This window comes from Mustelus asterias, chromosome 10, assembly GCF_964213995.1.
Source record: "Mustelus asterias chromosome 10, sMusAst1.hap1.1, whole genome shotgun sequence".
In the NCBI taxonomy this organism is placed as follows: domain Eukaryota; kingdom Metazoa; phylum Chordata; class Chondrichthyes; order Carcharhiniformes; family Triakidae; genus Mustelus; species Mustelus asterias.
In genome coordinates, this window is record NC_135810.1 from 120,551,705 (window position 1) to 120,695,883 (window position 144,179).

A 144,179-nucleotide genomic window follows, 5' to 3' on the forward strand; every position below is an offset into this window, starting at 1 on the left:
CAAAGTTGCGAAGAGTCCAAAAGAACTGTCAGCAAGGAGGGGGTTCTTAAAGTCAACTAAAAAGGTGATGCACTCCATCTTCCCAATGCTTATCGTGAGGATGCAACTCTTCCAAGTACTGGCTATCAGACAAGCAGCCAGACAGCAGACAGGCAATGAAAACAGTCACAAAAATAAGTATTTGGTGGAAACTGGGCGAATTCACCTCTTTGAATAGTGGAGTTAATTTCTACCGGGACAGGCAGAGGTTTCAGTTTAACACCTTAATGGAAAGGAACAGTCAAACAATTGCTCACTACTGGTAATGCCAGGAACAAAGAATAAAGAAAATTACAGCACAGGAACAGGGCTTTTGGCCCTCCAAGCCTGTACTGACTATGCTGCCCAACTGAACTAAAACCCCCTACCCTTCCGGGGACCATATCCCTCTATTCCCATCCTATTCATGTATTTGTCAAGACACCCCTTAAAAGTCACTATCGTATCTGCTTCCACTACTTACCCCAGCAGCGAATTCCAGGCACCCACCACCCTCTGTGTAAAAAAACTTGCCACGTACATCTCATTTAAACCTTGCCCATTGCATCTTAAATCTATGCTCCCTAACAATTGACTCTTCCACCCTGGGAAAAAGCTTCTGACTATCCACTCTGTCTATGTCCCTCATAATGTTGTAGATTTCTATCAGGCCGTCCTTCAACTTCCGTCGTTCCAGTGAGAACAAACCAAGTTTCTCCAACCTCTCATAGCTAATGTCCTCCGTACCAGGCAACATCCTGGTAAATCTTTTCTGTATCCTCTCCAAAGCCTCTACATCCTTCTGATAGTGTGGCGACCAAAATTGAACACTATATTCCAAGTGCAGCCGAAGGTTTTATAAAGCTTATCAATACTCTTAAGGGTTCTGCCATTTACTGTATATTTCCTATCTGTATTAGACCTTCTAAAATACCTCACATTTGTCTCGATTAAACTCCAGCTGCCACCTCTCTGCCCAAGTCTCCAATCGATCTATATCCTGCTGTATTCTCCAAGGTTCCTCATCGCTATCCGCAATTCCACGAACCTTTATGTCATCCGCAAATTTTCCTCCAAATCATTTATATATATTACAAACAGCAAAGGTCCCAGCACTGATCCCTGACGAACGCCACTTGTCAAAGCCCTCCATTCAGAAATGCACCCTTCCACTGCTACCCTCTGTCTTCTATGACCGTATCTATGACCGAAGGAGCATTGCTCCGAAAGCTTATGGTATTTGCTACCAAATAAACCTGTTGGACTTTAACCTGGTGTTGTGAGACTTCTTACTGTTCTATGACCGAGCCAGTTCTGTATCCATCTTGCCAGCCCACCTCTGATCCCGTGCGACTTCAACTTCTGTATCAGTCTGCTGTGAGGGACCTTGTCAAAGGCTTTACTGAAATCATAGAAATCATAGAAACCCTACAGTGCAGAAGGAGGCCATTCGGCCCATCGAGTCTGCAGCGACCACAATCCCACCCAGGCCCTACCCCCACATATTTACCCGCTAATCCCTCTAACCTACGCATCCCAGGACTCTAAGGGGCAATTTATAACCTGGCCAATCAACCTAACCCGCACATCTTTGGACTGTGGGAGGAAACCGGAGCACCCGGAGGAAACCCACGCAGACACGAGGAGAATGTGCAAACTCCACACAGACAGTGACCCGAGCCGGGAATCGAACCCGGGACCCTGGAGCTGTGAAGCAGCAGTGCTAACCACTGTGCTACCGTGCCGACCCATGTATACAACATTCACGGCCCTACCTTCATCAATCATTTTTGTCACTTCCTCGAAAAACTCGATCAAATTAGTGAGACACGACCTCCCCTTCACAAAACCACTGCACTGAAGCATCAGCCTAGAACATGGAATAAGAACATGAGGTCAAGCAACATCTGCAGAAAGAGAAACACTTGTTAAACTTTCTATTTCTCTCTCTGCAGATGCAACCCAATATGTTGAATACTTCATAGAATCCCCACGGGGCAGAAAGAGGCCATTCGGCCCATCAAGTCTGCACCAACTCTCTGAAAGAGCACCTTATCCAGGCTCAACATCCCCCCCCCCCCACACTCTCATATCCCCACACATTTACCATGGCCAATCCACCCAATTGACAAATCTTTGGACACTATGGGGCAATTTGGTGGGCTAATCCACCTAACCTGCACATCTTTCTGACCGTGGGAGGAAACCGGAGGATCCGGAGGAAACCCAAGCAGACACGGGGAGAACTTGAAACTCCACATAATCACCCGAGGCTGAAATTGAACGTGCATGTCTGGTGCTGTGAGACAGCAGTGCTAACCACTGTGCCACCCTGTTCTGATTTCAGATTGCTGCACCCACAAAAAAAACCAAAGTCTGAAAACACCTACCAACCAACTGAAGGACAGCTTCTTTCCTGCTGCCATCAGACTTTCTAATGGTCCTATTATATATTAAGTTGATCTTTCTCTTCACCCTATCTGTAACCGCAACACTATATTCTGCACCCTCTCCTTTCCTTCTACCTGATGTACTCTATGAACTGTATGCTTTGTCTGTACAGCACGTAAGAAATAATACTTTTCACTATCGCAATACATGTGACAATAATAAATCAAATCAAATTTTGCATTTGTTTATGGTCGGGTGATGGAGTGAGATTTTAAATATGCAACCGCTTAAACTGAGGAGCTCAAAATGGTCTCTGGGCAAAATCAAAGCTCAGAAAAATTAAAATCTCTAACCCTATATCCCTACATATTTTACCCACTAATCCCTCTAACCTACGCATCTCAGGAAACTAAGGGGCAATTTTATCATGGCCAATCAACCTAACCCGCACATCTTTGGACTGCGGTTTCCTCCAAAGATGTGCGGGTTAGGTTGATTGGCCATAATAAAATTGCCCCTTAGTTTCCTGAGATGCGTAGGTTAGAGGGATTAGTGGGTAAAATATGTAGGGATGTGGGGGTAGGGTCTGGGTGGGATTGTGGTCGGTGCAGACTCGATGGGCCGAATGGCCTCTTTCTGTACTGTAGGGTTTCTATGATTCTACGAATATTTTCACAAATAAATGCCATACATGGGCATCAACTGCTGTGCTGTTTTCAGGTGCACTAAGGTATAAAACCTTTGCTTTACAACTATGCTATAATTATGGCATTAATTGGGAGTTCACAAACTTAACTGATGATGTCAATCTTTAGTTGGTATGTTGTTACTATAAAGACCTGGGTTAACTTTATTAATACTGCACAGTACCTTGCAGTTAATTACAAAACAACAATATGCAAACAATGTCAGTTCTATTCCTGAATTAGGCTGCCAATTATTCTCCCCAAAGTATGATAATTAATGCTGTTCCTCATTACTCAAATTATCTGTGCAGTTACCAGGGAGATGTTGGCATAGTCACTGGACGAGTAAGCCAAAGGCTCTGGGGTGCAAATCCCACCATGGCAGCTGGTGGAATTTACTTGTAATAAATCTGGAATTGAAAGCTGGTAGTACTGGTGACTGTGAAACTATTATTAATTGTTGCAGAAAACCTGGTTTACTAATCTTCCTTAGAAAGAAATTTGCCAATCTGATTGGCCAGCAGCTCTCTGGTCTCAATGCAGTTGGCGTTGCTGAGACTTGGGGCAACACGGTGGTTAGCACTGCTGCCTCTCAGCGCCAGGGACCCAGGTTCAATTCTGGCTTCAGGTCACTGTCTGTGTAGAATTTGCACGTTCTATCCGTGTCTGCATGGGTTCCCTCCGGGTGCTCCGGTTTCCTCCCACAGTCCAAAGATGCGCAGATTAGGTTGATTGGCCATGGTAAATTGCCCCTTAGTGTCAAGGGGATTAGCAGGGTTAATATATGGGGCTATGGGGATAGGGCCTGGGTGGGATTGTTGTCAGTGCAGGCTCGATGGGCCGAATGGCCTCCTTCTGCACTGTCGGGATTCTATGATGCAAGCAGTTCCCAGATTTTATGTCCCGGAGTCCAGGACCAGGTAAAGAACGGAGGGAAAGAGGGAGGTGGGTCTCACAGCAGGGGGAGAAGTGGTGTCTGAGGGACAATCAGAGCAGGGTGTGGTTATTGATGGAGAATGGGATGGAAGGGGGCCCTTAATAGAGGTTCCTACCCCCCAATCCAAGTGGGAATGCACCATGAGGCAAGATGGTTGAGGCTAAGCAACTGGACCAGGTTAGATGCTGCAGTGGAAAGAAAGTTTTGGAAGGAGATCACTTTTACCAAACTAACGAAGCAACAAAAATAGAGTACGTTAGACAACCAGTTTCCTCAAATGCATCCTGTCATGCAACTCAATGGATGAGAGATCAATCTGTCAATCAGTAATACAAATGCAGAAAGAAACAACGTACGCTGATATCCTAGAAACTCAAACTTACTGATGTCTGCCAATGTGATCTTCCCCTAGTAGGAGCCAGAGGGTTGGAGGTAATAAAGAATGTTTATGAAGCATTTATAAAATACTCATCAGTTTTAATTTATTTCATAACACACCAAGAACACGAGTGCTCTTACTGTAAACAGTTGTCACAACTGCCCTGGCCAATTACATTTAACCCAACAGCTGTACCAGTCACAGACATACAGAAGGGGAATACTGTCATCTAAACTGGCAGCTATTAGAATCTTGCTGCTAATGAGCCAATCAACGTTTCAAAAATGATTTAACCATTAAATTTCAAGAGCAGCAGCTATAAGGCCAGGGCCATTACTATTCAACACGGGCAGGTCTCAGAACATAACGACACAGTCCTGCTCAAAAGATTTCCATTTTCTCGGGAGCATACATGGCAGTTACCAAGTTACTACTGCACTGGTCAATGTAGCTACTTTGAAAGAGAGACAAAGCCTGTTTGGTTAGGAATGCTTGTCCAAGAATTCTTTTGGGGAAAAAAGGGAGCAAAAGACTGAATGATGCAAACTGAGATCTGGGTTCAAATCCGGCTAAGGAAATTGTGCGTTTGGGTCGATGGAGGATACCTCAGTTCAAGCAGTCTCATTCCAGCTCTTTCTAGTCGGGGTAATCCACAGCACAAATTTCACCATCTCTGCCTCTAACCACGCTGTACCTGACATGGGCAGCACAATGTCAGAAGCACCGGGCATTCACACCACCAACATCCCTGAACTGCAGAGCACAATATTTTTTTTTAAAAAGAAAGCCCCGTCCCCCAGAATATAACACGCTCCAGAAATTTTTGGAACAGCGACTGTTTGATATTCTTTTCAAATCAAAATTTACCAGAGATAGTCTCAATTTTAATCCCAGTCTGGTGGGCAATCGGGACACTGCACAGTGGGTTTGGATCTCCTGAACCAGGTAGAGGGAATTGAAAATTAAATGAGGCGTGGAAGGGGCTGGACAGTGATAACCTACATCAGAATGGTCACATGGGGTCTCTTTTGCACCAGTGCCCCATTTTTACATGAAATGCATATCAGCAATGCCAGGCTTATAGTGGTATAAAAAAAACGCCCAAGCAAACTTTATTGCTTATCCAAACCCTCTGTGAAGCAATCCTAAAAAAAAAGTCATAGAATCCCTACAGTGCAGAAGGAGGCCATTCGGTCCATTGAGTCAGCACCAACCACAATCCCACCCAGGCCCCATCCCCGTAACCCCATGTATTTACCCTGTTAGTCCCCCTGACACCATGGGGCAATTTAGCAAGGCCAATCAACCTAACCCATATATCTTTCGAGTGTGGGAAGAAACCCATGCAGGCACGGGGAGAACGTACAAATTCCACACAGTCACCCGAGGCCAGAATTGAACCCGGGTCCCTGGCACTGTGAGGCAGTAGTTCTAACGACTGTGCCGCCCACAAATCTAATCTTTAGTTTTAAAATAAAATCGTAGCAAACATCCAAAAGTCTGCGAAGAAAATGCACCACTAGAACATGGAAAAATGCTAACATCTGGCATTTGAGCTGGACACCATTTCAGAGTTAAAATTTCACAGAAGTAAAAGACCAAACCAGCACAAAAGATTTTCAGCGCTGGTCAAAAATGGGAATGTGCGTGTCTAACAACTTGGTTGAATCTCACCATGAAATAGCAAAAAGAGACACATCGGATGATTTAGACAGTAAATTAGGGGTCCGTTCCTGGAGTTTAGAAGGTGATTAATTCACGTTTTCAAGATATGAAGGGGGACAAATAGGGTAGATTGTTAGAAACTATTTTCACAAGTTGGACTGGGAGCATAGTAAAAGTAAAAACTACTTTGAGGTCTTTTGGAAGTGAAATTAGTAAACACTTCTACACAAAGGGCAATGATAGATTTTGTTATCCATAGATATTAAAGGATATTAGCGAAAACGCAGATTAGCTATCATCTCACTGAATACCGAAACAGGGCAGAGGAGCTAGGTCCAGGCCCCAAGTTCCTCGTCAGAAACTGGTCAATAAACCAAAATGAATGATTGCAGTCAATTCGATACAGAATGAGGCAGAGCCACTTGTTTATACTGACAGTGTTCAATTTGGTATCTATTGCATGGTATTCGTAAGAGGAACACGACATTCCATATTTGTCTCTCGGTGAAAACCACAGACCACTGCCCTTATCAAAAGATCTTTCTCTGACTACTTCCCTAACCCTTTCAAATGTTCTGCTCAGCATCTGGAGACTGGAATTTCCCCTCCCTTCAATAATTACAAAATAAATAATTTTAACTCTTTCAATTGTTAGCTCTGAAGGGCATGGCAAGTAATCACCCACGTATTATTTCGATGTTTTTAGAGGGTGAATGATGTAATCCTGGGGAATCTCCCTGACGTCACAAGCCACTCTTCTGTGTAGCAATTTGCCTGAAAACAGACGTTCCTATGATTTCTATAATTTGTGTGCTGATATGTTTTAAATCTAAAGGAATAGTCCAGGGAAGACTGACGTGATGTACACACGCATAAACACACACACGCTAATTTGTTTAGCTGACGAAAGGTACAATTCTCCCACATTTTAGACTTCATTTTTTAAACTCTCAAACTGTTTCCATGTGATGTCCTAACAATGCAATCATACCCAATTCATGCAAACTGCTGAAGTGCCAAGAATGCAGCAAATCACTTGAAATAAAACTGTTATTTATTGTGTACTAGCTTCACTCCAGGCTGTACCTGAATAAATATCATAAGGGAAGGCCACCAGAATAGAAATCGGTCACTAGATCAATTGTTTTGGGTCAGTCTTCTGTCAGGGAGCATAGATTTTGTGTCTAGCATCTCCATATTACTGTCATTTATAGCAATCACGAAACTTGCATTTTTATTAAGTTTTACCATAATTTCTTGCGCAAGAATCTAGCAAGTACAAGATGAGATCATAAAAAATCAGTTTACATGTGCCGTCTCTCTAGAATACGGTAGCACAGTGGTTACCACTGCTGCTTCACAGCTCCAGGGACCTGGGTTCGATTCCCGGCTCGGGTCACTGTCTGTGTGGAGTTTGCACATTCTCCTCGTGTCTGCGTGGGTTTCCTCCGGGTGCTCCGGTTTCCTCCCACAGTCCAAAGATGTGCGGGTTAGGTTGATTGGCCAGGTTAAAAATTGCCCCTTAGAGTCCTCAAATGCGTAGGTTAGAGGGATTAGCGGGTAAATATGTGGGGGTAGGGCCTGGGTGGGATTGTGGTCGGTGCAGACTCGATGGGCCGAATGGCCTCTTTCTGTACTGTACGGTTTCTATGATTCTATGAATAGTTTTTATTGAAGTAAGTAGGGATAAGAATCTACTTACCGTACATAGTACTTACCCATAGATTGCCCCCATCTTCTGGGTAACCAATACCACCACACAATTTGCACAACAAACGATATAATTAATACTACTAGCTTAAAGAAATGGCCAAATAATAGTAATGTGACATTCTCCAGGTGAAATGTGGCCATGTAAATCTAGGTCAATAAGTTGATCTTCTGGATGTCTCCGATTATCAAGGTGGAAGCTTACTTCAGTGAGCTGAGTTATAGAGATATCTTTTCTTTATTATTAATGGTACACGTGTCAAACATGTCCCTCCCCACCATCCCCTCCCAAGAAAATTTAATCTCAAGTGTATGATCTCTGAAAGCAGCTGGAAGGATCAGATTAACGTGCCCAGAAATTTTAAATATTCCTATTGGGAATGCTGAGCAGAAGAACTCTTAGAGATACGGCCAATTTTCAGAACGGTGGAAATGTGGGGATCGTCTCCAAATTGTACAGAAAAGTTTTTTTTTTTACAAAAAGGACTTCCTACACAAGATTCGCTTTTAAAAGTCTCAATGTATGCAGAGTCTTCGTTACAGATTTCTCCTTTTTAAAAAATGTTGCTATGTACATTTTCTCTTAAAAAAACCACAAATGTTTGTCTCCTTGTGGGCAGGTTTCTTCAGACTTTGACGAGTGCCTTGGTACAAGTTTTTGTTTTGCCCCTTATCCTTTCAATGTGGCTGCCCAGTGGTGCTTTCTGTTGAACCGGATTCCATACCCTCTTCATTACTACTGTCCACGTCCTGTTCCATGGCTGAATACTGTACAGATTCTTCATCGGCGATTCGCTGGCTGGTAAAGTTTGTGATGTCCAAGAGACCACTGGGTTCGACCACTACGTTTGAGCTGGATTGACTGGGTATGGAATACTGAGGTATAGACTAGGAAAGAAAGAAAATAATCACAGAATTTGACCCAATCTAACTGTGCAGGTGCTAGCTCATTAATCCTATTTCCTTGTATTTTTTAAATTATTGAATTTTCTTGAAAATAACATTACAGAAAATAGTCACATGCTCTAATAACCCAGTGCAGAAAAACATTCTAATATCTCTCTTCAATATTCTAGAGTTAAAACTAAATTTATAAAGGAAAAAATTTGCTTTAACATAACATCTTTCATGGCCTCGAGACATACCAAAGCATCTCACAGCCAATTTTACAGTAATTTTGAAATTAGTCACTGCTGAAATGTGGGGAAATGGACCAGCCAACCATGGGCACAGCTAGTCCCACAAACAGTAATAAATGCACAACCAGACAATCTGTTTGGTGATGCTGCTTAAGGAGTAACTATTAGTCAGGAAACGGGGTTAGGGTTAGCACTGCTGCATCACAGCACCAGGGACCTGGATTCAATTCCGGCCTTGGGCGATTGTCTGTGTGGAGTTTGCACATTCTCCCCGTGTCTGCCTGGGTTTCCTCCGGGTGCTCCAGTTTCCTCCCAGAGTCCAAAGATGTGCAGGTGAGGTGGATTCATGGGGTAAATGTGTGGTGTTACAGTGATAGGGCAGGGAGTGGACCTGGGTAAGATGCTCTTTCGGAGAGTCGGTGCAGACCTGATGGGCTGAAAGGCCTCTTCCTGCATTGTAGGGATACTATGAACTTCCCTGTTCTTCAGATAGTGGCTACAGGACTTCTTCCATCCAGCTAAGGAGACAGATACAGCTCCTATTTAAGATCTTATTTGAAAGTCAACAACCTCAGACAATGAATATTCCCTCAATACTGCATTGAGGTGTCAGTCTGGATTACATGCCATAGTTTCTGGAGTGAGATTTAAACCCAGGACCTTCCGACACCGAGTCAGAGTTACTGATTTGTAAACCAGTGAAAACAACTTTCCATCACCTACTCTTGCAAATTTTGTGACTTTGAAAGCCTCTTTAGACTTCTCCCCTTAACCTTCATCATTCTAAAAAGGTTCCAATTGCTCAATGGCTCCCCATAGCTATAACCTCTCATTTCTGACATAATTCTGCTGATTTTGTGAAGTCAAGACTGCACACACAACAACAAAACACAAATTAAACCATGTACATGAAACACAGTTGTATATAATTGATGTAATGTATAGAATAATAATTTTTCCCCAATACACCATCCCGTCTGATCTCGGGAAAGCTACAATAACATATCTAAGAAAGTCCAAGTGTATTGCAGTATTTAAAATGAAACCACCCTATGAAGGACAAGGTTCAGTGTTAGAAATCGAAGTTTAGAAAGAAAATAACAGAAAAGAAGGTAATGCGAGACCAAACTCGGGTTTCAAATTGAATGAAAAAGGCGAGGGAAGGAAAGGCAATTTTCACAAAGTGACCAGGTAAGTCAGTTCCTGATGAAAGATCATTAACCAGAAATGATAGTCTGTTACTCTCACTTCAGACGCTGCCTGACTTGATGTGTATTTCCACCATTTTCTGTTTTTAATCCAGTCTGATTTGGCCTTTAATTCAATTCCTTTCTAAGCTGCTGATTCCCTTTCCTCATTAGTTTTACTAACATCTTAGAACTAACTAGGTCTGTCTTCTTTCATTAATTAATTTGATTGCACAGATTATTTGGTTTCTAAATTAGCCATATAACTACACTCCGTGATAGAATGCACATCAACCTTATACACCAGTTCTAGTAGTTTTCTATACTGACATACATTTTCCAAAATACAGTTAAAGTAATACCTGACAATTTACTTATTTAAGATTGTTGGAAAAACAAATAAACGTTTCCCCCAAAATGTATTACTGCCAATTCCCTAACAAAGTTAATTAACTTTTGCAAGACTTGTGTTATGGAGAACTGAGAATTAATAATAAATAAAATGGTAACCCTCTAACCTCCAACAATACAAGGCAATTTACAACTTTGGTTTCTAAGTTATCAACTCACAGAGATGCTAAAACAAGCACAAATATTTGTTTAAAAATCCCCTCTAGTGTAAATGCTTCATTATTGTATTAACTTCATATTAGTAAATTTCATTCTCATTTTATCGTGACCTACTTTCACCTTTAGTTAATTGTTTCTGCTTATGTCAAATATCCTTTTCTTAATTTTTACACAAATATGAGTTTAGAAAGTTACCATTTACCAATCTCTTCCTGATTTTCCCCATTCCTTCTTGCTCCAGAAGTCAGTAACTACAGCTAAATGCAGTCCCACATAATGCTAGTTATCATTTGATAGTCAATTTAGGCCTTACTTAAATTATAAATCAACCTTAAAGGTGAGCACCAAGAATCCTTTCAATTAATAGGTGCATCACAATCAAGCTTAATCCTGCCCTCAACTGGCATTCTTACACACGCATTTCCAGTGGGAGTTGCTGGATAGCAATCAGGAGCAGAAGGTGGCAGATTTCCCCCTCCAAAACACCAGTCCACCAAGACTAATTGTACCAGCTCCGTGACCACCTCAGGTAGGATCAGCTAAGTTCGGACAGACAGAGCGTTGTACCGGGGACCTATTTGTGCTGTATGGCTCAGCTGCTCACTGACTTAAGTGGGTTTATTAATCTAGTTGGAAGGCAAGGACTGTTGTAAGTCTCCTCCTATTCAATAAATAACTACATTTTTGGCTTTTAGCTAACCTGCTTCATCCTGGTTATTTACCGTCCATTTTGGGAGTGGCACTTGCCACAAATACTGCAGTTGCATTGGCTCATTTTCACAGCCGGACTTTGGAAAACAGATGTAGATGCATTATAGGTGGGGCAATATCAAATGTTGACACTTTTTAGTGCAAATTTGGAAGTGGCACTGATGATTTGCTAACCCATCAGTAGCCCCCAGAGTTTGGCAACAATCAGAAGAGTAAACTCATTTACTCATCAAACACTAGGGATTTTTTTAAAAAATTGCTCTTTATGTGTGTAGTGACATATTTTCAGTGACTCCAGACATTAAAATGATTTAGAGCTTTTAAAAAAATTTACAAGAGGATTTTGCCAGATGCAGATGACAGAAACCATAACTGTGCATGTCTGTAACCCAAGCTCAGTGTTCAACAAAAAGGTGCGAGCCATTTACAACTGCATCTGGAATGAAATTTCCCCCTTGTACTGTTTTAGTAAAAATGTGATTTAATCGGTCTTGGAATCATTTCGTTTTTGGAGCTGTTGATAGGTGACAGAACAGAATGCCTCTATGGTGCACGTTCTTCCAGGCTGCGTCAAGAGTTTAAACAGATACGCATGCTTACCTGAATAAGAATATCTGCGGATATTTCATCGGACTTCTCCTGTGTTACATTCTGAATTTGAAGAAAATGGCTTTGAACAGCCTTTCCAGATCCCTCAGCCTCCCTAGGTGGAAGGGTCTTCGCTGGGGGCTGTTTGTTTTGCTGCTCTTTTAGCACAGGGGTCACAGATGGTTTCTGGAACTGATTTGAAGGGCCTGACTGCAATGAGCTTACTTTCTGTGCAGTGGGCTTCCTCTCTCTGCTAGTGTCTACTAAGGAGGCTTCCGCATTCATTTCGATCTGGGCCTCCATCATGGAAATCTTTAAAATGTCTGTTTCCATTGACTTTTTGGAAGATTGCACCGTGTAATAGTTTGTCGCCATTACTGAACTCTCTGAGCTGCCACTGGCCGTTTTCGTGATGGTAGTGGCCTGGTAATTTCCAAAGGTTATTTTGGTGACCGTTGCTCCTTGCGTTATGATGGCTGGCTGTGCCTGCAAACGTCAACAGAAGCCCTACAGTAACCATTAAATGACAATGGGAGAACAGAGCAGAACAGTCTGGGGTGGTTTTAAAAGTTACTCCGAATCAGAACAGTTCTGATGAAGGGTCTACAACTAGAACATTTTTCCAGCTTTCCTCCGATTGAGTTGCTGCGTATTTCCAGAATGTTCTGTTCTTATTTCAGTTTCCAGCATTTGAAGTTTTTTTTTTGCTCTGTCTCTCTGAATCAGTGAAGATCTGGAATGTCACAGTAGGCTGATCTAGGGACTGAGCCCTCCTCTCCAACTGTAGCTCTCCCTTCCCGCAAGCCCATCAAACTCAATCAGTCTTTCGCCCTGGGATCAGTTCTAAGTAAACGCCCCAGTGTCAAACTGAGTCATGCAGGCCAGGAAATTTCCAGGTTTGATGCCGGCCTGTACCGAGCGTCTGGATCTTTGGACAGGGCAGGGGTAGGGATTGTAAAATTGGCCATGGTGTCCTGGGAAAGTGACAGAGGTGACTAATAAATGCTATCCATTCCTGATTGCTATTCAGTGAACATTCCTGAAAATTGCTTGTGTGCAGATTGTCAGTAAACACAGGACTAGGCTCGGGTGCAATGCTGCCCATAAGTCAAAGCCTCCCAATACTCCATCTAAGCTCACACCTAAAAATTGGCCAATTGTGTGCTCTGAGAGGGCATTCAGAATTCATGAAACTGTAGTTCAACATGGAGGGAGGGAAAAGCAAACTAGCTACGCAAGGAAATCAGAATATTCACAGTACTTATAAAATTAAATGTTAAATTTGTAATACTTAAAACTTAGACTGGCTAAAAAGGAAACATTACCTTATGCTTAACCATCCAAAAGTTATTTTAAGATGAGTTTAAATTTAATCTGCTCCATCAGCCTTGTTAGCTGAGATAAAGCAAGTCCATTCCTGTACATTACAAGGAAAGTGCAAAGAGGCTACAAATGAACAAGATGCAAGTCTTGCCTGCCTGTTAACTGCAAAATGAGTTCATTCTCAATTCAGCGCCTGGTGGCTTTCACCCAATGCACCAAACTGCTGCTATTTTGACACTACACTGGCAATCCCAGTAGCTGAGGCAACACCCAGGAAATGGGAAACTCTCGTTCTATAACATGGGACACCTTTCCAAGCTTTTGGTTGAGGTAGAATGTTGAGGCATGCTAGAATCCAGAAGTAAAAGTCCAGTTTCCTATCCAAAGACCCACAACAACTCGCTCGCTATGGGGCAATTTGAAGGAGATGGCGGTCTGGTGGTAATGTCACTGGACAAATAATCCAGAGGCTTAAGCTAACATTACCAGAAGGATGTGGAGGCTTTGGAGGGAATACAGAAAAGGTTTACCAGGATGTCGCCTGGTATGAAGGGTATTAGCTATGAGGAGAGATTGAATAAACTGAGATTGTTCTCCCTGGAAAGACGGAGACTGAGGGGCGACCTGATAAGTTTATAAAATTATGAGGGGCATTGATAAGGTGAACAGTTGGAAGCTTTTTCCCAGGGCAGAAATGACAATTACAAGGGGGCACAGGTTCAAGGTAAGGGGGGAAAGGTTCAGTGGAGATGTGCAGGGGAAGTTTTTTTTACACAGAGGGTGGTGGGGGCCTGGAATGCACTGCCAAGTGAGGTGGTTGAGGCAGACGTGTTCGCGACATTTAAGACTTATCTGGATAGACACATGAACAGACAGGGAATAGAGGGATACGGGCGGTCGGTCTAGATAGGACAATGTGATCGCACAAGCTTTGAGGGCTGAAGGATCTGTTCCTGTGCTGTACTGTTCTTTGTTCTAATGCTCTGGGGACATGGGTTCAAATTCCACTGTGGCTGGCAGTTGGTGGAATTTAAATTCAATTAGTCAGGAGTGTTAAAAAAGATTATTTTAATCTGCCATCCTGCCACAGCAACGTGGTTGATTCTTAACTGCTCTTTGAAATAGCCAAGCAAGCCACGCAGTTCAATGGGCAACAAATGCTGGCCATGCCAGCGATATCCATGAAAGGGTAAAGAAAAACATAGCAGGCATTGCACTGTAGTTAGAGTACAGAAACAGGGCATTCAAACAGGTCTATTCCAGTTCTTTTATACTCTAAACGACCCTCCTCACACCATATTTCAGCTAATTTGATTGGCATTCCCTTCCATTCCTTTCTCTGTCCAGCTTTCCCTTAAATACAGCAATGTTATTCACCTCAATGAAAATGAGAGGAACTCGAGGTGCAGAATTGCAACATTCTATACATCACGCTGGAGCTCCAAAGCACTAAGCTACCTTATTGAAAGATGGCACTTTTAGCTTCGACTCCAAATTATCCACTTGGGAAAGTAATACCGTTCCAAGTGAGCAGGCTCACTTCATCTACTGTTGACACCACAGTCTTAGCAAAGCAGGTCCTGCAATTCTCATGCTGCAACTGAAATCAATAGACATTCCAGTGTGTTTTATACTGGATAGGGGGAAGAAATACCAAGCTAATTAATGCAAGATGCAAAGTCCAAGAGCATTTATCAGCTGCAGACTTTCTGTGCAAGAACAGAGTGACAAAATTTTAGAATTAGAACAATGTTGGCAAACAGCAGATCCAGGAAAATCATCTTCAAAACGAGGGGTTGCAAAATACAATGTCACAGAGGATAGTCACAAGGAAGTAAAGGTATTAAGGAATATGGAGAAAAAGTCAAGGAATCTGGAGTTAAAAGTAAGACTCAGCTTACAGCTAGCAAAATGGCAGACTAATTGTGATACAAATTGTTCTAAGAGACCAAAATATTCATATTACATGTTTAGTTGAAAGTACTGAGAGCAAATTAAGCGTGGCAACTTCTAGCAATCTCTAATCTAATCTCCTGAGGCCATTCTAATTTTTATAGTGCATCCCTACTGATTTCATCTGCCAAACCACTCTTACCAGAAAGATCTGTATTTAAAAACATGCAGTGATCAAGTTACTGGCAAATGGAAATAATGAGGCATGTCTGATTTATAACCAAGAAGAGTTATAATTAGCAATTAAACTTATAAAAGTCCAATTCTTGCTTCAAAGCTAATCAGCAGCTTTCAATGGAACAGTAGCAGGTTTGCTACTTTTGGCCGCACACTCCTGGTTTGGAGTGGGAGTGGGGAGATTAGCAAAGTTTCCAGCTACTGGTCATTATCCAGAAGGGGGAGGAAGCATAAATAGTTAAGTTAAAACACGCACACAAACACACCAAGAGCGCTTATAGTAATCAAGTTCAGATCATTTCCAAAAGATTCCGGTGAGTACATCACAAACCTTCAGAGTGAATGTCACCAACCATTGTCATGCAGCATGCAAACTACTGTTCACTCTGATCCCTGCTATCTTTACATTATGGTAATGAACAGAAGCTGCTGAAAGATATTATACTCTCCCAGCTATTATGCAATGGTGTTACCTGGCCAGGAAGTGGTTGTTCGGATGAGACAGACTGTTGTTTTATGGTTAGCTGGGTCTTATCCGGCTGATGCTGCAGATGTGTAGGGGGCTGTAACTGGGGCTTCTGTTGTGCTTGCTGCAGCAGTTTAGGCAGTTGCTGTGGCTGTTGTGCTTTCACTGCGATCACCTGCAGCATGGTTTGCTGTGTCTGTGTCGTTGCTGTGGACACTTGCTGCAGTGCTGGGGATTTGGTCTGTGCCACCTCCTGAGGTTGCTGTAGTTGCTTATGTTGCTGGTGGCCTGGTAGCACTGAGGTGTTGGACCTGTAGAAGAGGCCTGTCTGCGGGTCCAATGTGTCCCCTTCCTCTATTTCACTTTCTTCAGCCTCAGAGTCATCTTGCTTGGCTACAGCACCCTGACCAGAAACAGCTTGTAATTTTATTGGGATCTGGATGCAGATTTCAGGAATAAAATAACCAACTGAAGATTAATGCGAGACATAATTGAACTCCTCAGTTTAAAATTTTTCATTCTTTTGAGATCCGGCAAAGAGAAACACAAACCACATAATGTTGCTCAAAATCTTCAGTGCAATAGTAAAAATGATCAACGGCATTAAAATCCTTGTGCCACAAGTGTAGGTTCAAGTCCTACTCCAGGGTTTAAGCACATGATCTGGACTAGCCCATACCAGTGCAGTATTGAGGAATGATGCACGGTTGAAGGTGCACCATTTTTCAAATGACACATTAAAATGAGGCTACGTCTATCTGTTCCAAAAGGTAGAGTTGATCTTAAATCCCAAGGCACTATTTGAATAGCCGAGTTTGGCTAGCTTTTGCAAATATGTACTCCTCAGTCAACACAACCATCAAAAATATGTAGTCATTTGCCATGACAAGTTACTAAACTTCAAAGAAATTCTTTGCAAGTGAAGCACTGAAATTTCTGGATATGATAAAGCACCAAATCATCTTGTAAAAATAAAGCTACAGTTGGATTACATATTTTTAAATGAAAAACTTGTTTTAATCCTTCTGGACTTTGAATTACTCAAATCAGTCATGTTCAAAATATTTTAATTTCACCTTTACATTACTGTCAAGTACAAAGCCAATAAAGCATGATTGAAATTGACAATTTTAAGCTCCCATATGTTTGTTCATAGGGTGTTACATGGAAAATAAGAGCAGCAGGAGGCCATCTGGTCCTTTGAACCTGCTCCGCCATTCATTATGATCATGGCTGATCAACCAACTCAATAGCCTGACCCCACCACCACCCCGCTCCCCACAAGTGTTGAACTGGTTACAGGTACAAAACGCTGAACTAGGAACAATGTTTTGAAAGTAAATTAAATTACCAAGGACTGTACAGATTAGAAAAACACTATTCCGCTTGTTCTGTTGACACTTATTGCCCATCTCTATTTGCTCCATTGTGAGCTTGCTTCCTGATTTTTACTGCATGGTTTTTACTAGTCTCATCAAAGGACACCAAGGTGCAACCAAACGGCACAAATCTGGAATCACCTGTAGGCCACATAGGATCAGTAAGTATGACGGATTCCCTTCACTGAATGACATCAAGTGAACCCACTGGGTTCCAGCAATTTTCACGGTTCTTTTCCCTGCTTCAAATCCATAAATTCAATTTCACAACTCACTGTGGTACAATTTGAACTCAGTCAGAATGAGCAGAGCACATGAGGAGGTGGGGTTGGAGGTCTACGTCTGTAATTTTTCCCCAGAAAATTCCAGACTTTGCCTTCACTGGGCACAGACCAGGCTTTTCCCCATAAGGGGGACACAAAGCTGCATGATTTTGGCTAGCTAATGTTACCCTGCCACATTGCCAGGTGCCTGGGAAGGTACATATGCAGCAAAACTATATGAAGAGAAATGGTGGGAAAGAGAAATGGTGGTGGGCGGGGGGGGGGGGAAGTATAAGTAAAATAGGAGAACTTGACGTAAATAAGAATGGACTTTCCACAAAGTTGAAAGCTTGGATTTTAATTGTAATGATTAATAATTTCAAAACAGCAGAGCTATTAAAAACAGGTTAAGTGGTTATTGGTTAATTGCTGTTTGTGGAATCTTGCAGTGTGTAAAATGACTGCCCATCAAGTTAATTTATGTTTGAGACACAATTGGCACTATACAATTTAAGCAGCTCTTTATTCACATCACACGTATTGTAAACAAACATTACACACAATGTAAAACAATTGTATTCTCTACATCCAAACCTATATAACAAGCATAAAACAGGGCAGAAAAAGCCCAACCTGCCCATCAGTCTGCTATAATGCAGTCTCCTGCACAACCCTCCCCAACTACTCAGGCAAGGGGAAAAAACCGGTGACCAATTTTGGGAAAAACCCTGGGAAATTCTTCCTCGCTCCCGAAAGCCGTGATTAAGCAAGTGTGGAAAGCCAGTCAATTGGCTGACGAAGCACATGGCTCCGTTTTCTTGCAGAGGGTTAGGTTTTTCTGAATAACTTATAATGGTACAGCAAATCTGGGCAGGTACTTTGAATCTATTAGCTTAACCTGCCCTTGGTCAGTGCACTGTATCATTTGGCTGTGTGAGTGGAGGTCTGAAGAATATACTAAAACACAGAAACAGCCTAGCAAACATAAACCACATCTCAAAGAGATTGTTCTCATCGTAGCAGTAGCCACAATATTACTTTTAATCCCCTTCTTGCTGAGCTGAAACACCAGTAGTACTGCACCAATTGTCCTTTCATACCTCACCTAACTGATGCTCAATGGTTTAGACAGCTTTTTAATTATAAGTAAACAAGTAAGTTTATTTATTAGTCACAAGTAGGCTTACATTCACACTGCAATGAAGTTACTGTGAAAATCCCCTAGTCGCCACACTCCGGCGCCTGTTTGGGTACACAGAGAATTTTTAGCATGGTCAATTCACCTAAGCTGCACATCTTTGGGCTGTGGGAGGAATCTGGAGCACCCGGAGGAAACCCACGCAGACACGGGGAGGACGTACAAACTCCGCACAGTGACCCAAGCCGGGAATCAAACCCCGGTCCCTGGCGCTGTGAGGCAGCAGTGCTAACCACTGTGCCGCCCAACCCAATCATACTCTCACCTCACATCCATCTACATGGGAGGCAAAAGGGATTTGCTGATGAACAATCAGGAGTGGAAAGTCTAGTTGATTTTCTTCTTGCTAAGGGAAGTAATTGGAGCAATCTCCTGCCTGATGATTTTATTGCCAACAAGTGCCAATTGCAAGAGAAGCTACAAAGAGATCTTTGGAGCACATTGGATCTTTGGACTTGCACATTGTCCTGAACTCTAACATCTCCAAGAAGTGCCCTTGCTTGGATCCAGGAAACATTTTTGGTCAATTACTTTGAGCCCATGGCAGGTCCAATGACTGGAGCTGGAACTGGGAGAGCTTTGAGTCAACAGTGCACTGAGCAGCAGTTCTGGCACCAGTTGATTGGCTCTACTCCTGCAGCAACAGGAATGGCCAGGAGTGCTGGTGGAGATGGCAGAAGCAGGGACAGCGAGGGCCAATACTTCCAAGATTCAAAACAGCGAGGCCTGGTACAATTGTGGTACTCTTACTATCTACCAGCTTCCATCTTAAGAAGCAAAGGGAGCTCTATATTGCAACTAAAATAAAAAATCCCTTTATATATTTTTCTCTAACTAATCCAGCTGGCAGCCCTATTTGTAAAACATTTGTGCATTGTCAAGTAATTACCTGCTGTAGAATGTGAGTGACTGCGATTGCTGAGGATACTGGAACAGATTTCATCACCGCAGAAGATTGTGCTGTTTGCTGCTGTTGACCACTTGGTAAAAGCGATGTCAGTGCTACTTCACCAGAACCAACACTTGAACCAGACACTGCTGGTTTGATACTTTTCCCTACATTAAAAAGGATGCTCAGTCATTAATGAAAATACGTGCAAAAGGGAAACAATAAAATCGCAAAAGACAAACCTTCGCCAGTTGCAAATGGAGCCGGAAGAAAATACGGAAACAAAGTACAACACTTTCCCTTCCTGCCATCCTCCCCGGATCCCCCACCTCACCCGTAGCAACATGACATTAAAGGTAGACCTAATTTACAAACGGGGCAGGGGCCAGTTTGTTTCTACTTTAATATTTCATTAAAAATTTCTATGGATTCCATGGATTTTTAAACAGAAGCTAACGGACCAATGTGATTCCTGGCACAATTCCCAACATCAGCACCAATGGTGTGTTTCAAAACAGGCTTCAGAGAATAGTATTACTTGGTTTCTTCATTTTATTGGTTGCTTTTGCAGCCAAATAGAGTTTGCTGTTTCTGACTCAGAAATTCTTTACCTCAGCATCCAGCTTCACAGATAATTTTTCATGAGGTTGGCTGCAGGAATTTAGTGCTGAAATTGTAATCAGTAGCACAGCACAGTGTGGCTGCAGGCATTTAAAATCGCTATCTGGTTTTGAATTGAACAAACGGTCAGGCTACAAAGGGTAAACCATGGGGTCAGCTGCGCCAGGCTCTCTGTGCTCCAGCCAAGTTCCGGTGCTCATTACCAGATAGATTAAGAAGAAGAGAGAAGGATAAATGAACTGGAACTACGCCATTACATGCAATGTACACTTGAAAAATAACCTAAATCTGCCTGTTACTAAATAAAAATAGTTCCCCCAAACTGCTTTGTACACTTGTCAGTGAGATAATCCATGTGCCTTGTGAATAGCCTGCAATTTCCTTTTGCACAATGTCCCCTTTAAGACCAAGGATGGGCTGGGGAGTTTCTGGAAGAGTGTTAATTGGTTTCCTGATTATGACATCCTAGGTTCCAAGAAATGTCTATGTGACCTGAGGTTGCCATGGAAATGAGCAGCTAAGAAGCAAAGGGTAATTAGGTAACTAGTTACACTGGTGTAAGGCTTCAGGCGGTATTTATTTTCTGCAGTTCTGAACACAGAATTTGAGAAAGGGGAAACAAGCAAGGTTCTCTCCGAATGGACGAGTGTTTTTTTTTAAGCAGTTTTCAAACAGGTCCTTGTGGTGAAGTAGGTCTGGAGCAGAGGCCGTATTACCAGGCATGTTATTCAATCGGAAAGAGCAGGGTGCTGAAGGGCAAGGAATTGAGGATTGGAGGGCCCACCAGGCTGTTTAGAGATTGGAAAAGGAAGTCTCTGGGAATTCTGCACCAATAGGGCCATCACGGCCAGAGCGAGACAGGATTGTAGATGTACACCTTCTCAGTGGTAACCCTGGCCGGTGCTTCATAGAACATAGAACAGTACAGCACAGAACAGGCCCTTCGGCCCACGATGTTGTGCCGAGCTTTATCTGAAACCAAGATCAAGCTATCCCACTCCCTATCATCCTGGTGTGCTCCATGTGCCTATCCAATAACCGCTTAAATGTTCCTAAAGTGTCTGACTCCACTATCACTGCAGGCAGTCCATTCCACACCCCAACCACTCTCTGCGTAAAGAACCTACCTCTGATATCCTTCCTGTATCTCCCACCACGAACCCTATAGTTATGCCCCCTTGTAATAGCTCCATCCACCCGAGGAAATAGTCTTTGAACGTTCACTCTATCTATCCCCTTCATCATTTTATTAACCTCTATTAAGTCTCCCCTCAGCCTCCTCCGCTCCAGAGAGAACAGCCCTAGCTCCCTCAACCTTTCCTCGTAAGACCTACCCTCCAAACCAGGCAGCATCTTGGTAAATCTCCTCTGCACTCTTTCCAGTGCTTCCACATCCTTCTTATAGTGAGGTGACCAGAACTGCACACAATATTCCAAATGTGGTCTCACCAAGGTCCTGTACAGTTGCAGCATAACCCCACAGCTCTTAAACTCCAACCCCCTGTTAATAAAAGCTAACACACTATAGGCTTCAGATGGAATACAGTTGCTGGTGAATGAGACTTAACGGCAAAATGACTCAGTGCGAAGTGAGATATCCTACATAGCTTTTCCAACTGGACCTCCATTACGAAACTGCACAGGGTGTACTATTTGTGTGGAATTTGCAGCATATCTTTGTTGTATCGGATATTTAAAGGGAAATTAACCTTGGTGTTTGAAATATCCTTTACTTGTTAATTACTGTAATTTTGTTCCGTGGTTTTCTTTCCATTGGTGTATGGGGGAATTCCTTCCTTTTTAAAAAGTTATCAATTTCTATGGGGATTGTGATATTAGTTTAGCAAATAGTTCAGAATAGAAAAAAAAAACAGATTTCCAAAATCTGTCAGCTAGTAAAACATGCTGGCAATTACTCAAATAATGGAAACAAAACCTTTGAGTGTTTAAGCTCTGCTCAAGCATACATACATCTACAGTTTGTCAGTTTGTTTAGGTAAGGATGACTGGCAGTGCCACAGAGGGAACATTCACCAAAAATTAAACATCTGATGACGGCAAGTGAGAATTTAAGGCATGCAAGTACAGATTACTGCATGCTGTCAATTTTCCTTTTCATAAGAAAAATTCCAGTCAAGATCCAATATGCAAAGCAATTTTATAATGATCCAGCTGCATTAAGTTTTCTACACTTGCTGCAGGAGTCCCACTCCTAACACACGCACACACACCATACACACACAAACACAGAACTGTGTCTAAAGCTACTGGAATGCTGCCACCTGGAGGCTTTAACAAACTGGGAAAATTATAGAATCATAAAATCCCTACAGTACAGAGAAGGCCATTCGGCTCATTGAGCCTGCACCGACAATAATCCCACCCAGGCCCTATCTCCGTAACCTCACATATTTACCATGCTCACCTCCCTGACACTATGGGGCAATTTAGCATGGCCAATCAACCTAACCCACACATCTTTGGAGTGCTGGAAGAAATTTGAGCACCCAGAGGAAACCCAGGCAGACACGGGAAAATGTGCAAACTCCACAGTCACCCCAAGCCGGAATTGAACCTGGGTCCCTGGCGCTGTGAGGCAGCAGTGCTAACCACTGTGCTACCATATTCCGAATTATTAGACGAATTACTGAGATGCACCAACTTAAACTTCGATTGTCTTAAAAAATAACTTCCACAACAATAAAGATACCTTCATGCAATTGTCCCTTTCCCACTTCTGTTCATGTTAATTGTACAGTTGTCTATCTTTCACTGCCCGCTTGTGACTCACATACTACCCATATTATAGCGGCCGCATTTCTGTTTCTGAATGCGTCTCCCATTTGTCTTTTCCATCTTATCCCAGTAATCTTGTTTGGCAGGCATAGATCTTCCTTCACTGATGTACTCAATCTTTTTTAAAAATAATGCCCCATTCACTTCACTATGCACTATATATAAGATATATTCCGCTTCGGAATTTGTCCGATTTCACTCACCAAAGACTGATTCCCCGAGAGGAAATGGTCAAATGCAGCAAGAAATAAAGGAGAAAGAAAGAAAGTTTGGAAGTGGAAGGATAAAGACACAGATTAGTTGCAGGCGATTGAATTTCTTTTACCTTTATTGGAAATTGGAAAATAACTCGTGTCAAGCTAGCTGGTGAACATACGTTCTAATCCTAACAAGTTGTAGAATCTTGCTTACACATCGGAGTTGCAGAAAATAACTATTGCAGAGAGAGTGAGCAAGAGAGTTTAACAAATAATTCAGTGGCCTTTTCACATATTGCTAAGTGACATCTCGGATAGCAATGGATACAACAAACCCTGAAGCTCTAAAGATTCAATCAGCTTGCTGCTCAGAAGGAATGCTCCTTTGGCAAAAGGAATCCAAGTCTGTGAGAATTCAGTACAGCAATGCTTCAGAACACAAGGAGGTGAGTTTGACAGCAACATGGATCACAGTGCCACAATGAAACTGGGTCTTTCAATAAATAAAAAGCTGAGTTTGAAACTCCACAGTCTCTCCTGAAGATAATGGCATTTGATGGTGTATTGTGACAAGGACGCTGTTCAGCATTTATAGTGATTTTTAAGACTGCAAGTGTTTGCAGGATCTTTAACTATGGAAGCCATCACAGCTGAACCCAAATTTGATAACCTGTATACCCAAACCTTTTTAAGCAAGTATTAATGGAAACTAGTCAGTGGAGAAAACTCCTGTTCTCGTCTCTTGTTCCATGCTCATCAGCCGGAGTAACTAATTGGAGAACACTGCCTCAAATAAACCTAAAGAGTAGCAGAAATGGGCTAAAACTGGATTAGTAATAGAACAGATATGAAGTGTCCATGTCACCAGCTCAACACCAGAGCAGCTTACAAAGTTTCTAAGTCTTTCAGGTTTTGTGACCTTCTGGCATGAAGCTACTGAAGGTGATTGAAAGGGAAGGATATTTACACTGTGCTTTCTTTATAAAAGTCAGAAAAATAACAAATATTTCTTTAGCGTACATTTATAGTCTAATAGCCTTGTTTTATTTTAAATTCAAGCCACCGTGATGGACACTTACCAGAGCTGAAGTACTCTGAAGCCAGCTCCGAGTCGAGTGCAGTGATGGCTGGGCTTTCTGGTGACAGTCTCTTTTCCTGCGTCATTTGGATTGGGACTGCCATCTGACTGAGGTCGATGGTAGGCTGCCGAGATTTAGATTCCAGCTTTTCTTTACCTATACAGAGTACAAACAAAAGTGTCCAGCATCATTTCCGTCACCCACTCGACTCCTCATGAAGATCAATTCAAACAAACTGCTCAGGAATCACCTAAATGTAATTAAAGCCTGCATGCAGAAATATTTCTTTTAAATCTTGTCCAGTGTTTTTTTTCCTGTTGGTGCATGGCGATTCCTTTCTTTTTAAAAAGTTCTCAGTTTCAGGAGTTACTGGATTACAATCTCTCTAGCAGGAATACTGGCCAATTCCTTCACACCAGAGGTCAGTTGAGTTAGTGCAGACCAGAAACCACTACAGGTGGCTACCCGCTCACTCCTGCTGCAGTGTGCATGTGTGCGCACGCATTTGTATAGACACGTCAATGGAAATACAAGTAAATAAAATCACAGAGTTGGAGTAAAAATAAGTAAATAAGTGGTTAGCACTGCTGCCTCACAAGGACCCGGATTCAATTCTCAGCTTGGGTCACTGTCTGTGTGGAGTTTCACATTCTCCATGTGTCTGCGTGGGTTTCCGCCGGGTGCTCTGGTTTCCTCCCACAGTCCAAAGATGTGCGGGTTAGGTTGATTGGCCAGGTTATAAATTGACCCTAGTTTCGGAAGGATTAGCAGGGTAAATATATGGGGTTACAGGGATAGGGTGGGATTTTTGTCGGTGCAGGCTCGATGGGCTGAATGACCTCCTTCTGTACTGTAGGGATTCTATGATTTTATGCAACAGTAAGTTTGTATAAAGCAATGGGTAGGCGACAGCTGGCGCTGTGTATCCTTTAAGCCACCCTATCATGGTAAGGACATTGAAAGTATAGAGACTGCAAAGTAGAGAATGCCCATGACAGCACTAGTGGTGGCAGATGATATTCATAAAGGTTAGGTGCAAGATACTAGGACAATTTTCACTGGAGCAGAGATTTGTCAAGATTTTCAAATTAGCTAGGTTTTTGGAAAGGTGAACCAGGAAACTCTTTCCTCTGTTCAATGAATTGAGTGTCAAGGGATCATCAATTTAAAAGCATCACCAAGAGGAGAGACATTAGGAGAAGTTTCTTTATACAGAGGTCTGCCAGAGCATGGTCTGCTTTGTTACAGGACACGGGTCAGGCAGAAGCCACAGCATCTTTTAAGAGCGGAATAAATATTTAAACCAGAAAGATCCAAGGGTATGGAGAGATAGCAAGAAGGGCAGCAGGATTAATTTTGGATTGCTGGAGCAAGAACTGGTACATACGCAATTGACAAATGACCTCTGGTGCTAAAAGAAAATTGAGATTTGCCAACAAATTACTCACCAGCCATCCTTGCAATCACTGGCAATGGAGGTCAGGCTACTTACTTGTAACAGAACAGAAACTATCACTTATTTCCAAAATTCAGTGTTGCTTTTTGCCAAAGTACAAACAATTCCTTCATTGGATAAAGGATTATAAATAGCTGCAAGTGCTTTTACTGGCAAGCGGCACTAAGTTCTAGCTCGCTAAACGAGCACTGAAGTGACACTTTAGGTAACTCTTTTTGGACATGGTAGAAGTTACTAACTCATTCTTTATCTATGTCCTTGCCACACAAACATTAGCAACTATGCCAGGGGAGCCATAGCATAAAATAGTAATTAAGCAATCCAGAGCTATTGCACATCACCGTAAGAGTGCAACAGGAAGGAGCCTGGGAACATATTGGCAACCTATTATTTTCCTTGGAAAACATGCCTGGCAATCTGATGGAGGTAAAGGAATAGGAAGGAAGGAAAGATGCAGACATCAGCCACTGAAAGTTCAAATTAAACTTAATTTCAGTGCCAGAGCATGGGGAAAATAAGAACAAGTATTGAATGCAAGCCCATCTGAAGACGTCAGCATGGTTAGAGAAGCAGAGAGCGGCACACTGCCAGCACATTAATGCACCCACCATGATTAAAAAGAATGTTTGATGAATGCAGAAACTGTTGGAGAAAGGCTTTTCAGGAGCACGCTGAACTGGATGAAAACGGAGGAGTAATTATTGGGGACTTGAGATGTCTGGAGTTCCCGTAATCTAGCTCTTGACTGTAACTGTCCAATATTAGTAGTAAGATAAAGGAGCTTTTTCTGATGCAAGTAGTCTCAGCACCCTAGATCACAACTTGACCTGACTGCCTACTCCTGTCACTTCCCCCTCCTTTGAGCATTTCGCCTTGTTCTACACCTCCACCCCTTTCAAAATTATAATTTTCTCCTGCCCTCCCAAGTACGATAAAGATTTTATCTTTCCTCTCTGTCTCTACACTGAACAACTTCAAGATCCTCTTATCCTCACTAAATTTCTCCAATGTAAATAGATATCCCTCCAGGTGGTGTCGCATTCTCCTTTAAATCTGTTGTCATCACCCTTCTCCTCAAAGGTCCAACCTCTGACGCCACCATCTCACCTCGAAGCTCCTTTTCCCCGTCAAAGTCCTTGAATGTGTTATTTCCTTCCAAACGTGTGTCCATTTTTTGATGTTTGAATCCCTCCAATCAGGTTTCCACCACTGCCACAGTATCACAGTTGTTCTTACCAAACTCACAAATGCCATCCTGTGACTGTGACAACGGTGGACTTTCTCTTTTGTCCTTCTTGACCTGTCTGCAACTTTTGACATGGTGACCACACCATCTTTCTCCAACACCTCTCCATTGTTGTTCAGCTGCCTGGGACTGCTCCTAAGTGGTTCCATTCTTATCTCACCCAGCCAGAGAATCATTTGCAATGGCTTCTCTTCCTGCTCCTGCACTGTTACCTCTGGTGTTCCTCAAGAATCTATCCTTGGCCATCTACTTCTCATCCATATTATTCCCCTTGGCAACATCATCTGAAGGCACAGCATTAGTTTTCGTACGTACAATGACAACACCCAGCTCTACCTGACCACCACCACCTCCACTTGCTAAATCATCAGACAGCTTATCTGACATCCAGTAATGGATGAATAGAAACCTCCTCCAACTAAATACTGGGATGAATTAGAATCATAGAAACCCTACAGTACAGAAAGAGGCCATTTGGCCCATTGAGTCTGCACCGGCCACAATCCCAACCAGGCCCTATCCCCATATCCCTACACATTTACCCGCTAATCCCTCTAACCTACGCATCTCAGGACACTAAGGGGTAATTTTAGCATGGCCAATCAACTTAACCCGCACATCTTTGGACTGTGGAAGGAAACCGGAGCACCCGGAGGAAACCCACGCAGACACGAGGAGAATGTGCAAACTTCACATAGTGACCCAAGCCGGGAATCGAACCCAGTCAATTAAGTCATTGTTTTCAGTCCCAGCTCCATTTCCTAGCTAGCGAATGGATCCCTCTCATTGGCAACAGAGAGATTAAACCAGTGTGTTCATACCCATACTGTCACATTGGACTCCAAGATGAGCTTCTGATGTCATATTCCTGTCATCACTAAGAGCCTCTATTTCCAACTCCATAACATCACTCTACTTCACCCTGTCTCAGCTCAACTGCTGCTGAAACCCTTAGTCATGCCTTTGTTACATCTAGACTGGACTATGTTAAAAGACTCTTGGCTAGGCTCCCACATTCTACCCTTTTGTAATCTTAAGGTCATCCAAAACTCTGCTGTCTGTGTTTTAACTCACAAGTCCCTTCCCACTATCATGCCTGTGCTTGCTAACTTACATTAGCTCTCAGTCAAGCAAAGTATTGATTTTAAATTCTTTCTTGTTGTCCAATGGCCCCATGGCCTCACCCCTTTCTACCTCTGTAAACTCGGGATATCTGTGCTCCTCTAATTGTAGCCTTTTGCACATCCATGATTTTAACTGTCACATCATTGCTGGCTGCGCCTTCAGTTGCCTAGGCCCCAACTCTAGAAGTCCCTTCCTCCTCCTCTCGACCTCGCTTTCCTTCTTTCAGACGCTCCTTTAAGTCTACATCTTTGACCAAGCTTTTGATCATCTAACTTAATACTCCTCACCTGGCTCAGTCTCATACTTTATAATGCTCCGTGAAATGCCTTGCGACATTTTATATGTCAGTTATGTTATATAATGTGTTTATTACTGCAATGCTGTTTATTTCAATCTCTCTGTGTATAAGCTAAAAGCTTTGCTGGTTGAGGGAAACAAGAGTTTCCTTAAATCTGCAATTTCTTAAAGCATAAACATTTGCTCACTCTTCCATCCTCATATTTCTCCCCACTTTATAGCAAGATTAAACTAGCAGTTCAAAGAATGCACACCTGTCTGCTGGAGTTCCAACAATGCTTTAATGGTGGAGGTTGCTGACTGGGGTTCCCCAGAAACATCTTGATAGATAATTGTGGGGCTGGTGTCCATGGCAACTTCATGTTCTGTCCAATCCTGGCTCCTTGATGAAATGACATGAACCACTTGCTGAGAGTCTGCAATTAAAAGCACAATTTTATTAAAACTGCAGAATTTTAACTTTCACCTTGCTAAACCATCAACACGGTTAGAGCATTATGTGGCCGCTGGCAGGCTGAAAGTCAAACACTCTCTCATGATATTATACATGTACGGTAAGTTCACCTGATGGCTCAGTTGGTTATGGTAGTGTGCCGAGTTCATTGACCTCAGCTGGGTTACCTTTGAGGAGACAACAATTTACCTCAGCACTCCTCAGCTGAAGTCAGTAAGCCGTGTTCCTACTTGTCACCTTCATTCAGGGGTACCGGTTTTAATGACCAAATATCCCACTAACACATCATTTTGGCTCTCAGAGAAGGAATGCTTAGTAAATGGTTGTTGGAAACCAATTCCCTTTTGATATCTTCAAAGTGAAATGGTGAGAATATATTTACTTAGGAAGAATAGTGAGCTGATGCAAAGGCACAGGAATAGGCTATTCAGTTCCTTCAATTTGTCCCACAATTCAAATCAATTCATGGCTGGTCTGTACCTCAACTCTCCCTCTCCATTTATCCATCTTGAACTGCTTCCTAACTTCACTCTGAATGGCTTAGCTTTTTAACTTTAAGATTAAGCCTCCTTGTCCTGGATATACCAGCAGAACAAGTAGCTTTTCAACGTCTAATCTTCTCAAATCCTATCACTTTCAATACCTCTATTTGATTTTTTGAATTCTTTCATTGGATCTGATGTTGCTGGTAAGGTCAGCCATTTATTGTCCATTTCTAATTGCTCTTGAGAAAGTGATGGTGAGTAGCTAATCTTTACCCCTCAGCCATCTAAACTGAAAGGAAAAGGCGGCAATTTTATGCAGTAATTTAATCCTTTAAATCATTCTATAATTCTGGTAAATCTATGTTGCATTCATTCCAAGGCCTATCCATAATCACCCAAAACAGAATGCAGCGTTCCAGATGGGGTCAAAACAAGGGTTCGTACAACTAAGCACTACTGCCTTCCCTTTACATTCCAGTACCATTGAGGTAAGTCAGTCTATTAGCATTTTACATTACTTAATGTACACTAACCAAAAGTAGTTTGCACTGTCAGTGCTCCTCTTATCGCAATGCTCAACATCCCCCCCCAAAAAAGCAGCAATTCTGGGAAATGTACAAGCACTTTTGAGGGCAATGATGACTGGAGGGACACAATGCAACAGTTATCAATATTCTCTTAACTTCACCGCCTGACGAAAGTTATAACTTCTCTTAACACAAGATAGCACAGCTAGAGCCAAGTAATCAGATTTTACCCCCCAAAGCATTAACATAGCTTTGTTCACTCTTTAGGACAACCTGAAACCTCAACAATTATTAAATTAGTCAGTGTCATAATGTAAGGAAATACAGCAGCAGACATGCACACATGCTCACAAACATCAGTGAGGTAAGTAACCAGATAAACTGCTTCAGTGACATTGGTTTGAGGGATAAATGTTTATTAGCACATTGGAAAGAACACTCCTGCATTTATTTGAATAGTGTCATGGGATCTTTTACATCCACTTGAAAAGGCAGATGGTGCCTTGGCTTAACATCTCACAAGAAAGATGACACATCCAGCACTGCAGCACTCCCTCAGCACCACAGATTACAAGTCTCACAAAAGGGGCCAGAACGCACAAACCCTGACTCACAAGGGTGAGACTTGAGAAGCATTTCCAGTGAGAAAGAATGAAATAATTAAATTGCTTTCCTTCACTCCCTGTCATAGTCATATCCTTGAATGCTATGATATTTCAAGTACTCATCCAAATAATGTTTAACGGTTGTAAGGATTCCAGCCTCCACTACATTCCGAGGCAGTGCATTCCAGATTCCCACGACCCTCGGAGTTAAATTTGTTTTCTCAAAATACCATCTGAATCTCCTGCTCCTTACCCTAAAACTGCCCTCTTGTGATTACATTTTCAACCAAGGGGAACAGCCGGGTCCTATTCACCTCATCCAAACCCCTCAATCTTATACACCTCAATCATGTCCCTTCTCAGCCTTCTCTGCTCTAAAGAAAGCAATCCAGGCCTATCCAGTTTCTCCTTATAGCTCAAATGCTCCATCCCAGGCAACATCCTGGTGAATCTCCTCTGTACCCCCTCTAGTGCAATCACATCCTTCCTATAGTGAGGTGACCAGAACTGCACACAGTACTTCAGCTGTGGCCTAACCAACATTCTGCACAACTCCAACATTACCTCCTTGCTGTTATACTCTATGTCACAGCTGATAAAAACAAGTGCCCTATATGCTTTCTTATCTACCCTACTCAGCTGCTGTGCCACCTTTAGGGGTCTGTGAATAAGTACCCCATCTGTTCCTCCAAGCTTCCACTGGATACCGGCCTCCAGACAGCCTTTTATCACAGCCCTTTGTGTCCTATTACTAAGCCAGTTTTGGATCCATCTCACTCGGTGTCCCTGAATTCTATGTGCTCCAACCTTCCCAATCAGTCTGCCATGTGGGTATTTGTCAAAGGCTTTGCTAAGATCAATGTAAACGACATCAACGGCACTCCCCTCACCCACACAATCACTTTTTCGAAAAATTCCATCAAATTTGTTAGGCATGACCTCCCTCTGACAAAGCCACTCTGACTATCTCTAATTAACCCATAATTTTCCAAGTGAAGATTCATTCTCTCCATCAGAACTTTCTCTAACAGTTTCCCTACCATTGGCTTGGGACTCACCAATCTGTAATTCCCTGGTTCATCGCTACCACCCTTCTTGAAATGTGGAACCACATTAGTCCTGTGGCCAGAGAAGAATTAGAAATTTGCATCAGAGCCCCTGCAATTTCCTGCCTCGCCTTCTACAGCAGTCCGTGACCTCCAAAATAAGTTACATTCTTCTTCTTGGACTGAATTTAAACTACTGGGACATTCAAGCAATGACACATCACTGCTGTGAACAACATCCAGGACCGCATGGAGGTAATGCATGGGTCAGGTTGACTACGACTTTCCCCTCACAGACGGCGTAGGGAAAACAGCTAATGGAGGGCTTCTGTTACAATGGAAGTGTGTCAGTATCTTGTGGAGAGTAGTAAAGATAACTGGAAGGCTGGGGTGGTGGAAAGAGTGGTAGGATGGAGCAGAAAATGTTCCAACCTTGGTGATTTTTTTTCCTTTAAAAAAAATGCTTTGACGTCCCATTGAACATCGATCTGTTGTCAACTTCAAATAATATTTTTTGGGGAACAGAAACTTGCGCCAATTTGAGTGGGAAAAAAAGGTATTAGTACTTTGAAATGTTGCAATTAAATCTGCACGCTTACACGCCTGAATAAATTAGGATGGTAACAATGCTTCAGCGTTGAATAAAAACTCCTGTTACTCAGCACCGCGGATCATCTATTTCAACTATTGGAATTACTGTCATAAAAGAACTAGCAATTTAAAGTGAAGTAGTATCCAATGGACCTTGAGAACTTGATAAAACTCAGCTGAACAGCCACATGAGGATTCTACTCTGCAAGCGTTGTTATAGACAGCCTGCCTCAGGGATCTCACAGATAGCAACATAGAAACTAGAAGCAGGCATAGGCCATTCGGCCCTTCGAGCCTGCTCCACCATTCATTTTGATCATGGCTGATCATCAAATTCAATATCCTGATCCCACCCTTCCCCCATACCTCTTGATCCTTTTAGCCCCAAGAGCTATATCTAATTTCTTTTTGAAATCAGACAACGTTTTGGCCTCAACTACAGGGTTAGACAGGGTAAATTCAGAAAGAATGCTTCCAATGGTGGGAGCGTCCAGAACTAGAGGTCACAGTTTGAGGATAAGACCTTTTAGGACTGAGGTGAGGAGAAATTTCTTCACTCAGAGATTGGTGAATGTGTGGAATTCACTACCACAGAAAGTCCAACAGGCTTATTTATTCACCAAATAAACCTGTTGGACTTTAACCTGGTGTTGTGAGACTTCTTACTGTGTTCACCCCAGTCCAATGCCGACATCTCCACATCATGACTACGGTGGAAACCCAAGCAGACACAGGGAGAATGTGCAAACTTCATACAGACAGTGACCCAAGCCGGGAATCAAACCGAAGTCCCTGGAGCTGTGAAGCAGCAGTGCTAACCACTATTTAATTAGAGGTTAGATATTGCATTGTTCCATTTAACTTTTAACTATTGGGATATTCAAGCAAAGACAGATTCTTTTTTGTTTAATTAAATAGAATATACTATTAAATAGAATATACTATTCAACAAAAGGTCATGCCATCAAGGACCAAAACTTTCAAGACAATCAAATCCGAATGAAAAAGTACTTGAAACAGAAACAAAAATCTTTAAAACAGAGAAAAGCCAAGATGGACCTCTGGACTCTAAATGATAAGAGCCAGGAAAGAGCATGTCTGTCTTCATTAAAAACATCCTTCCATTTAAGAATAATATACAGAGATTATTATATGGGTCTAGCACAATGTTACTTTAAACTAAATGTCAACAGGTTCCTCACAGCTCACATATCACTTATAAATGATCTGATAGAAATCACTATTAAGCAATATTAAGGATAAAGCTCCTCTGTATTACTTTAACTTAACTAATTTTTTTTCTGGAAAGATGTGCTAATTTATATCTCCAAGACATCTCATCTGACCAGAATAGCTCAACCTACATGTGCATAGTTTGTTGTTTTCAGCGTAGCCAAGGTGTTGAACTGCATCAGTTTAAACAGAACAAGTCAATGAAAGGGGAGTGAGGAATTAAAACAAGGCAATGGATGGGAATATTATGACAGCCTTATGATTTTTAAAAAAATGATTCCACATGAGCTGAAATGGACAACAACACCTCGTAATCAAAAGGTAAAACTGAAAAGAGGAAGTAGATACAAAATAGATGTTGTGAAACACATCCCATGTAGACTCACAAATGGTGGGCAGTTTGTAAAAAGTAACAGGGAGGACACAATATCCGGACTTACTCAAATAATTATTTCGGGTTTTCTGTATCTCGATGTACGATCTGCTTTTGCCTAGTGTGACAATTAAGACAAAACAACAAGCAGGGGTTAAGGAAGAGCACAAAGCTTTGTACTTAAAATGCCACCTCAACAAAAAAAATGTCAAATCTACAAAGCACTCTGTCCTTCACTTTAGTCAGTGAATAGAAGACTAAATTCCCTATTGATCAATACTGAAAATTGTTCTGCATCATTAACAAAGACAACTCATCACATATCAGACTGCAGTGTACTCTGATCCACCAGAGTATTGCTGAGCCTGGTCCCATACTAATCCCTCGTTTAGTCACAAGAACAACCTCTTAAAATTTTAAACTGATGCTTTCCTTTCTCATGATCCTGTACCTCACACCATTCCCAGATGAAAGGGGGGGACAGACTTCGCTGATCCTGCTCTGCCATCAACCACTAGGGAGGTGTGCAGGAGCAAAGACAGAAGCACTTGCATAAACTTAGCACCCTAGAGGCCTCCATTCAGTGGGATTACTTCAGGGGTGAGGTGGTCATAGCTTGCGGCAAGCAAAACGTTTTGGCTCCACTCAGCATCTTTGACAATGGCAGGCAGGGATAAGGAAATAGTCGGGTGAGCCATCAAAAACCATTCTGAAACACATCTTGTAGGAACACCAATGCACCAAAATATTTATAGTCATGATAGAATTCATACAAGATACAAAGGGAAAAATATTTGACTATAGCTAGATATGAAAAAAACGCACACAAAATATGTAGCCAACATTTGCAACCCAATACAAAAAAAGTCAGTGGAAAAAAGTAGATGCTAGTTTCTAAAATGTGGGACCCAATGATAAAATTCATGAATTTACAACATTGGAGATATCTAGTTTCTAAACCAACGTCTAACGGAGTGTAACACAAAGTTAATCTGTGTGTTAGTTTAAAAATTAAAAAGCATGCATTTTACCTATTGAAACCTTTGCAATCTGAAAATTTAGCACATTGCTTGAAAACATAGAAACCCTACAGTGCAGAAACAGGCCATTCGGCCCATCGCGTAATGAAAGTTTATTCATTAGTCACAAGTAGGCTTACATTAACACTGCAATGAAGTCACTGTGAAAATCCCCTAGTTGTCACATTCCGGTGCCTGTTCGGGTACACTGAAGGAGAATTTACCATGGCCAATGCACCTAATCAGCATGTCTTTCGGACTGTGGGAGGAAACCGGAGCATCCGGAGGAAGCCCACGCAGACACGGGGAGAACGTGACCCAAGCCGGGAATTGAACCCGGGTCCCTGGGGCTGTGAGGCAGCAGTGCGAACCACTGTGCCACCCATATGGAGTTAGGTTTACTATTAACACATTTAAAGCAAGACATGGAAATTACCGAGCTAGACAAATGAAAACCAAAATTAAAAATCCACTCCCAAGGATGAAAGGGACAGATTTTTGTAAATACTCAGCAGGTCAGGCAGCGTCTGTGGAAAGAGAATGAGTTAATACTTTAAGTGCGTGTTCTACCAAAAAGTCTGTTTCTCTCTGCATATATACCACCAGATCTGCTGCATATTTCCATCATTTTCTGTTTTATTTCAGGTTTCTAGTAGTCTCAATATTTGCTTTTATGTCTGACAATGGGAATTCCAGCTAACTGTGTCTTTGATTAGAGACCTACATGCAAAGCTTGGTGGCTCGGCTAAAATTTTAATAAAGCAGTCCAACAGATGAGGCAAGGATTCAAAGCACATTGTAGAATTAAGAAATGTACAGGAAATTTGTTGGAAAATACTATACACTATCTCTCGATCAGAAAATAAGATGTGGTTAGGGAGCTGGCAGGGAGGGGAGGATGAAACGGCCCATTCCAAGTGTGAAAGTGTGCTGAAGTTACCGAGTTACAAGTTCACCTAATAATGAGTACCGACTGTGGCTTATAGCGACTGAGTCGTCAAAATATCTTTGCAAATCCATTATTACTGTTGGTGATTTTGTGATTGTACTCTTCTCCCGCATAACCCATTCCACCAAAAGGGTAAAGGGTAGCATAACAGCAAATTGCTTATGTATTACTTAATTCAAGTATACACTAAACAAGATTGCATTTTAAGTTATAAAAATACAACTACTACCAGTAGGAATAAACTTTTTGCCCTTTGCTTTCCCTTCCAGTAACTTGAGGCTTTTGCATGGCCTATGTTGCTGCTTTGGGATTTCCTACCCACCAAAGTAAAACACAAGGCAGTTGGGGGGAGGGATGGTGGAATAGAGACACACAGATATAATTACTGTAACTCTAACCTTTTTTCTTTATTATCCCATTTGGCTATTAAATCTGTTCACACTTCAGCTCCACATCTTCTGAAGTCTGACCTTCCTTCCTTACATATCCTGTCATATGCATGTCCAGGCCTCAGAAGATATAATCCAATCCGTCACTTCCCCCAATAAAAAAACCCATAAAAGATAAAGCATTTTGAGAGTTTGTACCATGTGAGATCTGTACGGTGTCACTAGAGGAACCACTCCCACTGCTGCCCTCAGCAAAGGATTGTGCCTCTTCCTTCAGGCTGCCTTCTTGTCCAGACAAGCTACTTCCCTCTGTGACCCTCGAGACCTGCTGAAGAGTTTCACTCACCAGCTGGCGGGTTTGTTCACTCACCATCGTGGCCTGGAAAGCTACAGGCTTTGGTTTAATTAGAACCTGCAATGTAATGAAAAGTATCCTTTATTACTATAGATGCCACAGGATATTAAAACCTAGTAATTAGCAGGAAGACCTGGGAGGTGAAGGAGGATTTTAAACTGAGCAAGTCCTGACAGCCTTATCTCAGTTTCCCACTTTAAAATATTTTACTTCAATTTTCAAACTGGTTCTCTGCACTCAGTATGCATCAGAATACATTGTGCTTAATTTTATCCACTTATTGAAACAACAAAACAAAAAGTGCCTCTTACACTGCCATCCAATATCCCGAATCATTTACCAGACGTGTTCCAAGATCATAACCATCTCTAGAATGATTTGCCGTTCCAAAATGTGGGCAAATTCCCCTTTCTCCATTTACTTTTCTACCAGGCTCTGATATATAGAACCATAGAAAAACTACAGTGTGGAAAGAGGCCATTCAGCCCATCGTGTCTGTGCCAGCCAATGAAAAAAGGAACAAAAAGAAACTAGCTGTTCATTTTAATTTCACTTTCCAGCACCTGGTCCATAGCTTTGCCGGTTCCAGCTCTTCAGATACAGATCCAGGTTCCTTTTAAGTGAGTTGAGTGTTTCTGCCAGAACCACCAACTAAGGCAGTGAGTTCCAACCACCCATCACCCTCTGGATAAAAAATGTTTTTCTCATCTCTCCTCACTCTTTCTACTGATCACCTTAAATCCGTGCGCCCTGGCAATTGACCCCTCCGTTAGGGGAAACAAGTCTTTCCTCTCTACCCTGTCTCGGCCCTCATAATTTTATACACCTCAATTAGGTCACCCCTTAGCCTCCTCTGTTCTAAGGAAAAGAATCCTAGCCTCTCCAATCTCCCCTCATAGCTGCAATCTTCAAATCTGGCAACGTCCCTGTAAATCTCTGCACTCTCTCCAGGTCGTTCCTGTAATGTGACCAGTACGGTACACAAAACTCCAGCTTTTATATTCAATACCTTGCCCAATAATGGAAAGCATTCCATATGCTTTCTTGACCACCATATTTGCCACCTTCAATGACCTACGCACTCCAAGGTCTCACTTCCCCAACCCCTTTCAATATCTTCCTGTTTTGCTTTGTGTTCCCTCCTCAAATGCATTAACTCACATTTAACTTTGGATTGAATTCCATTTTCCACGTCTCTGTCCATTCAACCAAACCATTGGTATAAATCTGGAGTCGACAGCGATTCTCTTCACTATCAACTACACAGCCAATTTTTGTGTCATCTGCAAATTTCCCAATCGTGCCATCCACATCATAGTCTAAATCATTAACATATACAGCAATCAGCAAGAGCCCCAAGACTGAGCCCCGGTGGAACACCACTTGTGTATGGTTAAGACAGCAGCTTTCTCCCCACTGATCGAATGGATACCTGCCATCAAGCAAATGTTACCCTGACCTAGCTGCACAACTGCAATTCGGGAATGAACATCCCATTGCTGTTCGAGTATCTGTTCCAATAGCTCACTCACTATCACTGACCCAAGGAGGTAGCTCAGCAACATCAAAGTCTCATTCTTTCCCATACATTGACGAACATCCAAATTCCTCTCTTTGTTTTACCAACAGCAAGCCTCGGTCTGGAAATATTAGGTTAACTGGGCTGTATTCACTGCAGTTTAGAAGAATAAGAGGGGATCTCATAGAACGAAACATAAAATTCTGACAGGGCTGGATAGATCAGATGCTTGGATGATGTTTCCCCTGGCTTGAGAGTCTGGAACAAGGGGTCACTGACTCAGGATAGGGGGAGGCCTTTTAGGACTGAGTTAAAGAGAAACCTCTTCACTCAGAGGGTGGCGAACTTGTGGAATAACACAGAAGGCTAGGGAGACCAAGTCACTGAATATATTTAAGGAGGAAATAGATTTCTTGACACTAAAGACATCAAGGGGTAAGGGGAGAGAGCTGGAGTATCATAGAATCCTTACAGTGCAGAGGAAGGCAATTCGGCCCATCGAGCCTGCACTGACAACAATCCCACCCAGGCCCCACCCCATATAGTTACCCTGCTAATCCCCCTGACACTAATGGGCAATTTATCATGACCAATCCACCGAACTCGCACATCTTTGGACTGTGGGAGGAAACCGGAGCACCCGGTGGAAACCCATGCAGACATGGAGAATGTGCAAACTCCACACAGACAGTGACCCAAGCCGGGAGTCGAACCTGGGTCCCTGGCGCTCTGAGGCAGCAGTGCTAACCCCTGTGCCACCGTGTATGGCATTGAGATAAGAGGGTCAGCCATGATAATCCAGAATGCCGAAGCAGCTTGAGGGGTCGAGTGGCATATTCCTGCTCCTATTTACTATGTTTGGTAACTCGCTGATAAAAACTCATCACTAATGCTGACATAATCAGTGAAGGAAAACAAGTAGACGACATAGATGATGCTTGGGACAGCTGCATGAAAAATAAAGACTGCATTCCTGCTTTCACCGGGAACATTTGCATGTACAGGGGAGGGGAAAGAGAGAGAAGCAGGGAGTAAGGAAGAGAAGAAACCTTAGGTTTTAACTCAAAACTTTTAGCTGGGCGCAAGTGGGGCCAAGCAGGGAACCTGGACTGCAGATGTGGTGCACCCCAATTAATGACTCACATCACTGAAGTCTGTCCCCTGACAAAACTCAGCAGTGGGCTCGGAGAGCTCCATGTAGCCACTGCAGATGTTGATGCCTGGCTTGGTGATTACTACACAGGCTAAAAAATAAACTCAATAAAGGAAATCCATCCTGCACACTAAAACTTGGTCACCTTCTGACATGTAAAAATCAACTTATATAGTCAAAGCTTCCCAGTGAAGAATGGTAACAAAATGGAGATCATGTGCGACAACAGATGTCGTTAAATATCACAGTTTCACAAAAAACATGCTTACGGACACATATGTCAATACTCTTAGGGATGAAAAGTAAGTGTGAATGTCAGAGAGTAAGGAATGGTGATAGTGTGCAACTCAGATAGGATCTGAGAATGACCAGATTGAGAGAGAGAGAGTTAATAATTTCAGCTGTCACCCTTCATTTTCCACTTTTTATTTCTGCAGCTTTAGAACCCACTCACCTGCGTTTTCCCTTGCTGTCCGTAGAGAATTTTGGTGGGGATGATTTTTGTGGTGGGTTGTACTGACGAACCTACCCCTTTTGGCTGAGCCACAATCATTTTAGTGATGGGCCTTGTTGCAGTGATAATTGCTGGTTTTGTCCCTGCAGGTACTGCCTGAATGGTCTTTTCACCCTGGCAGGCAGATTGAAAAAGGAGAAGTGGGGGATAAATAGACAAGTAAATGTTTTGAGGGCTAAAGTACAATTTTTCAACCCAAATTCAGCACACACACAGATCGACACAAAAACGCCTGAAACTTTGTGTCTTTAAAAGTTATTTTGATAAATGTTACGGAAGAAGCTCAATATTTGAAACATGCAAAACTGTCTCAGTGTTGTAATACTTCCTTCAAACACATTTTAGCCCTGCCTCAGTCAAATGCCACAACACAATTTTATGATGTGGTGTCATATTTTGTCCTGAATTACAAAGGTCTCAGTAGCATCACATGTCTTCAACCATGTCTTAGTTCACTTGCTGCTGAAACACTCGTTCATGCTTGTTACCTATATTGACTAATTAACACATTCCTGGCTATCCTCCCATGTTCCTCCTTTGTAACCGAGACATCATCCAAATCTCTGCAGCCTGGATCTTTACTTGTGCAGAGTCCCATTCACCTGTCACCCCTTTGCTTGCTTGACCCACATTGCCTCCCAGTTAAGCAAAGCCTTGCTTTCAGATCTCTTCACAGCTTCCCCCTCCCTATTTCTGTAATCTCCTACAACCCTGCAAAACTTTACGTTTCTCCATTTCTGGTGGCTGCCCCTTCAGTTGCCTGGGCCCTAAACTTTGGAATTCCATGCCTAAACCTCTCCAACTCTCTTTCACACTTCCTTCTTTTAAGAAGCTCCTTAAAACTTATCTCTTTGACCAAACTTTTGGTCACCTGCCTTAATAGCAACTTATTTGGCTTGGTGTTATATTTTGTTTTATATTATCCCTATGAAGCACTTTGAAGTGTTTTACTATATTAAAGCCACTACATTAGTACAAGTTACTATGATTTTTTTTATTCATTCGTGGGACATGTGCGTCGCTGGCTGGCCAGCATTTGTTGCCCATCCCTAGTTGCCCTTGAGAAGGTGGGGGTGGTGGTGGTGACCATATAATTGTTCTAGAAATGAGATATCATCTATATATTAAGTCCAGTTTCCAAGCAAATTTATATATTTTTCATTATGAACTCCCAAATTATCTTTTCCTCTCTTTACTGGATCAGTGTCCACCCCAAACCATCCAGACAAATAAACATAACCTATATCTTTTAAAGCAGTCACTTGGGGATGCACAACACTAGTTCGAATGACTTATTACCCACTCATCTATTTTTCCCATCCCCTTTTTTGCTCAGGGTTAAAACAAGGAGTCAGTGATGCTGGGGAATCATTGGTGCACATCCATATCCAACCATCTTCTGCTGCAACTAAACGCTTTTGCTGGTGTGTATACTTTCCCCATTTCCTAATTTTGCGATATCTGAAATTTTTCAGTGACCTTCACCTGGGGATCAAACAGCAGTTGAATGGAGGGTGGAAGCTTGAAATTTTATGTCTGCAGGTTAACCGTGAACTTACCCCAGCATTCAACAACGTTGTGACTACGTTTTTACCCGGAATGCCCTGGATGGTTGTTCCCTTTCCTGCGGTCTTCTGCACAACAATGACATTTGGCTTTGACGTCATAGACGTCATTGGGATAGTAGTTATTTTTGTTGTTGTTCCTAGAGGAAATGCATTAAAATGGATCAATACAATTGAGATTAGGCTAACTGGAATATGAGCACGAAATCAATGACCTGCATGCATTTATGCCCAAGGTTCGTTACAATCCGAAAGATGTGCTGGCTAGATGCCTGGGCCATGTTAAATTCGCCCTCAGTGTACCTGAACAGGCGCCGGAGTATGGTGACTAGGGGATTTTCACACTAACTTCATTGCAGTGTTAACGTACGCCTACTTGTGACACTAGTGAACAAACTTTAAACTTGAGAATGACAAACAGAGCAAGTAAGAGATTTAAAATAAAAGTAGTTATAAAACAAAGTACACTGACACGTAAACCATCTGATAGTTATTGTTCCCACACTTTAAGGCTAAGAAGAAAAAGAATTAAAAATAATAAATAAGGCGAGGGGAGTGATGTACTCTATATATAGAACATGGTGTGCTTCCATGCTGTAAATACTTTGTAATTCTAAGAATCTGAGCATAATTTGAACACTAATCAAGGGGCCACATGCTTCATTTCATCACGTGGAGATGCCGGCGTTGGACTGGGGTAAATACAGTAAGAAGTCTCACAACACCAGGTTAAAGTCCAACAGGTTTATTTGATGAAATAAACCTGTTGGCTTACCTGATGAAGGAGCAGCGCTCCGAAAGCTAGTGTCTTTTGCTACCAAATAAACCTGTTGGACTTTAACCTAGTGTTGTGAGATGTCTTACTCATTTCATCACAGCAGACTGACAGGAAAAGGTCCAATATCACACCCTAATTAATTTAATTGCAAACAATTCCCTATTAATCTCATATTCCCTCCTTCTCTTTTACAAGTTCAGTGATATCTTGCACTATGAACTGTGTCCCCTCTCAAAGGTGACCCACTTTTCGTTCAAAGAAAAAGGTCATCTGTTAGGATGAGAAAGTCCACCAAGAGAAATTGCATTCCCAAGCCTTTCCTCAACTAATTTTCACTTCCTTCCCTCTCCTCAAGTTCCTGCGGATCACAAAGGCAAAGACTGGCGTAAGTATACAAATGAGACATGGGCCTGACATTAATCTTAAATTGACAGTCGTGGAAAGGACTTTAAAAATAAGATCGTCAGAAAACTGCCAAGGGTGAGAAGATGTACTGAGGCGTTGACTACATAATTGTAGTTGCACATTTAAAGTCAATAGTTTTACCAAATGAACCAACACTTCCTGCATGAATCGATTTAATTAATTTTAGAACAATTTATCTACCGAGGCAGGAGACTTGGGCTCCAGAAAAAACAATTCCTTAGGATTTAAATATTGGGCTTAAAACGTTCCATTACCGCAGAGCTGCAGGATGGATGAAGTGTATACAAAAATATCAAAGCAACAGAATTCTAAATCCTAGCCAAGTGACTTTGCTATTCTTTAGGAAATTTTCATTGTTAGGGTCAGTTGTACAAGTGAACACTAACCAGACATGATACTGCTGCTGATAATCTTTCCTCCGAGGGATGTGGCTAGTGACTTTGGTACTACAGTGATGATACTTCCACTCGTAGTTTTCATGTAGGTAGTAGATCCTGTAGATGCTGCCATACGGGCACTGATGGTAGGATTCAATGTAGGACGTGTGTAGGTAGTTTGGGTACCTGGTACATTCGAAGAGACACTTCTTTTAAATAATGAGCTGCATCACAATTCAACATGCAACTAATTTTGACAAAAATAGGAAATGCCATTCCCTCTCAAAATACAAGAACAGAACCACTGATGAAATAATCTTTACATGCTTTTTAATATTCTGCTATGCCAAGGCTTACCTGTTGGTGTGGTAACCAACTTGGTTGTCATGATGGCGCCATTGCTGCTAACCACCATGATGGGCGAAGTGCTGGTACTGGGCATCGTAACTGGTTTTGGCAGGATTTTACTCGGCTGCATCTGCTGAGTTATAATCTTGACGCCTATCAAAAATGTAAGCTACAATTAAGGTCGTCAGTGATGGTTTAATATAACATCATTCCTATCCCTAAGAAAAATACAGCTTTAACAGCGACCTGCATTGCAGTATGAAGTATTGATCTGTTGAAAAGGATCAATGCGTAGAACAAAAGTACATTTTAAAAGATAATCTGACAAATTGAGTACAGCAAGGAGACAAGAGATTGCTATTCCCCAACCTATAGCATCTGGACAGTTAAACAATAGGAAAGCTAATAGGATATGGCAAAAGCCACTGGACAAATGGCCAAAGCATTTGCCTACAGTTCCTGTCAGTTTTCTCCCCATCCACTGGTGCTTTAAATTTATGATGTGGAAATGCCGGCGTTGGACTGGGGTGGGCACAGCAAGTAGTCTCACAACACCAGGTTAAAGTCCAACGGGTTTATTTGGTAGCACGAGCTTTCGGAGCGTTGCTCCTTGATTCACCTAATGAAAGGGCAATGTTCCAAAAGCTCATGCTACCAAATAAACCTGTTGGACTTTAACCAGGGCTTTAAATTTAAGAAGCATTTTGTCCTGAAATACCAGTGTTCTGCCACCCTTAGACAGCTTACATTGAAGCACGTGTCGCAGACAACACAAAGGTTGGTGGATTTGCAGATAGCGATGAGGACCATCAGAGGATACAGCAGGATATAGATCAGTTGGAGACTTGGGCGGAGAGATGGCAGATGGAGTTTAATCCGGACAAATGTGAGGTAATGCATTTTGGAAGGTCTAATACAAATAGGAAATATACAGTAAATGGCAAAACCCTTAAGAATATTGATAGGCAAAGGGATCTGGGTGTACAGGTACACAGGTCACTGAAAGTGGCAATGCAGGTGGAGAAGGTAATCAAGAAGGCATATGGCATGCTTGCCTTCATCGGCCGGGGCATTGAGTTTAAAAATTGGCAAGTCATGTTGCAGCTTTATAGAACCTTAGTTAGGCCGCACTTGGAATATAGTGTTTAATTCTGGTCGCCACACTACCAGAAGGATGTGGAGGTTTTGGGGAGGGTACAGAAAAGATTTACCAGGACGTTGCCTGGTATGGAGGGCATTAGCTATGAGGAGAAGTTGGAGAAACTTGGTTTGTTCTCACTGGAACAACGGAGGTTGAGGAGTGACCTGGTAGAAGTCTACAAGATTATGAGAGGCATGGACAGAGTGGATAGTCAGAAGCTTTTTCCCTGGTGGAAGAGTCAATTACTAGGGGGCACAGGTTTAAGGTGCGAGGGGCAAGGTTTAAAGGAGACGTACGAGGCAGATATTTTTACAAAGGGAGTAGTGGGTGCCTGGAACTCGTTGCCGGGGGAGATAGTGGAAGCGGATACGGTAGTGACTTTTAAGGGGCGTCTTGACAAATACATGAATAGGATGGGAATAGAGGGATATGGTCGCCGGAAGGGTAGGGGGTTTTAGTTAAGTCGGGCAGCATGGTCGGTGCAGGGTTGGAGGACCGAAGGGCCTGTTCCTATGCTGTAATTTTCTTTGTTCTTTGTTTCCAGCTGACTACAGACATGCCAAGGCTCAGTTGATGACATCACTTAAAACTAAGATTTTGAATGTGGAGCACATACAACTATACAAGCTATTAACGGTAACCATCTGGAAACGCCCGCCTGGAAACTCCCTTCACTCGGAGGCCAGAAAACATACTTGAGTAAAATTCATGCAAGCAGCAAAAATATATAGAAGTTATGCATTTGGGATATTTGATATATTGATGATAATCTCTTCTATAAAATAACACAGATGCATAATTGTGTTTTCCTCTGATGACAGCATATAATCATTAACAAATCATCATAATTGGAACAAAAATCTATACTGAAAATAGGATTCTAAGAGGTGCAAGGGAAAAGATCCTCGATACAATGCATAGAGTCGAAGGCGCTGGGCTGGAAAACTCTTTCGCAAGGGGTGGGGGGCCTGTGTAAATCACCATCGCATTTTTCACCATGTGCAAACCCATCACCTCTTATGGCCCGCATGCATGCTTCATTTGTCTCCCACTTCCTCCAATTGTGTGCATCACACCACAGGTAACACACCTCCACTTGCTCCCCGCTCAAGAACCATATTAACATCCTTCAGGCAGGGGACATTACGGGCCAATCAGTATCACTGGCAGAAGGCTGTCCATCAGAAAAGTTCACATAGGAATTTTAATGGAAATATTTTTTAAAAACGTAATGAAAGACTTTACAATGGGGAGTGAACTACATCTGGATTCCCCCATGCTCCAAACCCTGAAAGAACAAACTTGAAGTGTAGTCAGTGTCAGCAGCCAATTTGCACACAGCCGGAACATACAAACAATGAGGCGAATGGCAAATAATTTGCTTTAGTGATGTTGATTAAAGGAAAAATATTGACCAAGATATCAGGGGCAACACTTTGTTCTTCTTTGAAATGGTGCCATGGAATCTTTTATATCCACCTGAGAACGTAGTCCAGGCCTTGGCTCAATGTCTCATCCAACAATGTAGCACGGCCTCGGTACGGCACTGGCATGTAAGCCTAGATTACATGCTCAAGCGTCTGGTCTGAAGTTTGAACCCATGACTAACAAATTCAGAGCCAAGAATTGAACACATTGACATTGGATCATTACCTAATTCTGTTTAAAATTTCAAGGCTAATTCCTCGCTTTTTATTCGCTTATCAGTGTCAGGATCTGTGATACTGAAGTCTTATTTGATACAATCCACATTTGCTGTGCACACCTGAAATAACAACGCCCTCTGGCATCATCTTGGGACCAGGGGCCACAGGACGAACAGCGCTAAAAGGTGCCCTTAGTACTGGATAAATCAAGAAAGAAAGAAGTTGCTTTACTTGCAATTTTGTTCCTCCCCACCTGGTTCAGCGATTCTGCTCCCAGGGTGGGCTTGTGCAGGATTAGTTTCACCAATGCTGGAAGCCCGTTATACCTCAAATAGACTCACCACCACCTTCTCGAGGGCAGCTAGGAATGGGCATTAATTTATTCTTCTTTATTCTTCATGTGATGTGGGTATTGCTGGCAAGGCCAGCATTTGCATCCCACCTCTAATTGCCCTTGAATTGTTTGGCTTGCTCGGCCATTTCAGAGGGTAGTTAAGAGTCAACCACATTGCTGTGGATCTGGAGTTACATGTAGGCCAGGCCAGGCCGGGTAAGGACGACAGATTTCACTCCCTGAAGGACATTAATGAAACAGATGGGTTTTTTGGGTAACCAATGATCGTTTCATGGTCACTATTACTGAAATTAGCTTTCAATTCCCGATTTATTAATTTGAATTTAAATTCCATTAGCTGCCATGGATTTGAACCCATGTTCCCCACAGCATTATCCTGGGCCATCAGAGCATTAGTTCAGGGACATTAATACTACACCACCATCTTCCCAGTGTGGCCTTGCTAGCGACACTCATATCCCACAAACGAATATGGCAGAGTAATTGTCTGTAGAGGGCACCGCAGTCAATCTTATCCTATCTTCACCCAATGACCACACACATGCACTTTCCTACAGGAATAATTGGATAACTATCAGAAAATGTGATAGTTTCAGCTCACTCATTAATTGAAGGGTACTAATGCCAATCTGTCTAAGATGAGCTAACAATGGCTCATGACTAAGGCTAGGAGCTTTGGTCTATATGATTTGGTACCATACTGGGCAGTGCCTTTAACTACCAAGATCAGGGTGCCCAAATTATAGCTCCTAGATCACACACAGCTTGCAAGCCTTGGCAATCTTAATTTCAAAACACAGGTAACATTGACCCTTTTATGCTTATTCACAGTTTTACTACTGAATTTCTTGGGTCTGACAGTTTATGATGGACTGTTGGTAGTGCCCTTGATTTATAAGTAAACCTAAATAACAACACTAGGATGTGTTAGTGCTATTAGCTTAAGATGGCTGCAAATTAATAGGATCAAGCATTTAAGATTTATGGCAATGAGGCTCTATAATCCTCATCTAAACAAGTCCAAAAGATCAATAAGTTTGCCACTGAACCTATTTCAGCTTTGCATTTGCAATTACTTTACGCTGAAACAGCGGGAAAATAGTACTCAAGTCTCCAAGAGGGTGCCATGTTCTCTGACTTATAATGTACTTCCTGCAACAAACTCTGCATTTACCAAAGATGCACACATGGGGCGGGATTCTCCAGCCGCACTCATCTCAAAACCGCCCAAGGTCAATGGACCTTTGCATGGTCCCCCCCCCTCCCCCATCCACAACAATTCCAGTGGCGAGTGGGATGGGAGAATTCCGGCCATAAAGTCTGCAACAGTGGTCACTCCAGGTTAGACATTCAAATGAACTGTTGTTGCTACTGATGGAGAGTATATAACAGGCAACGTTGTGAATTATCATATTTACTCCAAAGCACAGGACAGCATTATAAGTTTGTTAAAGAAGCTAAACTCAATCCTCAAATGGGCGCATGTCACACATCCTGTCCACAAAAGTTAAAAAATCTTGCAAATATAAAGCACAAACCAGAAGAAAATTGATTAACAAAAAATGACTCAAGCTTGTCAACACCGAATCAGAGAAGAAACAACATGCTGCAAACTGATATAGATGTAAACACTCAGGTTACAGACATTGATTTTTTATAAACGCAAAAATAAACACATTTCAGCTGAGATGATGCAACAAAACAGATCATGCATTGAAATTGGTATTTTCATCACCACTGGGTATCTCGCGTTCTCCTCACAAAGAAAATGGATACAAAATCTTTCCTGCATTTTCAACTTACCCGATTCCTGTTTGATTTGAATGGTGGGTTTGACACCAGGTGATGTTTGAGACTGTTGGGACTGTTGTTGTGGAGATTGTGACATTTGCTGCTGCTGTTGCTGTTGTTGCTGTTTGGGAAACTGCGTCAAGATCTGGGTTGGGGAGCCCATAAGTGCTTTGGGGGATTGAAGCCTGGCTGCGGTAACTTTAACTGCAGTACCAGATGCACCTTTCATAAAGACAAAACAATCAGGTTTTTTTTTATATAAAGTGCTCCGACTAAAGTTGTGTCCGGCATCTTGACTTAGGATTCCTTAAAATTACCAACAATATAATATTTGCAATACAAGTTCACTCCCGGGACTTGAACAATTAGTCCAGGTTGTAGAGTATGGAGGAAGCCCTACGCTGTCAGTCTTTCAGATGAGATGTTAAAGCAAGACTTCCCTCTCAGATGAGTGCAAATGTCACTTTTTGAGGAGAACTTAGGAGTTCTCCTCTGAGTCCTGACCAACAGTAATCCCTTAAAGAATATGGCTAAAACAGATTATCTGGCTATCATCTCATCACTGTTTGTGGGATCTTGCTGTGTGAAAATTGCCTGTTGAGTTTATCTACAGTGTAATAGTGGCTACCCTTCAAAAATATTTCATTGACTGTAAAGCGCTGGCGGTGTTTTAAAATTTCAAGTTTATTTTTCTTCTGACCTGCCACATACTACCCGGTAATTCAGAGCGAGAAGAAATCTGATGGACTGTAACTGAAATCATTAAGTCGTCAGTTCACATCACATCAATTTGATTGTGGGAGCCTATCTTAATCATTATGAACAGGGCAGTCCTATTGTGAAAAAGCGAGCAGCATTATCATCCTGAAAAGAAGAGGTTGCAGTGTTTAACACATTTTGCTTGTTGAGAAGAAGATACTGCCTCCAGATTTGGGGATAAATTCAAGATCTTCTAACTCAGATGCGAGAGTGAATAACTCGGGCGAAGTTGACACCTTGCAGGATCTCAATAAACAACCCAAGCTTCATTCTTGTAGTTTACGACATTACTTCAATCTCAAAACTAATTTTAGTTCATAATTCCAGTTCATTAATGTAATTTTCACATATTTAATAATATTCTGCATTGAGATGAAGAGGATTTCTTGAAAGGATGCACAATGATAAAGGCAGATTTCTTAAACCTACGCTTTCTTTCCATTACCTTGGGCTATTGTTGACATCACAACAGAAGATGTTGATGAAATCATAGATGTGGCAGCAGCGGTGATGGACGTGGACGAAGGAGAGGGGGCACTGCCAGCTGTAAAAGGCGGCTGCGTGGCAGTAATGACCACTGGCTGTCTTTGAGTGGCAGTGGTGATAACAGACGTTGGCACAAGCTTGGTGACGGCTGCGTAATTGTGAGACTTGGACAAAATATTAGGTACAAACGTTGAACTTGGCGATGTAGTTACGATTATTACCTATTTTTGAACAAACAGATTTATGTGATTAATTGTGGCAGCTGCTGGAATAATAAAATTCATAACTGCTCATGATTTATTCAATTAATGGAAATACGTAGTTGAAAACAAATTATTTTCACTCACAGGTTATGCCATGAAACACTGAAGACCATCAGTAAAAAAAACACACTGGGGAAATACAGGACCAAAGCAAAATGTGCTCAAAGGAAACATGTTGCCCACAAAGAAAGTTAGTGTCCTTCAGGATGCGGTACGTAAGCTTCCAAAATCCTGTTTTCCAGGACACCTCTGCAATTTTGTTACCAATAGCACCCCCTCCTAGAGACACTGACTTTTACAGCAGTTTGGGCCCTGGTACTGACACTGCCAAGGCGGCAATGGCAATGCCCAGGGGGCATCCCCCCAGCACCCGATCCTCTGGGGGGGGGGGGCCTCAATTGACCCCCGCCCGCTTCACTCCAGCAGGGACAGGCAACCCCACAGGAGTGAAAAATTCCTGGTGGGGGGAGGCTTGCGGACCCGGAGATTTCAGTCCCGGGCCTGCTGATGGCATTTTTAAACAGATTTTGAGGAAGAAGTGACATTAAAAAAAAAACTTCAGTTTAACCAAAGGCCACGGCAGAGTCCTGACTCACCTTCTGAGTAGCTGTGTTTGTTGTTTGGGTGGTGGGTTTGGTAAAAGTAATTTTCACCGGTGACATGTGCGAGGGAATGGAGTTTGCGATGCTCTGCATAATGTTGCTTACTTTCGGGCTGCTTCCCACAGGAACTGCAATCGATTTGGCGACTGGCGTGATCGACTTGGGAACCTCTTTAAGCACCACTGGGGAAGAACTTGATGAATTTGTACGCCTGCGCTTGCGAGGTTTGTCATCTTCATCAGCACAGCTAACGCCTTGGTTTAAAAGGAAGCATCGTCATGAATGAGGTGCAGAAGAAGCAAGTTATTTTCAATGAAATACTTAGTAATTCCTCCAACCCACGTCTGTCAGTTCCACTACTTCTTTGCCCCAATATCCATTTTTCATTTGTGAGCCTAGAGGGGGTGCCAACAAATCTATCATAATGATCAAATCCCAGCATGATCCTGCCATCACCTAGCATTCACACACAGCATTTTCTCAAAAGCAGGGTTCCACAAACAGCAAACAGGTTTGGAATCTATTTCCACTGCTCCATCCCCGCTCTCTTCCCAAGCCCTGCGGCACGGAGGTCAATTCTGGTGTTTCACTGGTGCCCCAGATGAAATCAACTAACCTCAGCTCAGTCCAAGGTTCAAACTCACAATCTTTTGTCACTGCCACAACATCCAGTAATCCAGAGATCCAGGATAGTGCTCTGGGGACCTGGGTTCAAATCCCACCACAGCAGATGGAGGAATTTTAATTCACTAAAAATCTAGAATTAAAAGTATAATGACGACCATGAAACCATTGTCGATTGTCGGAAAAGCCCAGCTGGTTCAATAATATCCTCTGGAAAGGAAACCTGCTGTCCTTACCTGGTCTGACCACTGTATGTGGTTGACTTATAAATGCCCTCTGAAACAGTCTAGCAAATGACTCAGTGGGCCCGATTTTACCAAAACTTCACGCCCGTTTTTGGGCGCGAAATCGCGGTAAAGTTGGGCGTCAGGCCTATACCGCGATCTGCACCCGATTCCAAGCAGATCGCGGCTTTACCAACACCCGATTCAGCCCGCGCCCGAATCGGGCGGCCCGACGATTTAAATGCATTAGCATGCATTTAAATCGACTTAATGAACCGCACGCCCAACCCTACCGCCAAATCCCACTTTACCGTCTTCTGGCCCGATCGCATCCGCGCTGTAAGCGACCTGCAAAATAAAAGTCTGAAGCGGATTTCTATTCTGCAAGGGAACCTCTGAAACCCTCTCTGCCCTTGTGAAGTCACCGTCCTCCTCGATCATCCTTCGTGGACCCCCCCGCTAACCACCCTGGCAGCCCCTCTCCCTCCCCCCCCCACCGGATCAGACCCCCCTGGCGCTGGTCTCCCTACACCATCCTTCCGTTAGCAAGATAAGCTGTATGTTCCTCAGCTAGATCCACGTTGGTCAACACAAAGATGGTCCTTCTGCCTTGTGGGTCCATCTGGCTCACCAAGTCAGTTACAATACTGCGTTCAGCATCTACTGAACCATCTTGGATACAAAGGATAATGAATGGTACTGGTCGATCTTCCTGGTGTTATCAGTACTGTAACATCAGGAATGGCTGCCGACACCAAGGATATAATTTTTTGCATAAGCAAGGCTTACATGCAGAACCCTAATGCCATTATCCTTTGTATCCACGATGGTTCAGTAGATGCTGAACGCAGTATTGTAACCGACGTGGTGAGCCAGATGGACCCATCACGCGCGCGCACGCACGCACGCACACACGCACACCCCCCCCCCCCCCCACAGATGATCTGGGTCAGAGAGTCGCTCTCTCTGCTTTTTTCTCCCTGCCTGGGCGCGCTGCTTTGGATTTTTTTTCGAACTGCGCATGCGCAGTTCAGAGCTCCGATCGGTCTGCCAGCGGTAAGCCCCGCCCACAGCACGAATCGGACCGGAGCCGGCAAAACGCGTATGGGCGTGCTGGAAAGAAGATTCCAGGCTCGGATCTATTTGACGCCCAGATTCGGCACTTAGACTCAAAATGGTAAAATCAAGCCCAGTGTATCTAATTGCTACAAAGACAATAAAAAGGAGTAAAACCAGACAGACCACCCAGCATCGGCCTAGGCACCGGAAACAACAACAGCAAACTCAGCCCTGTCAATCCTGCAAAATCCTCCTTACTAACATCTGATGGGCTTGTGCCAAAGTTGGGAGAGCTGTCTCACAGACTAGTCAAGCAACGGCCTGACTTAGTCACTCTCACAGAATCATTGCTTACAGATAATGCCCCAGATGCCACCATCACCATTCCTAGGTACGTCCTGTCCCACTGGCAGGACAGACTCAGCAGAGGTGGTGGAAGTGTTATACTCTCGGGAGTGAGCTGCCCTACGAATGGTCAACAGCAACTCTGGACCTCATGAAGTCTCATGGCACCTGGTCAAAAATATGCAAGGAACCATTCTGCTGATTACCACGTACCATCCCCCCTCAGCTGATGAATCAGTGCTCCTCTATGTTGAACACCACTTGGAGGGAGCAGAATGCACTTTGGGTGGGGGCAATTCAATGCCCATCACTAAGAGTGGTTTCCGTAGTACCACCACAGACTGAGCTGGCTGGGTCCTAAGGATATAGCTGCTCAACCAGGTCTGCGGCAGGTGATCAGGCAACCAACAAGAGGGAAAAACACACTTGATCTCATCCTCACCAAACCCCCCAGCCTGCGCAAATGCATCTGTCCATGACAGCATCAGTGGGAGTGATCACTGCAGAGTGCTTGTGGAAACAAAGTTCCGTCTTCACATTGAGGATACACTCCTTTTGTTGTGTGGCACTACCACCATGCTAAATGGGATAGACTTCAAATAGATCCAGCAACTCAAGATTGGGCATCCACACGACGCTGTGGACCATCAGCAGTGGCACAATTGTACTTGACCACAATTTTTAACCTCATGGCCCATATCCCCTATTCTACTGTTACTATTAAGCCAGCAGAACAACCCTGTCAATAAAGAGTCTTAGGATAAGGGGTAACAAATTTAAAACAATTGAGGAGAAACTACTTCTCCCAAAGGGTTGTGAATCTGTGGAATTCACTACCCCAAAGTGCGGTGGATGCTGGGACAGTGAGTAAATTTAAGGAGGAGTTAGACAGATTTTTAATTGGTAATGGGTTGAAGGGTTATAGGGAGAAGGCAGGAAAATGGGGATGAGGAGCATATCAGCCATGATCGAATGGCGGAGTGGACTCAATGGGCCGAATGGCCTAATTCTGCTCCTATATCTTATGATCTTATGAGTGCAACAGGGCATGCTAAGAGCAGCACTATGTATACTTAAAAATGAGGTGTCAACCTGATGAAGCTATAACACAGGACAACTTGCATGCCAAACAGCATAAGCAGCAAGTAACAGACAGAGCTAAGCAATCGCACAGCCATCGGATCAGATCCAAGCTCTGTAGTTCTGCCACATCCAGTCGAGAATGATGGTGCACATTAAACAACTCACTGGAGTTGGAGGGTCCACAAATACCCCTATCCTCAATGATGGAGGAGCCCAGCACATCGGTGCAAAAGGCTGAAGCATTTGCAACAATCTTGAGCCAGAAGTGCGGAGTGGATGATCCACCTCGGCCTCCTCCGGAGGTCTCCAGTATCACGGATCTGTCTTCAGCCAACTCGATTCACTCCACGTGACATCGAGAAATGGCTGTGGATACTGGAGCATCATATATACTCTGGTCATTTAAAAATACTGCATAGGTCAACGTACCATAAGCAATTCTGCAGGAAAACCAGAAATTAAGTGTTCTTAAAGCATAACCTGGCCGTTTTCCTTTCATTAACTCAAGGGCCTGCAGTGAATTTCTGGCACTGGTTTTACTTCAGCATTCCAAGGCACATTCCCAGAATACCACAGAGCAGACAACTGGCTCACACTCTCCACAAGGGAAATGGAGAGCACGAAGAGTGTCTTGATGTTATGCTATCTTAAACCCAGCATGCAGCACAGTATTTTCAAACAGACGATCTCTGTAGCTAAGAGTTGGGCACAGATGCTGGCCTGAAATATTAATATTAGCCTGAACAAATGGCACTTACTTTTGACATACACCGTGCTACCGCTCGGCAGTACAACGACATTGGAAGCTGGACTGGCAGGTCTGGGAGATTTGACCGTTGCCACACTCCCGCCAGGTACTGTAGTTGAAGCTGGCGTGGGAGTGGTACTCGTGTAGGAGTAACAGACAATCACTGGAAGAAGAAACATTGCGGTTATTTTTAAACTCAAATAACACCTTTGCTGGAAGTCACTATTATTGCTAAATTACATTTTGTCAACTTTAACAAAGTCTGTCAGAGTAAAAGTTTTAATTTGGTTCCACCATGTGGTCAAAGTCTATACTGCATTCAACTTGATTCCCATGTCATATAGTATAATTCAACAAGGTGGAAGGTCAGAGAATTACTGAAACTGAATGAAAATGCAACTTATTTACCATCAGGAAAGAAAACATAACATCCCCCACTACAGACATTGTCCTCTGCAGGTAAATCCAGATTTTAAACAAGTTTGATCTGAGTGACGGCCCTTTGGTCAATTGGCCACTTTGTTCCATAGAATCCCTACAGTGCAGAAGGCGGCCATTCGCCATCGAGCCTGCACTGACAACAATCCCACCCAGGCCCTATCCCCCATAACCCCACATATTTACCCTACTAATTCTCCGACACTAAGGGATGATATGGTGATGCTGGCGTTGGACTGGGGTGGGCTCACCCAAGGAAGGAGCAGCGCTCAGAAAGCTCGTGATTCCAAATAAACCTGTTGGACTTTAACCTGGTGTTGTGAGACTTCTCACTGACCCGGAGGGGGCAATTGAGCGTGGCCAATCAACCTAACCTGCACATCTTTGGAGTGTGGGAGGAAACCAGAGCACCCGGAGGAAACCCACGCAGACACGGAGAGAATGTGCAAACTCCACACATTACCCGAGGCCGGAATTGCTGTGAGGCAGCAGTGCTAACCACTGTGCCACCATAATACTAACCCTATCTGCCCATTAACAAATACAGCTGAAGAATCTTCACCCTGCCTTTTCAGACAGCTGGAATGTTATGAACTATATTGGACATTGACTCTGGCATGCACACATGAGTGGTTGTCTACAGCAGTTACCATACCTCCAGTAACCTTGATTAGCTTGACACTTGACTCAAGAACAGCTTCTTCCCTGCTGCCATCAGACTTTGGAATGGACCTACCTTGCACTAAGTTGATCTTTCTCTACACCCTAGCTATGACTGTAACATTGCATTCTGCACCCTCTCCTTTCCTTCTCTATGAACGGTATGCTTTGTCTGTATAGCACGCAAGAAACAATACTTTTCACTGTACACTAATATATGTGACAATAACAAATCAAATCAGAAGTTTGCCAGGTGCTGCAAAGACAGAGGATTCAATGTTCATCATTTCCCTCAAATACCAATTTTATTAATATTCAAGCACGGGTTCCTGAGCCAGCTAATTTCTATTATCATGAGTTAGGACAAAAAAAATAGATGTAATTGACACTGGTAATCGAAGGTGCACGAACAAGAAATAGGAGCAGGAGTAGACTGCACGTCCGTCTGAGTCTGCTTCTCCATTCAATATGATCATGGCTGATCTTGGGCTTCAACTCCATTTCCCACCTGCTCCCCATAGCCTTTGATTCCGCGACACCAAAAAATCTGCCTATCCAATCTTAAATGTATTAAACAATAGAGCATCCACAACTCTCTGGGGTGGAGAATTCCAAAGATTCACAACCCTTTGAGTGAAGAAATTTTCTCTCACCCTAGTCCTAAATGATTGGCCCTTTATCCTGAGACTGCATCCCCGTGTTTTAGATTCACCAATCAGCGGAAACAATCTCTCAGCACCCACCCTATTAAACCCCTTCAGAATCTCTTCAGCTTTCAATGAGATCACCTCTTATCCTTCTAAGCTCGAGGGAATATAAACCCAATTTACTCAGTCTCCCATCACAGGACAGCCCCCTGCATGCAAAGAGAGATTTGGGTTGTTCTTTTACTGAACTATTATGTTTCAAAACATTTGTTCTTAATCTTCAATTGTACAAACTGACCTTCGTGGTAATGCATAATACTGAGCACAGATACCATTGTTCATAATGACCCCAATGGAGAACAATAACATTATAATGGCTGCAGTACATTATGGGTATATCCGTGTTAGTGTCACAATATCATACGCTTAATGCAAGGCATGCAGTGGCACCAGAATTTCAAAAGGTGAACTAAAAATCATAATACAAACCTTTCTAATCTAGTTGCTATTACAATTCCTTCACTGTGCTAGGGCAAATCTTGTCAAAAAGCACTTGACTGCATGACATACTGAAAATTATAGCAATGAAAAACAATATACTTTGCACAGATTTCTTTAATTATTTAATACTTTTTTTTCTTTAAGGATTTGCTAAATATTTTAAGAAAATGATAACAGATTGAATCATGCTAAACATTACAACTATATTCAATACTTCAGAAGAGATTACTAATGCCACAAGAGATCAGTTGGTATGTAATATACTTTTCCTTTCAAATTATCAGAAGAATGAGTTCATGTTTCGCAATGTTTTGATATTTTACACAAACAGCATGAAATGAATTTAACTTCCCAATGTTAATCTGTGTTGGGGTGCTTGCTAAAGGCGCTATATAAATACAAGTTGTAGCTGTATTTCTCATTAAGAATTTCTAATGTTTCCCTCGATTTTCACTTGGGAGAGGTGGGGGGGCGGAAAGGATGCTGTACTTACAAACAGAACCTTTGAATTGCTCTGTGGCCAGTCTTAAATAAAATCTAGGTACGTGTCCTGTGACTGCTCTTATTCCAAATTGTGTCAACAATCTTAACCTGTATTTGTTCTTTGTTCCAAGCACCAATAAGAGCAATTTTTCAGGGGAGCCATTATAGACAAGTTTCAAAGGTTAATTTAAGAAAACTGTACAGGTAGATTTTAGTTAATTCATTGCAAATTATCTCATTTGTTTTTCTTTATTCGTTCCTGGGATGTTGGTATCACTGGCTAGACCAGCATTTATTCCCCCATCACTATTTGCCCTCGAGAATGTGGTGGTGAGCTGTCTCCTTGAATCATGGCAGTCCATGTGGTGTAGTGCTGTCGGCAGGGAGTTCCAGGATTTTGGCCCAGTGACAGTGAAGGAACGGCGATATAATTCCAAATGGTGTGTGGCTTGGAGGACAACTTGCAGGGGTTGGTGTTCCCATGCATCTGCTGCCCTTCTCCTTCAAGGTGCTAGAGGTCGTGGATTCGGAATGTGCTATCAAAGCAGCCTTGGTGAGTTGCTGCAGTATACTATGTAGATGATATACACTGCTGCCACGATGCAACAGTGGTAGAGGGAGTGAAGTTGGTTGATGGGGTACCATTCAAAAGGGCTGGTGTTGAGCTTCTTGAGTGTTGGAACAGCACTCATCCAGGCAAGTGGAGAGTATTCCAACATATTCCTGACTTGTATCTTGTTGGTGGACAGGCTTCTGGGAGTCAGGTGGTGAGTTACTAACTGCAGGATCCCCAGCCTCTCACCAACTCTTGTAGTCACAGTACTTATATGGCTGGTCCAGTTCCGTTTCTGGTCAATGGTAACTCCCAGGATAGTGGGGGAATTCAGCTACGAAATGGATAGATTCACTCTCTTCAGAGACGGTCATTGCCTGGCACTTATGTGGCACAAACATTATTTGCACTTATCAATCCAAGCCCAAATAGTGCCCTGATCTTGCTGCATATCAACACGGACTACTTCAGTACCTGAAGAGTCACAAATGGTGCTGAATATCAGAAAATCTCCACACTTCTGAGCTTATGATGGAGGGAAGTTCATTGATGGAGCAGCTAAAGATTCTGCCTAGGACCCTACCCTGAGAAACTCCTGCAGCACTGTTCCAGTGCAGCAATGATTGATCTCCAAGAAACAGAACCATTTTCCTTTGTGCTAAGTAGGACTCCAAACAAGTGGAGAGTATTTCCCCATTTGCTCCAGTTTTGTGAGGGATCCTTGTTGCCACACTCGGTCAGATGCAGCCATGATATCAAGGGCAGTCACACTCACCTCTAGAGTTCAGCTCTTTTGTCCACTTTTCCGTCGAGTGGCCCTGACGGGACCCAAACAGAGCATCAGTGGGCCAGACACACTGTCGATGACAACTTTCTTCTCTTTTTTTATTCTTTCATGGGATGTGGGAGTTCCTGACTGAGCCAGCATTTATTACCTATCCTTAACTGCCCTTAAACTGAGTGCCTTGCTAGGCCATTTCGGAAGATATTTGTTATGTTGTGGCATCGTCAAGATATTTATTGATAAGTACCAGGTTGATTCCGGAGATGAGGGGGTTAGCTTATAAGGAGAGATTGAGTAGACTGCGCCTGTACTCATTGGAGTTTAGAAGGTTGAGGGGAGATCTTATAGAGACATATAAGATAATGAAGGGGCTAGACAGGCTAGACAGAGAGGCAGCGAGGTTATTTCCACTTACAATGGAAACAAGAACTAGGGGACATAGCCTCAAAATACGGGGGAGTCAATTTAGAACAAAGTTGAGGAGGAACTTCTTCTCCCAGAGGGTAGTGAATCTTTGGAATTCTCTGCCCAATGAAGCAGTAGAGGCTACCTCATTAAATGTGTTTAAGTCACAGATAGATAGAATTTTAACCATTAAGGGAATTAAGGGTTATGGGGAGCGGGCGGGTAAGTGGAACTGAACCCACTATCAGATCAGCCATGATCTTATTGAATGGCGGAGCAGGCTTGAGGGGCTAGATGGCCTACTCCTGCTCCTATTTCTTATGTTCTCATAAGTAAAACTTAGGTACTGGAGGTTTGTGCATCATGAAGGCTGCCGTGGGGCAGAGCCCAGTTCTACATGTTTACAACATGGTTCCAGAAGCAAAATACCTGAGAGAGGAGTCCCTCTTTCTGGTGTAATCACTCAAGCTTGGATCCCATTGGTCCCTCAAGTCAGGTGACTCACTTCTGCAGTACTGTCTTAAAGAGACCACATACACATCAGTATTTAAGAGTCAACCATATTGCTGTGGATCTGGAGTCACACGTCGGCCAAACCAGTTTAGAATGTCAGATTTCTTTTCCTAAAGGACTTCACTCTCTTGATGATCAAGAGTAGACTGATGGGGCGGCAATTGGTTGGGTTAGATTTGTCCTGCTTCTTGTGCACCTGGGCAGTTTTCCCCATTATCGGATAGACGTCAGTGCCACAGCTGCAATGGAACAATTTGGTTAGAGGTACAGCACGTTCTGGTGCATAAATCTTCAGTGCTACTGTCAAAATACTGCCAGAGTCAACAGACTTTGCAGTACCCAGTGCCTTCAGCTGTTTTTTGATATGACGTGGAGTGAATCAAATTGGTTGGAGACTGCCATCTGTGATGCTGGGGACCTCAGGAACAGGCTGAGATGGATCATTCACCCAGCACCTTTAGCTGAAAATGGCTGCAGATGCTTCAGCCTTGGCTTTTGCTCTGAAGTACTGGGCACCCCCATCATTTAAGATATTTGTAGAGCCTCCTCCTCCTATGAGTTGTTTAATTGTCAAACACTAATCACAACTGGATGCAGCAGGATTGCAGAGCTTAGACCTGATCCTATTGTTCGTGGGAGCGCTTGGCTCTCTCCATCACATGCTGCTTCCGCTCTTTGGCATGCAGGTAATCCTGTGTTGGAGCTTCACAAGGTTGACACGTCATTTTTAGATAAGCTTGATACTGCTCCTGGCATCCCTACTGCAATGAACCAGGGTCGATTTCCTGGCTTGATGGTAATGATTGAGTGGGGGATATGCCGGGCCATGACATTACAGATTGTTTGAATATAATTCTGCTGCTCCTGATGGTCCATTGCATTTCATGGATGTCCAGTCTGGAGTTGCTAGATCTGCTTGAAATCTATCCCATTTAGCACGGTTGGTAGTGTCACACAACATGACATAGGGATTCCTCAATGCGAACTTTCATTTCCCTCAATGGGGCTTTTATTTCCACATGGGCTGTGCAATGGTACTGCTACCAATACCATCATGGACAGGTCCACCTGTGACAGATAGATTAGTGAGGATGAGCTATTTCCCTCTTGTTAGTTTGGAGTCAATGTTGAGGACTTTCAAGGCAACTTCTTTCCAACTGTGGACCTGTGCTGCCAAATCTGGTGCTGGCTGGGACATTGGATGCAAGGTATGATTTGATGAGTATGTCAGGCTGTATTTTAGTTGGTGAGATAGCTGGTGAATATGTACCTACTTTCCGATCAAAAACATAAATTCACAAATACTGTTTGTGTCAAAGCAGTGCAGCTCTAACAATACTGAATAAAGAAGTTATTCCCTAACTACTTTCCTCGCTCGATGCAATTTTAAATTGACAATCCCTCTTCGAAACGAGGAACTGTACGGACTTTCTGGGAATCCATAAAATGTGAACTCAAAGGCAGGAACAGAGTGTGGCTGCACATAGTGCGCTGGCTGTCTCATCTCAATGGGGATCATGCAAGAATAGATAGAATCTGCAGCAGGCAGGAGGCAGACCTATGTCACGAGTATAAGTAAAACACATGCTTTCTTAAAAGCGCTCCCCACATGCAGCAGTTTTACACTGAATATTATCCAGCATTATAATTATATGGATGAGAGAGGTGGTAAGGATGCATCAATTTTAAAAGGGATTTTTCAACCAGAGAAGTTTGAGAACTGAACTAGGAAAAGTATTTTCAAAGCATTATCAAAATGCTTCACAATGTTAATAGCTTTGATTAATATGAAGCTTACTTTCAAGACTACATATGAGAAAACAAGATTTTCGCCCATGTTTTTCTCAAGTATTTGGGCGGCACGGGGGCACAGTGGTTAGCACTGAGGCCTCACAGCACCAGGGATCCGGGTTCAATTCCTGCCTCAGGTCACTGTGTGGAGTTTGCATGTTCCCCTCATGTCTGCGTGGGTTTCCTCCGGGTTCTTCCCACAATCCAAAGATGTGCGGGTTAGGTTGATTGGCCATGCTAAATTGACCCTTAGTATCAGGGGGATTAGCAGGGTAAATACATATGATAACAGGGATAGGGCCTGGGTGGGATTGCTGTCGGTGCAGGCTTGACGGGCCAAATGGCCTCCTTCTGTACTGTAGGGATTTTATGATTCGGAGATTTCTTTGATTTCATTTCTCATGGTAGTCTGCTGACTGACAATTTCTGATGATTGAATAGGCAGTGAATGTATTCATCTGTCACTGTTTCATACGAAAATTAGGGAAGCAAGTGCAAAAATGGGTGGAAAACTTTGTGAGATAAGTATGCTGCATGAAGCATTATTTGTTCAGTTGTGACAGACATACGCTAACCAGATACAAAACCTTTATGTATATGGATAAATTCTTAAAGCTGACAAGAGAAATAATATTGCAACTTCAGCACTCCATAACTGTGAAGCATCTTTGTCAGAAGATGGCTACAACTAAAGAGAAATCAGAGCTAGAACACCAATAGCAAAGAATGCATCCTCTAAACAGTAATTCTCAGCAGAGCAGAGTAGAAATTCTAAGAGCTGTCAACACTGTGATATGGATTGACTTGTTGTACGGGGCTGAAATGTGGACCTTGGGACAAGTGGACATCCAAAGACTGGGAAGTTGTGAAACATGGTTCGAGGGAAAGATGAAGATGATGATTGACGGAAGATGAGAGTGCTGTAGACCAAGAGGGAGAAAGAGAATGATGATGTTAGAAAACTTGAGATTGAAAATGGGAGGTGCCTACGAGCACATAAAGAGGAAATCGCAAGTCCCCGAGGCATGGAGAAACAAGCAAAGGACCAAACCTTAGGCAGATCAGTACTAATATTAGTCTGAGCTGAATTACAATACCAAAACAAAGCCAATCCCACATACCATTTATAAGCATCCTTTCTAAATGGCAAGCTATATGTTCCTTCATTTTTAAAAGAAATTGTGGAAAGAAAATTAATCCAAGGTTAATAGAAAAAAACTCACCTTCTTTGTTACCAGTTTCAGCTGGTGAAGGAAGAGTGGCATTATGCAGAGCTGCCACATTCGCTACTGCATTCGCTGTCACTGTGAACGCTGTCTGAGGAACCAGCCTGGGCATGAGAGGAACAAGTCGCCGACCTTCAATGGACCATTCAGCTGAGCTGTTAGGCCCAGACATACTGCGGGTAACAGAAGAGAACATATTTGTCAACACGTTATTACATTGCTTTAAACTGTCCATACTTTATCAGAAGAGGCAAATTTAATTAAAATTTTAATAAAATGAAATATATCTTTATCATAAGAATTTTGTTTGTCAGGAGCTGGTGAATTTCTTTCTTCCACATTTGTCAAGTGATTGCATTTTTCTCCTTTATAATTTCCCCAAAATGTCAAATGTTTCTTCCTAATAATTCCAATAAGAAAAATTCCAGCAAGAAATAACTATCCAAATTTCAGTCACCTACTTGTTCCAAAACACAACATACTAAAGTTGTCCCAGTAACTTTCCCCTCAAACTAAGTAGAGCATGCTGCAGGGAAACAATGTGTTAATGTGTTATGGGTGGCACAGTGGTTAGCACTGCTGCATCACAGCACCAGGGATCCGGGTTCGATTCCCAGCTTGGGTCACTGTCTGTGTGAAGTTTGCAAGTTCTCCCCGTGTCTGCATGGGTTTCCTCCGGGTGCTCCGGTTTCCTCCCACAGTCCGAAAGACATGCTGGTTAGGTATATATTGGCCATGCTAAATTCTCCCTCAGTTTACCCGAACATGTGCCGGAGTGTGGCAACTAGGGGATTTTCACAGTAACTTCATTGCAGTGTTAATGTAAGCCTACTTGTGACTAATAAATAAACTTTAATTTTTAATTTCAGGAAGTCTTAGCTTCCCCAAAGACTCAGCTGAAGGGAAATTATAACTCAGCAATACTCATCTCAGAATTGAATCCCAGTTCATGGAGTTAACTAATGTGTCAGCCATGTTTTACTTGGCCACACTCTCACCCCTGACTCACAAGGTTTCAGGTTCAAGTCCCACTCCTGAGCTTGAGCACAAAATTCCAGACTGGCACTCCAACGCAGTACTGAGGGAATGCTACACTGCTGGAGACATTGTCTTTCACACATTATGTTAAACTGAAGCCCCATCTATCTTCTCAAGTGGGCGTAAAAGGTCGCATGTCACTATTTTGAAGAAAATCAGGAGTATTCTCCCTGGTGTGCTAGCCAACATTTATCCCTCGATCAATATCTGGTCCATGACACATGGCTGTATTTGGGAGGTTGCTGTATGCACATTGACTACACTTTAAAAGTCTTTCATAGCTATAAAGCACCTTGAAAGGTGGTCATAAAAAGTGCTATATAAATGCAAATCATTCTTTTAATCTCAGTTGGTGGTCGGGGACATGTCTCTGCAGCCCAGAATATTTACTGACCATTGCAAGAAAATACAAAACACGTGAATAATGAGAACAATAGGATTAGGATTAATTTCAACTGTGATATCCTCTCTCCCCATCAACCTCCCCTGCCCCTCTTCAATTCTGCCGATATCTTCCAAAGTCATCTAGACAGTGAAAGTCTAGAGCACTTGAATGAAGTGCAGAGGGTTGCCAGTTTCTGTAATACCCCAACATTGATCAGCAGGTTCCTCAAACAAGTGAAGAAAAGTGGAGAGAGTTGTTTTTTTTGTTAAGTCTAATCTTCAAAATACAGATACATGCAAAATATCTGGCTCAGTTGGGCAGCTACTGAGCCATAGAATCCTACAATGCCGAAGGAGACCATTCGGCCCAACGAGTCTGCATTGACCACAATCCCACCCAGGCCCTATCCCTATAACCCCATGCATTCACACCAGCTAGTCCCCCTGTCACTAAGGGGCAATTTAGCATGGCCAATCCACCTAACCCGCACAGCTTTGGACTATGGGAGGATACCGGAGCACCCGGAGGAAACCCACGAAGACACGGGGAGAATGTGCAAACTCCACATAGGCAGTCCACATCAGTTAGTATCTTTGGGATTCAAGATATAAAACGTTGACTCGTTTATAAAGAAGACTGGAAATTAAGGAGCAAGATGATGCTGCTGCACATGGGCCAATGCCCAGTTGAGATGTGATGTAAAAGACCCATGCAGAGAAACCATTATGTTGTGCTGAACAATAGAAGAGATTTTAATTTTCAAATCCAGGTAAATCATAATAGAAAATGCTTCAGAGAAAATGAATTGAACTTTTGCAAGGAAACTTACTGATGTGCAATGGTCATCAGTCTTTCATCATTAACTGCTCTGCGAACCTCTGCACGGTGACGCTCTGTTGAAATGCTATTATAAAAAAAGAAAAATCTTCAATGTATCTATCTACAGCGGATGTAGTTGTTGCCTATCCCAACACTTGTCCAGCCTGGCCTCCCATCTTCCACTCTACATCAGCTTATGCTCATCCAAAACTCTACTCACCGCATCTTAGCCCAATCATATTCATTTGATCCATTACCCATGCTTACTGACCTACATTGTTTCCCGCTGCAGCAAAGCCTTGATTTTAAAATTCTCATCCTGTTTTCAAATCCCTATATGGCCTCACCCTTCCCTATCTATGGAAACTCCTCTAGACCCACAAGCATTTGAAATTTCTGCACTCCTTCAATTCTGGCACTTTGCACATCCTCAGTTTTAACTGTTCCTCTCTTGGCACCATCTGGAATTTACATCCTAAACCTTTCCAAATTTCTCTCATGCTTTAAGACATGACTTAAAATCAACCTTTCTGATCATCTGCCCGGATAATTGCATTTGTGCCTCAGTGTGAAATTTTGAATTATAACACATTCGTGATGCACCTTGGGATTTTTTTAAAATTCAGTTTTACAGGCTGTGGGCATCGCTGGCTGGGCCAGCATTTATTGCCCATCCCTAACTGCCCTCCTATTCAGAGGAGGGTCAACCACACTGCTGTGGGTCTGGTCTCACATGTAGGCCAGACCAGGTAAGGATGGCAGATTTCCTTCCCTAAAGGCCATTAGTGAGCCAAATGGGTTTTTACGACAATGGGTTAATGGTCATCGTTAGGCTTTTAATTCCTGATTGTTATTGAATTCAAATTTCACCATCTGCCGAGGTGGGATTCAAACCCAGGTCCCCAGAGCTTTACCCAGAGTCTCTGGGTTGCAAGTCGAGTGATACTTCCACTATGCCACTGTCTCCCCTATATTAAAAGCTGTATAAATAAATAGTAGGTGCTGCTTTTGTTTTTGTCCTTTAGACTGCCACTTACTCCTAAGCAGCCTTGCTAACTGAACAGGAAATATGGCATATCTCTTTCTTCAATTTACCAAAAAGCATGAAGAGGATCCTTTCAAGTGCAACTGAGACTCTTCCTTTTGACAGAACCAATAAAACTAGTATTTGATGAATTTTACATATGAAATGGTTTCCATACATAAATTATGATAAGGTGCTACATAAATACAAACATGGTTAGGTGTCACATCCAAAGGATTTTACACAGGAAAAAAGGAACAAGCAAAAACCAAATACAAAAGCAAAGCCACTGCAGGATCACTGTAAACTACTTCACTGCAATCACTGCAAAACTGCTATTGGAAAGACAGGAAAGAAGAAATACATTTTCACTATATCTGAGATGAGCTGGGTGAGGTCATTTATAAAATAATTAGAAATACAAAACCAAATCAAAACAGATTTTAGCTTCCTTACAAGATTTACCTGAGAACCTTGGCCAATTCTCCAAGAAGGTCCTTCTTTTCTTTCGTAAGGTCACCTTGTGCACGAAGCGCACTGATAGCACCAGCATAAGCTTCAAGTTCTAAAACACAAGAGAAAAAAATAGCAAAACACATCTCTAACCTACGTACTTCCAATCTGTTCCAGGAAAAGGTTAACATTTTCCTTCATAGGTTATGCTTATCAATTTAGTTGCTAATTGTTTAAGATTCTTGTTTTTTTATTTTTCCACTCAACTTACATCTCTAGGACATATTACTGTAAATTACAGGTCCACCATCCTGATTCATCTGCACCAGTAAAAATCAGACAACTCAGAACAGAATTGATCTGGAAAATCAGTTATTCACTAAACAGAATCAGATTGCAGCAGGGAAAAAGAAAATAACCCACAATGTTTTACCAAGTTTTCGAAGTATTCTCTTGCACTCATCCCTGCTGAGGTCCAGAAGACTTGGCCAAACAGCAGGCATAGTGGTGAGCAGTATCCTACAGGCTCAACACAACTCTGCAACTGAATTGAAAAGAGAGAGATTTAATTCCTGGCCTACACAGTAATGTTTTAAAAATTAAACTCAAGCATGCAAATACTTGGAATATCTGTAACCACATGATTCTGTAACACTGAAGCGACAAGATGCCATGTTTATTTTGAAACATTTTCCAAATAAAGCAGAAACTGCAGTTCATTGTATAAACGCAGCGGCATTACAACAAAATCTACCTCTTTACATCATTAGGATTTCAGTAAAAACTAATGGTTGGGGGGCGGTGGTGTTGGTTGGTGTATGCATGTAGAATTTCTACACCATGTCCTGTGAACTCTGTGAAAGATAACCCAGCACAATTACAGATTTTATCTTACCCAATGTGGATATGCAGCTAGAGAAAAGTTTGAAGGAGGTGAAATGCTAATGGTCATGAGGCTGCAATTGGTAAAAGCAAAGACTGTCACTCAAAAATCTGTGCGATCATAAACAAAAAGTGTAATGTTTACTATGCTAGAACACAAATTGATTTTTGATATTATTGCTCAACAGTTGCTCAAAATATTAGCTTTCAAAAAATTTGGATTTTTTTGGAATATTCAAAATTGGCAAAGATGATCCAAAGATCTTAGATCCTCTTTAGAAATATTACAGCTTTTCTAATATAGCGCAAAGACTGCAAAACTAAGGTAAAGATTCATTCAAATGTCTTATTTCTCTACTGTAGTGCCACTCCTGAAGCTTCTTTCAAACATATAGTGAGTGTCTACTCATTGCAATCAGCAATGCGGTACATGGTCATGGTCAGGTTTGTCTGTCCTTCATACTTTCTCCTCACTTAAGTAACATTGCTATCTTTTCTCCTTCTTTGTCCTTCTCCATTCCATCATTTTAACCCTCGGATTTTCTCTCATTACTTTCATTCTCAGCTTAACTTCCATGTAATTGTTTCTCCCTCCAAAAAGAAGCACACCTCTGGCCTTGAACTTCCATTCTGTTACAACCTTTAGCTTCATTTTATCATACTATAACCATTGCTGCTCCGAAACGTCTTTAAATGTTCCTGCTATGCTTCAAAAACACCATTCCACATGGATCTGCACACTCAGCAATTAAGGCTCAGCATACATTGTCATACTTCTCTTTTCCATGATGTCTGAACTATGCAAGAGGAAGGAAGCTTTTAAATCCAAACTAGATATCAGGTAAGCCCTACTTCTTTATTCAATCTTTCAAGCCTGTTTGTATCTTGCACGATGTGGAGATGCCGGCGTTGGACTGGGGTAAACACAGTAAGAAGTTTAACAACACCAGGTTAAAGTCCAACAGGTTTATTTGGTAGCAAAAGCCACACCGAAAGCTTGTGTGGCTTTTGCTACCAAATAAACCTGTTGGACTTTAACCTGGTGTTGTTAAACTTCTTACTGTATCTTGCACCACAGGTCCTAGCATTTTACCCCAGTTTTCCCATTATAGAAAACATACCTGTCCAAGTGCCACTCAATGAAATCCAAAGCAAAATCACAGGAAATCAGCTTCAAACCTTTTTCTGACCTCTTCAACACATCTAGGTCATAATCCTGGAACTTCCTACCTAACACTATCAGTACATGGTCCAGAAGACCTATCACTATTTTCTCAGAGTAACTAGGAATGGGGATAATTAAGGCTTGTCTAGTATCATACACATTCTAAGAACACGTTTTAATTTTTTGTTTATTCAATTTGGCAAGGGATGGCGAGGAATACAAATATCAAGCCAATGTTACACCAATGTCAATCAACCATGTGTGTCTAGCTACTAACTACAAGCTCTAATCTAAAAACAGTCCATTGTAATCATTACCAAAAGCTCATGTCAAATGCAATTCAAATAAGCTTATTGCCATGGACTGTACAACAGATCTCACAGTGATGGGACCACAGGTAGATTCCAATAATTCACCATCTGCTGATTTCAAGGCAGCATTGATGGAAGGCACTTTGATAAGGGAGAAGGATGAAACATCAACAGCAGCCATTTTCCCAGAGCACGCACAGACCATTGGAAGGTCAACAAGCCTCACAAATACATGGTGACCACAGAAAGGGAAGAAAATAAACATACCTTAATAAGGAATTTCTTGATACCTATATTGTGTTCAGTTAGTGGATTCCCATCAGGACAGCCTGGATTCCTACTCCTAATTGCTATCCAGCAACTTCCACTGAATGCATACATGAAGTAGCCATCAGATTATGGTCAGAATCATCCTTAGCCGTGATAAATATTCTCCATGGTGAATACTCTTGTCAATATTCACAATTAAGATTCTTAGATTAACATAAACTATTAGAAGGCATCCAGTATCTGTGGAACAGTACTCCAGAAAGGTTTCTTTTCCTTAAAAGCAGGGAAGAAACACTAAGGGAAAAATGTCTTCCCCAAAAAGATTCAATATTTTCAGAAGTATTTACATTTGGTAAAAACATTATAAAATGTGTTGTTTCTAATTTTGATCTATTGTTCCCTCTCAGTGTACTGAACAAATGTAATTTTATTTAAAAGCTTGTGTAAATAAGTGGGAGGAAACTATTACCAACAAGGACATATTTCTACCCCTCAAATAATCCAAAATGAAAACCATTCATTTATTTAAATTTCTCTGTTCATATTATTTAGAAATAATGTCAAATATTTAAAGCTCTTCCAGAGAACTCATTCTCTATTTCTTTCTTTAGGATATTTTTCAAAATACAAACAATTTCTAGGAATGATTGCAGAAGCAACTTTGCACACAAGTGTAAAATAAACAACCAGTTGCAACGCAAATCCAAAGAAGCACAAAGTTTAAAGTCTATAATTCGGTCCGAATTAAAATTGGATAGCAGAAAATCTGTAAGGTTCATTCCATTTCTGAAGGTTTAGACTCTGCTCAACACAGTACCTAATGCCAACAACTTTCCAGGACTACAAGTTGCTATATACACTTTAATGGGAGTCAGCAGCTAGGTCTCTCCAGCATGTTATAATTCAGGTCAGAAACTCCAAGGTGTTTTATGAAGACATGGATTTTATATTATGGTATATATGGATTTTAGTAAGGCGTTTGATAAGGTTCACCATGGTAGGCTTCTGCAGAAAATGCAGATGTATGGGATTGGGGGTGATCTAGGAAATTGGATCAGGAATTGGCTAGCGGATAGGAAACAGAGGGTGGTGGTTGATAGTATATATTCATCATGGAGTGCGGTTACAAGTGGTGTACCTCAGGGATCTGTTTTGGGGCCACTGCTGTTTGTAATATTTATTAATGATCTGGATGAGGGTATAGTTGGGTGGATTAGCAAATTTGCTGATGACACCAAAGTCGGTGGTGTGGTAGACAGTGAGGAAGGGTGTCGTAGTTTGCAGGAAGACTTAGACAGGTTGCAAAGTTGGGCCGAGAGGTGGCGGATGGAGTTTAATGCGGAGAAGTGTGAGGTAATTCACTTTGGTAGGAATAACAGATGTGTTGAGTATAGGGCTAACGGGAGGACTTTGAGTAGTGTGGAGGAGCAGAGGGATCTAGGTGTATGTGTGCATAGATCCCTGAAGGTTGGGAATCAAGTAGATAGGGTTGTTAAGAAGGCATATGGTGTCTTGGCGTTTATTGGTAGGGGGATTGAATTTAGGAGTCGTGGCGTTATGTTGCAACTGTACACAACTCTGGTGCGGCCGCACTTGGAGTACTGTGTGCAGTTCTGGTCCCCACATTACAGGAAGGATGTGGAGGCTTTGGAGAGGGTGCAGAGGAGGTTTACCAGGATGTTGCCTGGTATGGAGGGGAGATCCTATGAGGAGAGGCTGAGGGATTTGGGATTGTTTTCGCTGGAAAGGCGGCGGCTAAGAGGGGATCTTATTGAAACATATAAGATGATTAGAGGTTTAGATAGGGTGGATAGTGATAGCCTTTTTCCTCTGATGGAGAAATCCAGCACGAGGGGGCATGGCTTTAAATTGAGGGGGGGTAGTTATAGAACCGATGTCAGGGGTAGGTTCTTTACCCAGAGGGTGGTGAGGGATTGGAATGCCCTGCCAGCATCAGTAGTAAATGCGCCTAGTTTGGGGGCGTTTAAGAGATCCGTAGATAGGTTCATGGACGAAAAGAAATTGGTTTAGGTTGGAGGGTCACAGTTTTTTTTTAACTGGTCGGTGCAACATCGTGGGCCGAAGGGCCTGTTCTGCGCTGTAATGTTCTATGTTCTATGTTCTAAGACTGCCTGGATCGTAAGTTTTGCAATTTGAATTTGGCTAGGGTAAACATATGATGTTTCACTTCAGGTACGATTCAAATGACCCACTAGGGAGCTTTTATCAATTAAAGTTTATTTAAGAAGCAATCACTTTTACCAATTACGAACAAGGAAAAAAACAACCATGACATTTCATAACCCTTGACAAATATATGAAATGTTCCAACCAAACAACCTCCTTAAAACATACCCTTGCCACAGAAAATATGAATGCTCACATGATGCATTCAGATGATCATGATATCCTTTTGGTTGGGTGCCGCAGCTCTCCTGATACACACACAGACAAGCTTGAAATCAGAACAGCTTCCCAAAACACCAGGGAGAGAGAAAGAGAACACTGCTTTTCAGTCTGAAATCCTGGAACTCTCTCCCTAACAGCGTCGTGGGTATGCCATATAGACTACAGCGGTTCAAGAAAGCAGCTCACCACCACCTTCTCAGGGACAATTAGGGATGGGAAGCAAAAGACACACACATCTCAAAAACAAATAAATAAAAACAATTAACCATGGAAATCAAATTCAAAGCTGGTGCTGTCCTCACTGAATGTACACACATATTCTAGTGGGGACATGAAGGATTTTCCTCCCTTCCTTAGCTAAGTTAACAGTGACCAACTTTAAACTGCTGCCCTTGCTGAGATCACAAGATAGCCATTCATCCCATCCTCTCCCATTCATTTAAGTAACAGCTTTACAGTCAGCTCCGGGGCGATTTCTGGATCAAACATTCTTAATTTGTATAGGCTGTGATGCCAGAGCTTGTGAAAGGCACAGAGGCAGCTCACTTCACTGTTGCCAAAACCTGAGCAGAAAATGGCACACATACCACACAGAAACATAGGGATTATTTAACAGTACTAGTAATCCAGACGCTTGAACGAATGATCCAGGGACACAAGTTCAAATCCCAACACAGCAGTTAGGAAATTTAAACTTTGTTAATTGAACAAATCAAGAAGATGAGGCTAGTATCAGTCATGGTGACCAAGAAATTATCAAATTGTCATAAAAATACACATGGTTCACTAGCGAAGGAAATCTACCATTCTCAGTCTGGTTTATATAATAAACAACATTCTGTGTTATTATCTCAGATTACCAGCATCCAAAGTGCTGGAAAAACTCAACAGGTCTGGCAGCATCTGTCGACAGAGAATGGAGTGAAAGTTTTGAGTCCAAAATGATTTATTCAGAATACTTGGACAATGCTTTGCTTCTTTACTACAAACATTAGCACTTTTGCTGCTTTTGTTCCATGACATTCCTTTTTGTTATACATTCCTCCTTTCAACAGCATGAAACCCGTTACATTTTTGTCTCCCTTCGGCTCTGAGGGAGTCATACTGGACTCAAAACATTAACTCAGTTTCTCTCTCTCTCTCCACAGATACTGGCAGACCTGCTGATGTTTTGTTCAACACTGTTTTTATTCCAGTCTGGCTGACATGTGGCTCCAGATCCACAGCAACCTGTCTGAATCTTCACTGCCCTCTGAAATGGCCCGGCAAGTCACTCAGCTGTATTCAAGGCAGCAGGCTCATCACCACCATCTCCAAGGTGGTTGAGGGTCCGCTAAGATTTTCACAATCTTTTACAGTTGCACCATAGAAAGCGTCCTTTCTGGATCTATCACAGCTTGCTATGGCTCCTGCTCTGACCAAGACAACAAGAAAGTACAAAAGGTTGTGAACGTAACCCAGTCCATCACTCAAACCAGCCTCCCATCCATTGACTCATCTACACTTCCTGCTGCCTTGGAGAAGCAGCCAGCATAATCAAGGACCCCACGCACCCCGGACATTCTCTCTTCCACATTTTTTCATCAGGAAAAAGTTACAAAAGTCTGAGATCACGTACCAACCGATTCAAGAACAGCATCTTCCCTACTACCATCAGACTTGAGTGCACCTATCATACATTAAGCTCATCTTTCTCTACGATCTAGCTATGACTGTAACACTCTGTTCTAAGTTAAAGTTTATTTATTAGTTTCACAAGTAGGCTTACATTAACACTGCAATGAAGTTACTGTGAAAATCCTCTAGTCACTACACTCCAGTGCCTGTTCGGGTACACAGAGGGAGAATTTAGCATGGCCAATAAGCACGTCTTTCAGATTGTGGGAGGAAACCAGAGGACCCAGAGGAAACACACGCAGATACGGGGAGAACGTGCAGACTCCATACAGAGAGTGACCCAAGCAGGAAATCGAACCCGGGTTCCTGGCAGTGAGGCAATAGTGCTAACCACTGTGCCACCCCAACGTATGAGGAGAGATTAAACAGCTTAGGCTTGTACTCACTGGAGTTGAGAAGGATGAGAGGGGATCTGATCGAGGTATATAAAATTTTAAAAGGGACTGATGAAGTAGATGTAGACCAAATGTTTCCTCTTACGGGGCAATCTAGAAATCACAGGTATACGTTGAGAGACGGTAGATTTAAAACTGAGATGAGGAGGAACTACTTCTCGCAGAGGGTGGTGAATTTGTGGAACTCGCTGCCCCACAGCGCGGTGGACTCTGAATCATTAAAATGGTTTCAAGAAGGAGATAGATATATTTCTAATCAAAAAAGGGAAAGAGGGATAAGGGGACAGGTGGGGAGGTGGGTTTTTAGACCAGGGAGATATCAACCATGATCTGATTGAATGGTGGGACAGGCTCAAAGGGCTGAATTTGCCTACTTTTGCTCCTAACATCTATGTTCCTCTGTCCAATATAAATCTTCATTCAATGGGTTGACTTGGCCAGGGTGTGCGCATGCGCCGTGACCACTGTTTACCTCCCTCCATGACGGGGGGGGGCGGTGCACGAGAGACGGTTAAACATAAAAAAACGGTTTCAATCAGTCACCGATTAACAACGATGATATTCCCCCTTTCTAGAACATTCTCTGAGGGTCCCCGGCTTCGAGTGAGAAGAAGAAAATAAAGACCACAAGAAGCGCCGCTTCACCTCTCGGCGTCTCTGGGCAACGGAGCTCGGCGCTGATCCTGCTGCGGTGCGGGGCTCCTGTGAAGACTCGGCATCCTTTATAATGTTTGTCTTTTAATTTCCCCCTCCCCGTCAGGGGAAAGAACGCGGATCTTATTTTATAAGAAAATAATCATCAAGCGTCCCGCGCCCCCCGATTCGACGCTACGGCTTGATGCCGGCATTGCCAACAGCGACCGCCATTCCCAGCCGCCGACATCCGGCCAGGTCCTCCAGCATCCCACCGTGCACCGCGCCAGCTCCCAAAGGGGCGGGGCTTGTGAGGACAATCAGATAGCTCCGCCCCTTGTCCATCCAACCCGCATGCGCACAAGGGTAGTGGGTAATTTGCAGGGAGGGTTCCTTTTTTGTAGGCTTTCATGGGATGTGTGCAAGATGAGAATGTATTGCCCATGAACTGAGTGGCTTGCTGGGCCATTTCAGAGAGGGCAGTTAAGAGTCAACCACATTGCAGTGGGTCTTTGATTTTATTTATTGTTGTTACATGTATTAGTATACAGTGAAAAGTATTATTTCTAACGCGCTATACAGACAAAGCATACCGTACACAGGGAAGGAAAGAAGAGAGTGCATAGCTAGGGTGTAGAGAATGATCAACTCAATATAAGGTAGGTCCATTCAAAAACCTGATGGCAGGAGGGAAGATTTTTTTGATTTGATTTATTACTGTCACATGCTGGCACAATGGTTAGCACGACTGCCTCACAGCGCCAGGGACCCGGGTTCGATTCCCCACTTGGCTCACTGTGTGGAGCTTGCACATTCTTCCCCGTGTCTGCGTGGGTTTCCTCCCAAAGTCCAAAAGACATGCTGGTTAAGTGCATTGGCCATGCTAAATTCTCCCTCAGTGTACCCGAACAGGCGCCGGAGTGTGGCAACTAGGGGATTTTCACAGGAACTTCATTGCAGTGTTAATGGAAGCCTACTTGTAATTAATAAATAAACTTTAAACATGTATTAGTAGACAGTGAAAAGTATTATTTTTTGCGCATTATACAGAAAAAGCATACCGTACATAGAGAAGGAAAGGAGAGGGTGCAGGATGTAATGTTACAATCATAGCTAGGGCGTAGAGAAAGATCAGCTTAATATAAGATAGCTATATTCAAAAGTCTGAAAGCAGCAGGGAAGAAGCTGTTCTTGAGTTGGTTGGTACGTGACCTCAGACTTTTGTATCTTCTTCCGACAGAAGAAGGTGGAAGAGAATATGTCCAAAGTGCATGGGGCCCTTAATTATGCTGGCTGCTTTTCCGAGGCAGCGGCAAGTGTAGACAGAGTCAATGGATGGGAGGCTGGTCTTCTTTCACGGTCCTTTGTAATTTCTTGTGGTCTTGGACAGAGCAGGAGCCATACCAAGCTGTGATACAACTAGAAAGAATGCTTTCTATGGTGAGAGTTGTAGCGGACATGCCAAATGTCCTTAGCTTCCTGAGAAAATAGAGGCGTTGGTGGGCTTTCTTAACTATAGCATTAGCGTGGATGGACCAGCTGGTGTTGTGAGACTTCTTACTGTGGATGGACCAGGCCAGTTTGTTGGTGATCTGGACACCTAGAAACCTGAAGCTCTCGACCATCTCCACTTCATCCCCGTTGATGTAAACAGGGGCATGTTCTCCTTTACGCTTCCTGAAGTCGATGATAATCTCCTTCATTTTGTTGACATTGAGGGAGAGATTATTCTCATCGCACCAGTTCACCAAGTCCAAGATAATGAGTGGAACAGCATAGTAAGTAATGTTAGAACTTAAGCCAAATGTCCATATCTAAACCAAAGACAAAAGGGTTGTTGTAATTGCCTCTTGAGAACCTAAAATGTTCTACAGCAGAAAACCAGCTGCAGAGGTTCAAACACTGTTTCTGCTGTGTTCTGTCTCCCACATAGCATTCAATTTCCCACAAATTGAAATGTAATATTGGAGCTGAATCAGAACCAGAGTTACTGGAGTTATAGGCTGAGGGAAGCCAACCTGTTGTAATTTAAAACAGTTACCGATGTGAGGTCTTCGAAGATTTTCAGATTTCAGACTGTGTCTTTGATTTAGAATAAAATGGTAGAATGAAGGGGTGTCATGTAACCTGTTCTGAATTCTGCTGACAGCAAGCCTGGAGGACTTCAGCATTAAAGCTTAAAGATGGACACTGTGTTATTTTACTGGGAAAAATGTGCAAGGTGTTCATGTCTAGAAAGAACGAACAAGACATTTGTGCAGATGATGGACAGGTTGACAGTCTCCAAAGTCCCAGGATGTTTCTTAGGAATGTCAGGTTTTATAACCAGACGTGCTGGACTGTGGCGACTAGGGGATTTTCACAGTAACTTCATTGCAGTGTTAATGTAAGCCTTACTTGTGACTAATAAATACACTTTAACTTAACTTTAACTTTATAAATGGTTATACTTTACCAATTTTCGTGTTAATTTCGAGTGTAAGTTGGAAGTACTGTTTAGTCAATATTGATTTTAGTTTGTTACAGTAAAAGTTTTAAAATAAGAAATCTTGTGCAATTGGCTAGTGCTCTCCCATTGAGCCAGTGATGGGCATAATTCCGAGAAAATGCTGTGCTAGCTGATTTCTTTTTCCGAAGATCATTTTATTCATCAATTTTAAAAGGTATATTACATTTGACAGTACAAAAAGTGCAAAAAAGTTCAATTTCTTTCAGTAAATGATGTGGCGCTCTGAGATGCAATTACAGGATATATTTACAATATGGCATAGTGGCACAGTGGTTAGCACTGCTGCCTCACAGCATCAGGAACCCAGGTTCAATTCCAGTCTCAGCTGACTGTCTTTGTGGAGTTTGCACATTCTCCCTGTGTCCTCGTGACTTTCCTCCCACAGTCCAAAGATGTGAAGTAGGTGGATTGGCCATGCTAAATTGCCCCTTAGTGTCCCAAGATGTGTAGATTAGGGGGATAAATCTGTGGGGTTACGGACATAGGGGCTGAGTAAAATGCTCAATCGGAGAGTCGGTGCAGACTCGATAGGCTGAATGGCCCCTTTCTGTATTGTAGTGATTCTATGATTAATTTCATGTCAAGTATTCTCTGGTGCGTACAAACTCAGGAGTTTTACACGGGTTCCAGCCCCTTGGTAAATTACAGCAGGACAGTGCTAGAATGCGGCTTTTCACTGGTGCAGCAAGATGTCACCCTAGACCTTGGAATATACCAGTCTGTAGTACTTGGTCCTGCACATGAAGACCAACAAGTTTCAGGCAACCAAAACAGTGTCTTACCGAGTTAATGGTCCTCCAACTGTATTTGAGCTAACTCATTATTGTTTCCAAAAATATACTTTATTCGTAAAATATCTAAAACAACAACCAAAGCATTTCAAAATGGTCATTACTAAGAATGCAATGATATTCAACATTTCTCCATAGAACATGTTGCATTCTTGAAGTAGCTCGATACAATTGTGATACATGTGATATTTACTATATACATTCTATGTCCAGCATACAGCACTTAGGGGGTCTACACAGTTACCAGCCCCTTTGTGCGCTATGGCCTTTCCCCATTGTGCATGTGAGCTCGCTTACCTTTTTGAAAAATATAATTTTAACTAAACCTGTAATTGCATCTGAGAGTGCCACACAGAGTACTGAAAGAAATTCAACTGTTTTACACTTTTTCGATTTGATTTATTATTGTCACATGTATTAACATACAGTGAAAAGTATTGTTTCTTGCGTGCTATACAGACAAAGCATACCGCTCATAGAGAAGGAACGAGAGTAAGTGATAGAAGATATGCTGGGCACAGCTTGCAAGAAGTCACCTCGCTCCAGCACCATCTTGGAGAGATACTTGGAGAGATTTTTGTATTGTCAAATGTGAACTGTTAAGTAATTTCTATGAAATCTAATGTACCTTTTAAATTTTATGTTACAAAACATCTCAAAATGACCATTGCAGAAAGTGCAATAATCAGGTTCTCTACAAAGAGCATGCTGCACGCTAAGGTGCTTCAATAAAATTATGCTACATGTAATATTCATTGGATACATTCATGAAGCCCAAGGGGGTCTATACAGTTCCCAGCCCCTTGGTGCGCTATAATCCTAGACAGCAACCTTTCCCTATTGCGCCTCTGCAGTGGCTATCCAAATCTCTAGGGCATCCCTCAGCACACAGTCCTGGACTTTGGAATGTGCTAGTCTGCAACAAGGTTGAGGACAGTTCTTTGAACTGGAAGACCAACAAGTTTCGGGCAGACAAGAGTTTCACTGAGTTGATGACCCTCCAGCAGTAGCTGATGTTTGTCTCAGCGTGTGTCCCTGGAAACAGCCCATAGAGCACAGAGGCCTGTGTCATAGAACTGCTTGAAATGAACCTCAACAAAGACTGCTGCATCTCTCTCCAGACATTTATTGGGCAAAAAAAAGGTTCTATGATCACAACAGTCTCTTCCTCACCACGAGGGCAACGTGCGGATGGGGTGAGACTGTGCATAAGCTCTAGGAAGGATCTGAAGGATCTAGTGGATTTTCACAGTAAATTCATTGCAGTGTTAATGCAAACCTACTTATGACACTAATTAAATAAACTTAAAACTTAAAGACAGGAAGGGTCTTTCTCATCACCAGCCAAGCTAGATCTTAGTGCTTGTTTGAAAATTCTGTCGATGAGACATTCTACCAAATAAGCAGCCAGCATAATTAAGGATCCCACGCACCCTGGACATACTCATTTCCACCTTCTTCCGCCGAGAAAATGGTACTAAAGTCTGAAGTCACGTACCAACCGACTCAAGAACAGCTTCTTCCCTGCTGCCTTCAGACTTTTGAATGGACCTACCTTGCATTAAGTTGATCTTTCTCTACACCCTAGCTATGACTGTTAACAGTACATTCTGCACCCTCTCCTTTCCTTCTCTATGAATGGTATGCTTTGTCTGTATATCACGCAAGAAACAATGCTTTTCACTGTATGCTAATACATGTGACAATAATAAATCAAATCAAATAGTTTTGACAGTTTGCTCAAGGAACCATCGGCAGGATCCAGAATCTCCTTTCTCGACCGAGCCTCCAGGACTTCACATGCAGACCACTGCCTGATGGACTTGTGGTCAAAGGTATTTGTCCGCATAAATGATTCCATGAGGGATAGGTGGTACAACACCATCTGACTACTACTTGGAGCGTTCCACGGCAGGGTGACTAATTTTGCAGCGGAAAACACAGTGGGGATTTCCCTTTTTCTTTCTGGTGAACCTGACTAGAAAGGGCAGTGTGGGTGGATGCCAGATGATCAAGGGATCAACTTGGTCTTGTGGTCTCTGTGGTTGAAATGCACACAGGCATTTACCATTCAAAGAGTGGCCATTTGAACAAACTAGCAGCAGCTTCCGGCCCCCACTGTCTGTTACATTGGGAAATTTTCAGAGAGCCAGCATCAGTACAATGGGCTGAATAGCCTCTCTATGCTGTGTGATTTTACTTTCTTTAAGGTTCTATCTATTTTTGAATTTGATTATTGTAACCAGTGTTTATTTTCCAAAAGGTCAATGATTGCAAAACTTGTCTCCTTTTAAGGTGTCTTCCATTCAGAGAGTAAGAATCAGCTCATTATTAGTTCATTGGGTGGGACTTTACGGCCTCACTCGGCTGAGACTGGAAATTCCCAACCGAGGTCAACGGAGATTTCTGTTGTCGGACCCTCGCCCGCGCCGATTCTGTGACGGACAAGGTGGTAGAGTTCCGGCCATTGTTTGTCAGCGTTTCCAGAGGTATGCACAAAGTTTTTTTAAAAATGCAAGCATACAGCCCACATGAGCACATTCACATTCACCACAACTTCCTGTACGGTCGTATATTTTGGTAGAGGTAACATGGAACTGTATAATGGAATTTTAGGTAGAACATAGCACGCATTGAAGGATAATGGAACTATAGAAACTTAGAGTATAGAAGGAGCCCATTCAGCCCACTGCTCTTCTGCTGGCTCTCTGAAAGACCTATCCAATTAATTCTATGCCTCTGCTCCACCGTACAATGATTTAATTTTTTTTCTTTTTCAGTCTATTTTTTTTTAAATTCTCTTATGGAATGTGGGATGTCACTGGCAGGGGCAGCATTTGTTGCCCATTCTTAATTGCCTTAGAATTGAGTGGCATTCCACACCATTTCAGAGTCAACTACGTTGCTGTGACTCTGGAGTCACATGTAGGCCAGACCAGGCAAGGACGGAAGATTTCTTTCCCTAAAGGACATTAGTGATCCAGATAGGTTTTTAATGACAATGGTCTGCACCTTGCAGCTTTGTCTTTGACTTGAAGTTTCACTCTGCTCCTCACTCTCAACTTTACTCGGCAGAAAGTTTTTCCAGATTCCTGTTCTTTGTTCCTTGACTTCACAGTTTTCCAAGAACTTTCTCCTGTCCCATTCCCTGGTCTCTCTGGCTTTTCTGTTCTTCAGCTTGAGGTCTGTTTTCTGGTGCATCCCTCAGCTAGATTGCCAATTCAATTTGTGGGGAGGTGGTGGCTTAGTAGTATTGTCAAAGGACTAGTAATCCAGAGACCCATGGTAATACTCAAGGGACCCTTTTGAGTCCCACCACGGCAGAAATTTGAATTCAATAAAAATCTGGAATTAAAAGTTTAATGCTCATGAAACCATCGTCGATTGTGGTGAAATCCCATCTGGTTCACTAATGTCCTTTAGTGGAGGAAATCTGACGTCCTTCCCTGGTTCGGACCATATGTGACTCCGGATGCACAGCAATGTAATTGACTCTCAACTGTCCTCTTGGCTGAACAAGTCAACTCAGTTCAAGGGCAATTAGGGATGGGCAATAAATGTTGGCCCAGATCGCAGTTCTAACATGCCACGTGCACTCCTGGAGGTTTCACCATTTGACTTGCCCCCGCACTCCAGCCATTAGCCTGCCTTCCCACGCCAACTGCAAAGCAAGATTCATTATCCAATGGGATGATGCTCGATTGTCAGCCAAACAGACTTTTATTCCTCCCTCTTCTCCCCTACTTTCAATACTCTCATATTTGATAAGAGAAAATGGTTGAAGAAAATTGTTTTTAAAACTATTTTTTTAATGTTCTGATGATTTTTTTTCTCCAAGATTGCACACAGTGGTGTCCTGGGGATTGATATTCAATTGGCAGTACGACTCAGAATGTGCCAGGAGGAAATTGAATGATTAATGACATGTATTGGTATACAGTGAAAAGTATTGTTTCCTGTGCGTCATACAGACAAAACATACCATTCAAGAGTACATAAAGAAGGAGAGGGTGCAGAATGTAGCATTGCAGTCATAGCTAGGGTATAAAGATCAACTTAATGTAAGGTCGGTCCATTCAAAAGTCTGATGGCAGCAAAGAAAATTTCAAATTTATTTATTTGGCACAAGTAAGGCTTACATTAACACTGCAATGAAGTTACTGTGAAATTTCCCTAGTCGCCACAGTCCGGCACTTGTTCGGGTCAATGCACCTAACCAGCACGTCTTTCAGAATGTGGGAGGAAACGGGAGCATCCGGAGGAAACCCATGCAGACTCGGGGAGAACGTGCAAACTCCACACAGTCAGTGGCCCAAGCTAGGAATCGAACCCAGAACCCTGGTGCTGTGAAGCAGCAGTTCTAACCACTGTGCTACCATGCCGATATGTTCGGGGTGCGTGGAGTCCTTGATTATGCTGGCTGCTTTTCTGAGGCAGCGGGAAGTCCCAGGTGGAGTCAATGGATGGGAGGCTGGTTTGCGTGATGGGCTGGACTTCGATCACGACCCTTTTGTAGTTTTATTATGGTTTTGGTCAGAGCAGTGTCAAGCTATGATACAACCAGAAAGGATGCTTTCTATGGTGCATCTGTAAAAATCGGTGAGAACTATAGTAGACATGCTGAATTTCCTTAGCTTCCTGAGAAAGTAGACAAGATGAGAGGTCACACGACACCAGGTCCAAAAGGGTCATCTGGACTTGAAACTTTTTTCTCTCCTTACAGGTGCAGCCAGACCTGCTAAGATTTTCCAGCGTTTTCTCTTTTGGTTATAATCCAGAAGGTTTATTTGAAATCAATTATAGTCCTGTTGGACTGTAACCTGGTGTCCTGTCATCTTGTCCACTCCAGTCCAACATCATGTCCACCTGAAGGAGTAGAGGTGCTGGTGGGCAAGAGTGACTGCATAGGGGTTACTGGGAGAAACACAGTAAGAAGTCTTAACACCAGGTTAAAGTCCAACAGGTTTATTTGGTAGCAAACGCCACGAGCTTTCGGAGCGTGCTGCTCCTTCGTCAGGTGGAGTGGGAGATGTGCTCACAAACAGGGCAGGACTCAATTTACAGAATAATTGAGTTTGTGTCTCTGTATGCCCTGTTTGTGAGCACATCTCCCACTCCACCTGACCAAGGAGCAGCACGCTCCGAAAGCTAGTGGCTTTTGCTACCAAATAAACCTGTTGGACTTTAACCTGGTGTTGTTAGACTTCTTACTGTGTTTACCCCAGTGCAACGGCGGCATCTCCACATCGTTACTGGGGGGGAGGTGGGGGAAAAAAACTTGTACAGCCAGCTGAGGGTGTGCCGCGTGGCACTGTGGGATAGAGGAGGACCGGCGTGCTCCTCCTGCGTAACCACGCACGGCGTCACGCCGGGGCACGTCCGCGTCCCGGAGCTCGGGCCATTTTCAGTCGTTCGGCGGCGGCCGCCTGTCAGCCTGAGGCCCGCTGAGCCCCGGAGAGAGAGAGAGAGATAGTGCGGGCGGAGCAGGGAAACAAGCAGCGAGCAGCAAGGCGATCCGGACACCATGCCGAACTTCTGCGCGGCGCCCAACTGCAGCAGGAAAAGCACCAACTGCCCCGACATCCCTTTCTTCAGGTTCCCCAAAGACCCCGAGAGGTGAGGCGGCCTCGCGCCTGTTACTGGAATGTTCTGCCGCCTGTCGAACATGGCAAGGGGGTGGGGGAAGCGGGATAAAACCTCCTCGCTGCGTATTTAATATCAAATCTGTCTTCCTCTGTTTCCTCCATCCTGCTCCCCCACCCCCCCATAACAAACATGTCGGATGGAGCGAAGTGCGCATGCGCGCCCTTCTGTCTGTCTTTCTCCCTCTCTGTATTTCTCTTAAAGGGACACACACACTTTCCAGTTCTCTCCCCCCCACCCACCCCAATCCCCCCCACTCTCCCTTCCTGGCTATGACTGTAACATTCTGCACTCTCTCCTTTCCTTTGTCTGTATAGTGCGCAAGAAACAATATTTTTCACTGTATCCTAATACATGTGACAATAATAAATCAAATCAAAATCCCCCCCCCCCCCCCACTGGCTGGGGTGGCATCTCTTTTTTTAATTTAGCCAGCACTACCAAACCAAGCTTTTCCACTTAGTGACAATTCGCTCTACCCTGGCTGATTCAGCTTAGGGTGGCCTCTTTTTAGGTCAAACCAAATAAACAAACTCAAATTAAGTCAGGACAAAGTAAAACGGGCAGCTCCCCAAAAGGAGGGGGAACAGCCCGAACAGAAATCAAAGTACAAAGGAAACTTGAAAACATCAAATTAAAATGTAATTATCAGGGTTCAGCTTAGGGTGGTGACATGAGCTTTTTTAAGTTTATTTATTAGTGTCACAAGTAGGCTTACATTAACACTCACTGCGGATAGCGATGAGGACCTTCAGAGGATACAGTAGGATATAAATCGGTTGGAGACTTGGGCGGTGAGATGGCAGATGAAGTTTAATTCAGACAACTGTGAGGTAATGCATTTTGGAAGGTCTAATACAGATGGAAAATATACAGTAAATGGCAGAACCCTCAAGAGTATTGATAGGCAAAGGGATCTGGGTATACAGGTACACAGGTCACTGAAAGTGGCAACGCAGGTGGAGAAGCTAATCAAGAAGGCATACAGCATACTTGCCTTCATCGGCCGGGGCACTGAGTTTAAAAATTGGCAAGTCATGTTGTAGCTTTATAGTACCTTAATTAGGCCGCACTTGGAATATAGCATTCAATTCTGGTCGCCACACTACCAGAAGGATGTGGAGGCTTTGGAGATTTACCAGGATGTTGCCTGGTATGGAGGGCATTAGCTATGAGGAGAGGTTGGAGAAACTTGGTTTGTTCTCACTGGAACGACGGAGATTGAGGAGCAACGTGATAGAAGTCTACAAGATTATGAGGGGCATGGACAGAGTGGATAGTCAGAAGCTTTTTCCTCGGGTGGAAGAGTCAATTACTAGGGGACATAGGTTTAAGGTGCGAGAGGCAAGATTTAAAGAAGATGTGCGAGAGGGTGGTGGGTGCCTGGAACTTGCTGCCAGGGCAGGTAGCGCAAGCAGATACGATAGTGACTTTTAAGGATTTTAGTTCAGTTGGGCAGCTTGGTTGGTGCAGGCTTGGAGGGCCGGTTCCTGCGCTGTAATTTTCTTTGTTCTTTGCAATTAAGTTACTGTGAAAATCCCCTGGTCGCCACACTCCGCTGTCTGTTCGGATACACTGAGGGAGAATTTAGTATGGCCGATGCACCTAACAGGCACTTCTTTCGGACTGTGGGAGGAAACCACAGTATAATGTACTTGTAGATTCATAAAAGCCCTACAGTGCAGAAGGAGGCCATTCAGCCCGTCGAACCTACACTGACAACAATCCTACCCAGGCCCTATCCCCATAGCCGCATGCATTTACCCTAGCTAATCTCCCTGACAAGGGGCAATTCAACATGGCCAATCCACCTATCCCGCACAACTTTGGACTGTGGGAGCAATCTGGAGGAAATCCACACAGACATGGGGAGAATGTGCAAATTCCACACAGTCACCCGAGGATGGAATTGAACCCGAGTCCCTAGCGCAGTGCTAACCTCTGTGCCACCATAGTGCCCACTTGTATTTTATTCAGCTGCTGATCTCTCCCGCCCCGCCCCTGTATGTTTCATGAGATGTGAATGTAGCTGGCAACTCCCAACACATCCCTTGAACTGAGTGGCTTACTTGGGCATTTCAACCAATTGCTGTAGGTCTGGAGTCACATGTAGGTAAGACGGTAAGGGCCTATGGGATCCAGGGCAAATTGGATCCGAAATTGGATTACTGGCAGGAGGCAGAGGATGTTGGTTGAAAGTTGTTTTTGTGACCGGAAGCTTGTGTCCAGTGGTGTACCACAGGAATTAGTGCTAGGTACCTTGCTATTTGTAGAGTACACTAATGATCTAGGTGGGAATGTGGGGATTATGATCAGTAAATTTGCAGATGACACAAAAATTAGTGGTGTTGTAAATAGTGAGGATGAAAGCCTTAGATTACAGCGTGATATAGATGCACCAAACAGTGGCAAATGGAATTTAACCATGAAAAATGTGAGGTGATGTATTTGGAAGTACTAATAAGGCAAGAGAATACGCGATGAACAGCAGGATGGGGTCCATGGCCATAGGCTCCTGAAGGAAACAGAACAGGTAGGAACAAAGGAAATAGGAGCGAGATTAGGCAATTCAGCCCTTCGAGCCCATTCCACCATTCTATATGATCATGGCTGATCTCCATCTCATCCTAACTCCACTTCCCTGCCTTTTCCCCGTAGCCCTTTATCCCACTTTTGATCAAATATTTATCTCTCGAATCCATTTATTCTGCATCCACTTCACTCTGGGGCAGTGAGTTCCATAGATTCACAACCTTCTGTGAGAAGTAGCTTCTCCTTATCTCTGTCTTGAACCTCCCCCCTCTTATTCTACAACTTTGACCTCTTGTCCTAGACTGTTCTAGAAGGGGGAACATTTCTTTGTCAATCCCATTGGGTATTTTGTATACCTCAATCAAGTTCCCCTCTCATTCTTCTGTACTCCAGTGAGTACAATCCCAAGCTACTCAACCGCCCCTCAAACGACAGCCCCATCAAACCTGGAATCAATCTAGTGAATTTCTTCTGAACAACCTCCAGTGCCACCATATCCTTCCTCAAAGGACTCACCTGATGAAGCAGCAGCGCTACAAAAGCTCGTGCTACCAAATAAACCTGTTGGACTTTAACCTGGTGTTGTGAGACTTCTTACTGTGCCCATCCCAGTCCAACGCCAGCAACTCTACATCATGGTTTCCTCAAAGAAGGTGACCAAAACTGAACACAATACTCCAAGTGTGGTCTCACCAATGCCTAATACAATTGTAACAACACTTCTCTACTTTTATACTCTAGACCCTTTGCAATAAATGCCAAGATTATTTGCCTTCCTTATAACATTCTACACCTGCGTACCCACTTTCTGAGACTCGTGCACAAGGGCACTCAGATCCCTCCGCACAGATGCCTTTTGAATCTGTTTCCCATTTAAATAGTAATTTGCCCTTTTATTTTTCCGGCCAAAATGGATAACCTCGCATTTATCCACATGAAACTCCATCTGCCAGATTCTGGCCCATTCCTCTAGCCTGTCAATGTCCATTTGTAAACTTGTTAATCTCATCACAGTCTGCTTTCCCACCTATTTTCGTGTCATTAGCAAATGTTGCTACGTTACACTCTGTCCCTGCTTGTAGACCATTGTATCATACAGATTGTAAATAGTTGTGGTCCAAGAATTGAACCCTGCGGGACCCCACCATTTGCAGATCGCCAACTGGAGGAGGACCCAGTTATCCCAACCCTCTGTTTTCTATCAGTCAGCCAATCCTCAATCCAAGCCACTATTTTACCCCAACCCCTTGGCATCTAACCTACTGAATCAGTCCCTTGTGTGACCCTTATCAAATGACTTCTGGAAGTTCAGATAGATCACATCCACAGGATCCCCAATAAGGTGGTTAAAAAGACATTTGAGATACTTGCCTTTAATCGAGGTATAGAATATATGAACAAAGATGTTGTGATGGACCTGTATAAAATGCTTGTTAAGCCACAGTTAGAATACTGTGTACAGTTCTGGTTGCCACACTATAGGAAGGATGTGATTGCACAAGAGTGCGGAGGAGATTCACCAGGATGTTGCCTGAACTGGAGCGTTTCAGCTATGGAGAAAAGTTGGTTAGGCTGCGGTTGTTCTCCTTAGAGCAGAGAAAGCCGAGGGAGAAAACCTGATTGAGATGTACAATGTTATGAGGGGGATAGACAGGAAGAAACTCCTCTCCTTAGTAGAGGGGTCAATAACCAGGGGCTATAGATTTAAGGTAAGGGGTGGAAGATTTAGAGGGGAAACATTTTCAACCAGAGGGTGATGGGATCCTGGAACTCACTGCCTGAAAGGGTGGTAGAGGTGGGAACCTCACAACATTTAAGAAGCATTTAGATGAGCACTTGAAACACCATAGCGTACAAAGCTACGAACCAAGTGTTGGAAAATGGGATTAGGATAGGACAGGTGCTTGATGGCCAGTCTAGGCATGATGGGCCAACGGCCGCTTTCTAATCTGTAAAATTGTATGATTCCGAACCAGACTGGCTAACGATGGCAGATTTCCTTCCCCGAAGGAAATTAATGAACCAAGATGAGTTTCTGTGACAGTGGATGATAATTGTCACAGTCACCATTACTAAGATTAGTTTTATAATCCAGATTTATCAATTGATTTTAAATTCCACGAGCTGCCAGGGTGGAATTTGAACCCGTATCCCCAGAGCATTAGCCTGAACCTCTGGATTACTGCTTCACAGCGCCAAAGACTCGGGTTTGATTCATGGCTTGGGTCACTGTCTGTGCGGAGTCTGCACGTTTTCCCCGTGTCTACATGTGTTTCCTCCGGGTGCTCTGGTTTCCTCCCACAGTCAGAAAGACATGCTGGTTAGATGCATTGGCCGTGCTAAATTCTCCCTCAGTGTATCCGAACAGGCACCGGAGTGTGGCGACTAGGGGATTTTCACAGTAACTTAATTGCAGTGTTAATGTAAGCCTACTTGTGACACTAATAAATAAACTTTTACTAGTCCAGCAGCATTACCCCCTTTGTCCCATTATGGTTTCACAGGGCATGATTTGAAGCCTGGCTGCTGTATGATTGTAGGGAATTGCGGCCACCAACTGTGCATGCAACAAGATCCCCAAGGGGTTTAGCGTGGAAAGATTTGAAGTGTGTTTGCTGTTTTGAATGGTTCAAGGTTCAACAAATGGCAATGGGATGATGATTAGATTGTCTGTTTCAGTGATGGTCATTGGGAGATAACTGCTTTGCTTTTTGTAAAAGTGATGTGGGGATCTGTTGCGTCCGTCTACAAGGTGGGCCTCAGGTTAACATCTCCTCTGAAAGATGACATACATCTCTGATGACGGTGCCTGTGTCCTGAAGTGCTAGTTATATTTAGATAAAAGCAAATTACTTTGCATGCTGGAATCTGAAACAAAATCAAAAAGTACTGGAAAATCTCAGCAGGTCTGATAGCATCTGTGGAGAGAATAGAGCCAATGTTTCGAGTCTGGTTCTGACCAAGGGTCAGGATATTGAATTTGATCAGCCATGATCAAAGTGAATGGCGGAACATGTGTGAAGATCCAAATGGCCTCCTCCTGCTCCTATTTTCCATGTTTCTATGTTGTTCGACCTGCTGAGATTTTCCAGCATTTTCTGTTTTTGTGCCAGGTATAATTGACTGGCGCTGAAGTCTCTGGAGTGGGGCCAGATCTGACAACCTTCTTATTCTGAGATGAGTGTTATCGGTGGGCTTTGTATCATCATCAAATTTTGAAGTATTCCCGCTGTACACCAAGGACTATATAGAAACCCTACAGTGCAGAAGGAGGCCATTCGGCCCATCGAACCATTGATAATGTGGAGATGTCGGCGTTGGACTGGGGTCAACACAGTAAGAAGTCTGACAACACCAGGTTAAAGTCCAACAGGTTTATTTGGCAGCACAAGCCACTAGCTTTTGGAGCGCTGCCCCTTCATCAGGTGAGTGAGTGGGAGTTGTGTTCACAAAGCGGGCATATAAAGACACAAACTCAATTTACAAGATAATGGTTGGAATGCAAGTCTTTACAGGTAATCAAGTCTTAAAGGTACAGACAATGTGAGTGGAGAAAGGGTTAAGCACAGGTTAAAGAGATGTGTATTGTCTCCAGCCAGGACAGTTAGTGAGATTTTGCAAGCCCAGGCAAGTCGTGGGGGTTACAGATAGTGTGACATGAACCCAAGATCCAGGTTGAGGCCGTCCTCAAGTTATGTTGTCAAATGCAAATTTTTTTTCTTCCATGGGTTCTGAACTTTTTAATGTAATTAAAACATATAGCTAAATAAATAAAATTTATGGTATACCCCTGCAAAATAACAATCCAAAATGCATATATCAGTTTTTAGGCAATGATGTATGATCTGGAATGCTGTGACTGAAAAGTTGGTGCAAGCAGATTGAATTGTAACTTTCGAAAGGAAATTGGACACGTGGAAAGGTGAAATTTGTAGGAATACAAGGAAAGACAGTAGAGTGAGACAAATTGGAAAGCTCTTTCAGTGAGCTGACACAGGGTGATGGGCAAAATAGTGGCCTCCTGTCTTGTATGATTCTACAATTGAAAATAACCCATTCAACCCAACTTGCATGATGGCATTTTACTCTCCATGCAAGCAAGCAGTTCTAATCACATACCCATCATTTTCCTTCACACAGCTCTTAAACCCCTTTTTCTGAATCCAACTTTCCAATCTAATCTTGAATGCCTGCCTAAATCATTAACTCTGGAACCGTATTGCTGTTAAGAGGTTTCTCCTGCTCTGTTTTTTACATTTAATCTGTGATCTTTTGTTCTTGACCCCTCAGCTGCTGGGAACTTGTTTTCCCTGTCCAACTGCCTTTTAGTTTCCATCATCTTGGATCCCCACTTTAATCAGAACTAGCAAGTCTTAGCTTTTTTTAAAAAAAAATAACATTGACCTTCCAAAATTATGATAGTACCCTTGCATTTAGTGAACTGTAACATACCTAAAGTACAGCAACTATCACTGCCTGATTACTCATTTGATGAAGACAGTCTGATCTGTAAAGTTCTCAAGTAACATTTTTGAGATTTGACCACTCCGCTGAGTTAACTGAATGTAGTTGGCTTGGGAGTAACACTACAATTGACTTCAACACTACTGTTCTAGAGAAGGGAATTGGTCCATGATTCCTGTTCTTGATAGTTATCCAGTACATTGTTGGAAAGTGCATGTGTGGCTACCTGGTGAAAATTGGATTAGACTTGGCAGCAGTACTTTCATGGCCAGTAGCTGACAGATGCTCAGGCTCTTTCATTCAGGTGAGATGATGGAAGGCACCTAGTGCCAATGTAGCTACATCCCAGCAAGAGAAGAACAGTTGGCAAAAATATTTTTGGATGCAGATTTGTGCTTTGCCAGTCTTTATTTTCAGTCCAGAGAGCAAATTATTAGAGCTAGGTATTTTTGAAGGAAGGGATTACAGCAAACCCCAACACTATCTTGTCTAACATGTACAGAAACCTTGCAGCCAGAATTACTGAACAACAGGTAATAGTGGGAACACTGATTGTATTTGGCTAAGAGTATGTCCCACTGGCACCATAGCTGAGATGTGGAGATGCCTGGGACTGGGGTAAGCACATTAAGAAGTCTCACAACACCAGGTTAAAGTCCAACAGGTTTATTTGGTGCTACCAAATAAACCTGTTGGACTTTAACCTGTGTTGTGAGACTTCTTACTGACCATAGCTGAGATCAGTTAATCTGGCTCAGACCTGGTCTGAGGCTGAAGAGCACGTCCTGAAATTACCCATTGAATCATTCCGAGGACCATTAAGTGAGTTTTATTTTGAATGCCATTTTACTAATCTGAATGTTGCATGAGTTCATTTGCATCCCTCCCTTGTTCAGCTGCTGGGAAACATACCATTTTTGGTAAGAGAAAGAGACACATTAAAACGAATTGAAACTGCTGTTCAACAAAATTTTCAGCATTTTTCTTTCTCTTCCCACTCTGCCATCTCCCATTTAAGATGTTTATTTTGACCTGTTATTCTCTGCTTATTCGAAACGTGCATTATTCTCCCAAAAAATCTGCTATCCCTTTGGGGGGGACACGTATTTATGCTATTATTAAAAAGGTTACCTCATCCATGCTTGTATTCATTCTTTCATGCATTTTCTAGTCTCTTTTTACCTTGTGAAAATCTGTACTGTTAACTGCTATGCTTGTTCTACCTAACCTCTTAAATCGAGGTCTAACTGTTGAAGTTTGAGGAGTAAATATAGAAGCAATTCCCTTTGTCTCGTAGATAATAAATTGGCTGTTTAGTTTCCATTCTCTGCAAATACATCCTGAAAGCATTCTTTTTTTCTATTTGCGAGAGGGGCAAAGTATCAATGATTAGCATCTTTTGAGTAAAATTTCAGGCAGGTAGCTTTCATTTTTCTGACCAACACTATTCCAGTATGTTTTAAGCCACTTATGACTTGGTTTGGATAAACCTCCTGATACAATTTTTCTGACTTTTTCTCTGTTTGCTGTAACCAAGCTGATTACACTCGGGAAGAATGATGGGCTTTAGATATCATTTGTCATCTGTTTAAATGCAAAGATTAGAATACATAGAATCCAATAAGCAGGAAGAATTTGTTAAGGTTGTCGTGAGTCTAGCTGTGCACTGAGCTACTGTGGAATGCATGGAAGATATGCCAAAGTCTTCTCTCAAAATCTACAACAGAACTCCACTTTGCCATCATGGAGTATAGTGGAAATTCACATACTAGTTTGGACTACATTTTTAGCTTTTAATTCATCTAATGAGATTACAGTGCCAATTCAAGTTCCTAAATTTTCCCATTTTAAAAATGGAATTTGCTAGCACCCCAACTCTTGAACCTGATGCCCTGATTTTCGCTTCAAGAGCTGCACAGATACTAAGTTCTACCAGGTCCTTGACATCCAGGTAACAACTCTACCCAGGTTTGATCAAGAATCCAGGGTCCTTCAAAACTTGACTCGGTGCTTTGCTTCCATTTTCTCTGTATTTTGCAAAGATTTAATGAAAATCTATAAGGAACAAAGCTATCATCTGAACTCAAACTGATCTTATTCATTCATGATGATAAAAAAAAATCACCTGGCCACTTTGTAAGAGCAGGATTAGGCCAGTTTGTCCCTTGAGTTCTGTTCCATTATTGGATGAGATTATGACAGATCTGTGTCTAATTCCATATCCTTTGCTCTGCATGAATTTAACATTTACTATTGATTTAACATCAGTTGCCATTTACTGAAGAGAATTCCACGCTTTGTATCATGTTGCTGTTTATATGCATGCAAACCTGTGCCCATTTCTCAACATTACAACAATGACTACACTTCAAAGGTACTTCAATGGCTATAAAGCACATTGCGATGTCTACTGTTTTGAAAAGCTCTATATAAATGCAAGTTTTATTTTTAAATACAGATTTTGTTTTCATAGATCAAGCCTTCTCACTATATCCCTTCAATTCTCATCGATCCGGAAGTGGCAACAGTTTTCTTATGAACCCATTTATATTGTTTACATAGTTGCTCTTACTAGCTAGTTTTACAATCCATTTGCCCTTTGGAAGAAGCTCTTCCTGATTATCCTTTAATGCTCCTAACCTTTAACCATATTGAACAATTTACTCTGATTGTTCTTTTAGTTTACTAGTTAGATTACAGCATCATAGCATTTCTCATTTTCCTTGTAATTTCTCAATCACCTTATTCAAGACGACCTTCCAATGGCTGTACTATTGCACCATTATTTGAATGAGATTTGATTTTAAAAAGTACAATCCCTTCGGGCAAACCGGTATAAGACCTGCTATTATGATTGAGGAGAATATGCTACTTTAAGTCACTTTCAGAAGTATTTCAAAAATACTTTTAGTATTGCACAAAGGTCATGTATAGGATAGTCTTTGAAGAACATTCATGAACCAATTGACAAGTATTTAGGTTTGATCTATGAAAAGCTATCCGGGATCTAAAACACAGGTGCAATCTCAGGAAAAGGAGTTGATCATTTAGAACTAAGATGAGGAAAAATTACCTCACTTAAAGGTTAAAATTCTCTGCCTCAGAGCTATGGATGCTGCTTCAGTAATACACTTAAGACTGGGATAGACAGATTTTTGATCTTTTGGAATCGTGGATTATGGTGATTGGACAGTAAATCAGCCATGATTGTACTGAATGACAAATACATTTTGGTGGGCCACGTGGTCTCATCCGGATTTCTTGTGTTCTTGAATATGATATCTATAAAGAAAAGAAATGTGGATTTATATAGAGCTTTTAAAGTTTATTTATTAGTGTCACAAGTAGGCTTACATTAACACTGCAAGAATTGACTGCGAAAATCCCCTAGTCGCCACTCTGGTGCATGTTCGGGAACACTGAGGGAGAATTTAGCATGGCCAATGCACCTAACCAGCACGTCTGTAGGACTGTGGGAGGAAACCCATGCAGGCATGGGGAGAACGTGCAGACTCTGCAGAGTGACCCAAGCCAGGAATCAAACTCGGATCCCTAGTGCTGAGGAAGCAGTGCTAACCATGTGCTACTGTGCTGCCCATAATGTGTATAATTTTTATGTATGTTACGTAGAGATATAATGTATTTTAGATAATTCTTTTGTATAATGTAGTGATTTTCACAACCTAAGAACATCCCAAAGTACTTTAGAAGTGTTTGCAAGGGAAAGACATCATGTCTGCTTTTTGCAGTTTTAAGAAATTTAATTTTATAATTAAACTATTACTTTTAAGATGTGGAGATGCCGGTGTTGGACTGGAGTGGACAAGGTGAGAGTCACACGGCACCAGGTTATGGTCCAACAGCTTTATTTGAAATCACAAGCTGCATTTATTAGCTTATTAAAACCTGTTGGACTATAACCTGGTGTCGTGTGGCCTCATTTTATTTTTAAGAGTCCAATTGAAAATCTCTTGGTCACAGCAAACTAGGACACCCTTTTAATCCAATTGAGTGATGCTAGGTTAGCAACATAGCCATTGCCTGCAGGAGTGTCTGGGAGCACTGACAGCTTGTAGCTGATGAATGGCAATTATGTGTGTACATTTTGGCGCGTTGGCGCGGCGCATTGTGGTATAGCGGAGGAGCAGTTTGACCTCCCAAGCCGCTTGTGTAGCAGAGCAACCCTGTGCGAAGGGAAGCGGCGCCGTTGCTTCAGGGACGGGAGATAAAACCCCACCTTCTCAAAAAAAAGAGAAAGCAATAATAAATAAATAAAACCTGAAAAGAAAAATGCCGAATTTTTGCGCGGCTCCGAACTGTAGCCGGGGAGCACCAACTACCCGGACCTACCTTTCTTCAGGTTTCCCAGAGACCCTGAGAGGTGAGGACCCGACATTTATCAATGTTATTTTTTTTAAAAAATAAAATCATCCTATCGGGAAAAAACCCCGCACAGTTCGGGGATGTGGAGAATTGCCGTGGCGCCTGCTCTGGGTGTTCAGTCGAGCGGGCAGTGATGTTGCTCCAAAATTTATCCTCGGGCTTGTGTTCCCACCTCCTGTCGCTAGGCCTCGTCATCCAGGGTGGGCGGGAGGAGGGGCGCATGCGCACAACCCGCCATTCCCCTCCACAGCATGTATGTACAACAAACAGGCTCCCACTACTCCATCCTCTTTACCCCTCCATGATGTGAAGATGCCGGCCTTGGACTGGCGTGGGCACAGTAAGAAGTCTCATAACACCAGGGTAAAGTCCCAACAGGTGACTCGCCTGATGAAGGAGCAGTGCTCCGAAAGCTTGTGATTCCAAATAATTAAGGATCCCATACACGCCGGACATTCTCTCTTCCACCTTCTTCCGTTGGGAAAAAGATACAAAAGTTTAGAGGTCAAGTACCAACCGACACAAGAACAGCTTCTTCTCTGCTGCTATCAGACTTTTGAATGGACCCACCTTGCATTAAGTTGATCTTTCTCTACAACCTAGCTATGACTGTAGCATTATATTCTGCACTGTCTTGATTCCGTCTCTCTGAACAGTATGCTTTGTCTGTATAGCGCACAAGAAACAATACTTTTCACTGTGTGCTAATACATGTGACAATAATAAATCAAACCTGTTGGACTTTAACCTGGTGTTGTGAGACTTCTTACTTTATCCTCTTGACCGAGCTCCTCGCATCTCTCTTCATCTCGCACGATCAACATACCCTCCCATTGCTCTCTTACCCCCCCCCCATCCCATCCCCCCCACCCCCCCTCCCCATCCCCCCCCACACCCCATCCCCCCCACCCACCACCCCATCCCCACCCCCCCATCCCCACCCCCCATCCCCACCCCCCATCCCCTTCCCCACCCACCCCCATCATCCCCATCCCCCCCCACCCCCATCATCCCCATCCCCCCCCACCCCCACTCATCCCCATCCCCCCCCACCCCCATCATCCCCATCCCCCCCCAACATCCCCATCCCCCCCCACCCCCATCATCCCCATCCCCCCCACCCCCATCATCCCCATCCCCCCCCACCCCCATCATCCCCATCCCCCCCCCACCCCCATCATCCCCATCCCCCCCCCACCCCCATCATCCCCATCCCCCCCCACCCCCATCATCCCCATCCCCCCCACCCCATCATCCCATTCCCCCCCCATCCCCATTCCCCCCCACCCCCATCATCCCCATTCCCCCCCCCCACCCCCATCATCCCCATTCCCCCCCCCCACCCCCATCATCCCCATTCCCCCCCCCCACCCCCATCATCCCCATTCCCCCCCCCCACCCCCATCATCCCCATTCCCCCCCCCCACCATCCCCATTCCCCCCCCCCACCATCCCCATTCCCCCCCCCCACCCCCATCATCCCCATTCCCCCCCCCACCCCCATCATCCCCATTCCCCCCCCCCCACCCCCATCATCCCCATTCCCCCCCCCATCCCCATTCCCCCCCCCACCCCCATCATCCCCCCCACCCCCATCATCCCCACCCCCATCATCCCACCCCCCCCAATTTCAGACCAGTGTCTGCACAGTAATTGTCCACGCAGCTCCCACATCTATGTCTCCCTGGACCCTGCTTTCATTAGGACTAACTTCCATTCTCCATCTGTCGCACCTGTTCTGAAAACTTGATTTGATTAATTGTCATCACATGTATTGGGAAACAGTGAAAAGTATTGTTTTCCTGTACGCCATACAGACAAAGCATACCGTACATAGGAAAGGAGAGGGTGCAGAATGTAATGTTACAGTCATAGCTAGGGTGTAAAATGAGAGTACAAGCTAGGATTGGAGGATATGCTGGGCACAGCTTGCAAGAAGGCAGCAAAAATACAACTTTCTGTACCTGTGGTTCTGCTGCCTCACAGTGCCAGGGACCTTGGGTTTAATTCCTGGCTTGGTTCACTGCCTGTGCAGAGTCTGCATGTTCTCCGTGTCTGCGTGTGTTTCCTCTGGGTGCTCCGGTTTCCTTCCACAGTCTGAAAGACGTGCTGGTTAGGTGCATTGGCCATGCTAAATTCTCCCTCAGTGTACATGAACAGGCGCCGGAGTGTGGCGACAAGGGGATTTTCACAGTAACTTCATTGCAGTGTTAATGTAAGCTTACTTGTGACACTAATAAATACACTTTAAACTGCTGTGATTTTTCTGCTGCGCCATGGATGTTGTGTCCACCATGGTTGGTGAACCCTTGATTGTATTTGTTCCACCTTCCACATCTGCTGTCACTTGTACATAGTTCCAGTGAAGCTCGACATAAGCTCAAGGGCCAGCACCTCATGACAGAACCATAATAGGTTTCCATTGTCTTCTCCTTGCCCTGCACAAGCTCCCACATTGAATGTATCATTTTTCCATCACCAAACATATCTTCCCCTCCCCTTTCAGCATTCTAACTGGACCGCTCCCTCCGTGACAGTCTGGTTCATGCATTAATTACCCCTAACGCTCCCTTTCCTTCTTGAAGCACCTTCCCACTGCGATCTTGCCTTTTTAACCTCTTCCCTTCTCATTGTACAAGGCCCCTTGTTTTACTTGTACATTTGGTTTACTGTATTCACTCATCACAATGCAGTTACCTATGCACACTCAGATTGCACAACCACTTTGCAGAACACTTCCAATCAGCCTATTCATGTGGTCTAAAGCTTCCAGCTGCTGCATGTTTTTATTTTCTACTCCCACTCTGTCTTCCTTCTCCTCCTCTCTCCCCCCCCTCCCCCCGTTTCAGTGAAGCTCAGTGTAAGCTTGAGGAACAGCAACTCATTTCTGAACTCAACGTTTAATTCAATTCCAGACCCAAACCTTTGCCTCACTGATTTCGTCTTTTGATAATGGCTGTTATCAGCTGCAATGATTCTGCTTTTCCCATTTATATCTCCTCGAGGAGAGAGATCTTTGTTTACTTGCTCCTTTATCATCCTTTTTTGCCTTGACAACACTATTGTCTCCTTTGTCATTTAATCTCTCCTTCCGCCCTATCACATACCTTTCCTTTCGGTTTCTTTCCCACTCTTTCCCTGTCTCTGCACTTAAAAACTGTTATATCTCTAATGCTTTTCTGTTTTGATGAACAGAAGAGACATATTAATTCATATTTCCCTCCCCGTAGGTGCTGCCAAGCCCATTGAGTATTTTCTGTTCCATTCCTCTTAAATGCTATTTGCCTCAATTACTTCATACACATTCTAACCACTTTCTGGTAGTGCAGAGCTGTCCCATTTTGTCCCACTTCCCTGCTGTTTATGGTGTGGAGATGCCGGCGTTGGACTGGGGTAAACACAGTAAGAAGTCTCACAACACCAGGTTAAAGTCCAACAGGTTTATTTGGTAGCAAAAGCCACTAGCTTTCAGAGCGCTGCCTCTTCCAACAGGTGAGTGGGAGTTCTGTTCACAAACAGGGCATATAAAGACACAAACTCAATTTACAAAATAATGGTTGGAATGCAGGTAATCAAGTCTTAAAAGTACAGACAATGTGAGTGGAGAGAGCGTTAAGCACAGGTTAAAGAGAAGTGTAATTTTTACAGATATCTGTAACCCCCACAACTTCCCAGAGCTTGCAAAATTTCACTAACTGCCCTGTCTGGAGACAATACACATCTCTTTAACCTGTGTTTAACGCTCTCTCCACTCACATTGTCTGTGCCTTTAAGACTTAATTACCTGTAAAGACTCACATTCCAACCATTATCTTGTAAATTGAGTTTGTGTCTTTATATGCCATGTTTGTGAACAGAACTCCCACTTACCTGACGAAGGAGCAGCGCTCCAAAAGCTAGTGGCTTTTGCTACCAAATAAACCTGTTGGACTTTAACCTGGTGTGAGACTTCTTACTGTGTTTCTCTATGGACCATGCTTTTTGATGTGGAGATGCCGGCGTTGGACTGGGGTAAACACAGTAAGAAGTTTAACAACACCAGGTAAAAGTCCAACAGGTTTATTTGGTAGCAAACGCCACACAAGCTTTCGGAGCTCCAAGCCCCTTCTTCAGGTGAGTGTTTTTTGCAGAATTTTATTGCTTAAAAAAAAACATAACTCGTGTCTTCACTCATCAAGGCAGCTATGCAAGACAAACTAATAGTAAAGGGAATAATTTATAGTGCGTGAGATGAGAGTGCTGATTGGTTGGCAGGTTGACTCTGATTTGTATAGATGTTGCCATGTAGAATTCAGCAGGGAACAGTTAACTGCCAAACATTTGTTTCATATTCATACCAGGTTGGTCGAATCTGGTCAAGGTATTGCCCTGGGGAATGAACTAGAGAATGGCTGTACTCCAAACATTTGGTTATTTAGAAAAGGCATAACGCATGGACAGGACCCTATGTATGAATATGTATGGCTGCTAGCATGCATAAGTGAGCCGCACTGCAAGCCCGACTGATCTTAAATTGCTTTTCAGTATAATTCTTGGCACAATCAGGATTGTCTAGCAAGTGTTGCACAATTGTAGAATCACATCTAATGTCACATTGTTTTGTGTTTTGCAAATATGGGCTGGTTGAGTACAGTCAGTGCTCTGCCTGTTTGATTTGATTTATTATTGTCACATGTTTCAGTATACAGTGAAAAGTATTGTTTCTTGCATGCTATTACAGGCAAAGCATACCATTCATAGAAAATGAAAGGAGCGCAGAATGTAGTGTTACAGCCAGTGTTACAGTGTAGAGAAAGATCAAGTAGGTTCATTCAAAAGCAGGGAAGAAGCTGTTCTTGAGCCCGTTGGTACATGACCTCAGACTTTTGATTCTTTTTCCCAACGGAAGAAGGTGGAAGAGAATATGTCCGGTGTGTGTGGGGTCCTTGATTATGCTGGCTACTTTTCCGAGGCAGCGGGCAGTGTAGACAGAGTCAATGGGTGGGAGGCTGGTTTGTCGTTTCTTGCGGCCTTGGGCAGAGCAGGAGCCGTACCAAGTTGTGATACAACCAGAAAGAATGCTTTCTATGGTGAATCTGTAAAAGTTGGTGAGAGTCGTAGCTGACATGCCAAATTTCCTTAGTTTTCTGAAAAAGTAGAGGCGTTGGTGAGCTTTCTTAACTACAGTGTTGGCATGGGGGGGAAAACCAGGACAGGTTGTTGGTGATCTGGACACCTAAAAACTTGAAGCTCTCAACCATTTCTACTTCGTCCCCATTAATGTAGTCAGGGGCATGTTCTCCACTAGGCTTCCTGAAGTAGATGACAATCTCCTTCGTTTTGTTGACATGAGGGAGAGATTATTGTCATCACACCAGTTCACCGGATTCTCTGTCTCATTCCTGTACTCTCTCTTGTCATTGTTTGAGATCCGACCCACTACGGTGGTGTCATCAGCAAACTTGAAAATTGAGTTGGAGGGGAATTTGGCCTGTTGCGAAAAGCTGAAGAGATGTGCTGTCTGATATGATCACCCATTGGAACGTGAGATTCCTGGTATCACACTGGCACTGAAGTTCATATAATTGCTCATTTGTGTGATAGGTAGAATATCTTGACGGCAGCTTCCTGTTAGTGGAGAATTTCACTTGTGTTGCCATTGCATAGTAACAATGGATAGCTTCGCCTGTTGCTCAAATTTTGGAGATGCTTTACATACGGCCTTAGACACGTTCATGAGTTTCTGCGACATACAGCGAGCAATGAGCTGACCAGGTTATCCTGTAGAATGGCTTTGATTTGTCCTATTCAGCATCAAACTTGTCCAGTGAGCAAATGACTCATCCTTGTAATGTGGCTGAACGACAGATTCTCTGTTTACTAAAATTGTTCCAGCAATTTCAATTAGAAAATGTGAATCTATGATTCCACTTTTGAGATAAGGCTTGTTTACACTCAAGTGCAGACAAGCGAGGATACGAGGTCTTCCCCTATTTACTTCATTACATAAAAGCAGCTTTATTTTTTTTTGTAGGCATTGCTGGCAGGGCCAGCATTTATTACCCATCTCTATTCGCCTTGAACTAAGTGGTTTACTAGACATTATTGTGGATCTGGGGTCACGTGCAGGCTAAACTGGATAGAGTTGGCAGATTTTTCTTTCCAGAGGATATGAGGGAACCAAATGGACTTTTGCAACACTTGATGGTTGTCATAGCCGCCATCACTGATGCCTGGAGTTACAGATTTTTTCACTAATGGAATTTAAATTCCACCAGCTGCCATGGTGGAATTTGAACCTTAGAGCATTAGCATGGGTCTCTGGATTACTGGTCCAATGGAATTACCAATATGCCATCATCTTCTGCCTCCCCGCCAATCGCTGAAGACTAGAAGTTTAGACTATTGTTGAGAGATCAGAACAGGATAGCCCAAGTTTAGGGGGAGGTGATGGCCTAATAGTATTATAGAATCATAGAAACCCTACAGTGCAGAAAGAGGCCATTTGGCCTATCGAGTCTGCACCGACTACAATCCCACCCAGGCCCTAACCCCATATCCCTACATATTTACCCGCTAATTCCTCTAACCTATTCATCTCAGGACACTAAGGGGCAATTTTAGCACGGCCAATCAATCTAACCTGCACATCTTTGGACTGTGGGAGGAAACCGGAGCACCCAGAGGAAACCCACGCAGACACGAGGAGAATGTGCAAACTCCGCACAGACAGTGATCCAAGCCGGGAATCGAACCCAGGTCCCTGGAGCTGTGAAGCAGCAGTGCTAACCACTGTGCTACTGTGCCGCCCAATTATCACTAGACTGTTAATCCAGAAACTCAGCCAAAGTTCTGGGGACCCGAGTTCAAATCTTCCACAGCAGATGGTGGAATTTGAATTCAATAAAAGGAATCTGGACTTAAAGATCTCCTGATGACCATGAAACCATTATTGATTATCGGAAAAACCCGCCTGGTTCACTAATGTCCTTTAGGGAAGGAAATCTGCCCTCCTTACCTAGTCTGGCCTTCATGTGACTCTAGAGCCACAGCAATGTGGTTGACTATCAATTGCCCTCTGAAATGGACTAGCAAGCCATTCAGGCCAAGGGCAACTAGGGATAGGCAATAAATGTGGGCCAGCCAGCGATGCCCATGTCCCACAAATGAATTTTAAAAAAGGATAGACCAGTGGAATTATCCTGTTAGCAGTGGCTGTGCTTTGATTGCTCTCTTGAGGAGAATCACACTTTCCCCTCTGTTTTCCATTGTCAACTCTTCAAAGGTCACCCATACTGGAGGATGGGGAGGGGAGAGGATGGGAAAGAGTATCAATTTTCTTCATGGAGAAGGTGGCAATGTGGTTACTTGATATTCCCAGTTCTGGTGGAGGCAACCGACCAAAGCTTAAATTGATCTAGCACTTTTAATGTAGCAAAAATATGTAGTTTTTGGATTGTATATATCTTGAAGGTACCTTAATCGTATACCTATTATGGGAAAGGTTGCTGTGTCCCACAGCGGGAAGGGAGAGAGAGAGAATGTGCTACAATACAACCAGCAGCACATTTTCCAGCCTTTAGTCCGACCTTGACTGACTTTACACAGTGCTGAAGCCATGTGCTCTGTGGTTTTGTTTGGAACATACAGGGATGCTCCTTTGAAGAAATTACAGTTATAATTTATGCCACAAAAAGAGACCATTCAGCCCATGGAGTCCATATGTCTCTTTCCCATAAACAACGTACACTGAGTGTACCCATCCAGACTTGAAACGTTGGCTCTATTCTCTCTCCACAGATGCTATCAGACCTGCTGAGATTTTCCAGCATTTTCTATTTTCTTTCAGATTCCAGCATCCAAAGTATTTTGCCTTTAAACATTTATCTTCTGTTAATGAAGAAAGTTGAAATGTAAAATTCTTTTATCAAATTTTGGGTCATAAAAATCATTAGTTTTTTTTTGTGTTAATGCAGGTGCCAAAAGTGGGTGGAGAACTGTCGGAGAGCAGACCTGGAAAACCGGTCTGCTGAACAGCTTCACAAGCAATACAGATTGTGTGCGAGACACTTCGAACAATCCTTGATATGCACAAATGTGAGTTATAGTTCTCCTAGTTTATACTCTGACAAGCTGTTAGAAATAACAAAGACAAATTGGAGTAATTGTGTGGAATTAATCTGGATGTCCCAAGTCCCAGCAACTACTCTGTATGATCAAGTCTGTGCAGCTCCACCTTCTGATCTTCCAGCAGAAGAGACTCATGTGAGGTTAATAAAAAAAAGGCAGCTTGCAGACTTCCCCTGCAGGCATGTCGTTGATTGGCATCTGTTTCATGCTCCGGGCTGTCCTGTTCATCTTGGAACGGGGTAGGTCATTCAGCCCTCCAAGCCAGTACACCAATCGATGATATGCTGTAGGAACAGGGTAGCGGATTCAGCCCGTCAAGCCATATACTGTTCAGTAATACCATGCTGATGAGTAGCTCAACCACCTGCTGTTCTACATTCTTTGATGCATTTGCCCAATAAAACCTAACACCCCCTCCCAATGTGCCTGTGACACAGTGACCACGATGCTGCTTTTTGTAACTGTGCTCATTCCAGTGCAGATGCTGCTGCTACCTTTTCCCACAGTTGCAGAGGCGAGCAGGAAAAACAAAGAATGGAAAGGATGTGAAATAATGTAGCAGAAAAATAGCACTGGCGGGGTTGGAGAAAGAAAATTGAAGCAGAGAGATACTGAAGGAAGAATGAGGAGGGGGGGTGACTACGTTTTAAATGTTATGGCCTTTTCTTCTGTGTGTAATACAGATATTTTTGAAACTTGTTTTTGGGCCAGCTCTGTTTCCTTGTTTCAGTGCCTGGCTTTATAAAGTATCACAGATTATAGGAATGAGTTGTTGTAATTATGAAAACTGAAATACTCCCCCAATGGCTTATTGAACAAATTCACTGCTGAGTGTGGAACCAACCATACGACACAGTAAGTTCTGGTTCAGTCGTGGCTTGTTAGGCAAGCTGGAACACTGAAGTCGTTTCAGGATAAGGCGGCGGCGGGGGGGGGGGGGGGGGGGTCTTCCGTCACCCTGGTAGTCGTGTGATGATGGCAACGGAGTTAATGATTCAATCGTGGGGCAATAACTTTCTCTTACTTAGCTTTTAACAGGCTGTGACATGAGGTGGGAAAGATATCCTGTGATGGAGAGCTTTGAGAAGTGTAGGAGCAAAGTCACCTATTCCTCCCAAGCCTGAGAATATAATGTCTCTCATCACTCGTACAGTATCTCAAAATATTCTGAAAGCTATCAATCCAGTTTGCATTTGAATGAATCAACATTTTTTTGCTTCCCCAATTCCCAAACAAGCCAGTCCAGTAGATTGCCCACTTACTGAAATAGTGTATCTATAGATATGTTTTAAATTTACATGCTTTGCCTTCTGCTTTTACTATCGTGGATAAAATAAAGCAGCCTGGCCTGGGTTCCATTATGTATTTCCTATAAAATATTAACAGCAATCATAATACCTCTTAGGCTTCCTTTATCCAGTGAGAACATGGCCAGTTTGCCTAATGACTTCACAATCTGATTCCTCAACCTCTTAATCAATCTGGTGCTCTCTGTATATCTGGAGAGGTGCACTATTCTTACTAAAATGTCTAGAATTGTATAGTCTTATCGGAAGTGAGACTGCATCAACATTTTATGAAAAAGCAGGATTAGTTCACTCTCTTGGTTGAATGTTAGCCTTTCAATACATCCCAATATCCTAATGACTTTATTCATTATTGGACTGTGATGTCTGTAACTGTTGAATAGTTTCTAGTGCTTGTTAACTGGTTCCAACATGGGGACATGATCTGAGGAAGCATTAGAGAACTGCTAGAGCTTATGACAGCAATGGAGAAACTGCAGATGGGAAAAGCATCTAATGTTATTTAAAATCATAAACTTGTTTCCAGAGCCCTTACAGAACAGTCCTTAAGGATAATGCAGTGCCCACCTTGTTTGACTTAACAAGTCATCTCAATAAACCTGAAGGCAAACACAGAAAACACAAGAGGATAAAAGAGCTGGTAAGATATTGCCTCTACAATTCACAATGATGATCATAACTTGTGTGGTATAACATTTGTGAAGCATTTGGATCTGTTAATCATCTTTTCCTCCCTTCTTCTTATAGACTGAGGAAGATTTATTGAGGGTGAAAGCACCAAGAAGTAAGTAGCTCCAACAAATTGTGTACACAGATCATATATTTTCAAACATTGTTCTGGGGCTTGTATTTTTGTGGCAAGCTAAATAACCAGATATACAGTTTGATTTTCTGAAATACATTTTCAAAAGGGTATCACATGATGACAAGAGACTGAGCCATAACAACTGGTATTTATTTAATGTCATTTTTTTTAGTCCTAGATGTATGTTCTATATAGGAATACAGAAAAGCCAAGTGTTTAAGAAAGGAAGGAGTCAAATCTTGTATTTATGTAGCTTCTTTCACAACCTCAAAGAATCCCAAAGCAATAATTGAGGAGGAAGGGAGGTTGCGATGTGGATTAACTGACACAAATGAAAGAGCAAGTAGATTTGTTTTTGAACGGAGAGGGAGAATGGCTACTTTGAAAGGAAGAAGATATTGTCTGAAAGAAAAGCATGATGATACCTGCTAGCTTAGGCCAGCAAGTGGTGTTTGTTGGGTGGGAGAGAGAGAATCAAGGCAACTGGGAGGAAGTTTCATGGAGGTGAAGAGCTTGGAGAGGGTAGGGGCTTACTGTTGAAGTGGAAGAAGGACACGGAGAAGGGTAGGATTTTAACCCTCGATCAAGAGGAACAACCTTTGAAGGGGTGGTGCATAAATGACCTTGATTTAGTTGGGGGCAATACTCAAAAGGCTAAGCTGGATCTACTGATGAATAACTAGAATGATTTTGCGTGCCTTCAAGTTTGAAATCTGTCCACAGATTGAAGATGAGTACTGTACTGGAAGGGGAGACAGGTTTGCTGGGAATAAGAGCACTGAAAATAGGGATGAGTGAGCAGTTAAAATTACATCATGACAAGGACAGGGCCAAAACTGAGCGATTTGGGGACCTCTGTCCAATAAGAATGAGGAGTTTATTTTTTTGTGTGTCACTGACAAGGCCAGCATTGATTGCCCATCCCTGATTAGCCTTAAGAACGTGGTGGTGTGCTGCCTTCTTGAACTGCTGAAGTCCATGCAGTGTAGCTGCAATGCACAGTGTTGTTAGGAAGGGAGTTCCAGGATTTTGACCCAGTGAAAGGGTAGGAATGGCAATATAGTTCCAAATCAGGGTTTGGTGGTAGTATTCCCATGTACCCGTTGTCCTCCAAAGTTGGTGTTTATTTTAAAGGGAAAGGGAAATCACTGGCTGTCAGTTGCTTGGCATAGATGCCAAGGGAAGAGAAAAGGGCTTGAGAAATTCACAATGCTCCGTATTTGGCTGTTTAATAATAGGAAATTATGGGGAATTATTTTTAATAAATCGATACCTTCAAGCTTATCTCTGTATTAGACACCTCCATGGTGTTTTCCATAATAATGATCTAATGTTTTGAGGCAAGGCACCTCTATCCATAGTTTCCCCCTTAATGCATTTCTAATTTCCCTGAATCCTGTTTGTTAATGCTTGAAAGTAGCAGCTCACACAAGGTAGAGACCATTTGGTGGGTTGCATGGTGGCACAGTGGTTAACACTGCTGCCTCACAGCGCCAGGGCCCCGGGTTCAATTCCCAGCTTGGGTCACTGTCTGGAGTTTGCACGTTCTCCCCGTGTCTGCCTGAGTTTCCGCAGGGTGCTCCGGTTTCCTCCCAAAGCCTGAAAGACGTGCTGGTTAGGTGCATTGGCCATGCTAAATTGTCCCTCGGCGTACCTGAACAGGAGTGTGGTAACTGGGGGATTTTCACAGCAACTTCATTGCAGTGTTAATGTAAGCCTACTTGTGACTAATAAATAAACTTTACTTTTACTTTTTTTTAGCCTATTTATCTCAGACATATATTAATCCTTAATTGATATTATATGGTGCATAACCATAAATCTAAAATTCCCTTGCCTTTTTGTTCTATTGAGAGCTCCCGTACTTTTTTTCGAATAGTGTGATATGCAGAGATGAAAATTGAGTGGCCACTATTATTTTAATCTATATTTCAGCGCGATTAACATAGAAACATTACTATCATTAATATTGTTTTCATTTTTGAGATTAGAAATTAAAGACGACAAAGTGAATGCAAGGGGGTGATTTAATTGGGTTGCTAACTGACTACCATTTAAGATTTTTGAATCACAGCAGGGGAGGCGATGACTTGTGGTATTGTTACTTGGCTAGTAATCTAAAGACCAAGGGTGATATCAGGGGACTTGGGTTCGAATCCCACTGTGAAAGGTGGTGAAATTTGAAATCGGTACAAAATCTAATAATGACCAAGAAACCATTGTCTTATAAAGCATTTAGATAGTTACATGGGTACGATGGGTATAGAGGGATATGGACCAAATGCGGGCAATTGGGATTAGCTTAGGGGTTTAAAAAAATGGGTAGAGTGGACAAGTTAAGGCCTTTTTCCATGCTGTAAACCTCTATGACGCTATGATGTCATAAAAACCCATGTGGTTCACTGAGGTCCTTTTAGGGAAGGAAATCTGCTGTCTGGCCTACATGTGGCTCCAGATCCACAGCAGTGGTTAACTCTTAAATGGACAATGGGATGTGCAATAAATGCTGGCCTAGCCAGTAATGTCCAAATCCAATGAATGACTAAAAATATAAATAATTCTGTGTACATTTTATAAATTTATTTTCTGATCAGAGTCAATTATGTCAATAGGTTGAGTATTCAGCCCTCGTGTTAGAACTTTATGTTAATTGTTTGTAGAGTTAACTGTTTTAATTGTCGGTCTATATTTGAGTATGACATTAAATTTTCACAATAGCCTGATCATTTTTTTTCTTAATGTTTTAAGCCGATTGTGATGTCTTGAGAGGTCTACAGTGTAAGCAGGAGGCAATCAATGAACTGGACAAAACAGACCTGGAAGAAGCCACAGAAAGCCTCGAGGAGTCTGCTCTCCTGGAAGAATCTTTGAACTTGACACCTGAAGAGAAAGGGAACAAAGAGTTTCTCAAAGTTTTATTTGAAACCGTATTGCTGTTGGGAAGGCAAAATGTTCCATTGGGCGGATCTGCCACTGAAAACTTAAGCAACTTATGCAGTACTCCTGACAACATTCAAGCACTGCTGGAGTTCAGAATGAATGCAGGCGATGAAATTCTTCGAAAAAGATTTGAGACCACTGCTGTGAATGCAGTGTACTGTCCAAAGAACTTGCAAAAAGACCTGTTGGACATCTGTGAGATGTGCATACGTGAGGAGGTACTCCGAGAAGTACGTGACAGCAACTTTTTTTCAATTATAACAGATGAAGTGATTAACGTAGCAGGGCTCGACTACGTGTCCATGTTAATTAGGTTTGTGGATGAGTCTGACTTCCTGAGGCAAGAGTTTGTCGGCTTCATACCCTGTGAGCTTGATGGAGAGTTCTTGGCGAGTCGGATCCACGAGACACTTACGGAAAAGTGGGGACTGAACATGTATTACTGTCGTGGACAAGCATATAATGGCTCGGGCACAATGTCTTACAAGAAGCGAGTTATTGTGGCTAGCATTTTACAGCAGTGCCCAAAGGCATTGTGCACGCCTTGTTCCTCCTACCCCCTAAACATATGGGTAGCCAAGTCAAGCCTGATTTTTGGTATTAGCATGGTATTGAGCTTGATGGAGAACATTATCTCATTTTTTGGTTTGTCACCTCAGCTCCAGAAGGTTTTTGATGTTGGCGTTGATGGCATCTATCAAACAAATGAAGAAAAAGCAAAGGAGCTGAAAAAACTTTTTCAAATCAATTGGTACGAAAGGCACGACACTTTTGAAATACTTGCAGACCTATATGAAGTGCTGGTGACCTGCTTGGATGAGATAAGCTACGATACGTGTGGTAGGTGGAATGCTGAGATAGCGACGCAGGCCAGCATGTTGTCCTCAACCATGAGAGATTTTGAAATAGTCGTCTCTCTAATGGTCCTGAAAAATGTCCTCTCCTACACAAGAGCCTTCGGCAAAAATCTCCAAGGTCAAGCATCGGATACCTATTTTGCCTCGAGCACCTTGACGGCGGTCTTGCACTCGTTAAACGAAATGAGGGACAATATTGATGTCTATCATGAGTTCTGGTTGGAGGAAGCCACCAATTTGTCACTCAAAATGGGGATTGAACTAAAGTTGCCATGGAGGTGCCGCAGGCAACCTCAAAGCGAAGAGGTGTCCGAGGAGACTCCTGAAAACTACTACAAAGAAGCAATCACTGCACCATTCCTGGACCACATTATTTTAGAAATTGAGGAGATGTTCTCCGAGCAGCAGTTAAAGGCTCTCAAGTGCCTGTCGTTGGTGCCGTCTGTCATGGCCCAGCTGAAATATAACACTGGAGAGGAAAGCATGGCTGATTTATATAAAGACGATCTCCCAAATCCAGACACACTTTCAGCAGAACTCCACTGCTGGAAGATAAAATGGAAGCATCGAAGTCGGGATGTTGAACTTCCTAGTACTATTTTTGACACTTTGCGCCACCCTGACATCAAGTTCTTTCCAAACGTGTACACTCTGCTTAAAATTGTCTCCAATCTGCCAATTATTAAGCTTGAAACCGACAAGTGTGAAATTGGACGGAAACGACTCAAAGCGTATTTGAAAGTCACTCCGGTCGAGGAGAGAACGAGTAGTCTGGCACTGATCCATATCAATTATGATGCAAAGCATGACTATGACATGATGGTTGATACCTATGCTAAGCTGTACCCAGAGAAAATGCAGCTGCCCCATGTTACTGATTCCGATAACGTGGACGTAAACAATCATGATGCAGCCAGTATGGAAATAAATAACTTGGATGCAAGTACGCGAACGGTGTATGAAGTGGACGGCGAGTGCATGGAGGTGGCGAGCCACACAGTGGAGAGTGGGGTTGTCCTGCATCACCAGTCGGCGGGGTGTCTAATGGAGGTGTGTCAGAATTCAGATAAGACCGTCATAGAAGTGACCCAGCATGCAGACGGGACCACCGTGGAACTGCAGCAGTTTCCTGTAAGCGGCACCATGATCGTGACCCAGCATTCAGCCGAGCCCGGCGTGGAGCTGCATCCGGAGGGGGCGGAGGTCAGCCAACAGCCGGTGGAGGGCAATGTGCAGCTGCAGCACCACATAGAGGGAAGGATGGTGGAGGTGATTCACCATCCAGAGGTGAACGGGGTGGAATTGCAACATCACTCGGCGGTGAACGGCATGGAATTGCAGCACCATCCAGCAGGAGAGGTTATTGAGGTGCAAGCTGTGGCACTCCAACCAGAGTTGGAGACCAGCACTGTGGAGGTGCAACACCAGGTACAAGAGGGCGCAGTGGCTCTGCAACATCAGCTGGAGGGAAATACTGTGGAACTACAGCACCATGTACAGAGCAGCACTGTGGAATTGCACCATCCGCAGGCAAGTACAGTGGAGTTGAGTCAGCATATAGCAGAGAGCACCTTGGAAGTGGCACATCATACAGAGCCTAGTGCCACCGAGTTACAGCAGCATCCGCAACCTGCTGCTATAGAATTGCAACACCACTTGGAGTCCGCTGAGGCAGAGATACAGCACCATCAGCAATCTGCAGCTACAGAGATACAACACCATCCACAGCCTGGTGAAGTAGCGATTCAGCCCCATCTGGCACCTGTTGCTCCAGCGATGCAACACCCTTCAGAGCTTAGAAGCGTGGAAATCCAGCACCACACAGAGCCTGCGACTACAGAGGTACAGCAGCAACCACAGACCATAACCGTGAACTTGCAGCATCACCCAGAAGCTCACACAGTGGACTCTCCGCACCATCTAGAGTGTCGTACTGCAATAGAGAGCCATCCAGAGATGCACACGGTGGAGATAGAGCACCATTCGGGTGTCAGTGCTGTGGAATCGTGTGCTGTTGAGATGGAACAGTGTCCTGAGTCAAACGTGGTGGAACTGGAGAACCGTCCAGAAGCAATGGAGCTGCAGAACCCTCCAGAAACGGGCACGGTGGCAGTAGACAATGTAAGTGCGTGCAATCAGGATATGAACGCTGATGGAATAAAGACTGTGGAAATTAAAAATTCAGAACAAAGCAATTCTGAAACGAACCTTTCTAATGTAAGTAATGTAAATAGTTCTGAAGTAGCCGTACAATAAAATGATTCATTATGCTACTTCAGTTATATTTGTAGCAGTCTACAGCTAAATCTGTGACCAAGTCAAGTTGGGCATGTTTAAATCTGAAGACTCCTGCATGGGTTGGGTTGGGGGGGGGTGGGGGGGCGGGGGGGTTCCAAGTTGTTCATTAAGGGTGAAATAAATGACAATTTTTGAAGTATTTTCATTCATTGTTTTATTACCCCTCCCCTCTACCATGATGTCTTCCTGCCCATCTCCGATTACCTCTGAGTTAAGCATTCTTTGCTTTTTGTTTTGGCCCAGGAAGATAAACTTGCCAAAGACACGTCCACGTGTGAAACCTGCCTGCCCATCCTTATTTAACAGAGCGCTGTGATTTTTTTCTTAAATGTAACTTTAGCCTCTGTCCAAATTACAAAGATTAAGTTTAGAAAAAAGTGATGTGTGGGTAGATACATACACGATGGAACATTACACATGAGCAACAGTGTTTTAAGCATACAACATCCTTGCCTAGGTATAACTGGAGGTTGAACTTGCTTATCCTTAAACCACTGACATGCTGGAATATGGTTGTGTGACATTCCTAGGGTACTTCTGTAAAAGATCATAGAGTGAATTATCCAGCACCTATATAGATGTATTAGGTGCTGGACAGGCGTGCAAACTCTGGCTATTTATTTTGGTGCTCTCTTCTCCTTTCCCCTCTACCCACCCCAAACTAGTATGGGGAGATTGAGATCAGGGATTGTTCTTCTTTACTTCCTGATCCGTGTGGCTCTGTATTGCAACAGTAATTGGCCTGTCAAGCTTGTTTAATGAAAGGTTTTAGCTAAATGTTTTCATATATCCTTGGCCCAACTGAGGTGTTTTAAAATGTAGTAATTAGTTTAACAGTCGCTTCCCCTTGGCAGCCACGGACTAGTCAGCCTCCTCTTACTGAATCCTGTCCCTTCATCAGATACAATGGTGGTTATAGTAGCGAGTGAGACTGTCAGGCCTGTTCTTCTTCCCATTGCCGGGAAAATGGGGATCAGATGCTACTTGCTGTTTGATAATTGGGAATGGCAAGCTGTTGAAGGTTCATGAATGGTTTCAGAAATTATCTTCTATTAATTTCTCCACTCTGCCCCGGAAGGTATTGACTCCTGCTGGTGTGTGGGTGCACTGCCTGGTCAAGTAACAGCTGACCCTGACCTTATCATCATCTACTTCTCCACATGCCCTCACCCTTGGCAGAGAGTACTGGACAACAACTGGGCATGGGAACATTGGCGAACTATCCTTCAAACACACACCAGCTCAGTAAAGAAACTGGATTTACGGTAATTGTTCCAGCATGTTCTTTTGTCTCCAAAACACTTGTTTTAATTTTGTTCAGTCCACCCTAGTCTGTGTGTTCTGAAAAGTCAGCTTAGCCACCGGCCTGTTGAAGATGAGGAATGTTTCAGAAATTTATTTGACATTTCATTTTGGGGCTAGAAGAATTAAAGGTTAATGGTGAGCAGTGTCTGTACTAGATGCAAAACGTTTTCCAACTTTTGAAAGTTGGGGGTTGTAGTTCAGTCGGACAGCATGGTCGGTGCAGGCTTGGAGGGCCGAAGGGCCTGTTCCTGTGCTGTAATTTTCTTTGTTCCGTCTTGAACATCCTCTACTCCGAAAGCCATGATAGCTTTTGATAGATTCGGAATAAAGTTTCCTCAATGCTTCTGCAGCAGCCTGCCTTAATCAGAGCATTTTAGTATTGTCTTAAATTTTTCCACTTGCCACACCATCTGAGATGACCAATTTGTGCCATATTGTGGTCATGTTTGTGCAGTAGCCATTATCAGGAACTGGATTGAACCAGCAGATAATCATTACACGTCAGATGCTTGCAGCCACCAGACAAAGACCAGCGGTTAGGTGATATGGCGCTGATTAGTCTGATCTGACCTGTTCTCTGTTAGTTAATTTCATCCCTGGTAGCTGGTGGGGAAATATGATTGGCCGTGTCCCTCTGAGGGGTGAGGGAGGTTGTGCTCACAGACTAAATTTGACTGCTGTCAAACCAGTGCTGCTTCCTGAGACACGGGGACGTGAGTGTAATGTTCACCAGGTTTTTAATGAGAGGCCAGCAGGGTCAGAGCGTTAGTGCTGTTCATGGCTGTGGCCCTGTACCCCTGGATTAATCACTGCTTATAAAAGAGGAGAGAAGACAGAAAAATAAACATTTCTTCATTGCTGTGTTCTGAGACAAATTAAAATCTGTGCCTTGGAGACAAGAGAACGTGTTTGAATAACCGCTGTAACGCTCAAGTTTCATTTCACATTTCTTTTCATACTTGCAGGATAACAATTCCAAAAACACGTTTGACATTCCACCAAAAGATCAAGTATGAGAAAAGGCCACTTGTCTAAATTAAGACTAATCCTAATCCATCATGGCATCTAATTATTTTCGATGTTAATTTAGCTGATGTTGCTCAGCGTCAGCTTTACAGTGAGTGTCTCGGTAACAGTCCCCAATAACAAGATACATGATGGCAACCCCAGAAACCCAAGTAAGATGTTGACTCTAGTTCATTTGAAGGAATGAAACAGTAAGATCTCGCATTAAAACTGTCCCAACTTGCGTCTTGGGACATCTAAGAATGCACAGCTGTTTTGCAAGCAGCCAGGGTCCCATGTTGCAGAGAAAATGTAAGGATTGCTTCGTAGTTGGGGTTTAATATGTGCTGGTTGTTCAACAAAGTGCGGTGGTTGCCTCATTCAGGGAAGGGAGGAATCCATTGCTTACGCTGGAGATTTTGTCTTTTTTTCTTGAACCCATACAGTGAAAGAAAATAGAAAATGCCACACCTGCAGAAAGATCGATTAAAGTAATCTGTGAGAGAAGTGCTCCTTTATATCTGGGTTAAATACATCTCAGTAAATTTAAGGTTAGGATATGTTTTCAAGAACGTTGTAGGTCTTAAACCCCCCCCCCCCCAAGTATAAAGCAGCAGCCTATGTGTATCCAGCATACTTGTGTTGTTGATAGAAGGTTGGAGCTGAATTGAATGCACTTGTTTACCAGAAAATGATGTCCTTTTTAAAATTTTGTTCTGTTTTTCTTATTTTTATATCCAGGAGCAAATTTCACAACTGATAATTTCTGTTGTTTCGATAGTGCTTTGAATTGAAACGTTAAGTTTCTTTCCTAATGTCTCAGGTGGCAAAGGCAATGTGCAACTGAGCCCCACACTGGCCCCATGTCTTATCCTAGTCTGTGCCAAGTTAAGACTACAGTTGGCTTCAGTGCCTGTGGACAATAAAGGGGGAGAAAAAAATTCATGTTTGCTATCCAGTAGCTGCTGAACGTGTGTCAACATAACACGAGGGCTCGTCTTGGATCCTCCCTCTCCAGTCTTGTCGCCTGCCTATGCTCAGTCACTGGCTACACTCAAAAGTCAAAGATGACCACTGCGGCGAGGGCTGGCGTTGCTACCGCCTGAGGAACTGAACCCTAGCATGGTGTCAGCACCTCGGGAGAGGAAAGGTAATGTTTGTTAGGGTAAAGTGAGATGCTAAATGGCATCTCTCGTTTCGGGTGGTGCACTGGTATACGATGCAGCTGCAATTATCCACGAGTGCAGACAAACCCTGCGTGAGACCGGCAAACTAGAGAATTTGGGGAGCATTCTCCTATTGTATCATGAAGCAATTCCTTGAGAAGGAGTTGGGTGGGGGTAACATAAATACTGCCTTCAGATTAAAAACTGCAAAGACTATGGGACAATTTGTAAATTTGATGTTTTGGGCTGTGTCTGTTCCTCAGAGCTTGATAAAAGAAGAATGACCTAAAGCAATGGGAGAGCAGTGGAGGACATGTATGTGGGTGTACTGATTCAATTCACAAGTACATTTCCAGACGTCGCTTGTATTTTTCACATGTGAACTTCGGGAGCAAGTGTCAGCAGCCCATGCAACTGTCATGGTTGAACCTGATCTTGCCTTCAGTTGACATCCAGTGCGTATCTAGCCTGGATGGTGGTTAATTGTAGAAACCTGGATTGATTCCCTTCCCCACCCAGACTTCGGTTGCTGCCCAGCTGAAAATCAACAAGCTCAACACAGAACGGATCTTAAAACTGGGTCTGGATGGTGCAATTCTATACAAGACCCATTGGGAGGAGCTCTTGCCTTGCACCATATAAGTTGCCTGGAGAATTGAATGATAATCATAGAATCCCTACAGTGCAGAAGGAGACCATTGTTCTACACTGATTCCGAAAAATCTTTCTACCTATGCCCACTCCCTGCCCTATCCCCCATAACCCCGCACATTTAACGTGGCCAATCCACCCAACCTGCACATCTTTGGACAGTTGCGGTGGGGTGGGGTGGGGGGGGGGGGAAACCAGAGCACCCGGGGGAAACCCACAGAGACATGGGGAGAATGTGCAAAGTTCACACAGACAGTGACCCAAGGCCAAAATTGAACCTGGATGAACCCGGATGCCTGGCGCTGAGGCAGCAGTGCTAACCACTGTGCCACCATGCCACAGTACACCACCTCTTTGAATCTCATTTTAGAAGGGTTGAGTGGATTCTTCCAGCCTTCATTAGATTTCCTAGATTGAGTAGTTGACCTGTTTCTATTTGTATAAAAATCCTATCATTGCATTAGTGCAGTGTGTATAACACACTGACACACAAGGAGCAGTATTTTAATGTTTAAAGGCATGTCTGTATAGATTAATTGACCATTGTTAAGCGTTGGTAATTGTTTTATAATGCAATTTAATTTTCACAGATATTTGCTTTCCTATTAGTTGATAATTGTGTTAGAAATTCATTTTTGTGAAACACTTTGAAATTAATGTTGGGTCTTTACAGTTAAAAGGCTTGCTATTGATACTACCTTTTAATTTATTTTAAAAAGAACTCACCCATTTAAGCTGATTGTTAGTGTGGAAAGCTATTTTTGTAATGCCCTGTATATCGTATACTTGTCAAAGATGTTTCAGATAAAATAGTATAGCCCCTTGCAACCACCATCTCTTTCCCAAAACCCCGCCCCTCCTCCCCCCTCCCGAACCACCATGGCTTGGAGCTTAAGGCACCATCTCTGATTAGGTCACTCATTTGATTTTCAGTCTCAGCTGAGTTTGCTGAACTCAACTAAGGCAAAAGTACACTACAGTCACCGCAACATTCCCCCAGCTTGTGTGATGGAAAAGGTTTGGTCGAGGCGCCTGATTCCAGTTGCTCTGCAGCTTGCTGGGCACAGGGTGAGGACAGCATCGAAGGCAGGTGTTGTTGCGCTTTCAGATAGTTCTCTCAACACATTTGTCATGGCTTACGCTCAAAATGAAGGCCATTTGGGTGAGTTACTGGAATGAATGTTTAAATCGTCAGTTTTTGGACAAGGCATCATTTCTAACCTTATTTATGTAAATAATGGTTGGGGTGGGGGTTCTTAGAATAAACTCACACTGATCTTTACTAAGTTAATGTTTCAGTTCAGTGACTGGGTGTAACAAGGTTGATGCTCATTCCAATGAGTGGTAAGGCTGTTGTGAGTTTTAGTCTCAAAAGAAAAAGAAAAGAAATCCTGGAGTGGGGTGAAAGAGTACATTAAAACTTATTGATAATACTTTACCATCCAGGCCCAGTGCACACAAAAAAGACTTCTTTCTCCAGCTGTCACTGGTCGATACTGAAAGCGGCTATTTGTATTTAGCTTATAATTTAAGTTTTATGCTGGTGTCACTGAATTGTGATTCTGCATTCTTTCACCCCACGGATACAGTGCCACTTCAGAAAATGTTTGTGTCTCTTTCCCACTTGTGTCACCCCCTACCTCCCACCCCAACTAGAAGTAGAATGAACAGCCTCTATATTCAACTTGCAAAACCTTTTGACAATGTTTGATGCTCTGTGGTTTGTGGGTTTTTGAAAGAGAGACCACTACAAGAAGCAGTGCATGTTAACAGGTCCTGGTATGAACGAAGGTGAAGATTGGTGTTGTTGCTGATGGTTTCCTTTTTGAATAGCCAGCAAGTCCATCACTCAGACTATCTTGTACGTGCTGTGCCTACAAGGCTTGTATTTCAACCCACCACCAGGCCCTATAAAAGATTCAGAGAAAAAGCCCCGCACTTGTTTAATATTGTAACTTTTTTCATTAATTATGAAAGAACCTTGTCAGAATTGTTACCTTTTGTAGTATGTGAATGCAATGGAATAAGTCACGTTTCTGTGTTCTTGTTTTACATTCAAGTGTTGCAAAAAACTTCTAATTTGGCTTATTTCTGCAGTCTAGACGTTGCATACATTTTGTGTGTATCTGTATTTTACAATAAATTGAAATCTTGGATGAATGACTCCTGTTTTCTTTTCAGAAATCCTTCTCACCTCTTCCACCACCTTTTCTCTCCTGTGTCCTAATGACTTTATGTCTGGGTAGAGTTCCATCATTTCTATTACCTTTCTTCATATGTGAGGCAGGGTACTGGCAACAGATCGCGCGGCCCTAGGGGCAAGATGACTGACTTGTTCTGCTCAGGTGTACTGAAGCTAATAATAACACACTACACTACCTCTCTCAGATTCCTCCACTGTCTTTGATTTGTCACACAGCAGGTTAGATTTGGAAAGACTGAAGTCCTTCTTTGATCCCCACCACAAACTCCATATCCTAACCATCACCTTCAACCCTCTTGACTCCTATGCCCTGGCCACTGAGGCATAATCAGATTGTTTGCAACCTTGGCAATCTGACCCTTAACTGAGCTGCCAGACCCACATTAACACCTCGAACACCACTGATCTCTGACCCTGCGTGAACCCTTCTGAGAATAAACTCACGCTGTCGTAGTTTGCAGGAAGACTTTGGCGGATAGGGTTAAAGAGAATCCTAAGGCGTTCTATAGGTATGTCAAGAACAGAAGGTTGGTTAGGGCAAGTTTAGGGCCAGTTATAGATGGCAGAGGGAAGTTATGTGTGGAACCGGAGGAGATTGGTGAAGCATTGAACCAATATTTCTCTTCGGTGTTCACGCAAGGGGACATGAATATAGCTGAGGAGGACACTGGGTTGCAGGGGAGTAGAATAGACAGTATTACAGTTGATAAGGAGGATGTGCAGGATATTCTGGAGGGTCTGAAAATAGATAAATCCCCTGGTCCGGATGGGATTTATCCAAGGATTCTCTGGGAGGCAAGAGAAGTGATTGCAGAGCCTCTGGCTCTGATCTTCAGGTCGTCGTTGGCCTCTGGTATAGTACCAGAAGATTGGAGGTTAGCGAATGTTGTCCCATTGTTTAAGAAGGGGAACAGAGACTTCCCCGGGAATTATAGACCGGTGAGTCTCACTTCTGTTGTCGGCAAGATGTTGGAAAAAATTATAAGGGATAGGATTTATAGTTATTTGGAGAGTAATGAATTGATAGGTGATAGTCAGCATGGTTTTGTGGCAGGTAGGTCGTGCCTTACTAACCTTATTGAGTTTTTTGAGAAAGTGACCAAGGAGGTGGATGGGGGCAAGGCAGTGGACGTGGTATATATGGATTTTAGTAAGGCGTTTGATAAGGTTCACCATGGTAGGCTTCTACAGAAAATGCAGATGTATGGGATTGGGGGTGATCTAGGAAATTGGATCAGGAATTGGCTAGCGGATAGGAAACAGAGGGTGGTGGTTGATAGTAAATATTCATCATGGAGTGCGGTTACAAGTGGTGTACCTCAGGGATCTGTTTTGGGGCCACTGCTGTTTGTAATATTTATTAATGATCTGGATGAGGGTATAGTTGGGTGGATTAGCAAATTTGCTGATGACACCAAAGTCGGTGGTGTGGTAGACAGTGAGGAAGGGTGTCGTAGTTTGCAGGAAGACTTAGGTTGCAAAGTTGGGCCGAGAGGTGGCGGATGGAGTTTAATGCGGAGAAGTGTGAGGTAATTCACTTTGGTAGGAATAACAGATGTGTTGAGTATAGGGCTAACGGGAGGACTTTGAATAGTGTGGAGGAGCAGAGGGATCTAGGTGTATGTGTGCATAGATCCCTGAAAGTTGGGAATCAAGTAGATAAGGTTGTTAAGAAGGCATATGGTGTCTTGGCGTTTATTGGTAGGGGGATTGAATTTAGGAGTCGTAGCGTTATGTTGCAACTGTACACAACTCTGGTGCGGCCGCACTTGGAGTACTGTGTGCAGTTCTGGTCCCCACATTACAGGAAGGATGTGGAGGCTTTGGAGAGGGTGCAGAGGAGGTTTACCAGGATGTTGCCTGGTATGGAGGGGAAATCCTATGAGGAGAGGCTGAGGGATTTGGGATTGTTTTCGCTGGAAAGGCGGCGGCTAAGAGGGGATCTTATTGAAACATATAAGATGATTAGAGGTTTAGATAGGGTGGATAGTGATAGCCTCTTTCCTCTGATGGAGAAATCCAGCACGAGGGGGCATGGCTTTAAATTGAGGGGGGGTAGTTATAGAACCGATGTCAGGGGTAGGTTCTTTACCCAGAGGGTGGTGAGGGATTGGAATGCCCTGCCAGCATCAGTTGTAAATGCGCCTAGTTTGGGGGCGTTTAAGAGATCCGTAGATAGGTTCATGGACGAAAAGAAATTGGTTTAGGTTGGAGGGTCACAGTTTTTTTTTTTAACTGGTCGGTGCAACATCGTGGGCCGAAGGGCCTGTTCTGCGCTGTAATGTTCTATGTTCTATGATCTTTGGAATGGGTTGAGTCTGCAGTTAACAATGCTTTTTGTACAGTTCTCCCACCTGCTACCCACCAAGTTTGAGCTTATCTTAACACTTCCGCCAGGTCCTTCTTGTCCATAATCCCACATTTGGCTCTTGGGCCCAGCAGTGCCTGGATTTTAAAATATCCCATCTTCTGTTTTCAAATCCCATCATAGCCTTGCCTCTCCTCATCGCTAACCTCCAGCCTCACAACCGTCTGACAGCTATGCTCACCTTCAATTGCAATCTTGTGTCCTTATCGCTGGAATCCCCTCCCTAAATTTCTCCACTTTTAACTTTGTTCTTCTGAATCGTTCCTTAAACTTTTGGTCACCTGTCCTAATATCTATGTGGCTCTTTTATCTGATCGGCTCCTGTGAAGTGTCTTGGGGATGTTTTACAATGTTAAAGGTACCACTAAATGCAAATTGTTGCTGTACACTTGTTCCCTTGACAGTGATGAGTCACCTGCCCAGGCCAGCGATTAAACCTGGGAACTTCTTTGGTATCTATGGAACTGTAACTCAACCAGTGTCAATGTCTTCAGTAAGGAGATAAAATGGTAAGAAGCAATGCAAGAATTTTTGGATGCAATGTATTAACTATTGATTTGCTTTGCATTCCTTGGACACAGAACTGACAATCTTCCTGTCGCTTGTCAAATTGAGATTGGCACATTAGGCAATGTGAGGAGGAGCTCGTCTGAGTGCTTCAGAATGAATTCCACAAAGTGTAATCTACTAATCAAAATTAGGCATATCTATCCATATTCCCCATTGGTTATTACAGGTATTAAGATGTTAACTGCAATAAAGTCAAGAGTGCATTTAGACAGAGGATTAAAACATCTCAAGTGATGGATGGCAGGTTTGATCTCTGGTCCTGTTGTCTTTTGAGGGTCATGCCCCAACAATTCTTGATGGTTGTGTGAACACAAATTATAAAATTGTCACAGAAGCAGATCATTCAGTCCATTACGCTCCCTTTCCTGTGGGAATACTCCCCACTTGCCTGGATAGGTGCAGCTCCAACAACACTCAAGAAGCTTGACACCATCCAGGGCAAAGCAGCCGCTTGATTGGCACCACATCTACAAACATTCAATCCCTCCACTGCTCAGTGGCAGCAGTGTGTACCATCTACAAGATGCACTGCAGCAATTCATCCTTAGCACCTTCCAAACCCACGGCCACTTCCATCTAGAAGGACAAGGGCAGCAGATACATGGGGGACAGCACCATTTGCAAGTTCCCCTCCAAAGGCACTCACCACCCTGACTTGGACATATATCGCCGTTCCTTTGCAGTTGCTGGTCAAAATCCTAGAATTCCCTCCCTAACAGCATTGTGGACTGCAGCGTTTCAAGAAGGCAGCTCACTAGCACCTTTTTTAGGGGCAACTTAGGATGGGCAGTAAATGCTTGCCAGCCACCCAGCAATGCACATGTCAAAATGATGCTAGTGCTAGCTTTTTGAAAGGGCTATCCAGTTGGTTCCACTGCCTTGATCTTTCCACCCTGCAAAATCATGTTGTTTAGCCCAGTGGACAGCAAGACACCACAGTGACCGTACTTTGTCACAGAATTGCCTCTTCGGGACCTCCACATCTTCTTTATTGACTTATGCAATTTTTGTGTCTTTCCTTTCTTAATCCCAGAGTAAGCATAAAAGGTGGCAACCAACTGGTAGCAGGATTGGGGGACACAGAGGTGAAACACTGGCATATTGTGGCCTAAATTGGCATATGGTGTTTATCTTCATAATGGAAGAAAAAGGAAGTCATTCTTAATATGCTGGGTGTAGCTGTTAAATGTTGGCTGACAATTCCATCACATTTAATACAAAGCTAGATAAGCCCATGAGAGTGATGGGAATAGAAAGATCTGCCAGTGGAGTTAGATCAATGATTCTCAAAATCGTTAGGCTGAAGGACCCTTTGTGAGTTAGTATTTCGGGACTAAGTTCCATCAGACCGGAAAGAAGCAAATATAACCCTTCCATTCAAGAAGGGAGGGGAGCAGAAAACAGGAAATTGTGGGCCAGTTAACTTGATGTCAGTCATGGGGAAGGCATTAGAATTGTTCATTAAAGAGGCTATAGCTGGGCATTTGGAAAAACTGAAGGTAATTGGGAAGAGTAAGCATGGTTTTGTGAAGGAGAAATCATGTTTACGAGAGTTATTTGAAGGAATAACATGCTGTAGATAAAGGGGAGCCTGTACAATTACTGTACTTAGATTTCCAGAAGGCATTTGACAAGGTGCCACATCAAAACTTATTGTGGAAAATAAAATCTTATCTATATAATAGATATAAATAAAATGCATGTACGTTAGGGGGTAACATTAGCATGGATAGAAGATTGGCCAGTGGCAGTAAACAGTATGCATACATGTGTCTTTGTCTGAGACAGTAAGAAGTCTCTCAATACCAGGTTAAAGTCCAACAGGTTTATTTGGTAGCACAAGCCACTAGCTTTTGGAGCGCTGTCCCTTCATCAGGTGAGTGGAATCAGGTGAGTTCTTTGTCTGAGAGGCAGGATGTGGCAAGTGGATTCCGGCAGAGATCTGTGTTGAGGTCTCAGCTTTTTACAATTTACATCAATGACTTGGATGAGGAGAGTGAAGGCATGGAGCTAAATTTGCAGATGACCGAAAGATAGGTAGGAAGGTATGTTAGAATCATAGAATCCCTACAGTGCAGAAGGAGGCCATCCAGGCTCAATCCCCCCCACCCCCACATATTTACCCTGCCAGTCCCCCAACACTAAGGGGCAATTTAACATGGCCAATCAACCTAACCCGCTCATCTTTGGACTGTAGGAGGAAACCGGAGCACCCGGAGGAAACCCACGCAGACACAAGGAGAACGTGCAAATGCCACGCAGTCAGCCGAGGCCGGAATTGAACCGGGGTCCTGGCGCTGTGAGGCAGCACTGCTAACAACTGTGCCACCCTGCCGCCAGGGGTGGTGAAGAAGATGTAGATAGGTTGAGTGAGTGGGCAAAAATCTGGCAGATGGATTATAATGTAGGAAAACCTGAAGTTGTTCACTTCGGCAGGAAGAATAAAAAAAGCAGAGTGTTAAAGTTTATTTATTAGTGTCACAAGTAAGGCTTATGTTAACACTGCAATGAAGTTACTGTGAAAATCCCCTAGTCGCCACAGTCCGGCACCTGTTCGGGTCAATGCACCTAACCAGCACGTCTTTCAGAATGTGGGAGAAAACCCATGCAGACACAGGGAGAACGTGCAAACTCCACACAGACGGTGACCCAAGCCGGGAATTGAACCCGGGTCCCTGGCGCTGTGAGGCAGCAGTGCTAACCACTGTGTCACTGTGCCACCCCTTATTTAAAATGACTGCAGAATTCTGAGGTGCAGAAGGATTGATGTATCCTAGTGCATGAATCGCAAAGTAAGTTTGCAGGTATAACATATGATCGAGAAGGCTAATGGAATGCTATCCTTTATTACAAAAGTAATTGGACATAAAAGTAAGGATGTTATGCTTCAGTTGCACAGGGTATTGGTGAGGCTACAATTTGAATACTGTGTGAAGTTTTGATTTCCTTATTTAAGGAAGGATGTAAATGCATGATGCAATTCAGAGGAGGTTGATTAGATTGATATCTAGAGTGAGTTGTCTTATGAGGATCGTTTGGACAGTCTGGACTTGTTTCCATTGGAGGTTAGAAGAGTGAGGGGTGATTTAATTGAAGTCTAACATCCTGAACAGTCTTGACAAGGTGGACGTGGAAAAGATGTTTCCTCTTGTTGGTGAGTCCAGAACTAAGGGGCACTATTCTCAGAGCTCTTCCTTGTAGGACAAAGACGGAGAATTCTTTTTCTCTTTGAGGGTTGTACAACTTTGGAGCTCTGCCTCAGAAGGCAGTGGAGTTGGGGTCATTGACTGTTTTTGAGGTAGATTCTTGTTAGGCAAGGGAATCGATGGTTATTGGGGGTAGAAGGGAATGTGGTATTCGAAACACAAACAGATCAGCCATGACCTTGAATTGCAGAGCAGACTAAAGGGGCCGAATGGCCTACTCTATTTCGTATGTAGAAATGTATTTACAGATAACTTGAAAGTACCTCTTTCGTACCTCTCGCAGTGCTCCTCCATGCATACTGCCTGTCGTATGAGGAACGGTTGAGGACCCTGGGTCTGTACTTGTTGGAGTTTAGAAGGATATGGGGGGATCTTATTGAAACTTACAGGTTATGGCGAGGCCTGGATAGAGTGGACATGGAGAGGATGTTTCCACTAACAGGAAAAACTAGAACCAGAGGCCACAACCTCAGGCTAACGGGACAATCTTTTAAAACAGAGATGAGGAGGAATTTCTTCAGCCAGAGAGTGGTGAACCTGTGGAACTCTTTGCCGCAGAAGGCTGTGGAGGCCGGGTCATTGAGTGTCTTTAAGACAGAGATAGATGGGTTCTTGATTAATAAGGGGATCAGGGGTTATGGGGAAAAGGCAGGAGAATGGGGATGAGAAAAATATCAGCCATGATTGAATGGCGGAGCAGACTCGATGGGCCGAGTGGCCTAATTCTGCTACTATATCTTATGGTCTTATTTGATTTGATTTTATTATTGTCACATGTATTAACATACAGTGAAAAGTATTGTTTTTTGCATGCTATACAGACAAAACATACGGTTCATAGAGAAGGGAATTAGTGCAGAATGTTACAGGAGTGTTGCAATAAGTTTTAGAAGCATAGAACGAGAGTAAAAAACAGAATTAGAAGGTATGCTGGGCACAGCTTGCAAGAAGTCGCCTCGCTCCGGCGCCATCTTGGAAAAAAAATAGTCTAATGCCCTCCCCGATGAGACAGCTTGCCAACACTGCGCTGTAGGTGTGGCTGTGTCATTCAAGCGACTCAGTTCTTGCCTCTGGCTGCCCATGTTATTTTGTCATAGACACGGGCATGCGCACACACACACACCCCTCACTGCCCTCGGAATGCCAATACCGAGCCCCAGCAATCCAACACCCCAATTTGAGAACCACTGGGTTAGATGAAAAAGCTGATGTGGAGACTAAATAGCCCAGGGGAGATAATGGCCAAGTGGTATTATCGCTAGACTATTAATCCAGAAACTCAGCTAATGTTCTGGGGACCCAGGTTTGAATCCTGCCACGCCACAACAAATATCTGGAATTAAGAATCTACTGATGACCATGGGTTAGGACTGCTGCCTCACAGCGCCAGGCAGCCGAGTTCAATTCCTAGCTTGGGTCACTGTCTGTGTGGAGTGTGCACATTCTCCCTGTGTCTGCATGGGTTTCCTCCCACAGTCCAAAGATGTGCAGGTTAGGTTGATTGGCCATGCTAAATTGACGCTTAGTGTCAGGGAGATGAGCAGAGTAGATATGTGGGGTTACGGGAATAGGGCCTGGGTGGGGTTGTGGTCGGTGCAGACTCGATGGGCCAAATGGCCTCCTCCTGCACTGTAGGGATTCTATGAAATCATTGTCGATTTTTGTAAAAACCCATCTGGTTCACTAATGCCCTTTCGAGAAGGAAATCTGCCATCCTTACCAGATCTGGCCTTCATGTGACTCCAAAGCCACAGCAATGTGGTTGACTCTCAACTGCTCTCTGAAATCAAAAGAGAAAATGCTGGAAAATCTCAGCAGGTCTGGCAGCATCTGTAAGGAGAGAAAAGAGCTGACGTTTCGAGTCCCGACGACCCTTTGTCAAAGGGTCCTCTGAAATGGCCTAGCAAGCCACTCAGTTCAAGGGCAACTAGGGATGGGCAATAAACGCTGGCCAGCTAGCGATGCCCATGTACCGTGAATGAATTTTTTAAAAAGTTAGGCTGAATGGCCTGTTTTCTGCACTATTCTGTTGTGGACAGCATCACAACAAATGCTTGCTTTTCGTGTCAGGCCCATGTGAAGGGTTTTTGCTTGGGGAAAGCAGCTGGGAGGGCCTAATGCCTTCCAGTGCACTTAATCACTGCACCAAGGGAAGCAGACAGCTTTGACCAAGACTATCTGCTCTCTGCAGCTTAGTACGGACAACAGGCAGTGTCTTCATGACATTGAATTTGTGGAATTCCTCATGCTTAAATGTGCCTTCAGCATCCAGCTGCGCTCCCATGCTCATTCACAAGGTAGAGCCACACAGCACTACACGGATTAACAGCCTAAGACTACCGTATACCACTAGGTCTAAAGGTCAATGTAAACAACCGTGTGGTTAACAATCTACTCAGCAGTCTGTTCGATTGAAGTTTACAGGACCATCTCGCTCCTGCAAAGCTTTGTGCATAGCAGATCAAAGGCAGGCGTGACATCAAAATTTGACAGGTAAATGGAAAGAATTCATGGAAGAGCAGACATTCATAGACAGACTTTCAGTAAGCGCATTGCTGGAATAAATTCTGAGTGGCCTTCAAAGGGCGGCACGGTAGCACAGTGGTTAGCACTGCTGCTTCACAGCTCCAGGGACCTGGGTTCGATTCCTGGCTTGGGTCACTGTCTGTGCGGAGTTTGCACATTCTCCTCGTGTCTGCGTGGGTTTCCTCCGGGTGCTCCGGTTTCCTCCCACAGTCCAAAGATGTGCGGGTTAGGTTGATTGGCCGTGCTAAAATTGCCCCTTAGTGTCCTGGGATGCGTAGATTAGAGGGATTAGCGGGTAAAATATGTAGGGATATGGGGGTAGGGCCTGGGTGGGATTGTGGTCGGTGCAGACTCGATGGGCCGAATGGCCCCTTTCTGTCCTGTAGGATTTCTATGATTACTATGATTTCTAAATGGCTAAAAACGAAGCTGATACGTGGAGAGTTCCATCTATGCTATAAAGGCTATTTTCTTCGTCGGGAATGCCCAAAGCCTCCCTTTACTGCCCCTCCTTCTTCTCTATTTTAACTTTTATTTTTGTCAAAAGCATTTTAAATTATAGAATGGCAAAGAAAGGACTTGCATTTCACAATCTCAGGACCCCCAGGGTGCTCTTGAGCCAATGAATTATTTCTGAAATTTTTTTTGAAATTCATTCATGGGACCATGGGCGTTGCTGGTTGGCCAGCATTTATTGCCCATCCCTAATTGTCCTTGTTCAGAGAGCAGTTAAGGTTCAATCACATTGCTGTGGCTCTGGAGGCCAGACCGGGTAAGGACGACAGATTTCCTTCTCTAAAGGACATTATTGAACCAGATGGGTTTTTCCGACAATCGACAACGGTTTCATGGTCATCAGTAGATTGTTAATTCCAGATATTTTTTATTGAATTCTAATTCCACCATCTGCCGTGGCGGGATTCAAACCCAGGTCCCCAGAACATTAGCTGAGTTTCTGGATTAATAGTCTAGCGATAATATCACTAGGCCATTGTCTCATATTATCACATTGAGTACAATGGCAGTTGATTTGTGCATAGCTTGATCCCACAAACAGTGCTACAGTAAGTTAAATTGGTTTAATGCTGTTTGTCCAGAGTTTGGACACGATAAAGGAAGTCTTGCCCTGTTCTTCTTCGAATAGTGCCATGGTGGGATATTTCACGTCCACCTGCCATGGCAGGTAGGGCCTATGTTTCACATCTCATCTGAAAACTAGCACCCCTGACAGTGCAACACCCTCTCAGATCCGCTTTCTGTTCCAAACTGTGCTTTTCCTCACAAGGGCTCTTCAAGCTCAGTCAATAGGATTTTAAAAGCTGCGAGCGTTACCCAACAGGGTAGCACAGTGGTTAGCATTGCTGCCTCACAGCTCCAGGGACCTGGGTTCGATTCCTGGCTTAGGTCACTGTCTATGCGGAGTCTGCATGTTCTCCCTGTCTGCGTGGGTTTCCTCCGGGTGCTCCGGTTTCCTCCACACTCCAAAGATAGGTTGGCCATGCTAAATTGCCCCTTAGTTTGCTGGTATGTGTAGGATAGAGGGATTAGTGGGGTAAACATGTGGAGTGATGACGATAGGGCCTGGGTGGGATTGTGGTCGGTACAGACTCGATGGGCCGAATAGCCTCCTTCTGCACTGTAGGGATTCTATGATTCTAATATCTGCTCTTCAATCTTGGTCATTCCATTCACCTACGTTTGTCAATAAAACAGAATCATTGACTGCTGATTTTTTTTCTAGAGTCAATCGTAATGTTCTCAACAGTTAAAGATTTTCTAAAATCAATTTGGAATAGATTACTGGAGGATACCAGAAGCTGTTAGAAAATAGTACATGGTATTTCCCTGCTCCCCCAGAAGGTGTGTTTTCTGGAGGTGGAGGTAGGTCACCATTGCCCATCAATGGGTTCTTCCAGTCCCGCCGATGTCTACAGTGTTTTGCGTGGCTCGGCCATCAGGCCCAGAGGGGGTTGGCCTTCGGTGGTGCTGGTAGATCCCACCAGCGGGAAGGTCGGAAAATCCTGTCCCATGTCTCGGTGTAACCGTGGCCCAGGAGGTAGTCAGATGTTGTGGGTTCAAGTCCAAAGATTTGAGTGTACGTTTCTGTCCTGACACTCCCAGTGCGGCTCTGAAGAGGTGTTAAACCCTCCTGGGGACTGCCTTTTCAAAGGAGATGTTAAACCCAGGCCCCATCCGCTCTCTCGGAACAACATAAGGAGCACCTAACAGCTTCACGCAGCAATAAAGTTCTCCCTGGTATCTTGACCAATATTTATCCCTCAACCACTAAAACAGGTAGTCTTGTCATGGTCTCAATGCTGTCTGTGAGATGTGACTACAAAATAGCTGCTCTGTTTCCTACATTGAAGAAAGACCATAAGAAATAGGAACAGGAGTAGGCCATTCGGGCACACAGGTGGGCTTCAACTTAACCTCAGCAGGATTAGGCTATTGAGTTGGACGATCAACCATGATCGTAATGAATGGCAGAGCAGACTCGAAGGGCCGAAGGGCCTCCTCCTGCTCCTATCTTCTATGTTAACGCAAAAAAGGATGAAGCACTTCATTGGCTTTGGGGTATCCTGGAATTTAGAAAATGAGAGAGGATCCCATGGGCCAGCACAGTGATTAGCATTACTGCCTCACAGCGTCAGGGACCCAGGTTCAATTCCCAGCTTGGGTCACTGTCTGTGCGGAGTCTGCATGTTCTCCCCGTGTCTATGTGGGTTTCCTCTGGGTGCTCCGGTTTTCTCCCACAGTCCAAAGATGTGTGGGTTAGGTGAATTGGCCGTGCTAAATTAACCCACATTGTTCCCAGGAGCAGGCTGAGGGTAAGAGAGTGGGTTTTCTGACTGTAATTAATTATTTATTTTTTCAGTTAATTTTGGGTTTAAAATCGGAGGTTTTTTTCAAAACCGGAAGTCGGGCCAGGAGTGGCCTGGGGAAGTTTTTGGAGGGTTTAAAAGCGCACCAAGGTATACAGCGGGCAGCATCGTAGCGGACAGCAGAGTGAGTGGGAAGTTGAGTGAGCTGTCAGGGCTTTGGCTCACAGGGCTTGGACAAGCAGGGGTGAGTTTTTGTTTCCTTACACTCTTATTAACTTTTCACTGTCTTACTTGACATAAAGTGTCCAGTATGAGTGTGAAACCAGGGTGTTGTTCCCACTGTAGGATGTGAGAGGTCCTGGAGGCATCTGGCCTCCCGGACATCCACATTTGTGAGGGGTGTGTCGAGCTGCGGTTCCTGAGGGACCGTGTTAGGGAGCTGGAACTGCAGCTCGAGGATCTTAGGCTGATGAGGGAGAATGAGGAGGTGATAGACAAGAGCTATCATCAGGTGGTCACACCAGGGCCACGGGAGGAGGCCAAGTGGGTGACGGCCAGGAAGGGTAAGGCTAGGGTGGTTGAGAGCACCCCAGTGGATTTGCCCCTGCACAACAAGTACTCCTGCTTGAGTACTGCTGGGGGGGACAGCCCGCCTGGGGGAAGCAGCAGTGGCCGTGTCTCCGCAGTGGAGTCCAGCCCTGTAACTCAGAGGGCTAAGGAAAAGAGGAGGAAGGCGGTATTAATCAGGGACTCGATGGTGAAGGGGACAGACAGGCGTTTCTGCGGAGGTAGGCGGGATTCTCGCATGGTGGTCTGCCTCCCTGGGGCCGGGATCCAGGATGTCGCTAGTCGCGTCCCGGAAATCCTGAGCTGGGAGGGAGAGGAGCCTGAGGTAGCGGTACATATTGGTACCGCTGATGTGGGTAGGAAGGGAGAAGGGGTCATGAAAAGGGAGTACAGGGAATTAGGGAGACAGCTGAGAAAGAGGAAAGCAAAGGTAGTAATCTCAGGATTACTGCCTGTGCCACGGGAAGGTGAGGGCAGGAATGGAGTGAGGTGGAGGATGAATGTGTGGCTGAGGGACTGGTGCAGGGGGCAGGGATTCAGGTTCCTGGACCATTGGGACCTCTTTAGGGGCAGGGGTGATCTGTATACAAAAAACGGGTGGAACTTGAATCACACGGGGACCAATATCCTGGCCGGTAGGTTGGCTAAGGCTACTGGGGAGAATTTAAACTAGATAGGTTGGGGGGAGGGGAGCTAGAAGAGTTGACTAGGATCAAGGAACTAATTGATGGGTGGGGAGGATGCAGGGGTAAGGGGAATTACAAAATTAATGGTAGAGGAGAGGGTGCAAGTGAATGAAGGCGGTAATTTAGATAAGGGAGTAGAGGGAGAGGGTGTTCGCGACTCATCAAAGCGGGTCCAGATAAAAGCTGGAATAAGGACACTTTGCCTGAATGCACGAAGCATTCGGAACAAGGTAAATGAGTTGATGGTGCAAATCAGCACAAGTGGGTACGATCTGGTGGCCATTACAGAAACGTGGCTGAAAGGTGACCAGGACTGGGAGATGAATATCCAGGGGTATCAGGCGTTTAGGAAGAATAGACAGGAAGGAAAAGGTGGTGGGGTCACGCTATTAATAAGAGATAATATCAGGGTAGTACTGAGGGATGACATAGGCTCTGAGGAACAAAGCGTGGAATCGTTATGGGTAGAGATGAGGAATAGTAGAGGGAGAAAGACACTAGTAGGTGTGGTATATAGGCCCCCAAATAATAATGTTGAGGTAGGGAGGGCTATAAACAAGCAGATAAGGGATGCGTGTAAAAACGGAACGGCAATAATCATGGGGGACTTCAACATGCACATTGACTGGCAGACTCAAGTCGGTAAGGGTGGAATGGAGGAAGAGTTCTTAGAATGCTGTCGGGATAGTTTCCTTGAACAGCATGTTACGGAACCGACGAGGGAACGAGCTATTTTGGATCTGGTATTGTGTAACGAGGTAGGTAGAATTAAGGATCTTATTGTGAAGGACCCTCTTGGGTCTAGTGACCACAATATGGTCGAATTTCTGATTCAGATGGAAGAGGAGAAAGTTTGGTCCCAAACCAGTGTCCTCTGAACAGAGGGAAATATGATAGGATGAGGGATGAATTGGCTAAGGTAGACTGGGAGAGCAGGCTGGCAGGTAGGATAGCTGAGGAACAGTGGAGGATTTTTAAGGAGATCCTTTTCAGTTCTCAGCAAAAATATATTCCAGCAAAAAACAAGGATTGTAAGAAAAGGGAGAACCAGCCGTGGATAACGAAGGAAATAAAGGAGAGTATTAAAATAAAAACAGCTGCGTACAGAGTGGCCAAAAATAGTGGAGAAACAAGTGATTGGGAAAAATTTAAGAAACAACAAAGAGAGACTAAGAAAGCCATAAAGAAAGGAAGGATAGACTATGAAGCTAGGCTAGCAATTAATATAAAAAATGATAGTAAAAGTTTTTATAAATATATAAAAAGGAATAGAGTGGCTAGAGTGAATGTTGGACCCTTGGAGGACGAGAGGGGGGAGTTAATAGTGGGAAATGAGGATATGGCTGAGTCTTTAAATAAGTTTTTTGTGTCGGTCTTCACGGTGGAGGACACAAATAGTTTGCCAAATATTAACGATAGAGGGTTGGCAGCAGGAGAAATACTTAATACAATTAATGTTACCAGAGAGGCAGTGCTGGGTAGACTAATGGGACTGAAGGTGGACAAGTCCCCGGGTCCGGATGGAATGCATCCCAGGGTATTGAAAGAAATGTCAGAGGTAATAGTGGATGCGTTAGTGATTATTTATCAAAACTCGTTGCATTCTGGGGTAGTGCCGGTTGATTGGAAAACGGCTAATGTTACGCCGCTGTTTAAAAAAGGAAGGAGACAAAAGGCGGGTAACTATAGGCCGGTCAGCTTAACGTCTGTAGTAGGGAAAATGCTGGAATCCATTATTAAAGAGGAGATAGCAGGGCATCTGGATAGAAATGGTTCGATCAATCAGACGCAGCATGGATTCATGAGGGGAAAGTCGTGCTTGACGAACATGTTGGATTTTTATGAAGATGTGACTCGGGCGGTTGATGGAGGAGAACCGGTGGATGCGGTGTTTTTGGATTTCCAAAAGGCGTTTGATAAGGTGCCCCATAAAAGGCTGCTGAAGAAGATTAGGGCACACGGAGTTGGGGGTAGTGTGTTAAAGTGGATTGGGGACTGGCTATGCGACAGGAAGCAAAGAGTCGGAATAAATGGGTGTTTTTCCGGTTGGAGGAAGGTAACTAGTGGCGTGCCGCAGGGATCGGTACTCGGGCCGCAACTGTTTACCATTTATATAGATGATCTGGAGGAGGGGACGGAGTGTAGGGTAACGAAGTTTGCAGACGACACAAAGATAAGTGGAAAAGTGAATCGTGTGGAGGACGGAGAAGATCTGCAGAGAGATTTGGACAGGCTGAGTGAGTGGGCGAGGATATGGCAAATGGAGTATAACGTTGATAAATGCGAGGTTATACACTTTGGAGGAAATAATAACAAATGGGATTATTATCTCAATGGAAACAAATTAAAACATGCTACTGTGCAAAGGGACCTGGGGGTCCTTGTGCATGAGACGCAAAAGCCCAGTCTGCAGGTACAACAGGTGATCAAGAAGGCAAATGGGATGTTGGCCTATATTGCGAAGGGGATAGAATATAAAAGCAGGGATGTCTTGATGCACCTGTACAGGGCATTGGTGAGGCCGCAGTTGGAATACTGTGTGCAGTATTGGTCCCCTTATATGAGGAAGGATATATTGGCATTGGAGGGAGTGCAGAGAAGGTTCACCAGGTTGATACCGGAGATGAGGGGTTTGGATTATGAGGAGAGGCTGAGGAGATTGGGTTTGTACTCGTTGGAGTTTAGAAGGATGAGGGGGGATCTTATGGAGACTTATAAGATAATGCGGGGGCTGGATAGGGTGGAGGCGGAGAGATTCTTTCCACTTAGTAAGGAAGATAAAACTAGAGGACACAGTCTCAAAATAAAGGGGGGTCGGTTTAAGACAGAGTTGAGGAGGAACTTCTTCTCCCAGAGGGTGGTGAATCTCTGGAATTCTCTGCCTACTGAGGTGGTGGAGGCTACCTCGCTGAATATGTTTAAAGCGCGGATGGATGGATTCCTGATCGGTAAGGGAATTAAGGGTTATGGGGATCAGGCGGGTAAGTGGTACTGATCCACGTCAGATCAGTCATGATCTTATTGAATGACGGGGCAGGCTCGAGGGGCTAGATGGCCTACTCCTGCTCCTATTTCTTATGTTCTTATGTTCTTATGTCAGGGGGACTAGCTAGGGTAAATGCATGGGGTTATGGGAATAGTGGCTTGGTGGGATTGTGGTTGGTGCAGACTTGATGGGCCAAATAGTGTCCTTCTGCACTGTAGGATTCTATGATAAAGGCCCACTTTTAAAACGTGCCTTTCAGGACATCCCAAAGTGCTTTATACCACAGGGTGGATGCTGATGGGATGTTTCCCCTCATGGGAGAGTCTAGGGCCAGAGGACGTAGTTTCAGAATAAAGGGGCACCAATTTAAGACTGAGGTGTGAAGGAATTTGTTCTCTCAGAGGGTTGTGAATCTTTGGAACTCCTTGCCACAGAGAGCTGTGGGGGCAGAGTCCTTGCGTAAATTTAAGGCTGAGATGGATAGATTTTTGATCAGTAAGGGAATCAAGGGTTATGGGGAAAGGCCAGGAAAATGGACATGAGGAATGTTGGATCAGCCATGATCCTACTGAATGGCGGAGCAGGCTTGAGGGGCTGAATGGCCTCCTTCTATTTCTTATGGTCTTATGGTTTACAGCCAGTTAACCTTTTTGAAGTGGATTGTAGGAAATGCAGCAGCCCATTTGCACAAAGCAAGCCCTCATGAACAGCAATGTGAACGTGACTAGGGGCGGGACTTTACAGCCTCCCTCGCGCGAGACCGGAAATTCCCACCCGAGGTCAATGGACATTTCCGTTGTCCGCCCCTCGCCCACTCTGATTCCGTGATGGGCGAGGCGATAGAATTCCGGCATAGATTTTTTTAAAAACTAATGTTGATTGAGGGATAAACATTGGGCAGGACACCAGGATGAACTCTTCTGCTCTTCAAAATAGCGTCAAAAAACAAAGAACAGTACAGCACAGGAAACAGGCCCTTCGGCCCTCCAAGCCTGTGCCGTTCATTGGTCCAACTAGACCATTCATTTGTATCCCTCCATTCCCAGTCATGGGACCTTTTATGTCTATTCAAGAGGGCAGACAAGGTGGTTTCAACTTAACCTAAGCAGGATTAGGCTATTGAGTTGGACGATCAGCCATGATCGTAATGAATGGCAGAGCAGACTCGAAGGGCCTCCTTCTGCTCCTATCTTCTATGTTTCTATGTTAACGCAAAAGAGGATGAAGCACTTCATTGGCTTTGGGGTATCCTGGAATTTAGAAAATGAGAGAGGATCCCATAGAAACATAAGATCCTGATGGGACTGGACAGGTTAGATGTGGGAAGAATGTTCTTGATGTTGGGGAAGTCCAGGACTAGGGGGTCACAGTCTAAGAATAAGGGGGAAGCCATTCAGGAATGAGGTAAGGAAGAACTTCTTCGCTCAGAGAGTTGTGAACCTGTGGAATTCTCTACCATAGAAAGCTGTTGGGGCCGGTTCATTAGATATGTTCAAGAGGGAGCTGGACGTGGCCCTTGTGGCTAAAGGGATCAAGGGGTGTGGAGAGAAAGCGGGAGTGGGATACTGAAAGTGCATGATCAGCCATGATCATATTGAATGGTGGTGCAGGCTCGAAGGGCCAAATGGCCTCCTCCTGCACCTGTTTTCTATGTATCTATCCAGAGGTGAAAGACACTACAGAAATGTAAGTCATTTATAAGTGAATGATATCCTTTCAGCTGTGCTGATTGGTGCTACGGAGGCGGCTAAAAATTTACCATCGCCGTGCCCTCATACATCAGATAGAATGGACATCTCGCTGCTCAGAGGAGAGATTCTCACAGGTGTGAAACTACCAGATCAAGAGTCAATGGCTGAATGATATAATCTTGGGGGAGAAAAGGTATTTCTTTACAAAAAAATTATTCCTTTCCTGAAGCTACGAAGTTAGAAGCAGCCAGCGTCAGTCACTTGGGGAGAAAGTGGAAGAAAGAACAACAGAGGAATGGTTTACGTATGAGTGGGTTGTTTCTTTGTTCGAATAGTTTGCAAAACACATTTTCTCCCCCTTTTGGCTGAGATCAAGTGTCAGATCAAGCCCAAGATCAGGTGCAATGTCTTATCCTGTCAGCTTGGATCCTGTTTGTCTCTCTTGTGTTGGACCATGAATTGGATTCAATCTGAATTGTTTTTTGGAGCAAGCAAGGAGATGGATTTGGGGCTTCCCCTGTCCACTCTGCGCATTAACTTCGTAGCTTCAGGAAAGGAATAATTATTTTTAAAGAAACGTCTTTTCTCCCCCCCCCAGGGTTATATCATTCAGCCATTGACTCTTGACCTGGTAGTTTCACACCTGTGACGAGCTCTCCTCTGACCAGCGAGATGCCCATTATGTGTGATGTATGAGGGCACAGCAGCTGAATCCACACAGGAGAGCAATGAACTCAGCACAGAGTTGGAACTGGATCTGTCCTTATTGCTGTCAGGTTTCATGTGGTGTGGCACAGTGCCCGTATCCAGCAAGCCATAGGAGGAGGAAGAGGTTCTCTTCTTTCTTTGTTTCATTGTCCATAGAGGAATAATACTGTTGCTGCCCCAGAAGAATGGTTATTTTATATAAGACAGGTTGAATAATAACCACTTGCACTTGTGTAGCACCATTAGCACTGAAACATCCCCAAGCAACTTCACAGGAGCGTGATCGAGAAAAATTTGATACATTTGATTTGATTTATTACTGTCACATGTATTAACATGATGTGGAGATGCCGGCGTTGGACTGGGGTGAACATGTATTAACATACAGTGAAAAGTATTGTTTCTTGCGCACTATACAGACAAAGCATACCGTTCATAGAGAAGGAAAGGAGAGAGTGCAGAATGTAGTGTTACAGTCATAGCTAGGGTGTAGAGAAAGATCAACTTAATGCGATGTAGGTCCATTCAAAAGTCTGACAGCAGCAGGGAAGAAGCTGTTCTTGAGTTGTCCTTAGACTTTTGTATCTTTTTCCCAATAGAAGAAGGTGGAAAAGAGTATGTCCGGGATGCATGGGGTCCTTAATTATGCTGGCTGCTTTTCCAAGGCGGCAGGAAGTGTAGACAGAGTCAATAGATGGGAGGCTGGTTTGAGTGATGGACAGGGCTTCGTTCACAACCCTTTGTAGTTTCTTGTGGTCTTGAACTGAGCAGGAGCCATACCGAGCTGTGATACAACCAGAAAGAATGCTTTCTATGGTGCATCTGTAGAAGTTGGTGAGGATCATAAGAACATAAGAAATAGGAGCAGGAGTAGGCCATCTAGCCCCTCGAGCCTGCCCCGCCATTCAATAAGATCATGGCTGATCTGAAGTGGATCAGTTCCACTTACCCGCCTGATCCTTATAACCCCTAATTCCCTCACCGATCAGGAATCCATCTATCCGTGATTTAAACGTATTCAACGAGGTAGCCTCCACCATTTCAGTGGGCAGAGAATTCCAGAGATTCACCACCCTCTGAGAGAAGAAGTTCCTCCTCAACTCTGTCCTAAACTGACCCCCCTTTATTTTGAGGCTGTGCCCTCTAGTTCTAGCTTCCTTTCTAAGTGGAAAGAATCTCTCCACCTCTACCCTATCCAGCCCCTTCATTATCTTATAGGTCTCTATAAGATCCCCCCTCAGCCTTCTAAATTCCAACGAATACAAACCCAATCTGCTCAGTCTCTCCTCATAATCAACACCCCTCATCTCTGGTATCAACCTGGTGAACCTTCTCTGCACTCCCTCCAAGGCCAATATATCCTTCCGCAAATAAGGGGACCAATACTGCACACAGTATTCCAGCTGCAGCCTCACCAATGCCCTGTACAGATGCAGCAAGACATCCCTGCTTTTATATTCTATCCCCCTTGCGATATAGGCCAACATCCCATTTGCCTTCTTGATCACCTGTTGCACCTGCAGACTGGGTTTTTGCGTCTCATGCACAAGGACCCCCCAGGTCCCTCTGCACAGCAGCAATGTTGTAATTTCTTTCCATTTAGATAATAATCCAATTTGCTATTATTTCCTCCAAAGTGAATAACCTCGCATTTGTCAACGTTATACTCCATCTGCCAGATCCTCGCCCACTCACTCAGCCCGTCCAAATCTCTCTGCAGACCTTCTACGCCCTCCACACGATTCACTTTTCCACTTATCTTTGTGTCGTCATAGCAGAACATGCCAAATTTCCTTAGTCTTCTGAGAAAGTGGAGGCGTTGGTGGGCTTTCTTAACTATACAATTGGTATGGTGGACCAGGACAGGTTGTTGGTGATCTGGACACTTAAAAACTTGAAGCTCTATCCATTCATCCATCACCACTTGCTGACCCAGATTGATTCTTGGGTGAACTAATTTTTTGCAAAGATAGAGTAGCTTATTTTGCCTCACAGCAAATTAGCGAGAGGTGTTGAGAGATCAGTGCTTTTCAATGGGGAAGTATTGCATCACCCTTGTCCAGTGTAGCGCCTGTTATTTTCTACAGCCTGTTATTGACAAAGGATTGGGGGGAGGTTGTTGAACTGTCCAGTGCACCAGGGGCCTGGTCAGTTTAATGGATCAAATTCATCTGCTTCCTCCATTATAATGGTGATCACATTTCCAAAGATTTCATTGGCTGTTTGAAGCATTCGGATATCCTGAGATCACGAAAGACACTGACAGCTTATATTTATATAGCGCCTTTACAAAGAACAGCACAGGAACAGGCCCTTCGGCCCTCCAAGCCTGTGCCGATCACATTGTCCTATGTAGACCAACCGCCTGAAACCCTCTATTCCCCGTCTGTTCATGTGTCTATCCAGATAAGTCTTAAATGTCGCTAACACGTCTGCCTCAACCACCTCACTTGGCAGTGCATTCCAGGCCCCCACCACCCTCTGTGTAAAAAAGACTTCCCCCCGCACATCTCCACTGAACCTTTCCCCCCTTACCCTGAACCTGTGCCCCCCTTGTAATTGTCATTTCTGCCCTGGGAAAAAGCTTCCAACTGTTCATCAAAGAACAAAGAAAATTACATCACAGGAACAGGCCCTTCGGCCCTCCAAGCCTGCACCGACCATGCTGCCCGTCTGAACTAAAACCTCCTACGCTTCCGGGGACCGTATCCCTCTATTCCCATCCTATTCATGTATTTGTCCAGACGCCCCCTCAAAGTCACTATCGTAGCTGCTTCCACTACCTCCCCCGGCAGCGACTTCCAGGCACCCACCACCCTGTGTAAAAAAACTTGCCTCGTACATCTCCTTTAAACCTTGCCTCTTGCACCTTAAACCTGTGTCCCCAAGTAATGACTCTTCCACCCTGGGAAAAAGCTTCTGACTATCCACTCTGTCCATGTCCCTCATAAGCTTGGAGACTTCTATCAGGTCGCCCTTCAACCTCCGTCGTTCCAGTAAGAATACACCAAGTTTCTCCAACCTCTCCTCATCCGAGATAGAGAGATGTGGAGAGGGAACTTCAGAGGTGAGGGCCTAGACATCTGAAGATATGGCCACCAATATTGGAAATACACAGTTGGAAATACACAAAACGCCTGAGTTAAGCGAGTTTGGATACCTCAGAACGTGGTAGGGTTGAAGGAGATCACAGAGATAGGGAGGGGCAGGACCATGGAGGGATTTGAAAACAAGGATGAAACTTTTAAATCATGACCTTATTTGATTGGGAGCCAGTGTAGTTCAGTGAGCACAGAGGAGATAAGGGAATGGGGCTTCCTGCCAGTTCAGACACGGGCAACAGGGTTTTGGAGCGGCACGATGGCACAGTGGTTAGCACTGCTGCCTCACAGTGCCAGAGACCTGGATTCGATTCCCGGCTTGGGTCACGGTCAGTATGGAGTTTGCACGTTCTCCCCGTGTCTGCGTGGGTTTCTTCTGGGTGCTCCAGTTTCCTCCCACTGTCTGAAAGAGGTGCTGGTTAGGTGCATTGACCAGGCCAAGTTCTGCCTCGGTGTACCTGACCAGGCACTGGAGTGTGACAACTAGGGGATTTTCACAGCAACTTTGTTGCGGTGTTAATGTAAGCCTACTTGTGACACTAATAAATAAACCTTAACTTTAAAACATTAAACCTTCAGGGGACAGATACGAGCATCGCTGTGGGTCTGCAGTCACATGTAGGCCAGACCAGGTAAGGGCGGCCGATTTCCTTCATGAACCAGATGGGTTTTTACAAGAATCGATAATAGTTTCATGGTCATCATTACAGAGGCTAGTTTTATATTCCAGATTTTATTAACTGAATTTAAATTCCACCAGCTGCCGTGGTGGGAGTTGAAACCGGGTCCCCAGAGCATTAACATGGGCCTCTGGATTACCATTCCAGTGATATCACCACCATGCCACTGTCCGATCTGGGCCAGAGCAGGTAAGGAGAGCAAATTTCCTTCCCTGAAGAATATTGGTGAACCTGGCAGGTACTTTACTGTAATCCAACCATTGCATAGTCACCATTGGTAATAATAGTTTCTTAATTCCAGATTTAAGTTTAAGTTTATTTATTAGTGTAACAAATTGGCTTGGATTAACACTGCAATGAAGTTACTGTGAAAATCCCTTAGTCGCCGCACTCCGGCACCTGTTCGGGTACACCGAGGGAGAATTCAGCATGGCCAATGCACCCTAACCAGCACGTCTTCCGGACTGTGGGAGGAAACCGGAGAAAACTCACGCGGGTGCAGGGAGAATGTGCAAACTCCGCATAGGCAGTGACCCAAGCCGGGAATCGAACTCGGGTCCCTGGCTTTGTGAGGCAGCAGTGCTAACCACTGTGCCACCGTGCCGCTTTATATATTAACTGAATTTAATATCCTCAACTGCTGTGGTGGGATTGTGATCTCCGAACTTGGGACTGGTAGCCCCACTACCACAGGGAGTGGTTCAGGTGAACAGTACAAATACATTCAAGTTTAAAGTTTATTTATTAGTGTCACAACTCGGCTTACATTAACACTGCAATGAAGTTACTGTGAAAACCCCCTAGGCGCCACACTCCGGTCGGTGCCTGTTCAGGTTACACTGAGGGAGAATTTAGCATGGCCAATGCACCTCCAGATAAACACATGAGGGAGAAAGGAATAGAAGGATAGGTTGCTAGGGTGAGGGGAAGATGGGTGGAAGGAGGCTCGTGTGACGCAGGAACAGCAGCGTGGACAATGGGTCAAATGGCCTGTTGCTGTGTCGTTCATTCAAGTTTTCAACAATTGCGAGATATTAGCAGAGTAGGGATGAAAATACCTGTAATGCTTGTGGTTGGCACTAGAGGGTGCAATTCGTTTTAATTTTGGTCCAAAAACAGTTCAAAAGTGAATTGGCTGTGAATTTTCAGATGTTGCTTAGATATGCTTCAGGAAATCGCTTTTAATGTGTCTCCAGATTGGTGTCAATTTTATTTATTCTGATCATCGATATGATTATAGAAACATTCTGTGGCCCAGGTGCCATCATCCAGACGTTACTCTTGATGTGAAACTCCGACAAGTCACTGAGCAAACTTCAGCCTTCGCACAGACACACACTTTATACAGGGACTTACCCTTTTTAAAATTTTTACTCCATCCTTAAAGTTACAAAGCCACTGCTGAGAGCAGACCGGACAAACTCGAATCCATCTCCTTGCTGGCTCCAAAAACCAAATTCAAATTTTGATGCACCTACCTCGCATTAAGTTGATCTTTCTCTACACCCCAGCTATGACTGTAACATTACATTCTGCACTCTCTCCTTTCCTTCTCTATGAACGGTATGCTTCATCTGTATAGCATGTAAGAAACAATACTTTTCACTGTATACTGATACCTGTGACAATTGTAAATCAAATCAAATCAGTCTAATCGAATTCAATTTATGGTTCCCACAAGACAGACAAACAAGATCTAAGCTGACAAGGTAAGGCATTGCATTCCATCTTGGGCTTGATCCGATCCTTAATCTTAGCCACCAGTTTATACAGGGCCTTATCAACTAAGGTTAAAGTTTATTTATTAGTCACAAGTAGGCTTACATTAACACTGCAATAAAGTTACTGTGAAAATCCCACTAGTCACCACACCCCGGCGCTTGTTTGGGTTACACTGAGGGAGAATTTAGCATAGCCAATTCACCTAACCAGCACGTCTTCCGGACTGTGGGAGGAAACTGGAGCACCCGGAGGAAGCCCACGCAGACATGAGGAGAACGTGCAGACTCCGCACAGACAGTGACCCAAGCTGGGAATTGAACCCGGGTCCCTGGCGCTGTGAGGACAGTAAGAAGTCTCACAACACCAAGTTAAAGTCCAACAGGTTTATTTGGTAGCAAATACCATAAGCTTTCGGAGCAATGCTCCTTCGTCAGATGGAGTGGTCTCTGTGAGGAAGCAGCGCTAACCACTGCGTCAACGTGCCATCCCAGCTTCTTGGATTCAGCTCCTTGGAATGTTCCAAAGTGGTTCACAACAAAGGGATTGCACGTGAAGTGGAGTCTGTTGTAGGAGATGCAGCAACCAATTTGCCTGCGCCCTGCTCCCCGCACCCAAACAGCAGTAGTTAATGATCAGACACTCTGGACTGGGTCTTATGATATTCGGGGGGGGGGGGGGGGTAAAGGAGGCAGAATGGAAAGTGAATGGTCTGTTCACTGTCGCCCCCTGCCGGCCATCTCAACTCAGAGAATCAAGCGTCAGACAACCAATTAGAGTCTGCCCGGCAGGAAGAGGGCCAATTAGTGGCGTGGAGTGGGAGGGGGGAGGGGGGGAGGGGCTCCATGCTCAATCAGGTACCTAGGCCAGGAGAAAGGGTTATGCTGTGAATAGTCATGCTCACCAATTTAAAGACCCCCCACTCGCCCTGCCCTCTCAATCACTCCTCCTCTCTTATGGCAGACACCAAACTGTGAATAAAATGAAGACAAAAAAATACACTGTCAACTTCCCCAGCAAACTCTGCTGCCACGTGCGGCCATGGCCCTGGTGGTAGGCCCTTTCTTTCACCTTTGTGCTGCCCTCCTCATACCTGGCTTGAGGCGCTCCCAGACCCTTCTTGTCCGATGACATCCGAAAAATGGAGTGACCAACGAGGAATTGCCTACAATTTTTAAAAATTAATTTGTGGGACGTGGGCATCGCTGACTGGCCAGCATTTATTGCCCATCCCTTTTGCCTGAGGGCATTTGAGAGTCAACCACATTGCTGTGGTTCTGGAGTCACACGTAGGCCACACCGGGTAAGGATGGCAGATTTCCTTCCCTAAAGGACATTAGTGACCCAGATTTGTTTTTCCAACAATTGGCAATAGTTTCATGGTCATCAGTCCAAAGATGTGCGGGTTAGGTTGATTGGCCAGGTTAAAAATTGCCCCTTAGAGTCCTGAGATGTGTAGGTTAGAGGGATTAGCAGGTAAATATGTGGGGGTAGGGCATGGGTGGGATTGTGGTCGGTACAGACTCGATGGGCCGAATGGCCTCCTTCTGCACTGTAGGGTTTCTATGATTCTATGAGTAGATTCTTAGTTCCAGATTTTTTTAATTGAATACAAATTCCACAAAGTGCCGTGGTGGGATTCGAGCCCAGGTCCCCAGAACATTAGTTGAGTTTCTGGATTAGTAGTTCAGCAATAATACCATTAGGCCATTGCCTCTCTTTAACAAGCTCAATAGCTTGTTAACTGGTCATTTTGAAATGACAAGCGGACTTCCAATTTCAGCATCTGCTCTGCTTGTGTCATACCGGAGAGGGTGACATCGACATTGGGGAAAGTGGGGTCTGTACCATTGGGACGATCTACATCTGAACTGTGCTGGGGTTGATGTTCTAACGATCTGCATAACTCGGGAAGCAGAGCGAGCTTTATACTAAATAGCGGGGGCAAGGGATAACATTTGGGAAGATGTGGCATACCAAAGAGAAGGGACAAGGCAAAAGAGAAAGGTATTAATATGGGTAATAGTGACGTGACAGGAAGGGACAGAGGGTACAAATCTCAGAGTAAATCAGCAGATAAGGCTAGATGCTACAAAAATAATAAAACTGAAGGCTCTCTATCTAAATGCACGTAGAATTCAAAACAAAACAGATGAATTGACAGTGCGAATAAAAATTACTAAGTACGATACGATAGCCATTGCAGAGACAGAGCTACTGGATAGCAGAAATTGGGACCTGAATATTGAAGGGTTTGTGACATTTAGGAGGACAGGAAGTGAAGGAAAGGTGGAGGGGTGGCTCTGTTAATTAATGATAGTGTTAGCGCATTCGAGAGAGGGATGAGCGAAGGTCAGGAAACCAGGATGTAGAAGCCGTTTGGGTGGAGGTGGGAAATTATAAAGGCACGGACTCACTTGTGGGAGTGGGGTACAGACCCCGAAATTGTAACAAGACAGTAGGACAGAGTATAAAAGAGGAGATAAAGGGAGCTTGTTGTGAGTTTTGTGCAATAAAATTATTTTATTTTAAACCATGAAGGTTTCGTTCTTTTAATAAATTGCTGATTTTTCAGATGTTTTTTAAAAAAAGAAATGTTTACTGGCTCACCACCACCTTCTCACGGGTAATCAACATATATATACGAATTAGGAGCAGGAATAGGCCACTCGGCCCCTCAAACCTGTTCCGCCATTCTATACGATCATGGCTGATCTGATTGTAACCTCAACCCCACTGCCCGCCTACTCTGATAACCTTTCACCCTTTGCTTATCAAGGATCTGTCTATCTTAGCCTTAGAATTTGCGTAGACCTTGACAGTGATACCCGGATCCCAAGAACGTGTTCTTTAAATAAAATAAAAATTAAGCAGAGATGTTTGAATTGATGAGATGGGGGGGTTATTGATAAAATAGGTCAAAAGAAACTGTTTCCAAAGGCAGAGGGATTCGCCATCAAGGAACACAGATTTAGGGTCATCTGCAAAAGAACCAAAGGTGCAGATGAGAAGATAACTTTTATGCAGAATGGCCTTTCATACATCGGCGCAGACTCAATAGGTCGAAGGGCCTCTTCTGCACTGTATAGTCTGCGATTCTGCAAGTTGGAATGCCCAACCAGAAAGGCTGCTGGAAGCAGATTCAATAGTAACTTTCAAATGGGACTAGAGGGAAGTCACAGAGGAAGAGGACGAATTGGATAGATCTTTCAAAGAGCTAACACAGGCACAATGGGCCAAATGGCCTTTTTCTCTGTTGGATTGGACCACATGGTAATTCATTTTTCATCAGCCTACGCTTTATGCCACGTAGTCATTTTAATCAGAATGCAATGTATCTTTATTCACACTGTACGTCACCCTAGATAGTTGTTGTTTGCATCCTAACTCACAACAAGTCCTGTTCATCCATCATCTCTCTCTCACCATCCTACATTGGCTCCCAGACTGACAATATCTTAATATTAACATTCTTACGTTTGTTTTCAAATCCTCCCATGGCCTTGCTCCCTCCCTCTCTCTATACTCTCTCCCTCTCCTCCAGACCCGCAACCCTTTGGCCTCCTCCAGTTCTGGAGTTTTGCACATCCCCTATTTTAACCATTCTACCATTGGCAGCTCAATTGCTGCTGCTCATAGCTTCGTGTCAAATGCTTTTGATAAAGCTCAAGTCAAGCTCCTTGGCGTTATATAAATGCACAGATTTGTTGCCATTGATGCATTGGCTGCCTCTAAATCTGTTCCATACAAAGTAGAAAAGTGCGTGACTGTCTGACCCCCCCCTAAGGATGCAACTTTCTATCTTGTTACAGTAGCAAAGAAGTTAAATCATTCAACG

At 43.6% G+C, this 144,179-nt stretch overlaps 2 protein-coding genes across 23 annotated transcripts; one reads left to right on the plus strand and one right to left on the minus strand.

The window, feature by feature from the left end:
- Nucleotides 1-4,488: 4,488 nt before the first annotated feature.
- On the minus strand, nt 4,489-74,028 carry emsy (EMSY transcriptional repressor, BRCA2 interacting). Of its 22 annotated transcripts, none has more exons than XM_078222538.1 (22): nt 73,753-74,012; nt 66,432-66,542; nt 66,011-66,110; nt 64,532-64,606; nt 62,277-62,452; nt 54,289-54,441; nt 50,190-50,449; nt 49,290-49,551; nt 48,098-48,307; nt 46,059-46,136; nt 43,162-43,305; nt 42,814-42,990; nt 41,218-41,363; nt 39,599-39,772; nt 36,316-36,529; nt 33,828-33,878; nt 28,701-28,862; nt 24,323-24,478; nt 19,630-19,796; nt 15,908-16,336; nt 11,994-12,467; nt 4,489-8,674 (listed from the first exon to the last, which is right to left on the minus strand). In XM_078222538.1, exons 2-22 carry the CDS (start codon nt 66,499-66,501, stop codon nt 8,465-8,467), a joined length of 3,888 nt encoding a protein of 1,295 aa, XP_078078664.1. In that variant the 5' UTR covers nt 66,502-66,542; nt 73,753-74,012; the 3' UTR covers nt 4,489-8,464. The 22 variants fall into 22 exon arrangements, with proteins under 22 accessions (XP_078078664.1, XP_078078662.1, XP_078078670.1 ...); XM_078222536.1 differs by having other exon boundaries at nt 24,317-24,478; nt 73,753-74,008; XM_078222544.1 differs by having other exon boundaries at nt 24,317-24,478; nt 50,301-50,449; nt 73,753-73,891.
- Nucleotides 74,029-82,405: 8,377 nt separating this feature from the next.
- LOC144499897 (52 kDa repressor of the inhibitor of the protein kinase-like) lies at nt 82,406-110,516 on the plus strand. The gene is made up of 5 exons (XM_078222561.1): nt 82,406-82,656; nt 102,018-102,138; nt 104,005-104,118; nt 104,226-104,262; nt 107,032-110,516. Exons 1-5 carry the CDS (start codon nt 82,565-82,567, stop codon nt 110,334-110,336), a joined length of 3,669 nt encoding a protein of 1,222 aa, XP_078078687.1. The 5' UTR covers nt 82,406-82,564; the 3' UTR covers nt 110,337-110,516.
- Nucleotides 110,517-144,179: the final 33,663 nt, after the last annotated feature.

What these genes read in the sequence shown, in the direction of transcription:
- emsy (XM_078222536.1), bottom strand. Translation starts at nt 66,501, where the DNA reads ATGCCTGCTGTTTGGCCAAGTCTTCTGGACCTCAGCAGGGATGAGTGC. An exon ending in CAACGTTGTTGAATGCTGGG is followed by an intron (nt 39,773 to 41,217) that starts GTAAGTTCACGG and finishes TCTGCCTGCCAG; the next exon opens with GGTGAAAAGACCATTCAGGC. An exon ending in GTACTTCAGCTCTGGTAAGT is followed by an intron (nt 19,797 to 24,316) that starts GTCCATCACGGT and finishes TTTTTAATGTAG; the next exon opens with GGAAAAGTATCAAACCAGCA.
- LOC144499897 (XM_078222561.1), top strand. Translation starts at nt 82,565, where the DNA reads ATGCCGAACTTCTGCGCGGCGCCCAACTGCAGCAGGAAAAGCACCAAC. An exon ending in TTCCCCAAAGACCCCGAGAG is followed by an intron (nt 82,657 to 102,017) that starts GTGAGGCGGCCT and finishes GTGTTAATGCAG; the next exon opens with GTGCCAAAAGTGGGTGGAGA. An exon ending in ACAAGAGGATAAAAGAGCTG is followed by an intron (nt 104,119 to 104,225) that starts GTAAGATATTGC and finishes TTCTTCTTATAG; the next exon opens with ACTGAGGAAGATTTATTGAG.